Here is a 112,761-nt window from a genome sequence, read left to right as displayed (position 1 = left end):
GCAAAATTGGATCTTGATAAATCCGGCCCTTAGTCTCTTTATATTTAAGTTAAAATGTGAAAGCAACACTTTATTGTAAAATTGTGTTTTTGAAATCGGAGGCTTATTCTCTGTTTGGTGCTTTTGATTCCTGGATGTCAGCAACAGCATGACAGAGAGAAACCTAGTATGATCCTAAAAATGATTTATATGAAAGTAAAAGTAAATAAGCTAATATTTAGTATTTACCGGTATGTATTAACTTTAAATTAGAAAAACTATGTGTTTATATTTTGTGTAGTTTTCATTTTCTAAGGACTTCAGGTTCACCCAGATAAGGTGACTTGTTCTATTAAACACTTATATTTTACAAAAACAGTCATTTTACTTTGATATTCAAAGCAGATAATTAAAAAAAATCTGATGGAAACAAAAAAGTGTTTGGATCTGTTCACCATATAGTAATGCCTTGAGTGTTAGATGTTCCTACGAGTATCTGCCTGTTTATGTCCAATACGTCCAAATGGAATATAATGTTCCTCCTGGAACCGCTAATAACTGTCATGAAAGAAAAAAACCTTTATAGAGAATTCTTCTGAACAGATGTGTGTCTGCTTATTTAGCACATGGGAAAAGAGTAGAGGAAACGATTTAGGTTTACAGAAAACATCACAACCATCAAAAACCCATTTTCCCCCAAGTCTATGAAATGACTTGAATCTGGACTCTAAAGGGAGATAAAATCCAAAGAAAGGATGAAGTCTGGCATTCCACTGTAGCAACGAATAGCTTTAGCAGAGTCAGCAGCCAGAGCATTTAGGTGTTTGCAGATGTCTGTGAGCATTACATTTCTCAATTGATAGAATATGATCAAATGTTTTGTCCTCTGTTGATGTCCACATATGACTTTTATCGATTAAATTGATAATTAGTTTCATTATTAGCTACAGCAGTGAATTTGTCTTTGGTGTTTGAGTCAACGGAACAACAAACTATATTCTAATCATGACCCGTATCATGAGCTTGAAGCCAATTTTTGGCACCAAATGAGAGTTTTTGAAGTGAACAATTGTTTTAAGTGGCATTTTCTCTCCATTAAGGCTCTTGGGTTTCATTTTGCAACATAAAATATCAACAACAACAAAAAGAACTACAAAGAGAGCAAAGGGATTTTCTCAGTTAAATAAAAAGGAGAGACATTTTTATTTTTTTAACTTTCCTCAGAAAAAACTTTTCCAAATGAGAAAATGGATCAGACCCAGTTTTCAATACAGTTCCAATGGTCATAAAAATATCTCCAGGAGGTACTAACAGATTTTTGTGAGCCTCTAAGTCTGGTAGAACAGTTAAACCTTTACAAACATGAGTGATAATGTGAGGTTTTCAGACATTTCCATTCAGCTTGTTGTTTACACAATGAAGGAGGGGGGACTCTGACGCATCCGATAAGGAGGTCACCGGTCTCCAACAGGCCTATCAGAGCTGGGACTTCTCTGAATCTGATTATAACAGCGGATTCTACCTTTGATGATAAGACGACTGAGGAGGGAGCATGAGCTGAAATGCTGAGACGCAGGGAAAGGAGATTCATTTGAGAGGATGTGAAGGAGAAGAATTTGTTTGTTATGCTTCTCTGCATCTTATTAAATTAATGCTCCAGAATAAACAAGAGGCAGCAGAGGAAGATTGTTTTCTTTCCACACATCAGGAGCAGTGATTTTTTTCTGCCAGCCTGAGCAAACTAATAATTTTTTCTCAGCAAGTTGCACAAGTATAAAATCATGTTCGCTTCATTTGTTCCTCAAGTACATGAACTTTTGTTCTTTTTGTTCTCCCAGCTGACCAAAGTTAAACATGTAGCATTTTCATTTTGAAATCAATGCCGTCCCCTCCGGAGTAAAAGCCTTTCACAGGCACATTCAGTACCCTCTCCTTCAGTTATTGTAATGCACTAATAAATCCTATATAACAGTCTAATTAACAGCCTCTGGCAGAAGTTTTAGACACTCAGCATTAATAGGCAGGAGGTTAAAAGCTCATCGATGATGACTATATCTGGACAGGAAAATAAAGCACAGAAAATACATGCAGAGAAGAGCTGTGCTGAGCCATAATCTGAATTAATGTGAAAGTAAATGCAGCATGTATAGCTTAATAAAAACCAATTCCTCTTTATAGTAACATGATAGTTTGGTTGGGTCCACTGCATGGTTAAATTAGACTCTTCTTTAAGCCTAGTCCTATATTTGAGTGGAATTCCTTCAACTGATGAAGCAATGTTCATATTAACTAGAAATTTTTTAGTTTTTCTTTTTTTGTAAATAACTTTGATTCTGGATTATCCAGATCAAGAAACCCAGAGGGAGCATAACATTAGAGATTGAAATAACAAACTCTGTAGCATGGGAGAATAAAGATAGAATGGAGCAGAATGATGAAAAGGGGTCCCTATGTCCTCCATCAGTCTAAGTCTATAGCAGCATAACTATAGAGATAGCTCAGGAAAAAGTAGGTATATTTTATCCGCCTAGATAGATTTTTAATTCCTATAAAAACTGTCTCTAAATTAGATCAGCATCAATCTAATGATTTGTTTATATGAATAAAATAGTAAGGATTAGACCCCTAATGTGATTACTGATGTACGTAATTGCTGACTGCATGTAAAATCTTTAAAATTCAGTTTTATCTTTGATAAATTATACATCTTATTGAACTTCTCAAATAAGACACGAGACCCAATGAATTTGTATATGCGGCTGAGTTTTGACAAATTGATGAGTATCGCAGCTTCATAACTACTGTGCTGTAGAGGTGAAGTTCAATTGTAATGACAAGCATTGGTTTATTTATTTTCCTTCTTTTCAAAATACATCTTTACAGGTTAATGTTGCATACTTTTTTTTTTTTTTTTTTTTTTTTTTACAATTGTTTATTAGTTCAACATTACATGCTTATGCCAGTAATGATGTCTACAGGTAAAAATAGCAGTTAAAGAAGTGCTAAGGGGTTCTGAGGAACACCAGCCCAAACCATGATGGATCCTCCTCTTTGTACTACAGAGAAGATACAGGAAAAAATAACATCCCAGAGATAATCTGATGATATCCTGAGAGTGTAAAGGAGGGATGCAATGAAAGACAAAACCACCTGAAAAGTGTGACCTTTAGCTGCAAGATGGCTTTGAAATAACAGCTAATCATTTCGGGAGTTAATCAGCCTTTTTATGTGCTGCAGTAGTTTTTATTTATTTTTCCTAAGTAGAATGTGATTCTAACTGGAGCAGATTCATCGCCTTTAATCCTTCTCCCTGCAAGTTTCAGAACATCCTCCTCTCCATTGCTGTGGAGTCGGTGCTGAAGTAGCAGCAGATGGAGCAGATGTCAGTGTCAACACCCGGCGTGTGCACAGATATGCAAGACTTTCTCAGACCACCCACACATTTTCTTCTCCGGCCGACTGCTTCTTGCTCCCCACTCTCTCCTCGCGGTGATAAACTCCTGCTGACCTCCTTAGAGAAAGGAACAGGTGAATCAGTATTTAACACATGCTCACACAGCTCACCCTGACACATACAGGTTTCACATCAAAATAGAGATGATTAATCAGAGCTTAGACATGATTCGATCTATTATTTACAACAAGTTAACACATTTTTGAAGGGAAATTATAAATTTTTATATTTTACTGGTTTATAAGAACAGATGGAGCCTGGAAATTTGATTAAAAAGTGTTTCAAGGGTCTGTTAAGGACAAAAGTTGTTTTTACACTGTGATGCACTTCATTCACACCTTTGATCTATTTATATTTTATTTATGTTCACAAAGCGGGTTTTGTTTAGCTTATCATTTTGCCACATTATACAATGATACTTTCCTTTTTTGTTTAGGTTTCCTTTTAAGCACATTTTACTCAGCTTTCCTGTTTCAACTCTCTTCTTAACCTTAACATTGGATTTTTACCTTGTATTAACAGCTGTGCATCATTATGAACTATTTTTACACACACAGAAACTGTCTGAATAATCATAAATTATGCCTCATAGGGCTTTTCCTCTCATTGTTGGATTGAGCCATGACATACATTAGTGTGTATTTACTTACTTATTACCAGATTGCTGTAAATATCTTCTCCAGGTATGTTTCCTTGCAGGGAGGTCAAATGTATCTACCCAAACACGTAAGATCAGTCCAATCATGAGGACAGACTCAAACTCAGATACATGCTTTGCAATTTAATCCTAGTTTTTATTGGATGTTTTCATTCTCAGTCCATAAATCTATCTGGTAAAGTGTTAGCAAAGGAAGACCAGCCAGCAGGCATCAAGTTACTGTGTCTCCCTGAGATGACTTCTTTTTTATCAGGAAGCCAAGAATGTTTCCATGTCTGACACCGTTTCTGTAACTGTGATCTATCTGGACTTGCTGCCAACGCTGGTGGCAAATATTCTTCAGACACTCCATAAGGTAGCGTTGAATGTTTCTCGACTTTCAACCATATAAACAAAATCATGTTTGAATATTATTGCAGATGCATACTCCTCGAAAAAATTTTCCAATGCTTTGTTCATTTTACTTTGACTTTTTGTGGAACACTGCAAAAAATGGAAATCTAAATTAGTAATTTTTTTCTTAAACTAAGTGCATTTGTTCTTGAATTTAGGAGGTCAGTGAGATACTTTGCCAATGGAACAAGGCAATTTACATTTAAATTTAGAAAAAGCAACCGCATTGTCTTATTTCAAGTGCATATTAGTTAATAATTTTATTTTAAGAGTAAAACTACTCATTCCATGGCAATTTATCCCATTTACCTACTAAACTGAAGGGTTAATACGTTTGATTTTTACTTATTTCAAGACAATTTTTGCAGTGAAAAGCTTGACTTAACCCTTTAAATAGTTTCTATCTGCTACCTCTTATGGGTGAGGACAATACAGATTAAGAAGCCCGAGTCATCTGAGATCTAAATAAAAACTTAATAATCAGAGAGGTTGAACAAATGTTGATCCAAAACCTATGAAATATGATATCAAGCTTGGACTCATTGGAGGACAAATGAATGTCATTCAAAGAGTTTTCTATGAAAATTGATGATTCAAACTGAAGGCATTAAAACTATGAATTAACACATGTGGAAATATATACTTAACAAAAAAGTGTGAAACAACTGAAAAAATGTCTTATATTCTAGGTTGTTCAAAGTAGCCACCTTTTGCTTTGATTAAGGTTGCTTAGCACTTGTTGGCCCTTTTCCCTTCACTCTGTGGTCCAGCTAACTCCAAACCATCTCGATTGGGTTCAGGTCCGGTGATTGTGGAGTCCAGGTCATCTAGCACAGCACCCTATCACTGTCCTCTTGGTCCAAAAGCCCTTAAACAGCCTGGAGGTGTGTTTGGGGTCATTGTCCTCTTGAAAAATAAATGAAGGTCCAACTAAACGCAAACCGGATGGAATAGCATGCTGCAAGATGCTGTGGTAGCCATGCTGGTTCAGTATGCCTTCAATTTTGAATAAATCCCCAACAGTGTCACCAGCAAAGCACCCCCACACCATCACACCTCCTCCTCCATGTTTCACGGTGGGAACCAGGTATGTAGAGTCTATCCGTTCACCTTTTCTGCGTCACACAAAGACACGATAGTTGGAACCAAGGATCTCAAATTTGGCCTCATCAGACCAAAGCACAGATTTCCACTGGTCTACAGTAATGTCCATTCCTTGTGTTCTTTAGCCCAAGCAAGTCTCTTCTGCTTGTTGCCTGTCCTTAGCAGTGGTTTCATAGCAGCTATTTTACCATGAAGGCCTGATTCATACCATCTCCTCTTAACAGTTGTTCTAAAAATGTGTCTGCTGCTAGAATTCTGTGTGGCATTGACCTGGTCTCTAATCTGAGCTGCTGTTAACCTGTGATTTCTGAGGCTGGTGACTCTGATGAAGTTTTCCTCCGCAGCAGAGGGGACTCTTGGACTTCCTTTTCTGAGACGGTCCTCATGTGAGCCAGTTTCTTTGGAGAGTTTGATGGTTTTTTGCAACTGCACATGGGGACACTTTTGCCAATTTTTCTTACTGACTGACCTTCATTTCTTAAAGTAATGATGGCCACTCATTTTCCTTTACTTAGCTGCTTTTTTCTTGCTATAATACAAATTCGAACAGTGTATTCAGTAGGACTATCAGCTGTGTATCCACCTGACCTCTGCACAACAAAACTGATGGTCCCAACCCCATTTATAAGGTAAGAAATCCCACTTATTAAATCTGACAGAGGACGTGAAGTGAAAGTATATATGTATATATATATATATATATATATATATATATATATATATATATATATATATATATATATATAAATATACGTGTGTGTGTGTGTGTATATATATTCTCTCTATATATATATCTATATATATATATATGTATATATATATATATATATATATATATTTAATCATTAATATTTTTATTAGTAAAGAATTAAAAGTATTTCTTAGAGCTTATTTTGATTTATTAAGTTTATTTTCATGACTTCAGCATAAAGATATTAGGAAACATTCCAGAGTGAATCATGTTTTTTTTTTTTTTTTTTTTACCTTTAAGGAAATGCAAATAGAAACCACAAAGTGTACAAGGAAAGATCGATCCATTGGTTTTAGACCTTCTCCTCTGCTGGTATCTTATTGATTTTTAACTTTGGTTCCATTCAAGCAAAAAGCAGGAAGATGTCTCCCTCATCTTTGCTTTGCAATGTCGTACGACTCTTTAAAGAGCACAAACACACAGACACACAGCCATGCTTCTGTCTCTATCTTTGTGAGGACCCTCGTCTCCTTATACCTGAACGATCACCTCTAATTGTATCACTCCAGTCTAAATTAGTTCATCACAAAGCAAGGTAAACACACATATATCCCCTCTCTGCTCTGCCTGCTGATTAACATGGAGGTAAACCCATCAACAGGAGGAGGAGAGGAGGGGCAGCTCACATTCACCCTGTTGCTCACACTCATCTGCCGGGCAGAGGAGTCGTGACTAACCAGAGCAGCGAGGTCTGCCGTATCCAACCCCTCCACCACCACAACCCCCCCTCCAACCCATCTGTGTGCTTCTTCTTTCCACTGACTCACATTCAGAAGCAAGCTGTGCAGAACTCGGAAAGCTAATCTTAATGAATTAAGATGAGAAACCTCCGCTGCACCACGTCCTGTTTTCATCTGCACAGCAGCAAATGTGTGTTTTAGATGTCAGAGCAGTTTTGATCAGAGTGGGAAGGAAGCGTAGCCCTGCTTGTGCAAAGCCCCTTCCCTCCTCTCGCATGTTGCCATAACAAACATTTAGATCCCATGTCTGTTTCATCCCCATCACAGCTGGAGCAACCAGGGGGCGCCTGTTGGATCAGCAGCAACTTTATTTAGACCTACACTCACACTCCTGCATCTCCACCTCTGCTGACCACAAAAAACACTTTCCATCCCCCTCGTATCACCATCATCTCTCTCTTTCACACACACACATCAGCACGGACAGAAATAAACCTCTAGTGTTACAAGGCGGTGGGGATCATCTCATCCACACTTTGGTTTGCTTTCTCAGTGATAATAAGTTGGATTAGTTGGAGACACTGCTATCCTGATGACCAGCGCCGCCACAATCAAATTATAACTATTTAAATGCAATGAATTTCCCCAATTTTCCTCTGCTGCATTGGTCAAACAAAAAGAAGAAAACAAAAGTGAAGACAACACCAACCCCTTCAATACTTTTAGATCTATGGGTTCTCCTCTACTCTAACCATATAAACTACCCAAACTTAGCTAAAAGAAAAATCAACAAAAAAACTATAGAATTTGGGATAAAAACAAAGAAAATACAAGTTGAGCTCTTTCATAAGATTGTAGAGGAACTCTTAAATAGTTTCTTTACTGCACGTGTCCATTAGATGAGGGGCTCTGTAATTAATTAATTATATCTAACAATGAAAAGGTAATGACAGGAATATTGTCGAAAACTTAAAATAGCCATCCAGCATTGTTACCTGCTAAACAGGGCAGGGTTGTGGAAAAACTAAATGATGTTCATCTGTTAAATAAGGCTCCATATTATTAATTACCTTATTTTGTGTATTATAAGGCGTGTAACAATAACTAATTCCCAGTAATAATAAGAAAACAAGTCAAATATTACTAGTCCCACTACATGCGAAAATAATCCATCCAAACGCCTCAATTAAAACCCCCATCACCCCCAATTCATTATGATCCCTGGTGTTTTATAATAGATGAGCGCTGTCGTAAAATTATACACAGAAAAAAGAGTAAAATACTTTATAAAAGGTAAAAACAGGAATATTGAACACAAAAAGCGAAGCAACAATTCATCTGTTAAGTTTGAGTCTCTGAAAGAAAACAATTAAGCTCACAAGTTTTTACATTTCCCTTGTTGTGTTCGACTTAGCTTTGTCTTTTTGCTTTTATTGTTTTTACCCCTAGGAAAGAATTGAGAAGGCACAGATATAAAGGCAAAAAAACAAACAAAAAAACAAAAAAAGAAAACTCATTTTAATCTTTTATATTATATCCCAGATAAACCCTCAAAATATTTGCTGCAGAGTCAATGACACAATGAAAGTGAATCTCTACTGTTGCCTCATTCTCATCCAGGAGGAGCAAATGACTCTGTGCCCTAAAATGACTTGGCATTATATAAATAACCTAAATTTAATTGAGTTCATTATAATTTTCATTAGTCTAGGATGTTAGGAGTTATTTAGGGATGGTATTATTGCTTAATTAATTTTGTTTAAGATGAAAATTAGAAAAATATGGGAGCCCCCTAAATATTGACAGTATTTGACGAAGTCTAATACTATAGACTACTATATATATATATATATATATATATATATATATATATATATATATATATATATATATATATATATATATATATATATATATATATATATATATATATATATATATAATATATATATATATATTCGTTGCCCATAGGAAGACGTTACTTGGATATATTAAAATCAAATATCTTCGGAACAGCTCCAAACAAAATTAATATGGGTGAGTAGAACATGATGTAATAAAGTAAAATCAAGGGGCCAATGTAGAAAAACCGGTGTTCCCCTTTAATTAGTTGAACCAACTCAGCAAGCAAACTTTGTCAAAGAACTAAACTTCCTCCAAACGAGGGAACAGCAGAGATGGTACATAACCTTCCCCTGGCTGCCAGAAACATGCAAACAAACAAACTTCCCACTAACTAGAGAAAACACTGGAGCAGAATCTGTGTTTCTGGTTGGCAGAGTTAGAGGCAGCTTTACCCACTTACCTACGGAAGGACTGTTACCAATAAGCCCCAGAGGAGAGATCCATACCAGAACTGAGCATGCTCTTCAGTTTTTAACATCTGCTGAAGCTATTAAATGTGAAGAAGCTGGCTGAAAATGCTGGAGCTACCCTTTTCTGAGTCTGAGAGGTGCTCTCTGCCAGGTAATGCTCATAATTTAGGATTTTTAAGAAGGAGAAATGGTAAAGGAGCAGCCACATCTGAGCAGGTTACTGATCTGGATGTTTGATGCATGCAGAATTTTGCAGTTACATCCCAATGGCGGCCTATCTGGTGTTGCAGGCGCTCAGGGTTAATCAGTGTTACATCCCCACTGATTCAGAGCAGACAGCTCCTTCACCAAGCAGCTGCAGGTGCTTGTTATTACGGGCGATGGTGTCATTGTAAATTTTCAGGCTACATGGCAGACACTCTTCCCACAATGCCTCTGACTCATCTGACATTTCAGCATAGAGCTGGTTCCCCTCTTCACATCGCCAAATTTTGTTTTACCCTTTTCTTAACCATACTAATTCTGAATGCAGTTTTCCCAATTTTCCATTATCTTCCCCTGGGTGAAACAGGTGCACTCAGACACAATTTCAGAAATATCTCAGACAGGCCTGTTCATCGCTAAAATGCAGAAAAAGTGCCCCCAAACTGTTTTCATTTCTATGATTTGGTCGGTACTGTGCTGTTTGTTTCCACATGATTGAACTGGGAATGTAATTAGGGATGACTGAGGCAGGGGCCATAGGTTTACGGGGAGCGTAATATCTCCCCCAGGAGCTCTTTGAAATGGGATTGAGTTTGGAAGGCATGTCTAATTATGGCTTTGCACACGGATGTATCCACTAAGGGCTTGCACAGAGAGCCCTGCAGATGCAGCAGCGATCCTGAAGGTCTCGGTTATGGAAGTTTCTTTCAGGGCTTCAATAATAAGGTTTGAAACAACCGATCTAAAAAGAACTGTTGGTTTATTTTTTTTCTCAGTATGCCTGCAGCCCACCATGCCAAGGCAACATTAAATCAGTCATGTTTGTGGGGTTGCTGCATGTAAACATATTGCTGCAGCAGAGTGTGGCCTTATAGTGTACAGTGCACTAGAGATCACAGTGGTCCCTTTAAAAACATAACAGATTTTAAAACAGATATTTGAAAAAAACATTCTAGTACATAATATTTTATCCTATACATATAAATAGATATTTTGTGCTGTTTTTCTCCCATTGTCTACTTTTATTAACTGTTTCTATTTTAACAATATCCATATAATCGGATAAGATTCTTTTTATTTTAAGGCTAAACTTTGGGAAATATAATGAACTCATTGCAGAGGTGAAATATTAATGAGAGCATCAGACCTAAGGTTGAAATTTTGGAGGTTTGTAGAAAAACATCTTAACTTTATGAAAAACATAAGAATGAATATCAAAATAAACCCATTATTGAGATTTAAAGGCTTCTTCAAAATCTTCTACAATATATCTCTTATTTTTCTTATTAGCAGCAATTCACATTGAATTACTCAAACTAACATCATGCACACAGACGCTCTCCCCATTCACAACACATTACAAGACAAACAGGTCCAATTTTGAGTCACTCAGTCCAGGTTATGTCAGACATTTCCAGTCTTAGTCTCAGGTTCTGATCCAGTTTCAATTAGAACTGTGTATATTTTTCCAAAGGTAGCACAGAATCACTGACTCATGAGTGCTTTCTATGATACAACGCTAAAAACCATTACACAAAGTTAATGACACACAGTTTTAACAGTGGCTTTATGAGGAACAGAAACACAGATAGCATTACTCTCTATAATAACAATAATAATGATAACAATAATACATTTTATTCATATTTGCCTTTGAAGACACTCAAGATCCCCTCACATAGTGTAACAATATGTATGAAACACTGTTAGAATAAATATATGTATATAGAAATCTTGTGGATAATAAAATAGACTGGCACAGGCCTCACTCTGTCCACCGATACATACATCATACCTATTAATATACTAGATGCTACATTTCTACATTTTTCTTTTGAGAATGTTTTGTCTTGGTATTTTCTTGGAAGGGTGTTTCTTCTTTGTGTGTTTTTAATGATTTGTTTCCATTTTTGTCTGCGTATTATGACAGTAAAGATTCTTGATTGATACTTGTTTATTGTGCAACAATGAGGGAGGAAAAGAACGGTCGAGAAGAAGAACTGTTTTAGTAAAGCTACAGAATGTAATAATTTCATTGGTGAGAATTTAAACATGCAGCAATTCTGATTTTACAGCCAACAAAATAAGAGCTATAAACTCAGGACAACCAATAATACAAACTGAATCACTGATGGCAAATTTAACTTGCACTTTCTAATAACAAAATTGCTCAACCAAATTGAGTTTAAACGTCGAAACCAGTGTTGGTTCACTTCTTTTGTTACTTTTGCCTCTGAAAACACAGAGGCGTCAGGGTCATGCAGGCAGACCTTCACTAATTCCTTCATTTATCGCCAACCCTGTGGTTCAACAAGTGGTAGCTAGTAATGCAATGGGGGGCCCTTGGCCTACAATTGTAACACGGAGTGGTTTATCTTGAAAAAAAAAAAAAAAAAAAACTTAACAGAACACTACCGTTACACCACATTATGCATTTAGTTCCGACTTCTTATAGTGTTACAGCAAGTCATGAGTCCTTCTCATCATCATCTTCATCAGTCCTGGGGTTCTGCTCAGCTGTGACTGTATCTCTATCCTGGATAGAGGCATTAGCTGAGCCGCTGACATCATCACTTTTAATTATAGATGATAGAGTTGGGCCTGTTTTTTGTTTTGTTTTTGTTTTTTTCTTTAGTCCTGTTTTTCTCCTAAACATAACTATGTGCATAACTATTTCATCCTTTTTAATATGAAAACTGGCCAGAGTCTACCTGCTTAGCCATTTCTGTCCTAAACAGAGCCAAAGGTGGGGCTAGTTTACCTTTAACTTTTTTATGGATCAGTGCTTCCAGTTCCTTTTGTGTTTTCTTCTGACTAAGCAAACAGCTGCTTAGTCAGGGGTTCCGACTTTTCATGCATGTGGGGATTAGAAAACATTTAAACAATATCTGTATAATTAAAAAAAAAGGTCTCAGTTAAATGCCTTAAAGAAACATGTTTTGTGAATTGGTCCATGAATATAGTTAAAGAACATATTCAGCAACCATATAAAAAGCAACCATCTTAAAGTAGCACTTGGGTATTTGCAGAAATAAGGAGAGTGGCGTGGTTTGGGGCATAGAGGTTGGAATCCTGAGGTTGTGAGTTAAAAACCCATTCCCACAGACTGCCACTCTGGCTCTCTGAGCAAGACTCTTAACCCCCAATTGCTCCCTGGGGCCCCACGATGGCGGCCCACTGCTTCCCAAGGGGATGGGTTAAATGCAGAGGTAAACAATGTGAGATCAATAAAACAGTTACATTAACATGAAATGTTCTCAAGTAATTTTATTTCTATTTAGTGTATCACAAAATTGAAATAACATGATATTCCAACATTATTCCTTAAAGGAATAGTACACCCAAAACATGATTAGCCTTCATTTTCTACTCACCTCCATGCTGAACAACACTCTGGAGTACTTTTTTGATATCTCAAATGCATCTGGAGATCTGGGAGACTTCTTGCTGTCTGCTGACATTCAAATAATGGAGGTCTATGGCGCCCGAGACAGAAAGGTCCACAAAAGTCCACAAAAACTTGTCAATATTCCTCCATACTGCTCGTCCAATGTAATCCAAGTGTCCTGAGTGGGTAGCATCCAGAATTTACTCGAAACGAAGTCATTTAGAACGTTTTAGAGCCTAAACAGTAGTGTATAGGATTTCCTAATAGCGCCCCCATGCGCGCTCACGATTCTACGGAAGCCGGCAGACCAAACCAGCGCATTCAGCTCGGCAAAGAACTCATGCTCTTCCTCAACACTGAAGTCCTCAGACATTTTTCTTTCGTTGTTTCTTTCTTTGCACAGGTAAACAGCACATTTCTTCTTCTACGCTTGCATTATCGGCAGACCAGACGCTGAATGCGCACTTCCTTCCGGTTTGGTCTGCCGGCTTCCGTAGAATCGTGAGCGCGCATGGGGGCGCTATTAGGAAATCCTATACACTACTGTTTATGCTCTAAAAACATTCTAAATGACTTCGTTTCGAGTAAATTCTGGATGCTACCCACTCAGGACACTTGGATTACATTGGACGAGCAGTATGGAGGAATATTGACACGTTTTTGTGGACTTTTATGGACCTTTCTGTCTCGGGCGCCATGGACCTCCATTATTTGAATGTCAGCAGACAGCAAGAAGCCTCCCAGATCTCCAGATGCATTTGAGATATCAAAAAAGTACTCCAGAGTGTTGTTCAGCATGGAGGTGAGTAGAAAATGAAGGCTAATCATGTTTTGGGTGTACTATTCCTTTAAGTGGGGCATCATTTTACTGTCTTCATAATTATTTTGAGTAACTGGGACATTTATTGTCCAACATGTAAGATTTAATTGCCTACAACTCAAATGTGTTGTGCTCTCAAAAGATATTGCATATTTACTAACTCTCCCAATTTACATAGGAGACTCCCAATTTTTAAGGTTATCTCCCACCAAGCTCCCATTCAGTATTCTCCCACTAATCCGCTGATTTTTCAGTGAAGACAAAAGATATATTTGTGTTGGGAGCTGGAGAAGTTCCACCTTTCTCCAGCAGAGTCCGCCGTGGATCCTCTGAGGGAGCCTCCTGCACAGCTGCAGCTCGTCTAGATCATCAGAGGATCCACTACTTAAGCTGTCTTCAGACCTTGCCTCAACGCCGCAGTGTTGTTCCAGTTGGTCAGCGCTTAAGCCTAGATCCTCAGAGTAAATCTATGACTTTTGAATCCAGCTTGGATTCTAACCCCTGTGTCTGTTTTCCAGGAAACCTGTGCCTCCTCTGTGAAAGCTCTGGAAGAGCTAACCTGCCGAGCCGACCCTCTGAGCCAAACCTGAAGATTCACAGAGAACCTCCAAGCAGCTCTGGACTTGAGCTGGGTAACCCAAAGCCAAGGTCTGTTCTAAGTAGACGTGAGACGCTGAAGCAGCTACGGACTCTGCTGATGAACTCTTCTCCTGAACCAACAGTGACTCTCCCAAAGCTAACCTCAAGAACCCTCAAGGTACAATCAGTAGACTTCTGGAAATCAAACCTCTGTTGGCAACGCTAACTGAACTGTCTCTCACGCAGACTCCGGTGAACCAGAATCCAGGCCCCGAACCTGAACCAGAATATTCAGTGTGTTTGTGCAAAATAAAACTGTTAAACTTTCATCCTTGTGTCCGTCAGTGGTGTTCTGCATTCTTGGGTCGCTTTCAGTGAACCCATCATGACAGAACACTGCGGCCAAACTCAAGGCCCAGCAGAACATCTCCGTCAACTTTTGGAGGAGCGGGATGCCCAAATTCACAGACAAGTTCAAGCTCTGAGTGAGTTAAACTCCCGTATAGAATTCCAAGACCATGTTGTCCGAAACTTCACCAGTCGTTTAAACAATGCTAACGCTACACCAGTTCCACAACCATTTCCGGGTCCAGTTCCACCTCCGAGGTCACCGGCAGTGACGTCATCTGAGTTCCGCCCTAGTCTTCCAGAAAGATTTTCTGGTAACATGAAAGAATGCAAAGGATTTTTATTTCAGTGTCGTTTGATTTTTATGAACTCCCCTGGCAGCTTTCCCACGGACTACAAGAAAATAACCTTTATTCTCTCTCAGCTAACAGGAAGAGCCTTTGAGTGGGCTCAGGCAAGATTTGCCACCGACGATAGCTTAAACTGCTATTACTCAGACTTCATTTCTGAATTTAACCAGGTATTCAACCAAGAAACTGACCAAACTATTGATTCTAGAGCTCTTTTCAATCTTAAACAGGGAAACTCTTCGGTGGCTGAATTTTCTATTGACTTCCGGGTTAAAGCGGCAGCTTCCGGATGGAACCAGAGCGCCTTAAAGGGAGCCTTTTTCATGGCATTAAACGAGCACATTAAAGATGAACTCGCAACCCTCGACGAACCTGCTACCCTCGAAGATTTAATTCGCCTCTCCATCAGATTAGATAATAGAATTCGAGCCAGAAACAGTTCTAAGAAGCAGGGTACACTTTCTTCTGCCTCACATAACGTGACTGTTTGTTCTCCCTCTACAGAGCAGCTGCCCATTCAGAGGCCTAAGCCCCAGTCTCTACCGTTGCCTGTTCAGGCCTCTCATTCGGGTGAAAAGGATGTCGAACCCATGCAGGTGGGACACACCAGGCTCACTCCAGAGGAGAGACAAAGGCGTATTCTAAGCAAACTATGTATCTACTGTGGTGAGAGTGGACACTTCATTGCCTCCTGCCCGGCTAAATCAAAAGCCTGGGCCCGCCAGAGGATCTGAGGAGTCTGGCGGGCCAAATAAACACTAAGAAATCTCCTCGTCTATTGCTGCCTGCCACACTTTTCTGTGCTAACCAGAGCCTCTCCTTCTCTGCATTCATCGACTCAGGCTGTGAATGTAACCTTATCGATTCTAACCTCGTCCAGCAACTCCAAATTGATACTATTCCTCTGGCCCAGCCTCTCTGTGTATCCGCTATTGACGGAAGAAGACTTCATCAAGTTACCCACCAAACTCAGCCCCTCGAGCTACTTCTGTCAGGTAACCACCGAGAGACTATAACATTTTTTGTTTTTCCCTCTGCATGTTCTCCGCTGGTGCTCGGTTTCGAATGGTTGGAGAAGCATAATCCTCACATTACCTGGACTAAACGTCACCTGGAATCATGGTCCATCTCATGCCACGAGACATGCCTTCGTTCTGCTGCCCCCTTGGTGGGGTCTCCTAGAGGTGGGGGGGAGATGGACTCTCCTGACCTTTCTTCAGTTCCCTCTGAGTACCATGATCTTGCCCCTGTCTTCAGTAAGGTCAGTGCGACGTCCCTACCTCCACACAGACCATACGATTGTGCCATTGAACTTCTACCTGGTGCTCCTTTACCTAGCAGTAGATTGTATAACATTTCTAAGCCCGAGAGAGAAACAATGGAAAAGTACATCAACGAATCACTAGCTGCTGGAATAATTCGCCCTTCATCTTCTCCATTGGGCGCCGGGTTCTTCTTCGTGGGAAAAAAGGAATGTTCCCTGAGACCTTGTATTGACTATCGAGGTTTGAACCAGATCACTATTAAAAATAAATACCCACTGCCTCTTCTCGCCTCTGCTTTTGAGCCCGTACAGGGGGCTACTGTATTTTCTAAACTGGATTTAAGAAACGCTTATCATCTCCTTAGGATCCGTGAAGGCGACGAGTGGAAAACTGCCTTCAAAACACCCTTGGGCCAATTCGAATATCTGGTTATGCCCTTTGGTCTAACCAACGCTCCAGCCTGCTTCCAGGCCCTCGTTAACGATGTTCTAAGAGACTTTCTCAACGTATTTGTTTTTGTGTACATTGATGACATTCTCATTTACTCCAAGGACCTCGATGAACATAAAAGACATGTCCGTCTTGTTTTACAGAGACTGCTGGAGAATAAACTGTTCGTGAAAGCCGAGAAGTGCGAATTTCATCAACCATCAGTCACCTTTTTGGGGTTTGTGCTCGAGGGCGGCCAGGTTAAACCATCAGAGGACAAGATTAAGGCAGTTTTAGACTGGCCAGTTCCAGAGAACCGCAAACAACTTCAAAGGTTTTTGGGTTTTGCTAACTTCTACCGTCGGTTTATCAGAAACTACAGCCAGACCGCCCTTCCTTTAACTTCTCTGACCTCTGTAAAACGCAGTTTTCAGTGGACTCCCGAGGCTCAAGCAGCATTTGAAAAATTAAAGTCATTGTTTTCCAGAGCCCCAGTCCTCATGCAACCTGATCCAGCTAAGCAATTCATCCTAGAGGTGGATGCTTCAGATTCCGGTGTTGGAGCAGTCCTTTCCCAGAGACTAGACTCTGATCAGAAGATACACCCCTTTGCTTTCTTCTCCCGTAGGCTTTCTTCCGCTGAGCAGAACTATGATGTGGGTGACCGAGAACTCCTGGCCATTAAACTGGCACTGGAGGAATGGAGGCATTGGCTGGAGGGAGCTGAGCACCCGGTTCTTGTTTGGACAGACCACAAGAACCTGGCTTACATCCAGTCAACAAAACAAGCTAATCCTCGCCAATCCAGGTGGTCAATCTTCTTTTCTCGGTTCAATCTAATCATCTCCTACAGACCCGGATCCAAGAACGTGAAGCCCGATTCTCTCTCTCGTCTCTACTCCGTCGATCATCCCGAGACACCTGAACCTGTCCTTCCGGCTTCATGTACAGTTGGAATGGTCAACTGGGAGATAACTGACCTCATCAACTCAGCCCTGGCCACTGAACCCGATCCAGGTAACGGTCCATCTAATCGTACATATGTTCCATCTTCTGTCAGGTCCCGTCTCATCCAGTCGATGCATGCCGCCAAATTCTCTGCTCATCCAGGAGTCAGTAGAACAGTAGCTCTCATCTCCAGACGCTTCTGGTGGCCCACTCTCCACAGGGACGTAAAGGAGTATGTGTTGGCTTGTCCCACATGTGCCCATAACAAAGCCTCACACCAACCTCCTTCTGGCCTGCTTCAACCACTTCCTGTTCCCTCGCGTCCCTGGTCCCATATCGCCATTGATTTCGTCACCGGTCTCCCTGTCTCTCGAGGTATGTCTACCATATTTACTTTTGTTGACCGCTTCTCGAAGTCCTGCCACCTTATTCCCCTCAGAAAACTTCCCACGGCCTTCCAGACTGCCCAGCTTCTCATCAAGCATGTTTTCCGGTTACACGGCATTCCCCAAGAGATCCTCTCGGACAGAGGCCCGCAGTTCATCTCCCAGGTCTGGAAGGCATTCTGTTCTGCTCTCGGCTGCAAACCCTCTCTCACCTCTGGTTACCACCCCCAATCGAATGGTCAGACTGAACGCATGAATCAGCAATTGGAATCCACCCTTCACTGCCTCACGTCTAACAACCCCGTGGATTGGAGCCAATTTCTGCCATGGATAGAATACGCCCATAACTCCCTCAGATCTGCATCCACTGGACAATCCCCATTTCAGGTCAGTCTCGGCTATCAACCACCTCTTTTTCCCGCAGACGAGAGAGAGATTTCGGTGCAGTCCGTCAACCATCACATCCGCCGTTACCAAAGGATCTGGAGGGAAACCATCGCCACTCTCAACCAGTCATCAGAAGCGACTAAGCGCTTCGCCGACGCCCGGAGACGTCCCGCCCCCGAGTACGCCGAAGGCCAGGAGGTATGGCTGTCCACTCGAGACATCCCCCTCAAGGAATCTCCCCTAGATTCATCGGACCCTACAGGATCACTCGAGTCATCAACCCTTCAGCCGTCCGTCTCCAATTACCTCAGTCCCTCCGGATCCACCCCACCTTCCACGTGTCCCAGATCAAGCCTGTCTCCTCGAGCCCTCTGTGCCCTCCGTCCGACTCCCCACCACCCACCCTGGAGGTCGATGGACATCCGGCCTTCACGGTTCGCCGCATCGTGGACTCCCGTCGACGAGGTCGCGGATGGCAGTACCTCGTCGACTGGGAAGGCTACGGACCGGAGGATCGCCAGTGGGTTCCGGGCTCGTACATCCTCGATCCTGCCCTTATCGAGGAGTACGAGCGCTCCTGCCCATCAACCTCTTCTGGACCGCCAAGGGGCGGTCGTTGAGGGGGGGTACTGTTTGGAGCTGGAGAAGTTCCACCTATCTCCAGCAGAGTCCGCCGTGGATCCTCTGAGGGAGCCTCTTGCACAGCTGTAGCTCGTCTAGATCATCAGAGGATCCACTACTTAAGCTGTCTTCAGACCTTGCCTCAACGCCGCAGTGTTGTTCCAGTTGGTCAGCGCTTAAGCCTAGATCCTCAGAGTAAATCTATGACTTTTGAATCCAGCTTGGATTCTAACCCCTGTGTCTGTTTTCCAGGAAACCTGTGCCTCCTCTGTGAAAGCTCTGGAAGAGCTAACCTGCCGAGCCGACCCTCTGAGCCAAACCTGAAGATTCACAGAGAACCTCCAAGCAGCTCTGGACTTGAGCTGGGTAACCCAAAGCCAAGGTCTGTTCTAAGTAGACGTGAGACGCTGAAGCAGCTACGTACTCTGCTGATGAACTCTTCTCCTGAACCAACAGTGACTCTCCCAAAGCTAACCTCAAGAACCCTCAAGGTACAATCAGTAGACTTCTGGAAATCCAACCTCTGTTGGCAACGCTAACTGAACTGTCTCTCACGCAGACTCCGGTGAACCAGAATCCAGGCCCCGAACCTGAACCAGAATATTCAGTGTGTTTGTGCAAAATAAAACTGTTAAACTTTCATCCTTGTGTCCGTCAGTGGTGTTCTGCATTCTTGGGTCGCTTTCAGTGAACCCATCATGACAATTTGTCTCTGTATCCCGGCATCCTGGTTGCCAGATCCTTTTCTGTATCTCTACTGTTATCAAATTAAAAAATTTCTTTAAGTTGCAATTTTAAATACATTTTCTTTTTATCATTGCATGAATTTAAAGTTCAAGTTCAGTTCCTGTGGCCACTTTTCTTCCTGGCAACAGCTAATCAATCCTTTAGATGGTGGCAGGCGGTGTTAATCACTTTTTAATTTCATGTGCTATACTCCATACTAAATGCATTAGGGTTGGGGTTGCAATGTAACTGCCTTATTATTTAGTACTATTATTTGTCCTTTAAAATCATTAACTGAATATCAAAGAAACATTTTATTCAAAATAAGCTTCCTTAATCAGGTTTAAAATACAAGGCAAGAAATTACAAATAATTACCCCATGGGCTGATACGTCCATAAAAAAACAACCTCCCTATTTTTCACAACCCGATATTGGCAGTTATGTATAATCTACTGTACCTATAGATAGATAGATAGATAGATAGATAGATAGATAGATAGATAGATAGATAGATAGATAGATAGATAGGTCCAATGTTTCAATTACAATAAACACAATATACTCATATACAGCAACCCAAAAGAAAGAAGAAAAAAAAGACACCAGGCCTCTGAACATCAGTTCAACATCTACTGAACCCGCCTCCTTCATTTTATTTCTCCTGGGTGAGCCAAATGCTCATCTTTGCCTGACCAAACAGAAAATTAACCAAACAAATACTGTGTTGTAAACCAGCCACCACTAGATAGATAGATAGATAGATAGATAGATAGATAGATAGATAGATAGATAGATAGATAGATAGACTTTTTTCTGTAAAATTAATACATTTATTCTGCACCACCTTGCAATCACCTATAAGTTTAGTTTGAGCCCCATCCTTCACCAGTAGAAAATCCCATAATCATGGTAAAGCAATAAGCTCCTCCTCTTGCCCCGCCCACTTTGTGGGGCACTGATCACCCCTCATAGCGGAGGCAGCGCTGCTCTGTCCTCCTCAGACAGCGGACAGAACCTGCCGGATGTACCGATGGCTTTGCTCCCTGCTCACTTCCCGGTGATGTTGGCGTGTGTTTCTGCTTATTGGTGCCATCCTGCCGGCGGTGTGTCCGGTCAGAGCGACTGACCGTGGATGTTTGGCAGCAGGGAAGCGCTCCGGCTTGGCTTGTTTCTTCAGGCATTAACGGCGCTTTAAAAACACCTCCACCAGTGCTGGAGTGAGAACCGACTGGTAAGTTGAGTTTGGCCACTGATGTGGGCTCAATGTCTGCATCATGCTGACCTCAGTTCAGATTATTTTAAAATAAAAAGAATAAAAGACACTTGTTTATTACATATGGGTTAAATTAGATTGAATTCGCTTCGTTTTGTATACAAATAAAAAAGAAAAAAGTGCTGAAAAGAAACTCATTTTAGTTCTGCTTTTTTATGAGCAATTTTCATTTCTATTTTTATTATTGCATCGTAAGTTAGGAGCGCGCGCACATCTCGCGTCATTAACACGTGGATGAGCAGCGCGCGCACACAGAGAGGCGCTCCCCATTCACAGTCTTAAACAACAATCATTTACAGAGAAAACCCACGAGAATTATTTCGTTAATGAATAAACACTCAAATGTAACACAAAGTGCTTGTTTAGTCAAGTTAATGGAACAATATTCTCTAACCCGCAAGCCTTAATTAGTTGACTGTTATTATTTATTGGATGGATAAAATAACAAAATATAGACAGATTGCAATCAGTAACAAAGAAAAAAAAAACACACAAAACAAGCACACAAAAAAACCCAAAACAAAAAATAAAAATGTTACTAAATATGACTTTTTTTGTCAATGTCTTTTTTATACATTACTTCCTTTACCAACGTATTTAGATATTTACACAGAATGTAATTACAAGGCGTTGTTTTGTAATTTGTATGTAGACGAAAAATTAATACATAAAAAAACAACTTTAAAAGCCTTTATATTTTACTTTAACTTTACAAAACTAATTAATGCATGTTCAAGAAACGTTAAGCTTTTTTTCAATGCACACAAAAAGCACTTTTGGTGTTATGGGACATTTCTTTCAACATCAATTAGAGAGAGTTAAGAATAACAAAAGATCAGATCCATTTATTTTCCTTTCATGTCTGCTGCAGTGATTGGGATTTATTAATTTGGCATTAAAAGCGTCTCTGAGTAAAATATATGACAGCAAAAACAAAAGGGCTAACTTGCCATGTCATAGTAGGCGACATTTAATTCACTCCCTCTCTCTTCTCTGTTCTCAGCATTTGCAACATTTAAGATGTCAGGTTGGTGTCTGTTTAATACGTTCTTAAAACTTTGCTTTAAAATAAAAAATACTGGACTTGTTATATTTCATAAGGGATTTGAAAGAAACACTATATTGAGTTTTAAAGAATAAGCCTTATTTCCTTGCCTTCTGTTTTTTTTATTTAGGGTCACCAGATTATTTCTGTTAGCCAGTTGCCAGAATAAATATTATTTGATCAAAAATAACTTTATTGCTTTTTAGGAGTCAGACGTTTGCATATGTCTGTCTACCTTCAAGTGATTTTGGAACAACGCGATTATGCTATGGGTTTGCTGATACGTAGGTTTACAAGTTAGATACATGGATTTGGATGTATTTTAAAGAAATCCCTCAGAAGGTAAAGTCTCTATGATCCTTGGGTATTTTTTAGACACCTGAATTTCTCACCTGTTGACTCAATATATCAAACCACATTACAGTTCAGAAAGTAGAAGGTCCTCCATGCAGCATCCTACAACATCCAAACTAGGCCCTTGAAGTATGTTTTTGTTGGACTGGAAACAAGTCCAGAGGGACTTGTAGAGATAAGCTTGGAACATTCAATCAAAAGTTTATCAGCAGCATTTTGAGCAAGTTACAGGAAATCAACTTTGTTTTGTTAAGACTAGTGATGAATGAATTTAGAAACTCCTATGCAAGAGAAAATGAATAAAAAAAATTGCAATACCCATATTTGCAGTGGATATTGGAGCATTCAGTTTGTTTGATGCTAAAAACAAGAATAACGTTTGGTATACATTCAAATATGGGCCAATGATTTTTAATGGTAGTTTAATGTGTGAGAAAAAAAAATGTGATTCAAAAACAGTCTGAGGAACCAAGGCAGACATTAGAACATCCTACAGTCTTTCAAATTCACCAAAAAGTAATAAAGTTGTTGGTTTCATCAGTATAGCAGTTATAGCACATGTTCCCTATCTTAAAAGGTTATATAAGGAAAGAGAAGAAAGCAATAAAAAGGGGCCAAGGAAAGAACAATGTGGAACCCCATGGTTCATTTGGAATGGGAGAATATTCGTGTCCAGTCGTAGAATCTAAATGCTAGGCTCTTGTATGTGTTGGCTAATATGTGTGATTTAGTCCCTTTATGCTGATAATATAAGTGGTAGGAAGAAGAACAAGGTTCATCAACCTTGGACGTCTTGTGCAAAACATTACCTATTGTCACTCTTGTGCATAACACATGCCAACTACTGTGTAGCCTGTGTAATATTTCACTTATTTTATAAGGTCAGTACATCTCTGCAGTACACTAAGTGCAATAATCCAAGTCAACTGTGTAGACTTTCCTTAGCTCTCTACTTGCTGGTTTTTTATATTTAAAGGAAACACGTTCCATGACATTACAACTTTTTATAATTTTTGTTTGTACAATACACACTCTTTTTGTTTTGTCTGTTGTATTCTTATCTTTAATGGCATCTTGCTTTAACTCTGCCCGTTGTACTCTACTGGAACCAGAATCTCCCTGAAGGAGTAATCCCAAGGGATAAATAAAGTTAAGTTTAAGTCTAAATGCAGCAGTATATTTGACTACGTCCAAAATCCTGTGGGCTGCTCTGCTGCTTGCATGAATTAGAAAGACAGAAGTTTCAGGAAATGTTGGTTTGTCACAGTTTTCTGAAGTGATCTAATGAAGAACAAGAATTTTAGTCGTGTTTTTTCACATTAGGTTCGGGAGCCAGTTGTCAAGTCTCTAATTTCACTTTCAGGTTTTTTCCTCAGCTTTCATGACATTTTACTAAAAGGTTAAGAAAAACAACCTCCTGTTGAATTCCTCTGTGTGTTTCTGAGCTTTGTCTCTTGTGAAACCTCCCGTGCTTCCAGACTTCACTCTGCTTGAATAAGTAGATCACTTTCTACCGAGCCACGGCATCAGCAACCTTCCCTCGGTTTTGCGTTTTCACTCGTCTTGTATAATGAACTGACTGGTGGCGTTCTGACGATTCGGCTCTCATCCAGTGTTGTGAGAGCAAGTTCCGAGCCGTCGTTCTACTTTTCCATGTGGATCGTGTTCCCAGTTAGTGATAGTGGAGAGGGAACCAGACCCCTGTGGAATCCCATTGGAGTGGGCATAGCATGAGGAGATTTGTGATCTTTTACCACCTGTTGACAGATCCTGTAAAATGCATTACATTTTCCTCCTCTTCGAATAAATTCTGGGCTGCGGTGCAACTCTGCTGCTCTGGTCCTCTAATTGCTGTTGACCCTCACTGCGTTCGTTTGATTGGCATTGAGCTGCGGTTTCTCCAATGCACAGTAGACTTTTTCTGTAGCGACAGCTTGTGCATAATTCTCCCTCCTCCGCTCTGTGCAGCTTCACTCCTGCCCAGCCTGGGGTATAAATAACTACATGGAAGAAGCAAATCTCAGCTAAAGCCCAGTGCTCTGTGGTATATCAGCACTTTGGGCAGGGCCAGTCTGGGATAATATGGTTCACTTATCATCTTTACCTCTGGTGATGTTGAGTGAGTTTCCCTAGCAGCCAGTTTCTATCTCTTTCTTTTTTTTTTTTAAAGCAAACTGATGCATCAAATGTGAATTACAGATCCTCTGTTTCTCATTTTAGCAACATAAACATGCTCTTTAATATAGCAGGACCCCTAAAAGGTACAGAAACAAAGAGGCTAACAAAAGAAATAATATACAGTGATTAGAACAGAGCAATTGTTGACCTCTAATTAACATGGGGGCACACAAACTCCATGCAGAAAGGCTGGATATTGAACACAGGACCTCCTCGCTGCAAAGCACAGCCAATGCAGCCCACTTGGGCAAACATTTAGTAAAGCTCGGTGAGTGAATATTTGTGACACGTACCAAACTGCTTCTCACAGCAGCTGTTTTTTTTTTCTTCTTTATAGTCCTGCAGGAAAAACACTTCGGTTGACAAGAACAGGAAGGGACAAAAGTGTGAACTATGAAATGCAATAGTGTGAAACGTTAAGCCCACAGCTGCTTCATCTCAGCTGACAGGTATTAATACAAGGCCTGGGCTATTAATTGATTTTATCAATTAATCTGTTTTTTTGTTTTGTTTGTTTGTTTTTAACCAATCCACTCCTTGGGCTTCCATAGTTCAGAGTGACATAAGTTCATCACTTTTTGTTCTTAGATGTGTACTTATAACAGATGAATTATCTCACATTATAATATTGCTGCAAACACTTAGTCTTTTATATTTTGATTGTGTGTTTTGAAACATGGTTTCACAGCTCAAATGTCATTGCCCTTTAAATAAAGGTCACCTTTTAGAGGGGATGGTTGAAGTCAAAGCTAGTTTTTTAAAGTACTATATCACATTTGTCATTGATTTTATAAAACTTATACAAGAAAATAAGTTGACTAATCATATTAAGTAGGAAAAAGTATGACATCAGATTTTTAAGCCATGTCGCCCAGCTCTAATATATACAGAAGCAAATTTCCATTCATTTTTTTAAAGCTGTCATTTCAACTTACCTTTTAGTTAAAATAAACACAAAACAACCTCAGATTTTAATGTCAATTTATGCTCTTAAAAACAGCCAAACATACTTTCATCACCAGTAGCCATGAAGACGAGGAGTAATTTGTATGTAGGAGCCATGGATGGATGAATATGAGATGAGGTGAGGTTATTTCACCCCCCCTCAGGGCCCCTCCAGTCACACGGCAGGAGGAAGCACGACCAGGCCTGCAGCTCGGAGGCCGTTCCACCTGAATGCTGAAACAGCAGAGAGACAAGTCCTGCAGTCTGAGACATGACACCTAAGCATCCACTGAAATCCTTATATATATATTTGTATATATTTCTGTTATATAGTGCATAAAGGTTGATCTCAGATTTATAGATGCTGCTTTTTGACTAGATCTGTACCATAACCATCAGGTTGTTGTTTTTTGCTGCCTCTTTGACAGTGACTTTAGGGACATAAAGAAAAACAGGTTAGAGAAATAGTAAAAAAAAAAATGCAACAAAAAGTATGGAGGTCATTTTTCACCCATGTTTTCATTTCCAACCCTATTATGTCTCGTGTCTATACAGGTCTTATTCCTATATAGCCACTGGTACATTCATCTAGCCTAATTAAAAAAGCTTGCATCATTCTAAGCCTTATTTAACACACAATTATGCCTTAGATTTTAGATGGTATAAGGCTGAATTGGTGATAAAATGTTTGTTTTTTTCTGTCTATTCTCAACTATTGTCTTTCTATATCCAGCCTGAATTGTTTAAAAGCCTGTAATAAAGCAGTCATCTGAAAGTAAGCAAACATACATATCTTGATAATCATAACTGACCTAAAACAGGGAAGGTTTAGTTTGATTTAATGTACTTTTTCTGTAAATAACTCTATTTTGCAGTCTGGTCATGGGCCAACATGATTATAGCCTCTTTGTTGGTTACAAGGTTGGTAAGAAATTTCATAATTTTCCAAAATCTTGGTCTATGAATGTTGAATAAAAGTGTCACAAGACTGGAGCCTTGGGGAACTCCACGTGTCATTTTAGTCTGTTGTCAAATACTTTGTCTGTCATACAAAGTATGGTGATTATAATAGACAACACTAAGATCAAGGTACACCAGTACAGAGATTTTAGATGTATTTAAAATGTTAAAACTGATTAATTGCTTTGGCTTGGTCAGAAAACTGATGGTAGGCAAATGTAGAGATTGTTTTTTTAATGATCTTTGCCAAAAATGCCAGGCTTTCTACAGGTCTGTTATAATTTATTTATTCAGGAAGAATTTTAATCAGTGTATTTTTTTAGGGCCTGAATTTATGATTAAACTGAAAACAATTTAGTTTAAAAGATCAATAAAATTGTGTCTTGATGTCTTTCAGGAGCTGTCTGGTGGGCCCTACTGTGCTATGGTTCTAAGAACCTGAAGTTTCTCCCTTACAGAAAGCTTTTTAATCCCATCTTGAATCCTACGTGATTCCTCGATGGGTTCCCGTAGCCAGAGCTTCTTCCATAACCACCATCACCACCACCATCGCAGCTCCATGGTGCCCGCCACAGTGCCAAGGCTGCTGCAGGAGACTGGGAGTCTGCTGGGGGGCATTGCTCAAATCACACCAAACCTCTTTCTCAGCAGAGGGAATGTAGCTTCCAACCGCAGCCTGCTTCTATCCAAAGGAATCACCTGCGTGGTCAACGCCACTATCGAGCTGCCCAACTTCAACTGGCCACACATGGAGTATGTGAAGGTCCCGCTGGCAGATATGCCTCACTCGCCCATCTCCTTGTATTTTGACAGCGTGGCCGACAAGATCCACAGCGTCGGACGCAAACGAGGTGCTGTGCTGGTGCACTGCGCGGCCGGGGTGAGCCGGTCGGCCTCGCTGTGCCTGGCGTACCTGATGAAGTACCACCGCGTGTCTCTGGCTGAAGCCCATGCTTGGGTCAAGGCCCGCCGTCCTGTCATCAGGCCCAATGGGGGCTTCTGGCGCCAGCTGATCGATTATGAGAGGAAGCTGTTTGGCATGAACTCTGTTAAGATGGTGCAGACGCCCTATGGTATCATGCCTGATGTTTACCAAAGGGACCGCAGGACCCTCGCTCCTTACTGGGGCCTGTGAACGTCTGTGCTGCCCGTCCGTTCACAGTGAGGGATTAAGGTGACTTTAATCCGCAGTCCTGGCAGGCTGAGACCTGTTCCTGTCAGGTGAAGTAAGATGTGTGATTGTAGATGTTTCTGAAGCTTATTTACCGAAAAAGAACAAAGGAAATTTAACCAAACGATGTTGATCGATGGTGCTGCTGTTTAGCCTAGGAGTTTGAAGCAAAGCAACTTAAAGCCTAAAATACGTCAACCCCAATGATCCGATGGTACCATGCTGGACTTAACACCCACAGATTTAGAAGATTTAGAAGATTTTAAAGGTTCTGTTTCCTGGTGTGCTGTCCCCAGTGCCAGAGAAGACAAGCAATGCTGAGGGGGTGTTTAATGTTCCCGAGCCCCTGCAGCTCTGACAGTGATGTCCCTTTCCTGACGTGGTGTCATGTGGTGATATTGTGTCAGTTTCCCAGTGATATTTAATGTGAAGGGCAGCAGCATGCTCTGAATTAATGGTAGCATTAAAGAAAAGTCTGCAGAAAAATAAAACACAGGCAAAATGTTCTGTTGCTATATACTGATATTGGGGGGGATAGGGGTGGGTGGGGGCTTATGGAGCACTTTATCCAAACGTTCAAAGATGTTGTGTCTATCTTTTTAGGAAGGAGAAATGTAAGGAAATGTGTGAGCTAGAGATGAAGGTTTAGCAAAAGCTCCTGTGTAACACAGGGTTGACCTTTCCATCCTGTTACCACACTATGTTATTGTAGTGCTATTGATGCTGTAATAAAAAGGAATATCTACTGATTTAATGAAGGAATATGTTTGTGGTGAATATTTCTATCCAAACCTACAGGACTTGGATCCACATCAACTGTGTTTTTTTATTAAAGTTACAGAGGTGTAAGAAAATCTCCCATTTTAAGACGAGCTATAAAAACAAGTATCCTGTGCAAATGAACTGACTTACAAACATTAGAGGTCTGTTGCAAATTTGACTTTATTTCTCGAAACTTGAGCCACTGATAATGTGATGCATGTTTTTACTGTTTCAGTGAAAACTAAAGAAATCAATTAAGATACCAAGCAATGATAGAAAAAGCTGATCACATAATTCTCCACACCCCTTAAGGTTCACATCTTCCACCTGTTATAACAAAACAACTGCTATACTGATTAACTAATTGATCTAAAATATAGTTCCCATGTTTTACCCGGATTCTACCGTCTCTAAAGTCACAGTGTGCAGAGAGGTCAGTACAAAAAGGAAACAGGGGGTCACAGGACACCAAGTGGGGGGCTGGGATGTTTCACAATCATTGTGATGTGATAGCTGAGGGATGAGATGGGATGGTTCAATAAATAAATAAATGTGAATGTGCCATGAAATACATAAATGAACCATCAAATAAAAAATGTTTTATTAAGTCCTTTACAGTATCTAAAACCTGATTTCAACAGTAAAAATAGCATAACATTGTAAAATGCACAATAAAAAAATACATGTCGGCTTTAGTTTAGTTATAAAAAAAATGCAATTAGTATTATGAATGAAATAAGTAAATGTCATTCAAGAACATTATTTTTAAAACAAGTTTTACTTTTTTAAGTTGATATGTATGATTTATTTTTTTGGGGTGAAGTAATTATATATATATATATATTTATGTGTATATACATGTGTATATATATATATACATATATATATATATTTATTATTTATTTTTTTTTTTTGGGGGGGGGGGGGTCATAGGCAGAAATGTGTGGAAACCCCTGCTTTACATCATACTTTGTCACAACAGTGAGGACTCTTATCAATGCGTGGATGGGTCAACAGTGGTGTTACTAAAGCTAAAATGATGGCAAAGATCAGATGGAAGCTGTAGAGGAAAGCTGCAGGCATTTCAGGTTGTGGTTTTCGTGTTGCAAAAACTTTTTTCTTTCTCTCTATATATATTTCTGCTCTAAGCAGTTGGAGAATAACAGAGAAGTGTTCTCTTAAGAAAACATTAACGAATCTACAGTAAAACATGGTGGTGGTAGGATACTGCTGTGGGGATGTTTTACTTATGCAAATGTGTCAGAGTAGATTGGAAGGCGAGGGAGCAAAATATATTATTGAAAGAACTGGGGGTATAATAGAATGGTATAAAACAAAACAGATTAATTTTGAAATAGAAATTAGATGGTCACAGATAATCTGAGTAAACTACAATTTATTTTTCAAAAAAAAATGTCATAAAAGAATAATTGTCTTCTATATTTCATTAAATAATACTGAGTCCAAGAGGATAAATGCATTCGCGTGCCACATTTCTAGAATAAATTAAAGGAATTTTCTGTATATTTATAAATATGTTAATGTGCTGCAGCGGATAAAACAAATCTTAGTAAAATATATAAACAATTCTGGCTGTAACATGTCATGTGATTAGGTTCTGCACGTTTACAAGGGATTTCAAAAAGGCCTTAAGAAAAAAAAGACCTCAACTCAATGGTAAAAGTCGATTTTTTTCAACAACCGTTCATTTTCCCCTTAAGAGCAGCGCTTCACATTTCCATTAGCAGATCTCTCCCAGTTCCTTTGGGAAAAAAGTTGCGAGCGTAACACAAAGTTCATCAAAACACTGAAAAACCCCACAGAGTTTGGATTCTCTTGTATTTAATTATTTCTGGTATATGCCTTGAATTTAATTAGTAAAATCAGCCACACACTGATTTACAAATTATTTTATCTATGATTTGACTTTTTATAGTCTATGGTGCTAAAAGATAAAACCTACCTCACTATCGGTGTATTAGTATATCTTTTTTAAATGGGCTTTATATACATTTTCTACACTTTTTGCTCTATAGAAATATCCCCTGAGCTGCTTCAGTGTCAGTCTGGTATACATAGAGTATTAACTGCATATAAAGAGTCTATCCTACCTAGCCTGCACTTACAAATGAGGCTAAATGTGCTGAAAATGAGCTCAGTAATCTTTTGAGCCATGTGCATTTTAATGAAGCGCTCCTCTCTAAAATCTTCCTCTCCAGTTGTTTTGATGCTCTTTGTGCTTCTATGAAAAGTCACAGCCATTAGTCATGTAACCACAATATCAGATATATTATTTCCATGGATATTTTTTCCACAGAGTCTGTGGTCTTAGATTTCAAAACAACAAAAACCTATTGTGGGAACGATGAGGTTTTGTGTTTCTTTTTAAGTGAAACTAAACTTAATAAAAAGCAATTCTTTTTTGGCTCTTTGGTCAGTAAAATATTTTATCTTAGACTTATTTCTACATCGAATAATATAGTAAGTAGGAAAAGATGTTTTAAATTGATGATTTCATATATTTTTATATTTGTATTCTATATCTATAAAAGAGTTGTGAGACCCATGTGGACCTACAGTATGTAAAAAAGAACCCACCCCCCTTTTATGTTATAAATTAATCTTATAAATGAAGTTATGCTTTTTTGTGCATTTTCCCATCCAGGCCTGATTGCTGCCAGACCTGCAGAATTGGCATCATTAAACAGAACATTTCTGACAGTATGAAGTAGGCTAAAATATCTAAAATGTTAAATCATCATGCACTCCAGAATGTCAGTCTGGAGTACATGATTCAATCCTAACAGTGATTCTGGGAATAATGTCATCCGTAGGAGAGTTAGAAGATTAAATCACTGCTGACGAACCTCATAAACACTTATTTCACACAAATAACCAAACAAATCTTTATGATCCTAGAGACTTTGGAAAAGAAATTCATGAGACAGTGGAGACAAAATGGGTCTCATTATATCTAGCATAAAGCGAAACATCTTATAAAGGTGTATGCTTTTTAAACAAATTTCCTTTCTTGTTATAAGTGCATTGAATTTCCACAACAGAATGATGTGCCTGTAATTTATAGTAAAATTTAAAATGAAATACCCGGTCCTAGATAAGTAGAAGATGGCGAGTAGAAGTAAAAGGTACAAGGGAGACCGAGTGATATGTAATGGTTGGAAAGGCTCAATCAAAATGCAGATTTAATCCCAAATTAAGAATGCACATTTAGAATTGAAAATCTACGATCATAGGTTTCCATCCCGTCTTAATGTGGTTTCAAAAATGCTAATCCCATTATACAAATTTTTGTGTTTAGCATAACATACTCCAAAAGACTTTGTGCTTTAATTTCTGCGAAAAAAAGAAAAATCTCAACTTCTGCTCTAAAAATGTAAACTACTTTATGTTTGTCCGTCACCAAAGATTGGAATAAAATTGCTTGATGATGTGATCAAATGTAGACATGTTCAAGGAGTTTAAAAATGTACGCAAAGCACTGCAACAGCAAATACCAGCTTTGATTGCTCAGAATTTACATATGACAAAAAAAATACATATATCTTCGGATACATTTTTAAAAGCTTTTCTTGAAGCCGTAAATGATCAATTATCCAAAAGCAGACAACAGTTTTAGTGTCATCTTCCCTTTTTTAAAAGTCTGCTTGGAGGCGTCTCTGAGAGGTTTCCGCATGAACAGATTGCAGTTATTTCCCCCTTCAAGCGCCTCTTGATGTTCACGCTGCACAGATGTTTCCCTCCCAGGAGAGGTCTTCATATGTCAAAGAAGTGTTCTGCCATTCATTTTCATTTGCCGTGGTTACAGAGCAGGAGGCACAAATTGATGAACACCATTCGTCTTGTGCCCGTACTTGTGAGAGACCTCTGGAGTCGTCCACACAGTGAATTCCATCATCCACGGAGACGAGGACTGTCTGATGACGTTCACAGAGATGGTCCAAATGATGGCTCCAAATTATACACTGCAGACATTTTTTTTCTTCCAACAGAAAAATAAATCCCTTTCTGATGTCCCCTTTTCACTGCTTCAGGCAGTGTTGATGTGAGCGCAGGCAGGTGCTTTAAGTAAACACATCCTTTACCAACACAGAAAATATTACCATCTATCATTCAAGCAGCAGAAAGAGCCATTTATGAGCAGCAGACCGGCCTGGACTCAGCATCACTGTCAATGTGGAGCAAACAGCACTAGACTTGATGAAAGCAAGAAACCTCATATATAAGCCAGCTGCAACACAATGATGTTGGCAAACATGTTTGGACTGTAAAATCTGGTTAATTAAATGTGTTATACAGTATTATAATTATTCAGATGCTTAATGTTGCTTTTTAGTGCAGAAATCATAGTTATTCCTGTGTTGGTCTGTTGTTCAGGAAGGTGAACCTTTACAAGACACAGTCATTAGTAACTTTAGCTAACACCCGTTCATAATAATATCAGTTCACAGAGGTGAAGGACAGACATATCTGGCAGGTACAGTATAGTTGGCTCACAACTTTGACCAAAGTTTTGACTTTGGCCAGCTGTTTATTTCAACATTATACACCTGCTCTTATAGGTTTGCCTATACCTTTCTCCCCACGGCATGATTCTGCCACCACTGTGCTTCATGAATTTTGCATGATGTCAAAGGCCAGTGTCTAGGTTGTGTGTTTATCTGTTTTACCGCCTTTGACTGTCGGTTTTGTCTTGCTTGCTGGAGCTCATCTTGGTCCAATCAGGAAATGTTTTTCCTACTCATAGATTGGTATCAGATTTCTTCCTAGATTGTTACCTCTTGATGTTTACCTCCACAAAAACTGTCTGTCCCTCTGTCTGTCCAGGAATCCAGTTCTCCCCTTTATTCAAAGGAGACTCAGAATCCCTTCTGTAAATCTCCTCCGCACTTCTCTGGTCGCTCCTTCAGATAAACTGTTTCAATCTTCCTGATCATAAATCATAAAGGCTCTTTCTTCACCGTCATCATCATAATTAGCCCTCAACAGCTTTCCACACATATCTCTCTGCCTCAGTGTCAATCTAGGCTCCTCCCCTGAACCTAGATGGTATATCATGTACATTTTTTATACTCTGCTGTTGTCCTTAATTGTTGCCTGGGTGTTTAATAATTATGACACTTTCTTCACCACACTGCTTTGGAGCAAGAAGGTCCTGTTCATTCAATCCCTGGTTAAGTATCTTGTTCCTTCTGTGCATGCAAGGGTTTCTCTCCAAGCCTTCTCACACAGTCCAAAATCATGACCTTTAGGTTAACTGTGACTCTAAATTGACCTTGAATGTATCTGTGTTGCCCTGGTGATCTGTACTGGATATACTACGTCCATAAAGTGCTGGAGATTGGCCCCTGAAAACCTGATGGACAATCAAGGAAATGAAAAGCATGTCACTGGCATTAGTGCTGTTTGCAAATGCAAACCATATTCTAAGAAAATGATTTAAAATAACATCTTTGGTAGAAGGTTTAAAGAAGATTTTGCTGAATACAAACAATGCAATTAATCCATAGTCTTTCTCTGTCTCTCAGAATCCGTTATCATACTAGTTTTCACAGTTTAACAGAGAGAGAGCAGGCATCTAATCCAAATTCATATTCAAAATTTAATTTAAAAAAATCATATCATGATCCCAAAGGGAAATTAAATGAAAAACAAAACAACAGATTATTTATCTTTATTTATCAAGTGTTTACATCTCTGCATGCATAAGACTGAATGAATCCTCAGAGTGAAGAAATATTACATTTCTTCACCAAGATAATTTTTTCACAATTATAAGCTTTAGCTGCAGAGAATTATGAGCTATTTGGCTTTTAATGATTCAATATAATCAGTGAGAGCCACAGCACAAAACTCCCATAAAGTTACAACTCCCACAGAGTTACAACTCAAACAAACCCATGCTGCTTAAATTTAGCTTTCCGCCCATGTAATAGTTACAATCCGACAACCCGATTTAGTCCCACTGCAACATATGCTTTAACTGTTGGATGTGATTCATAGCAAGCATTTTTTATTCTCTGAACACTGGCAAACATTAAGGGAGCTTCTGCTTATGTGGCTGCCAGTTGCTTCAATAACATTCCCCCAGGGTAGATTTCAATCCTGTTAGTGCCTCATGTAATGGTAATGAAAATGCAGGATGGAAGCGGTTATGTAAAGGCTCCATAACGGAGCATATTAGATGATATGAAAGAGGAAAAACAGCCTTGTAGCCGACTGAAGTGAATCCTGAGTATTCCAGCAGAATTTGGTTTGTAATGAAACGAGTCCTTCTTTCTCAGTGGGCAGCTGAATGAGTGTGTTGTCTCTGCGGTGTAACAGTGACTCAGCCCTCTGTCGTCTCTCACTGCCTCGGTTGTCTGACCTGATTGATTGAACGCTGTCAGACTGCGAGACATGAACTGTATTCAAGTTTCACTGAACATTTTCAAAAGGAAGAATAATAATATTCATGTTCCAGCTGTTAGATGCCAAAATGAGGCCTCAGAAGTTAAAAGTGCTCAATTTTCCTTCCTTCATTATCAACAAGTCCAGTCAATCAATTTTCAAATTCCTGTAACTCTTGTGCTGAAAATCTTGAAGCTGATCTTATTATTTAAATTGATTAACGTGGAACCTACAGATCGGCTCTGTTGGTTTTAATCTTAATTATTCAGTAGAAGTGGACAAAAGATCACAAAATAAAGGCAGCAATATATTTGGTTGTTTTTCCTTATATTTGTCATCATAATACTTTTTTATTTTTTATTTTAAGCACTTTGAAGATCTAATTTCTAGCATGTTAAACAAGTGTTATTTTACTTTGTCTTAGTAATTATTTCAAATGACAAAAAAAAACTACCGACTTTTTCCGCACCACATGCTTGATTATATAGAAATCTAATTTAGTTAAACATAAAAACCTGTTGGCTCGTTGACATTAAAGCAAAAATATGCCTATAGCTTCAGAAATTGGCTTTTTTTTCACTTTTAAACATAAGATTGCAGAGCTGATTTGCACTTTGGACATGAGACTAAATTGAGCTTTACTGAATTTCATTGATCTCACATTGGAGAAATTAACTCTCTGCATTTAACCCATCACCCTGGGGAGCAGTAAGCTGCCATTGTGAGTCACCCCAGGAGTCTTGCTCAGAGACCCAGATGGGAGGCTGTGGGAGAGGAACTCAAACTCAGAACCTCAGGATTCCAAGCTCTATGCCCTAAACACTAGGCCTCCCAGTTGGGAGAAAAGGTTACAGATTTAACTGGACCGAGAGCAGAAGACTGCAGACCTGAGCTGGGACTGGAACCTGGGATTATTAGAAGATACTAGACTTCACTTAAATTTCTTCATACAAACAAAACCACTTGACTTGAACATATGGCAAAGGAATTTAGTTGAAAATCTCAAAGGTATAGTGGAGGATTTTAACAAATTTTTTAAAGGACCCGGCCTCTCCACTTTTAAAAATAAATGCACATGCACAGCCCTGTAACCGCTCCTGTGAGAGAATGCCTTCTAAACCCATATGAGAGCATGCACACGCCCATTTCTCCTCGTGTACGCTCTGTTAAAAAGTTCCAAAAGAAGATTTGCTATTTTTTCACTATGTCACACTCACCAGTGGTGCGTGTAAAATGGGGATGAGCACATAGGACAGCCTTACATAAAAATATTTAGCGCCTTTATTTCTCTAAAGGAAAACTGTCCAGATAGCTTCCTACTAAATATAAGATATTAAACCTCTGATCGATCCACAGAACCAACGTTCATAATTCTAAAATTAAAATAGAAATAAAATCTTCTTAAAAAACACAGACTACCAAGCTAACGTCAGCATATATTAAATCATATATAAATATCCAACCAACCTTTTTCTAACCTTAGCCTGTTTCCCAAAACACTGTATTTGAACAAAAATGGCAAATAAACCTCCATCATGTTTTCTCACTTTGAAAATTTATTTTTCTTTTTATCATAAATGCATACATGTTTAAAGGAAAAGCATGAATAAATAGCTATAATATTTCAAGGTCTGTCTAAGACAGTCATATAACAAACATTTTCCAACATAATTTTTATTTTTTTTTATGCTCAGTAATTCATATATTTGCTTATACTGCAGTGAAATAATTTAAATACCTACTGTAACCTAACAGTATTATAAAGTTGAGAGGAGAAAGATAAATTTACTGTTTTATTGTCATTCATTTTGAAGGCCATCATTATAATAAATAATGCTTTAAGGCACAATACAAATCATATGGCAGTGGTGGGATTTTTTAAAAGCGGTTCTTTTTCCTTTGGGCTTTTTTCAGTGATTCTAAGTTCATTAGATGCAAAGTAAAGAATGTGTCAATGAAAATGGCTGCCGACCAACAGGCTTCATGTCTGAATGGTATAACTAATTTACACAGTTAGGAGGCTTTCTATCTCAAGGAGAACAAACGAGATTAATAAAAAAACAATGGCTCATACAGACTGCTTGCTTGATCTCAAAGGTTGGTTTTCTTTATAAAGAACAATTGAAATTTAGTGATTAGATCATATATTTATTCTAAACGGTGCTTTATATTGTAATTGGTCATTCACATCTCTGCTCATGCAGGTCTGTAAGGATCAAACTAAAGTTAGTGAAAGAAAGTTAGGATTAAAGCAAATTTGGAAAGAAATAAAGTAAAATTTGAGAAGAAATTGAGTAAAGATGTTCTACCAAAGAGGCCAAATGATCACAGCTCTCTTCATTACGTAAGCTGCTGATTGTGTGACTTTATTTGCATAAAAAAAGAACCCAAAATAAACAACTATATGTCACTATCATTAATTCACACGTTTTATTTTATTAAATTGCACTTCTTGGACTGTTTAGCAGCATGGCTTTGATTTAATCTGAAACTGGATGAAAAAAACCCCCTGATATTTATCTTATATGGTTTTCTTATAGAGTCACAATGATGCAAGAAACTTCTTCAGCCTTTAATATCAAACATGAGAGTGAAAGTGTTTTCCTCCATCATAACAGCTGCTGAATTCACAAATAAGAAGAGGGGCCATAACAATGAAGGATAAAAATATCATTAGTATTCACCACTTTCATTGTATCTTTCCCCAAGTGAATACTTCAGCTGGATGCTGTAGAGAACAGGTGTGAAGATGCCAGACATAAAGCGCAGAGATACACGCCGAATTCTGAATTACTCAGCCTTGTTCTTTAATTGATTTCTGCTTTTGAAATTTTCTGTAATCCTCCATCGATGTTTGCTGTGAGAGGAGAGGAATTCCTTTTCTGCAGGAAATAAATTAGACAGCAGCGAGGGATAAAACGGATGTTTGAGGACACACGTGAAGAGTGCGGAACCGTAATGAGACAGGTCTCACAACGCCACGAGACATCTCATCTGATTGGCTTAGCTCAACCGCCAGCGAAGGCCTGCCAGGCTTGTTTGGAAGTGAATTTATTCCATTTTGTTGTAATGTGATGGAAATGACCAGGCCTTTCTGGCCTCAGGGAGAGTGCATTATTGAGAAGGGGAAGTGCAGCAAGATTGGTGTGTTTGGCAAAAAGAGAGAAAGCAGACAGAGGGGAAAAAAATCACCTGAAAGCCATTAAATTAAATGACCATTTTATTTCTGGGCTGTAACTGTGTTTTTTTGTTGAACAAATATATGAGCTAAAAATGCCTAGGAAACCATTTATAAAACAGAAAATCAACACAAAAAACAGTCGAACACACAAAGGCTAATTATTATAACAAAGGCTATTTTCTTTTGGACTTGAAGGAAGCAAGGAGGTCAATGAGGAAATGAATACTAATCACATCCACTGCTACTTGGGTTTGTTCAAATACAAGCAGTTTCTAAAACTTGCAGTGAATATTTAGTTTATACAATAGTACTTAATATCTAGTGAATAGGCGTTTAGATTAAACCCTACTTTAGGGCTGCAACTAATGATTATTTTTTTGATTAATCGATTGATAAACGATTCTTTAAGAGAAGACTTTTTTTAAGAGATTAAACCAGATAAAGCTCAAACTTTTCCACTTGAGGAGTTCTGGATAGAGCATATTGACAGATAGTTTGTTTTAATCTTAAATGCAATATCTTTGGTATGATTACGGCTCTAAGTGTGTTTCTTTGTCAGCTAGAGGTTTGTTTTTAAGAGTCTCTATTCTCCAGTTGACGATAAATCGATTACTAAATTAGTTCAAGATTATTTCAATAATCAATTAATCACGATTAATCTGATTAATCGTATCAGCCATATATCTTACTTAAAGCTGAAGTTTATTTCCTATCTTTGGGATTATCTTACTTTAGCTCTAGTTTAAGGGTTCTCAGAGATCTCCGTCAGAAAAAGTGGTCTTGCTTATTTTCAGAGGATTGTTCCTGTTGTTGACAGTCCCCCACAAAGTTCAGTACTGAACAAAATACTGTTACTTTTGTCAGGTGTTTTTACACAATAGAACAACTGTATTTGAAATTAGATTTGGTTTTTTTTGTTTTTTTTTTTTAGAAAAAGAACAACAAAACTTAAAATACAAAGATGCTTTTAGTTTTATACACAAAGTAACCAACATTATTTCCCATCTTTTCCATCTACAACGGCTTTAACTCTTCTGAGGAAGGCCTTCCAAAAGGTTCAGGGCAATTTATTTTTCCAACGGTGAGTCAGATTCAGCTCAAACAATCATCCAAAAGGAGATCTGTTGGGTTGATGTTAGGATTCAGTGCCGGTGTAGCGACCAGATCTGTTCGAGGCCCCTGCCCCTTCTTATGACGTCAATATATGGCAACTCCACTCGGACAAACTGTATTGCACCCGTTTCTTAAGGATCAAATGTCTATCGGAGTCTTAAAATATTCTTACCTATATTTGCTATTATTTTACATTTAATTTGCGAACTAAAGTAGCCGATAGTAGAAAACAATCATTCTCAGTCTTGAAGGAAAGTACTGCGTTCTAAGATTGAGCTCTGCCATTTGACAAGGGGACAAAGTCTCAGCTTATTTTTATTCTTTTTATTAAAATCTGAGGGCAGAGGAGGACAAATGGAACATCTTAATAAATGACTTTTGTAGATATTGCAGACAAATAAAACTATTATTTTACTTGTAGAAAACGAACAATTGTTGTTGACACGAATTTAAAAGTAGTGTAGCTTAATATGGCTAACTTACTGAGCTAAAAGAGGCCAACTTGTTGGCTACTGAACACAGCTAGACACAGCGCTACCCAGCCCTCCCCTTTAAATTATGGTCCTGCAATTAATTTGTTCACCATAAACAGATTTTTTTCTGTTTTGTTATCGATCAGGTAAAACTCAATCTATCACTAGACATGCTAACACGTGCTTGATGTTATCATCGTTGTCTGGGCAACCACTATGTTTTACATCATTTGGCGACATTCAGCCAATCATGTAGCGCAAAATTACTGGCATGCACAGGACCCGAGCAGATCTGGTACCTACACTGGCTGGGCAAGGTATTCAACACCAAACCCACTCATCCATGTCCTTGCCCAAATGGCGAAAAAGACAGTTTAAAGGCAAAAATTGTTCCCAAAAAATCCCACACCTCCCACATGTTGAGCATGGTGGTTGTTAGGTCATGGTTTGGGCCCATTTTTCAGCCACAGGATCCAGGCACCTTACAACCTTGAACTTCTTTATAACCAAAAGATTCAGAGGTTAGTGAGAGTCCATGCTTCCTACAGCTGGAATTTAGTCCAAATTGGTGAGGCAGTGGATCATAAAAGAAAATCAAATAATGTATGGCTGAAAAAGGAGCCTTTAAAATGAACCAGAACTCGATACAAACTACTGTGGTGAGAAATGGTGTAAAAAAAAATAGTGTAAAGACCCTTGGGCCGGCTGTAGATGTATAAATGAAGCATTAAGTTTCATCACTTAATTTACAAAGAGCAAACTGCTCTGCTCTTTACCGCCATTTATTCAACAGCTTTAGCTTCTTTGTTCATTTTAAAATGAAACATGCCTCTACTTCATCACATGATCTATCTTTTTTGACTCATGAAACGCAGATAAATCGCCTGGTTAGTTGTGTACTAAACCTAAATGACCAGAAATATGGGAGGACTGGAACAAATTAAACAGAGTGAAGACTCAGTAAAACAGTACTTAACTTTTACCATGACATTTTTATATTACTTAATATGTTGAATCAGGATTTGATCAGTTTTTTTTTTTTTACCCGTAGTACTAAGCAGTCAAATCAGAGAAATGCTTTTCCCACCTTTCAAACTCAGACCAAAACAATCAAATTTGACACAAACTCAAGCACTCTCATTTATTCACATTATACTCAAGAGATAAATACAATCCTTAACATGGCGTCATGATATACAGACAAATCAGCTGGTCCAACTTCACACAATTAGTTCCTTCATGACGTTCAAATATCCACACCGAAACGCTACCTCCTTCGAGACCCATTACGTTCACTCCCATGCTATTAAATATTTATAAAATACTATTTAAATACCCGAAAGGTGCCAAAGATTTCATTTAACAAGGACATTCAACACAGAGCATAAAAGAGAGACAAACACCTTGCAGTACAGCGGGAATGCAGGTTTTAGAAAATGTGAATTATTTCAAAAACCTGCATTAAAGGATAATGCAACACAAGTAAAAGAGTTGGTATGATGAGGAGTTGTGCATAAAATCAAAAAAGGGGGAAGAAAAAAAGGAAAATTAAAAGTTGCAGATGTTTACACATCTGTTTTGCCAGTGTTTTAATCATATTGCACAGCTAATTAATAAAATACGACAGTATTTTTCATGTTACCTTCATCTGCAGACACAATCAGGTAAAAGAAAGCAGCATCAGACACAGATCTAAATACAACCTCCTCCAAATGATTTGCTTGGATAAGAAAAGGGTAAAAAAAAAAAAAAAGGTAACCCTGGAAACGATAAAAATCTAAAATAAACTAAGAAAAAAATAAAAAGAATCCAGCAGAATCCAGTGACTCTTGACGTTCTCAGCGTGACGTGACCGGCCGCTCCTCCTATTTTAACTTAATTATTTCCTGCCCTGTTTCCATGGCAGCTCAGAGCAGGTCAGGCAGGATGAGGCCCGGAGGTTTCGGCTCCACGCAGTTGATCCAGAAATTGGCACAGCTGGCGTGGTACTGGTGGCCCCCGTACAGCAGCTTGAAGTTGTCCGTCTCAGAGTTGAAAGCCTGATGGACATAAAGGGGGGAATGTTAAGGACCCTGAAGCACAGGAGGAGAAAAGGAGAAGGATCATGTCTTACAACTACACCCTCTAAATGTTGATTTCACAGGTAGCCCTCATAAGGGAATCCTCCAACATGAAGGTGAAAGCATATTTTCATGGCAGTTTGTCAGCAGAAAAAACCTGACCATCATCCTGTTTAAAAATGGAAGAGAAAGTAAGGAGCCTTGGTGAAGGACAGCACTCTAATAATTAACCTTCTGGTGCTTTTTCTTGTATTTGTGGTTTTGAATTTTTTTGACTATTCATGCTGTGCAATGGATTACAGTGAGTGGCAAAGGTCTTAATACCTCTTTAACTTTTGCACATTAAGACAATAAAAAAAAAAAAAAGCAAATCTATTTTATTCTGATGTTATAAACAACTACACATTTTCATTATGATTGATACAATCAAAGAAATGCTTTAGATCAAAGCTCATTAAAATGCAGGAACGGCCAAGACAAAGTGCGGACCCAAATCTAATCAGAATCTGTGGAAAGGCTCTTCAGATGTTCCTAATGACTTATTGATGTTATGAAAAAGAGAAAAAAAAGCAAGGCCATCAATGTGAAAAGCTAACAGATTTTTTTAAAAAGGACTTTATGTTGCAGTTACAACATAAAGGCAGCTCTACAAAGTCTAGACTAAGACGGTGGAATAGAAACACACATTGCACTTTTTAGGTTTCTATTTGTGTGGAAACAAAAAAAAAATGTTTTTCTTTCTCTAAACAACTGTGTCCCAAAAGAATCGCAATGAAACAAAGAGTTTGTTTAAAGCAACTAAATGTGGAGGTTAGATTGTGTATAGCTGCACTGCTAAGGAGAGAACCTACAGAAGTCCCTGTATCACGTGAACCTAACCAACTCAATCACAGTAATTTGCTTTTCCATCCACCCATTCATTTTACGTCACGCTTATCCCAAGCAGGGTCGCGAGGGGTGCTGATCTGCCCATCTCCAGCTGTCTATGGGCGAGAGGCGGGGTTCACCCTGGACAGGTCGCCAGTCCATCACAGGGCAGCACAGAGACAAACAACCATTCATGCACACTAACGCCTAAGGAGAATTTAACAGTCATGTTTTTGGACTGTGGGGGAAAGCCAGTGTACCCGGAGACAACCACGCATACTGAGGGAGAACATGCATAATCCATGCAGGTTAGATCCCGGGCCAAGAATCGAACCCGGAACCGTCTTGCTCCAAGGCAGCATTGCTACCCACTAACCAGCCCCATTTGCTTTTCCCAGCAGGATAAATGATTCACAGTGTTTTTAAGAGCTAATCCTTGTTTTGTTCATCTTTTATAATTATGCAGCAGCCTAGTAATGAAGCACAAACAGCTAGAACTGTATTCCAGCAAAGTTTGGCTCAATCAATTTTAAACAATTTGAATTTAAAAATAGAGCCAAATTTTGGAGATGAACCGATCCAGTTTTTTCCCCCAATCCAATCAAAATACCTGGGCTGAGCGCAGTGGTCGATATCAGATAGCAATCCAATTCATGTATTGACTGAATGAACTATATATGCCATTTAAATATTTATTTTTGTCTTTTCTTTTTGTTTAAATGAGCAGCAAAAAGAAAGAAATAAGATCCATTTAAAGCGCATTGGACTGGATCTCCGATATCTAATATGAAATCACGGACATCCTATCCAAAAAATTACTCAATATGGAAGCCGATATCCTATCCATATATGGAATCGTTGCATCGGGAAAATGTATAAACTTTTTCTTGCATGTATGGTTATGGTGTTGGTTTTAGTGTGCAGGAAAGTCAGGGATAAATGGATCAGAGTAGAATAAATCAGAACCATGTTTAAACCTAGAACTACATGTTGTGATTAATTAGCCTTTATACCCAAGTAACACCACTGAGGTTTCAGTATAGCTCGATTCGAGTCATTTTTAGCCCTGTAGTTCACAGCGGCTCTGTAAGCAACCCAGCTGTAAATTGGTCTTGCAGGAAAAGATAAAATGCTCCAAACTCACAGCTCTGAAGATGGAAGGTTTCCTTTCAAAAGGTAGAGCTCAATGGGTTTCATTTGCAAAATTGGGGAAGTAGAAGAAAAACAAAAACTATCTGAACTGTTTTGTTTTTTAATTTTATCTCTACTTAACCTCAGGTGTGTAGATGCAAATAACAGAATCAGGTTGAATATTTTGGGGATTCATTTCATTCATTCATTAAAAAATTAAAAATAAATGTTAGAACTGTAAATAAACAGTCATATGTTTATATTTTTATGTATTTATTAACGTTTTCAATGGCTGTACTTTAAAAAGTGAAATTGTCTAGAGCTGTTTTAAATGAAGTTTCTTTTTGTATACACTAATTTGCCTTTAAAACTAAGAAAGAAATTCATTAATTGGAAGTTATATGTAAAAAAAAAACTAAACAAAAAAAATCCATGTGTGTTTATTTTTGTCATAAAATATATGTTTTGTCAACAGATGACAGGGTGGAGTAAATCATTTACATCAATAATAACAATTCGTCCTGAAAGTATTTTCTTTTTGCACCAGTGCCACAGATGAAGCACAAAATGAAGTGACTCGAGAAAGTTAAACGTGTTACTTTGCTGCAGGTAAATCCATGTTTAAATACAGTCAGAGACGGTTTTAAAAGAATAAAAGGATTTGTCACGCTGTGACACATTCATACAGTAGTGTATGAAATCTTGAGAAGGCACAACAGTGCAGATATTTCAACTCCGGCAAAAGCATGTAGGCTGCATGAAAATAAGATAAACAAGGAAAATAAGTATTTGATACAAATAAATAGTCCTACATTGTAATTTCTGGATAATTTTTTAACTCTGGACATGCCCCTACATGTCAACTTCAGACCCTCCATGATTTCTAAGTGGGAGAACCTGAAAAATAGCAGAGTGTTCAAATATTTATTTTCCTCACTGTATAAGATACTGCCGAGATACATTTCTGAGGATCTCCTCATTTTGTAGCTGCTAATTCAATGAACGGCTCCGAGTTCCACGGTACTGGGAAAAGCAAAGGCTTGGTGTTAAATTACCCTCTGAAACCATACATAAGAAGAAAGAGAAAAACTCTTGGTAGATGTCCTTTAAGAAGGCTGAAAAACAAATAGGAGGTGATTTGTCTCCATTGAGGCAGAAAAGCAGGGACGAATGCTAGATTAGCTTTAAAGCTGTATGTCTAACACAGTTAAGGTAGTGTGGCAGCAGCTTTCCATTACATGTCAGCAGAGCCACAGGATGATTGTGTCTATGTCACACTGCAGCAATGCAATAATATTACCTAAAAGGGGGCACAACAAAGTACTGAGTTTATCAGACAGAATGGGATTCATTTCCACGGTTATCTTGATGACAATCAGCTATATTTGTCTAACTTTGTCCTTTTTTTTCTCTTCACAGTAGCAACATTATGGCTAAAGTTCAGTTCAGGTGTGATGCTGTCCTGGGGAGGATGGGCTGCCAGTGTCAGTGACTTTATGTTGTCCTTAACAGATGTCCTTGCTCTTGTTTAGTTGTTAACCCTGTTTTTCTCCTAGACATGGCTATTGGACGAGCTTTTACTCTAACTGTTTATGCTCTCTTTTAAAATCTAGACAATTATCTAGAGTACATCTGTCAAGTTTGCTTCTCTCCAAGATGAGACTACTAAAGAAGCTACTACCGCATTAACCTTTCATTTTTTTCTTAAACAGAAAGAACTCCTGGATCACTGGTTCTGATTTTCTTTGTCTGTCCACTCAAATCCCAAGCTGATCATGGTACAAGGCCATTCACACTCAACATGGTTCTGCTGATGGCTTCGTCACGTTAAAGCTGAGTTGTCCTCTCTCCTGGCGATTGCTGTAAATTAAATTTCAATTCACAATGCATTATCTCACATCTTCCAAAGACAAATCAATCAAATCATACAGAGATTAAGGAAACCCAGCTAACATTTGATTTCATTGTATTATCTACTGACTAAGAGTGCACACAGTGACAGTAGAGAGGAAAAACTCCCTTTCAACAGGGAGAAACCTTAAGCAGAACCAGGGTCAGTGTGAGCGGTCATTTGCTCAGAGTGAGTGGTGGTTCAAGGAGCCAAAAGCAGGCATACAAAAGAAACTGAGGCATTCACCCTCAAATGCTTTCTACATAAGAAAAGGTAATAGTGAACCACCTCTATAGGTGGCTCCATCTAGGAAAGAAACAGTTAAACTGAGAAGCTCTGTTCTGAGCCAGTTTTCATTTCAAAAAATGTGGAAAAGAGTACATTCAGTTAGTCACAGTAAAAGCTGAACCCATAGCTATGCCTAGGAGAGAAACAGGACACTAAAAACTAAAGCTTTCCTGGAGGATGGTGTCACAACTAACCACAGCACCAGGCCCGATTAAGCTATTATAATAAGAAAAAGCAGAGAAAACATAAAGTCAGGGATTGAACTAACATATACTGCAAAATTATAGAATTAATTATGACAAGTAGTCTATATGTCCTCCAGCAGCCTAAACCTATAGCAGCATAACTATAAAGATAGATCAGAATAATAAGCTCTAACACTACCTATAAGCTTTATCAAATGTTTTAAGCCTAGCCTCAATGGCAGACATGATATCTGTCTCACAGACGAGTAAACCTGCAGATTAAGAGTGCAGTGCAGCCTTCTGTTTAAATCAAATATCTTTTATAAGAAAAAGCTTGTTTTTTTCAGGGCTTTATACCTGAGAAGAATGACTCATTTATATCCGGGATTTAACAGGAAGCCAATGAAGTGAAGCTCAAATTAGATAAATATGATCTCTCTTTGATTTTTAGCAGAACTCTGGCTGCAGTGTTTTGGATCCGCTGAAGGCTTAACTACATTTTTCGGGTTCCTAAAAGTAACAAATTACAATAATCTAGCTTTGAAGTAACTAATGGACTAGTTTTATAGGCTGCATAACACAAGTCCACTTGGCATGAAGGTTGCAGTTTTATGTCTAGACATTTTCTATCAAAACTTTGTGCTTGACAGAATAATCCATGGATCCATCAATTAGACCAAGATCCAGATCGAGATGCAGTAAAGTAGCCCCAAACCATCAAACTGACACCATCCTAGATTCACACCAGACAGATCTAAGGAGAGAATTTCTAATAAGTTCCACCTTTGTCTCCAGAATAGTCTTGGGATTATCAAGATCTTTTCAGCAAATGTCATTCATTCACGGATAATGACTACATGTGGTTAGCTAGGTTCCTAAAGAGGAAGAAATCATTTTACAATTCTTCATTAATGTAAGTTATAGAATTTTCTTTTCATCTATTCTTGAATTTATTTAGTTCTAGATACGGCATATTGTTTTGTGAGATTTGTTCTTTCGTTTTTCCTACTCTGCTGTATCAGACAGGTTCTATTAAAGTGATTTACTGATTCTAATAGTCAGGAAAAACCATCATCTCAGGTTGTCTTTGATTGATATCGACAGTCACTTGATTGCTAGAAACATTTCTCTTTGATAAAAAGCAACAGAAAAAAAATATCAAAAGGGGGGGAAAAATCTGTGAAATTTAGCTTTCTGTACCTAAAGAAAATACAATCTACAAAAAAATCTCTAAATATTTTTATGTATAATGAAACAATAAATTACATGGATTTCACTTTATGTTTTACTTTAAATGGTTGGAAAGTAACGTTTAAATTCTGTTTAAGTCAATTTAGATTAAATGAGAAACTGTTGTTCATTTGATTGGTGGAGCCTTGTTTCGTTCTTTGAAAGAACACAGTCTGAGATGTTTACAGACAAAAACCACTCGACTTCATCTCCTTATTTTGATACAGAACAGCAAAAGGCGCACAGTGAAAGCCCTTTGCTTCATAGTGTGATCTGATTTGGTCTAAAAGTACCAATATGACCCCCACAAGAGTCTGCGTTTTCACTGGCCACAGCTGGAGTTGTGAGTGTGCAATCAGTAGATGCTAATGTGTGTGATGTGCGGTTTAGGAGTTTGCCTCCCCAGTGGAATAATGGAGGTGAAGCCGGAGCAAGGAATGACTCATATGCAATGAATCATAGAAGCAAAGGGAGACGCAAACAGAAAGCATGGACTGCATTTAAAATAAAAAATATATAAAAAAAAAAAAAAAAAGGAAAAAACATCTTGCTATGGCTCTAACAGACCATTAAGTCAAACACATCGCCACCTGCCTGAATGCAGTCTGCGGCTCAGATGCTCCGCTGCCTCCCTAATGCTGATTCAATGACACATTTTCCAGTCTTCACTTTTTCTCACCACTCTCACATTTCGCAAGCAGAGTGATTTCCTTTCAGAGCTCTTTTGTGTCCTGGCCTACGTGTTCCTGCAAAGCTTCGCTTTAGAGCTGGAAGTGTTAGAAGGAGGAGAGAGGAAGATAAAGAGAAAAAAAAAAAGTAGTCATAAAACAGATGTTCTGTGACGAATCCCCCCTTCTACTACTTTAACCTCCATGGAGTCTTTGAAGCTTTTCTTTGACGTCAATGGAAGCTGACTGATAATAAATCTTTCACCTGGATACTTGTTTTCATTAAACAGACAACATTTAACAGTGGTGCTTCAGTAATCAGGCTGTAGTAGCAGGATCAAACGGATCATAATTATTTGCCTGACCTTTCCATCTGCTAATTAAAATGTGACATTCCAGCCAGATGACAACCCATTTAACTCATTTACAATGATTGCAAAGCTTGATTTTTTTTAACCTTTGTTTCTTTTTCTAAATGTTGACATTAATTGCCGGTATTACTTTAGGTAGATAAAGCAAATGGGGTATTTGCATCTTTTTGATACGAAGCTGGTGAAATAACGGTGTTAGTACCAACAAGGCCCCGCTGGCTAAACAAAAACAGGATTAAATGGTTGGAGAAATGAAATTCTTCAGGAGCAGGAGGTTTAAATTGAGCACAAGTCAGGGGGCTCATCTGTATCTTAAAGCCTTTTTCTACACCTCCACCACCCTGTCTATGTAATTTTGCTGGAACAAACAAATCAGCACTCCTTTACCAGAGGACAATGTACCAATCAGTGCCTTCTACTGTCACCCAAGCTGTTCTTTCGCTTCATTTCTCACATAAGGAGATTCTGGTCTCTGCTCGGCTCTTATTCTCTTATGCCAGTACGGCTCTGCCAAAATTGTAATTAAAAGATGCATTATTAATCTGACGCTAGTGGCTCAAAGGCGAAACAAATTGGTATTAATGTCAGCTTAAGTCTTTGTACGATGGAGTTAGAAGTGAGAGATGGTGTTTTTGTGTGTGTGCAGGTCTATTAACCGCCTCACTCCTGACTAATGTTTAAGCTACATCTGCTCACAGCCGAGATGCCTCGCAGTCAGCCGTATCTTGCCTGGACCATCCATCTGGCTCTGGCAGAGCAGCAGAGGGATGACGAGAGACAATCAGCGCCAGTGTGCTGCCCTTTAAACCGAAGGCTCCGAGAACACCATTAATAGAGCAGACTGATAAAAATCACAAAGGTGGACACAGAGCCATGCTGCACAGAGCGCCCCAGTCAGAGAACAGTTATTAGAAACAGAGAAGGATGTTAGCTGAAAGGAGGGAGGTGAGCAGCTACCCCGAGGTAGAGGTGAAAAGAAAAAAAATTGAAACGAACCCTGTTACCTTGAAGGAACCAATCCCAGAGTGCACAAACGCACCCCAAGGTGCCAAAGTGACAGCTCTCCACTTACTGCAGAGTGTGTTGTTATCTTTAGCTACATTTTAGATATGCTTTGGTATAGAAGCTTGGAGACAATACAAATCTACCCATCTAGATACAAGCAGCAGCATCTATGCAGGGCAGGCCTGTCAGACTCTTATTATGGACATCCAGGCAGTAACATTAGAGACACCAAGCATTAGAGAGAGGTATGGTAAGAAACGCAGTCAACAAAAAGGTTTTACAAATTCATGAGTAACTACATGTAGCGGTTTACAGTTCATTAGCAATATCAACAACAAAATCAATCTGGTATCAGGTTATAATCTCAACTGGAGGAGGGTGGGTTTACACTTCTGCTAGTTCTGTCAGGTAACTCAAATAAACAAAACACTCAGTGGAAAGTTTTCAAACCACCTTAAAACTGCTTCTTTATATCTGCTTTGAAAGGAGCCCAACTTTCTTACAATCTTTTACTCGATGGGTTAAATTCTGTTGGTGTTCGCTTTCCTACTGATACTATAGTGCTGTGTGAATGTGCTTCTGTTGGATTAATTGTACAAGTTATTCTACTTTAATCATATTATACTTATACATTCATATTTACACATTTGCATATTCCTGTATACTTGTATTACACAAAGTGTTGAAATGTTTCACTTGCTGTCTTTCTAATGCTTGTTACTAGTGTGTGCAGGAAGCAAGGTCATGGAGATTGGTGGAAAGGGGAGGATTGCACGTACTGGCACCGGATGAGGAGTGAAGCTCTCCTTATCTTATGATATTGTATGATGTAATGCAAAACTTCTGGTTCCGACTGGTTTCACCCCCTCCTCCTTTTTAGCAGTCGGAACCAACATTGTAGCCAGGGCGTTCCTCAATAAAGGCTTGGAGAAAGCGGAAACTGTTTCAGAGTGGGTTGGAGGTTGTAACTGAATGCAGTTTCTGACCCCCTCTCCTTGCAAGTAAATTATACTAAATTCTCTGTGTCTTTCTTTGTACAGGTTACTGAATAAAATGTTTGGTGTTTAAACCTAACATTAATTGGTCCTTCGAGCCGGATTGCAAGATACCCGACGACCCCCAGCAGGTGAGTGAGATCCAGATAAGTCTGCGGCCGCAGCAAACAGACCCTTTACGGGACTGGTCTCTCCCTTACAAGCTGGGGTCCGACGGTTGAAGCATTTCGAGGACGCAGAGAATTGTGAGTAGTTTTTCTTTTAATAAGGAGTGAGTGAATTATTGGAAGAAAAATATATAAAAATATAAAAAATTTATAAAAATATAATAATATAAAAAAAAAAAAAAAAAAGATAGAAGTGAAGGACAGCGAAGTCCTCTCAGTGTGGGATAACGAGATTCCCTTTTGTACTAAAACCCTGACAATTCTAGACTCTATCAGGTAAAATAGAAATTTTAAAACAGTTAAAGTCCGCGGGAGGGCAGGCTCCCCTAGTTTGTAAGGGCAGGCTCCCCTAGTTTGTAAGGGCAGGCTCCCCTAGTTTGTAAGGGCAGGCTCCCCGAGTTGTAAACTAGTTAAATTCTGCGTAGGATGGCGGCGTCCTCTGTGTTTAAAATAAAGTAAAAGTTAACTGCGCAGTGTGTGTGTGTGAGTGTGTGTGTGTGAAAGGAAATATAGATATCACTAGATATCTGTATTTCATACCAAAAAGACAAGGGTTAAATGGTGAGCTTTTGTGGATGTTTGTAGACAAGAAAACTCCACCTGTAAAGGTTGAAGTGAGTTTTACCACAAAAAGTAGTTGATCACCATCTTGTCTGAAGCCCCAGTGTTTAGAACACGACAGGTGTTGAAAACCCACTGGGCCCAAATTTAGTTCAAAATGGGAAAAGGGCAAAGTAAAGAAAAACAGAAGTTATTAGAGAAACTCCAGTGCAAAGATTGGAAAGCAGTCGAAAATGATGACCCATCAGCGGTAGAGCCATTGTGTTACTGGATAAAAAACTACGGTTTTAATGGCAAATTGAGCACCGCAAACATTAAAGAATTGCAACAAAAAATAAAAACAAAAAGCAAAAATAAAGACACTTTGATGGCAAAAGAAGGTTACATGCAAACCATGGTCTGGATGAAATTGGCAGGACAGAGAGAAGAGGGAGAGTGCAGAGCTAACAGAGAGAGGGAGGAGAGACAAAGAAAAGCAGTAGAAGGAATTCCCTCTCCAAAGAAGGATGTGGAAGAATGTGTAATTCAAGAATGGGTAAATCGTCACCACATAGAGATGAGTGGTGCAACACTCCAAAAGTATATAAATCACGCCCTGCATGCAGAGAAAAGTCATAAAAGGTAAAAAGAATCACAATAAAGAATCCACTGTGTTTTATCAGGAGGAAGAGGACACTGTGTTTTATCAGCAGTCCAGAGGTAGGGGCCGAGGCAGAGGCCGAGGCCGTGGAAGGGGAAGAGGTTTTGGATCACGCTCAACTGATAATTCCAGAGCGTGTTGGTCATGTGGGAAAGGAGGCCACATGGCTAGAGATTGTCGAAGCAACCCACAAAATGCAGGAAGCTCAGCATGACTAGATGAGCAACCGTTTTCTATTAGAGAGATAGAGGGTGAAAATATGAATGAAAATATGGATGTCTTAAACCTAGAAGATTTGTTTTTTAAAAGAAAAATATAGACCAGAAAAAGTTCTGATGGTCCAGGGCACTCCTGTTAAATTTTGTGTGATACAGGAGCCTGCAGAACCACAATAAAAGAACCCATACCCTTGCACATACCCATCGTAAAGATGATTTACCTGTAGGTCCATATTCAGCATTATTACAGCAAGCACAAGCAGCTGCACAAGCAGCTTTACAGCAAGACCCAAATGAACTTGGTGCTGCTGCTGCTTCTGCTTCAGCCCCAGTCTTGCCAGCTCCTAAAGTTGAGAATCCACCGGCTTATTCTCCTATGCCCAGCACCTCCACAAGGGTTACCCGTTCTGGGGGACCTGTGGGGGCTTGGTCAAAAGATATGGGGGGAGGCTTAATCTCCCCACTGCCAGCCCCTGAACCCAAACCTGAAATTGAGTGTTTCCTTTAATTGAGCTGCCAAATCCTTTGGCGGGTCAGGGGCCAGCTGAAAATCCATTTTTTCCTGTCATGATGGTCTATAGGCAGGGGCGGATTAAGGAAATTTGGGGCCCTGGGCATGGATGGGCAGGGGGCCCCCTGACAAGAAAACCTATAAAACAGTCCCATTCTACAGATAGAGAAATGTTAATAGAATGGACATTCATTATTTGTTCTAGGTTTAGTCCCTCTCTTCTTGTCCCTTTTTCCTCTCTATTTATCAGCCTTCTGATGGCATTTTAGCTAAAGCATTTTTATCAAAAACATAATTAATATGCACAAATAAGGATTAGTTGTATTAACTATACATGTGAATAGCACCCCAACAGTTTTCCTGTGTGACAGTGGTGCATGCAGAACAACTGTTAAACAACAAATTCCAGGTGCTGGCCAAGGACCTGAGACTGTCATAGTCCGATCAGCTCAAGGTCATTTAAAGGCTGTGCAGGAGATCCAGCTTGTGTGGTTGAGAGACCCTGAAGGACTCTCCTGCCGGCTGTCTGTACTGACTTTACCTGAATGTCCAGTTAACCTCTTAGGCAGGGGTGCTCTAGCCATGCTTTGCTTAGATAGAAGCTGGGCATCCCACATTACCATTACACTCTGGACTTTCCCAACAAACCTCCTTTAAACATCGGAGAAGCGCTGCTTCAGGAGGGAAGACAGTCTGTTCGAATTGTACAGCAGTCCATGGACCCGAATGACCTACATATTACCATGTGGTACAAAGACTCTCCAGGTCCTGATAAAGACTATAAAAAACTTAATTGGATAAATAATAAATAAATAAATAAATAAATAAAATAAAAAAGGGGCGCTGCAATGAAGGATGGCACCCGGGGGCGTAGGTTTGATTTGAACTTTGGAAGGGACACTATTGGTCTGGTGTCATTGGTACTATGCATTATGCATGCCTTTTTTTTTTTTTTTATGCTTGACATGAGCATCAGTACTGATGAGAGGAATTCATTGTTTAAAGAGAAAAGGAGCATTTTGCTACATTAATAAACATTTTTAAACACTACACTTACTAGATGCTGTTTATCAATGTTGAAGTATCACCGGCTCTGATGAATGTGGAATTAGGACTGTTTTCCACTTTGTAAATGATTTTAATTGAACAACTGAGACAGACGGTAAATACAGTACTTTCTTCTAAATATATAGAATCGTGCAGTTAAACCCCACTCTTATATTTTTACCTACTATGCTCTCTCTGTATCAAGCAAAATAATACATTCATTAAAATAATAACTTCACTATGAAGTTGAACATCTGGGCTGTAGTTACTGTGTTGCCCATCTCATGTATTTTATCTGTGGCTGAAAACATGAATCATATTAATTGATTATTTGCATATTCGTAAACAAATTTAGTGATTCATCATTAAATGGAGTATAGAGACTCTAAAACATAATATACATGTAAAATCTGGCTTTCCCCGACAGAGTAACCCACTTGGATCAGTAATCATACCAAAACTGTAAGATAAATTTATAAACATTTTGCAAATACGATTATAAAATGTTTTTGTCTGTCGATACTTTCCGTCCGGAGCTCTTCAGGAGGAGATGTTTTGGTTTCACCTGGTTTAATGTCATTAGTAATCTTCTTTACAGAACTTTTGGCTAACCAATTAATCGAAAGAATTAACGATAGACTGATCGATTTACGAAATAATTGTTAGTTGCTGTCCTAATTTCATCGTAACATTGTATTAAACATAACATTTCTTATTAAAAACATGTGAAGTGGGGATGATATTCAACGAAACAAACATGTTAATCAGCCAAACTATCTTAAAATCCATGATGGCACCTATATGTGACCAGAACATAAACCAATCCTTCCAAATAAAAAAATTTTTTTTTTAAATGCTGCTATATTGAGTCATGATTTTACTCATGTCTCAAACGGGGGGATTGTAGGATTGATTGAGCATTGAGCATCATTATACAGCATATGGATTTATATTCTATGCAAAAAAAAAAAAACTTTTGTAAAGCATGTCTAATATGTGCTAAACATAATCTTCAAGGAAATTTAAGACCTAAAAAAGGTGCTTTCCCTAAACCTATTTATCCTTTCAATTCTGTTTGGTTATAATAGATTTGTTTTCTAAATGGATTGCAAGAAAGTGATAGTTAGATCAGATGAGTAATAAGTAAAATCACCTTCTTAATTATTCTCTGGAACCTTACCATACTGCTTAGCATTCTAGTCATCCTACTGTGGTACCTGTTATAGAATACACATTTGGTCTCCTTCACCGACCTTCAGAGGAAGTCCATCGTACAAAGGGGGTCGTATTTTTTAGCATACAACCATCTCAAACTGGTGAAGATTCAACAACTCTGCCGAGAGGTCATAGGAAGTAGACCATTGTGTAAAAAGATTATCCATAGAACACTTTTTGAAGTTTGAACCTAGATGATGTTGCGATTATTCATATTAGTTTTGTCTTTAGCTCTCACTCAGGGCAAGGATTCTTGTTGCCCTCATGATCCAGTTATTTGTAAAAGGGACGTCTATCTCTGCTATAACTCTACTAGAGTAATCAGTTTGGTGACTATTCCTTTTCAAACATTCTCGCAAAGATTTAAACATGACCCGGGAAATTGGCACGGTTATGATTTCTACCTATTTCCTCGCGTAGTTCAAAGAACTCATAATGGTTGGGGAGACGTATTTAGAACCACTGGACAGTGGAAAAAGGGATCGTATGGATGGACACCTTTAGCTAAGAAATGGATGAGTAGAATATCAGGGTTCACTGTTAACCATGCCTCCAAAGTTTTCACTATGACAATAAACTCCACAGCAGAACCCCTTGAGAAGGAAGGCTGTTCTTCCTCATTTCTATGTGCACGGTCTAGTGGAACCGATCCATGTTGGCCTTTGTATTTGTGCCCCGTAAATATTACACAAGAAGGAGATGAGATACAAGGGATTCTTACTTCTGCCCAAGGTGAACAGATAAAAATTCAAAATATTAATGGTCCGCTTAAAACAGATGAATTGTTTCAAGTCATCACTGGAATCTCTGGGCAAACAAACAACTGGCTTTTAATGGCAGAACAAGCAGCTAAAACAGTGTCTAATGATTGTCTTGTGTATATGGGAGCTAGACAGCTGTTACGTGTGGTTCCTGCCACCATAACTCCTCAATGTCTTCTAGATAAAATGAATTATACGGTCCCATCTGATAATTGCACCTATTGGGATAACATCTATCCCCTGACCACAACTGAGAAAAAGAAACCAATCTTTTTGAAAAAAGTAGCTGTGGCAAATTTCACCTGTGTAAACAGAACCGGAGTGGGCCCGAAACTAGGCACACTAAATGAAACACAATGTGCAAGTATTTTACTGGTATCCGCCTTTTTTAAACCCCAATCCCACAGCGACATCTGGTGGTGGTGTGGAGATGACAAATTGTTTGACAGACTTCCATGTAACACCACTGGATTATGTGCTGCTGTCACCTTGATTTTACCTGTTTCTGTTACATCACTCACAACGGATGAATTGTTGACGACTGCAAACAGCATTTTACCTCACACAGAGCATACTAGAAGGAGGAGGGCATCTGAAAATGCATGGAGTGGAGATGACCCTACTTATATTGATAGCATTGGGGTACCCAGAGGTGTTCCTGATGAGTATAAACTAGCCAATCAAGTTTCTGCAGGATTTGAATCTTTCTTATGCTGGTGGTGTACTCTAAATAAAAATGTAGACAGAATCAACTACATCCATTATAACGTCCAGAGGCTGGGAAATAAAACAGAACAAGGCTTCTCCGCCGTCCATGAACAATTGTCAGCTACCTCTCTGATGGCTTTCCAGGACCGTATTGCTGTTGACATGTTGTTAGCTGAAAAAGGTGGTGTGTGCTCTATTTTTGGAGATCAGTGTTGCACCTTTATTCCCAACAACACCGCTGCAGATGGCAGCCTCACAAAGGCCCTTGAAGGCCTTCGCTCTCTTAACAGCAAAATGAAAGACCATTCTGGAGTTGACACAAAAATGTGGGATGGATTTGGAGACATTTTTGGTAAATACAAACAATTGGTGCTTTCTATTTTAATGTCTATAGCTGTATTTGCCGCCATCTTGACCTTATGTGGATGTTGTTGTATTCCATGTATTAGAGCGCTGCTAAATAGACTAATTACCACAGCAATACAACCCATGAAAGCAGAAATGTATGCCCTCATGCCCACTGAAAAATACCCATCTGATGATGAAGACAGCGAAGAGGATGAAATCTCTTTGCATTTTCCTGACTTTTATCCTAATTCCAATGACATTAACAGTGACCCACTAGTTTAAAGTACCTCTGAGTGTACCCTTTACAGCTAAAACATGATTTCATAGTTGAAAATGTGAAAAGAAGTAACTACTGAATGATAAAATAAATAGCTTAAAGTGAATAAACAGGAGGGAAATGTTGGATTAATTGTACAAGTTATTCTACTTTAATCATATTATACTTATACATTCATATTTACACATTTGCATATTCCTGTATACTTGTATTACACAAAGTGTTGAAATGTTTCACTTGCTGTCTTTCTAATGCTTGTTACTAGTGTGTGCAGGAAGCAAGGTCATGGAGATTGGTGGAAAGGGGAGGATTGCACGTACTGGCACCGGATGAGGAGTGAAGCTCTCCTTATCTTATGATATTGTATGATGTAATGCAAAACTTCTGGTTCCGACTGGTTTCACCCCCTCCTCCTTTTTAGCAGTCGGAACCAACATTGTAGCCAGGGCGTTCCTCAATAAAGGCTTGGAGAAAGCGGAAACTGTTTCAGAGTGGGTTGGAGGTTGTAACTGAATGCAGTTTCTGACCCCCTCTCCTTGCAAGTAAATTATACTGAATTCTCTGTGTCTTTCTTTGTACAGGTTACTGAATAAAATGTTTGGTGTTTAAACCTAACAGCTTCCAATGTAAAAAGCTTTGTTGTCGGAAGGACCAGAAAAGTGCTAAATACACTCGGACTCTTTATCGCCAAGTAGCTCTGATCAACAGTTCTCCACTTTCTGCACATCATTTGAGGTTTTTCTTTAAACGTTGGCTGCTCTTTTTAAATTTCATTTTATCTACAGTCCAATTAATGACAGTGTATTGTAGAAGGTGGAGGAGGAAAGAGAAATCTACACCTTCAGAATAACCCTAGGTGCCCCGGACCATGATTAACCCTCTATCTGTCCAGTTTCAGTTTAGTTGGACCTCCAGGTGTTGGTAGATTTGCCACTGATCAATACTCTTCCATTTCTAGAGGATTGATTGTATGTGTGCAGCGCATGGAATATTGCTTCATAACTTATTCTGGCTTTTCATTTTATTTATTCTATGTGAGGAAACTACTCTAAAAGGAGCATGAATGGGATTGCTTGTGTTGATCAACCACAGAGAAATACCAATAAAATGCATCAAGTTTGATGCTTTAAAGCAGGGCTGCCAAAAGCTGGTCCTCTATGGCCACTGTCCTGCATGTGTGACCCCCAGATTCCACATTCACCGTCACTGATCCGCTCACGTACGTCATGCAGAGAATTTGCGCAGTCATGTTAATCAATGAGAACTGTAAGAAATATTTAATCTTTAATGTAAAGCGCCATTTCATTTTTCCTCGGATTGGTGACATATTTCCACCCTAGGGAACAATAATCTTCGCCCATAGACTCTCGTTAAACGTTGCACATGTGCAGTAACTCCTCTGCAATACAAAGTTATAGGAGAGATCAGGGCTCAGGAATGCTGCGACCTGAGGTGACAGGAAGTGTATTTGCTCACCACCTTCCATGACAGTGCAGATGTTTTGTAGGTTATTGACATTTCGAGTCACAGGAATTTGAGATGCTTTGGAGAGAGAGAGATAGAGAGAAATGATGCAAGAAGGCTTGGCTAGCTGCATGCAGCGAGGCTAACGCTATATTCTGCCTTACCCTTCTTCTTTTTCAAATGTCAGGATCTGACCAAGCATGGATAAACACAGGTACAACTGATGTAAAGCACTTTTTAGAAAAGGCAAAGAAGAATGAACAAACTAGGATTCACATGGAAAATAATATAAAGCTGTGCGTACACTGTGCGATTTTTTTCTCTCCAGTCGTTTCAGTCGTGTTCGGCCCAACGCTCTCATGCAATCTACCTGCTCACACTGTGCGACTAAAAACCACGTCGGACTCAGCTCCACAGTGAGATGGAGCTGCTCTGACTCGTCTATCTGGAAGCTAAACCAGTAGGAGAGGAATATGAAGCTCACTATATTGAAATGCGCTGTCTTGGCAATTTGTGCAATTTTGTGCTGAAAGCCCTAAAAAAGAAAAGGCGACGACGTATTTGGACAAAGACATGGCTGAGCAAACGTGGCAGCCGTGTCAATTTTACAGACAGAACTGCATTTCACTCATTGCATCCCTGCCACGCTGCTCTGTTTACATTTGAGAGGAAGAATAAAAAGTTAAGTCCATCTTTGAGCATGCACCCTGAGCGATTTGCCCACGATGGTCCTTCGTGTTTAAAATGTCTAAGCAAAAAGGATGTTAGGGAAGATCCTGACCATATGTTGCACTGATCAAATGAAGGAGGAAAAGTCGCTAAAGAATTAAAGAAACGTTTAAAAAAATTTTGGATCCTTCAGGTCGTTATGAGACATCCTGCAGATTACTGCCATGAATAAGGCCTGTGTGAAGTAAGCACTTGACAGGCATGGAGACCTGAATGAAGATGGGTTTAGTCTGAAAGTCTCAAAAAGTCTTATTTTGTGGTACAGTTTACAAGAAAGATTTAAAATTTCTGCTTTTCTTTAACGTTCTGCATGGTGAACAGACTTTGATGTAAATACAAAAAATCCTGAAATATAATAGATGAGTTGTGGAGAGATGGATCCTGTCACTTTGGCCCCCTACAGGGCCTGACTTATTAGAGGAGAACAGACCCCCGAGGTCCCAAGAGAGAGAAAAAGAAAATAGAATCAGATTTGGATGACAGTTTGACTGGTTCATACTCGTTTTAACAGACGTCCAATAGCGCTTCCCTCTTTGTTCTGCAAAAATGTTTCAAAGTCATAGAAACATCAAGAATTACATGTTGCTGAAAACAACACTTTTGTAAGAATGGTTCTACGACAGGAGCGTCTTTGTGTGAACAAACCTTGCTACGAGCGTCGACGTTCAACAGACACACTCCACAAGCAAGCTCCTTGGCGTTCTTGATGCCGGGCCTCAGAATACAGGAGGAGAAATCCAGGGAGCTTTCATCTGGCTGCACACAAACAAACACAGAACATAAACATGGTTCATCTCCTGCAGCAGAGAGGTATGCAGTCATATGCGAGTGATCAGACTGAGAAGGAAATGAAACATCTTCATGCATCACTGCTTTTATTTTCTATAAACCCTTCATGACTTCTAAACATTTTTTATTTCAAAATGACAAGCAATCCCTACCTACCTTCAGTTTATCAAGTCATTTTAGGCTCATAAATATTATAGGGGTGGGGAATTAAATATGCAACCATCAACAAAAAAACAAAACAAAAACACAACCCCAGCAGGACATGAAGGAAGACGGAGGGCAAATGATGGATGGACAAAGAAGGAGAAATTGATTGACAAGAAAACTCTAAAATAACAAAAGAATTATATATGTTTAATGAATATTAAAGAATAGAAATACCCTAAAAGTCTCCATGAAAAATTAATGGGAAAGTTAATAAATGCACTGATGAATTAAGGAATTAAAGAGACAGATATATTGAGAAGACCATAGTCTGTTTTTTTAAATTTTCATTAAACCTGGAAAGTTTAATTGAGATTTAAAAACCTTCCTTTTAAGTTAGTCCTGTGAATATAAGAAACCATCAGACAACAAATTACAGCCTTGAAAAATGTGTTATTTTGTACACTATTTCATTTTATATTTGGAAAATATAAATAGTACTTATATAGCGCTTTTTCAAGTCAGGAGACTCGACCAAAGCGTTTGACACTACATTCAGTCATTCGCCCATAAACTCACACACTAATGGTGGTAAACTGCACTGTAGCCACAGCTGCCCTGGGGCTCACTGACAGAAGCGAGGTTGCCGTACACTGGCGCCACCGGGCCCTCTGACCACCATCAGAAGGCAATGTGGGTGAAGTGTCTTGCCCAAGGACACAACTACACTGAAAGCCAGAGCTGGGGTTTGAACCGTCAACACTTCAATTTCAGGGCAAACTTCTACATCTGACCCCACTGTCGCCCCAGCGACAATCCAAAGTTCAAAATTTCTTTTAAAACCCATTGGCTTGGCTAGATAAAAAAAAAAAGACATCAGATAAAAATCAAACCTTGTTAAAGTTCTTTGGAAAACACCAATGATGTGCCTGATAAATCTTTTCTAACTCAGATCTTTTAGAAAGCTCTGACATCATTGCATCAGAAAAAGAAAACAGACGCCCAGCCCTTCATTAATAAAGTATGTCACCAAAGCCTTCAATGCTTTGTTGCCGTGTGAAATTAAACATGCACTGATGAAGAAGCATGCATTAGGATATTATATATTAGGCACATGCTCCGTTTGTCTGTTCTGGATGTTTTTGAGTGACTTACTACAAGTTTAGCCAGCGACATGAAGCCAATTAGGTTGTTCCACACTCTGCTGATGTCCTTCAGCAGCTGCTGCAGCTTCTCTGAGCACACTGCGGTCGCCTTGATGCCCAGCTCCACTCGTCTGCTCACTCGATACACCTCCACCACACCTGATGTACAAAATCAATTACATAAATAAATAAAAAATCATACCATAAGCGATAAAAAAAAAAAAAGGTCAGAAGGTGTCAGACAAACACGTTATTGTTCAGAAGAGATGTTCAGTTTACTTTTCCTACTAGGACCTTATGGTTGGAAAATGAAGGTGACACCTGGAGGGGCGTGATTTCACAGAACAGACCCCCGGCTTTGAAACTAGGTGGCATTTCATTTTTGGACTTCTGTGCAAGTCTAAGATTGTCGATGTTGCATTTGGCAATGGGACACCCTAGGCCTAGGGAAACGACACACTTTCATGTCCTATCTTCTGACCTTTGGCTGCATGTCTTGGACACTTGGGTGAAGAGAAGAGCAGAGCTGTCCACAAACACAACTATTGTTGAGTTTAAAAGAGGAGTAAGCCGGACAGACTCAGCAGGCTTAGGCTAATAGTGAGAGTCTGCAGAGAAGAAGAGGAGCCCCCAGTCAGGGACGTATTCGATTTCCACCTCCAGGAGAGCTTCTCTTAGATCAGGGGGAGGCTGGGAACATGGAGTCTGAGTGGACCATGTAAGGGATACTGTCAAGCTGAAGATTGAGCCTATCAAGCCTGGTGGTTTGTGGGACTCCTGAGACCTCAAGGTGGTATCAGTGTGCTGCTAACCAGGTGGTCGCAGAGACAAAAACTCAGGCCTTGGAGAAGTTTAGAGAGGTTTCCAGAGATACAGAGTCATACCCACTGCACTAGTGGCCATCTGGTTGTTGTAGAAGTGAAGCAAGTACCTGGTTTGCATCACTGATGTTAAATAAGGGCCAGAGGGGTCTGGTTTGGGAACCAGGGGATTTTGCCTGCAGATGATGTTATTCTGCTGACTGCCTCCGCCTTAAGCATCAACTGGGGCTGTTCGCAGCCGAATGCAAGTGGCCTGGATGAGGATCGCCTCCTCCAAGTCCGAGACCATGGTGTCCTTCAGAAAGAACAGGTTCTGCCTTAAGTGGAGGAGTATCTTTGGGTCCTGTTCATAAATAACAGGAGAATGGAGCGAGAGGAGCTGAAGAGCTGGAGGTGGTGTCTAGGGAGAGGCAAATCTAAGAGTCTCTGCTAAGACTGCTGCCCTTGTGACTTCACATATTAAAATATTCAGGCATGTCTATGTATAAATTTAAGCCTTTTGTAGATTAGAGAAAATCCACAATTAAGTAAATTTGGCCAAATTCTTTACTTCCTTAAATCATAAGATTAAATGTTGTATATTCAAACCAACGTTTCAAGTTTAACCTAGTGAAAAACAAGTCCATAAATGATGGCCATGAAAATATAGTCAGCACCTAGGTACCTAAATCCTCCCTTTCTTCTTCATCTTTATAATCTCTGTCCAACAGAGCAATCTGCAGACGGTTCAAGCCCCTGATGTTTTTTTCACTATAGTGTGTGTGGTTCTTTACCCAGCAGGTACTCCATGCCCTGGGCAGACTGGATGACCTCAGTGCAGACGGACGAGCTGCTGATGCCGTTCAGCGTGTTGTTGGCCTTGGTGATGACCTTAACATGGAGCAGCAGAAGCCAGCGTTGAGTCACACATGCTATTTCTTGTTTTTTGTCATATAACCATCATTAGCTAAACAATGTGAACGTTTTGGACACATCCGCTGTTGAGTTTAGATGGGTTTAAAATAAGCAAAAAATATACAGAATTAATTAGTACAGTAACACAAATGGAAACTCTTTGTAGCCAAGGCTTCTTTTATTTTGATATTTTATTAACAAAAAAAAAAGTTTAAAAGACTTTTGTTTTGGATTTCTCAGAAGTGTTCAAATATACAATGCAAGCTATCAGGATGCATTTTCAAAATGTTTTGAAATCATTCCTGGAGTTATAGAGAAAATCTTTTGCCCGTAGATGAAAGAATATGTGGAAGGAAAAAAAAAAGCTCTACAAACCTCCAGAGCACTTTCCAGACACCTTTGCCACTCGTATGCGTACCGCTCGCTTTCCTGCAAAAACCCAGAACAGAACTTTCTCACACAAGCACAAAGTCAAAACCAAAACAGACTGACACCATGAGCATCAAGCCGCTTGGTTAAAAAAATAAATAAATATTGTAACACACTGATGACCTGCTCACCTCCACCTCTCCAGTCAGGTCTTTGTACTTGTCCCTAATTACAGGCAGAATGGGCTTCTCGCTCAGCGTGTTGGAACGATCTCTGAAAGGCTGCTCCGGAGCTGGAGACGGAGGCGATCGCCCAATCTCCTTCTCTCCTAGACTGTGACTACGTTTGTGAGAGCCTGACAAGATAAAGACACAGAAAATAGTTCAAGAAAAGAGATAATCCCAAAATGCAGGTGAAGCGCTCTGTAAAAGTATTCAAACCCCAATAACATCTCTATTCAAACACAACCTTCAGCAGGCTATAGTCTCTTGAACTATAGTCTATTTAGTTTTTCAGTTATCTAAATCCATTATTTACATTTATTACGGCTGTTTATTTTATAAACATAATTTGTTATGACTTGGTCCAGAAAATGCAATCCAAAGCCTGCAGAGTCTGCATTTGTAAACTCAACTGGATCTATTTTGCTTTTCAACTTCCAGGACCTTTCTGAATGCTCTGCTCCAGATCAACCAGGAGTTGTCTTGGCAAGCAGCAAAAACTGAAAGGCTGCGTATTTAAGATCAGCAGCGATTTATGTATTTATCCAAGTCTGAACCCAATAGTTACTGTAAGGAAAAAATATATATGCCAAAATAATGTAAATGTTAATCCCTTTATTATGCCACAATGGGGAAATTGGTTGTCTTCATTTAACCCATCCCTGTGGGTAGCAGTTGGCTGCCATTGTGTGGCGCCCGGGGAGCATTCAGGGGTTAAAGGTTTTGCTCAGGAACCCAGAGTGCAGGCTGTGGGAATCGAACTATTTATTTGCAACTTTCTCAAAGCACAAGCACACTGCTCTAACCCACTAGGCCAAAAGGCTCGTTATAAGTAAATAAAAAAGCAATAAATACGTTTTTTCAAGGGACAATATGTACAATTTACAGTATCTATTTTTGACCTCCAAATGGAAACACCAGGCTGAAATCTGCAAACACATGTTGCTTCAGTTTACGAGCCAGGTCACACTGTGGAGGAAGCTCATTTCAGCTGATTGTATTTGACAGAGGCTATGGCGAAGAGCCACTGCTCCTTCACATCAAGGGGAGTCCACTTAGGTGGTTTGGATGTCTGTGCTGAAACTGCTGCCTCTGTGATAAAGGGAAAGGCGTGGACTCTACTGGTAATTACGGCACTGCTGATAGAAATCTGGGATACAGACATATTTACTTAGTAAATGTGGCCAAATGCTTTTGTGCCTCAACCATTTTAGGGAAAACGTAGGAAAACTTTTTGTTACTCTATCCATTATGCTATTTAGCAAGATTATGGACTGGTTTATCATGTAAATCCAATTAATGTACACGGATATTTGTAGCTGTAATAAAGAGTAAAGCTCTATTATGCAGGAATATTTTCCAGAGCTTCGCACATTGAACCAGTTATAGTTATGTTGCTTGTATTAGCTCTCTATGTTTTTCTGTGTGTGAACAAACTCCCTAAGGACTGTTACGGTGTTAGAAAACGGCTAATTTTTTTGACAAATAATAATTAGACACAAAAGCAAAGCCATAAAAATGCAAATGGGAAATAAAAGTTACTGAAAAACTAATCCTGTCAATATACAACAGGGAACACAGGCACAGACACGTCCAGGCTATTCTGATGGGAGCTGAAGCTGGTCTGGCTTTGTTGATCATTCAGAGTCTGGTAATCCACACCTTCTTCCTCCACAGAGGGCTGTCTCATCTACCTCACAGCCACTCATCCCGGCACAAAGCCACACTGTAATCAGATTATCGCTTCACGGGGTGAAGGGACATTAGCAAGGCCCTTCTGCTTCAGACAAATTAAATCCAGCCCAGACACAGGAATCTGTGGGGGCTTTTATCTCAGTGCTGAAAAGTGTAATTAATTATTTGTGGGACATAACACTGGCAAACAGCAGTTAAAGAAATGAACAACCTTAAAGTGGTTCCGGTTAATTTCAGCTCATGGATTTTTTGGCCTCTGATAATCCATCTCAGCAGTCGGTGCCATTAGAGCAGGACTGTCATGGCAACACTACCATCTAATGTCTAATGGCTCCATTACAGATCATGTGGGGAGAGTTGGGGCAGGTAGAGCAGTGTACCATGGTGGAGGAACGGGAAGGTTCGAGATCACATTTAGCTGCTTAACGGATTGAAATCTTAACATCATATTTCATTTGTTTCAATCCTCCAGAATTCATAGCAGACTCACCTTGGACAGATAAGTCAAAGGTTGCGAGCTCATTCTTGATCATCTCCTCACTGGATTTCACGTTGGCTTGAGTGCTGGCTTTTAAGAAGTCAAACTTGCCAAATTTCGGCTTGTCGCCTTGAAAGATGCCAAATTCTTCAGAGGTCTCGCTTTGGTTTCCCTCTGAGTTGGCCTCAGCAGTGACAGCGGGTGAGTCCGATTTTTCAGAAACTGTACTGGCAAAGTCTCCAAAGTCATCATCTTCGTTGTCAGCAGTCTGGACACCAGAGCCGAAGTTGGCGAAGGCCTCGAACTTGTCGCCTCCTGAGGATCCATTCTCTACAGTTGAAGAAGTGGTGATTTTTCCTAGAGCGCTGCTGCCAGGGATGGTGTCAGTGCTGCCGAAGCTGAGTTCATTCTTTTGTGACAATGCTAAAGATGATAGAGAAGCCCCTTCCATGCCCTGGGGCTTTCTCAGCTCACTGAACAGACCTTCATCTCGATCAGACCAGTCGTAGCTGGACAAAGTGCTGAGGGCAGATGTCCCAAATGGGTCAAATTTCCCGTTGTCTCTGTCTGTAATGGCAAAAAGACATAATAGGTGGTACAGGGGAACACAATTTCATGGCACATGTTAAATAAGTCTAATTCAAGAATTTTATATATGTTGATCCTTCAAATCATTAATTACTATCTTTGATTGATGCCCAAACACCTGAGACGTAAAGATACACTGCTCAGGTTTAAATGTAATGAAATAGTTATGTAAATAATGACATGGTCAGTAATAACTGGCTGAAAGTCCTTTAGAAAACTGAAGCTTTTGCCATAATTGTGGCAAATATTTGACTATCATTCATAATGACTAACAAGTACATACAATGGTGCAAAAAAGTATTTAGTCTGCCAATGATACAGAAAATGTCCCTATTTGAAAATGAGGTCTATAATTTTCATCATAGGTACGCTTCAACCAGTAGACAAAATGAGAAAGAAAATCCAGATGTTTGGATAAGTCCTTCAAGCTGCTCTGCAAATTGAAGGACATTATTCAAAGTATTACTGGAAGTTGTTGTATATAGAGGCATGAGAGTTTGAATTAATGAGAAATTAATTTATCAGTAAAAGCATCTTTTTGTTTTCTTGTATCAATTAAGCTGATAACCATATAATCATTGCACCTTAATAAAGTATGGGTCAAATAATTAATAAAGAAGCTAAAATGTGTAATGGACGTAAAAGTCTGAGTGTCACATCCTGGTTCCACTTCCCTTTGAGAAAGCTTAAGACTCAAAGGAGTCTTAACAGAGGCCCTCTCTGATCTTAGCAGATAAGAATCCCAATCATAAGATAAGATTCCCAGAGCACTTCTCTATGCATTTCTTTCAGATGATCTGATTTAGTTTAGCTCCTTCTACCATTTTCTTCTCATGACACTCAAGATTGACAAATATACAAGCTTTCCAGCTCAAAAGTGCCAACTTCATTTCCAAAATTGTGAACATATACCACTATACAATTAATCTTTGTGTATTTTTTTATTTAGTAATAATGTGTCTTTTTGTGATGTTTAAATAGGGAAACATAATTATTCCACTAGTGTTTTCCCAGTGCCTCAGATTAAACCCAGTTTTCACTCCTTCCACCATTATTTCCCTGCTTTAAAGATCAGACCAGGCACCACAAAGAGCGGCATGTTATATAAAACATTTACTGTAAGCAGCTGCTAAAATTAGATTTATGATTTCTCTTTTATGTTTCCTATGGGTTTGTTTTACTAATTTACGAATATTGTGCATCGTGGAAAGAAAGTGCGCCCTTTCTTTCAAGACTACGTTTTTTCTGTAAGAAAACAGAAATTGGCTCATTCTTACCAAGTTTTGTTTAAACTGCTTCTGAGACTGTAGGGTACCAAGGTCTGCTGTGGCAAAAATAAGCCCAAATCATCACCCTGCCACCACCGTGTTCAACAATTGCTGAATTTAGGGAACATCCTACATCACCAGTGAAATATTATCTGAGAGGAGAGCAGCATGTCAAATATTCCTAATAAGCATATATCCAGTCATTTTCAAACTGAATGAACTTTATCATTTAATATGCCAAGTGAGGATTCAAGATTTTCATTCAAGATTTAGCATCTTGAAATGACCATTCCTTAAACAGTTAAGCAGCAACAGTTGTTTCTCTAAGGTTATTTCCGATGTCTTCTCTTCCTGGCATAGTGTTGACTTGCATCTAAATGCTTCAGAGCAGCAAATTGCCAGTGCAGTCCATTATAGAGATGGGAAAACCTACCAATGGCCAGTGCTTAATTTCCTCTTTGACCCCATTCCTTTTCTATTTTGATTTAGTTCTACATAATGAAAGTAAAATTTTGCATGTTTTTTTTTTTCAGAATTAAATCCACATAATAATGGCAATTAAGCAATTCAGAGAAATTTCTTCATCAACATTTTGGTATCGATATGTTCTGTACAGAACCTCCTTTAGACCCCTCTTCTTTTTATTTCCAGCTGTTAGATCTAATTTTATGTAGAAAATCAAAGTAAGGACAAACTGTTCAAGTCTCTGTCCACAGATTCCACTTTAACCTCTTTTTATAGCTTTAAAGTAACAATAAAATCTTAAAATATTTTTAGGTCTCAATAAGGAATAGCAATAATGCAGAATTTGAAAACACTTCATTTTCTCCCTCCCACACAGTGGAGAACTATTCCTAATAAATTTTTTTATTTTAATAATTTTAATGCCGGAGCTGAATCATCACGGTACGGGCAACGTTTGCCACCCCTGGCAAAGATGTATGAAAACCTTTAAAAAAGTAATAATAATAACATTTATTGCAGCAATCTAATCTTTTTGGGCTTTGGGGTGAAAAGCAAAGCTGCAATTAAAATCCATTTATTTAGGGAAAAAAAAAAAAAGACCTAGATTGAAAAAAAAATAAAAAAGCTTTCCAGCCGAAATCCAGGCAGCAAATCCCTTTGTAGATATTCCGGTATTTTAAAGACATAACAATTTCAATGCATTCTTACAAGCTTCCCACGGACATTGAGAAAGACAAGAGCATGAGGAGGCCTTTTCATTTATTTGTCTGTATTCAGATCTTTTTGGTTCAAAGCTTTAGTCTCAGCAGCATAAAGAATAGAGTTTTAGTTAAAATCCCGGTAGTGCTCAGCAAACTCTTCTATTTCTGGCATCACACTTGAACAACCAGTTGCCATGTAGATAGCATCTAATGGTTGTCATGGAGACCTGCTGACCCCAAGATACAAGAGTTTCCTGCAATTTCTCACAGCAAGCTTCTTCCTGGAGTGCTGAGTGTGTGTGGTGTATGAGCCAGAAGCAAACAGAACCAAGCCTATAGGTCACATTATATCTATATGCAAGGGAAACCATGCATTATTAATTGTTATTGTATTTAAAGAATAGATTATCATTTTATTTTCCTAACAAAACATGAATCTATTTCTTTTTAGGAATTGCTACCTGGATTGCCAGAAAATATGGCAAGCAAGTAATCTTCCCATAGCACACTTTAAAACTTTCAGCCTTGAAACAACATTTATTATAGTTGGTGACGGGTCACTGAAGTATCCCAAGAAATGTATAGCTGCAGGAGTTGAGATCCCCCACTATTACACTTCAAATGAAGACATTTACAAATACAAAATCTTTTCTGATCTAAAAGGATCTGAGGGAGGCCCAAAATAAAGTTCTGCATACTGGGATTTAGGCTGTGTGACTGGCTGACTGGCTCCTTCCATTGCCTTGCTGAAAAAAAAAAAGTAATTCTTCTTGAAAAAGTCCAAAATCTATCTTAAACATTCTGTGTGTCTCATTCAAATCTGGTCTCATCTTAAACTATTTTCTCACAATTTCGACTACTGTCAAAACATTAGGTGAACTTCAGCATGCTCAGTGGAGGCTTGTGCTTTTAAGAGGCACAGGGACAATATCAGTGGAGTCTGTTACCGATTGTTTTGCAATAAAATAATTTAAAAGACTTTTAAAAGCTCTCTGTAAGCAGTTCTTGAATCCAAGAAAACATTTATTATTTTGAATACCATTTGAGACAGCGAGAAGGAAGCTTTCATGGCGGTTTATGGTGTAGACGGTGTTCTACCTACTTACTGATTACAAATCTAACGGTTCTCACTAGAGCATCGAGATGTTATAAAACATGTCTAATAAAAAGCTCTTTGAAGGTCTTGAGTTAGCCATTTCCTTTCACCCAAAATAGGAGGCTTTTACCATAATATATGGAACTGAAAATCTTTTTATCAAGCCTTTAGTTGAGACTAGAGCAGCAGATATCAACAGGCACTAACAGAAGACAGGCAGGTTTCTAAAAATGCTGACAGGTGTGAGTTATATTCAATACCGTAAAATTTGGACTATAAGCCGCACCGGACTATAAGCCGCAGGTTTTTTATGTTTAATTACCATATGGTTCGTGCACAGAGAGGATTGTCGGGAAAGAGGCAACTGTTTGGGGAAGCTCCTATTTATTAACATTTCAACACAATTAGCATATTTGCATACGTTAACTGTTACAATTTAGAGCAATAGAAGCTCCCATTTATTAACCGGTACGTTTGTTTTCCATAATGAGAGTGTCACACAAACTGTCTTGCGCTCGCAATGTCCGTCTTTCTCGCTGTTGTTCTGTATCGTACCACTCGCCGTAGAAGTCTGCTTCCGGAGGACCTCCGCATTCCCGCGTGAGCGGCTAACGTACTTGTGTGTTGAAGCAAATGTGACGTCAACATGGTGGATGGTAAAATCCATAGATTTAGGTATTACCCTAGTGGCCGTTAGCTGTAAAAGTCCATAGATAAGCCGCATTGTTATATAAGCCACAACGTCGAAAAATTTGCGGCTTATAGTCCGAATATTACGGTACTTACTTTTAACCTGTTCACAAATCACCTGGTTTAACCATTGTTATTCCTCTGCGTTTGTACAAAGCTGATCTTATTACCAACATCTGGTGTGAATTTCTTGTTTTTTTTTTGCTAAATCAACAAAGTAATTTCACTTGGAATAACAGTGACTACTAATACACACTTTCTCATTTTGTTATGTTTACCATGAGCTGTGAAGGATTTGTATTTCATTCAATCAAAACATCTCTGCATCTCCCATTTCTGTAAAGCTAATATTAACACACTGCAGCACAGCTTGCAGACATCTGTCAACATTTGTTCCTTTCATCTGCACAAATGCAATCCCACCTTCTTGAACCCATCCTATTTTTGCATAACAGGGCCAGAAATGTACCAAGCAATTTGTGAAATTGACAAGGACCTACCTATTATTTTTAATTACACCAAGCAAAGCATCTCAAAGAAGAAAAAAAAGGAGGGGGAAATAAGACGGTACGCGTTTGAGCAATACCAACAGTAAAGTTTATTACGACAACATCAGTAGAGAGAAAGAGAGAAAAGATCACAAAGTACTTGTGTGAAAGAAGTCTATCGTTACAAGAGGTTTGTCAAACTAACACTTGTAAAGTTGCTGAATATATTTCAGTCATTTTAGATTACAGGAGCATGCAGAGTCAGGAGAAGAGGCAGAAAAGAAACAACAAGAAGGTCAAACGGACAAAACAAAATTCCGAGGATAAAGATGCAGAAACCAGAAAGAGAAGGCACATTTACAGACTAGAATCAGCAGGTTTTAAGGAATTGACAAACTTTGTTCAACTATTAAGTAATTAAGCAACAAGTGATTTTGGAAAAAGGATTTGAATACAGAACATTTGGAAAGCCTGGTTGAGAAGAGAAGCCAAAGAACAAGGCAGGAGGCAATAACCCTTTGAGGAGCTGATAGGAAGCAAACACTGGCAGAGGAGTCCAATTAAACTGGTTTGAGGAGGGAGCAGAAAGAAAAGCTGCCATTTTCTTTACTTTATTTGGTCAGATTTGGGCCAAGATATCAAAACAGGCAGAGGAGAAGTAAGGTTAGAACATCTGCCTTCACCAGGTTGGAAAGATGAGGAAGTTAAAGCACTCAAAGGGTTACAGAAAACAAAGAGGGCCATCTTCCACCTGACATCCAAGAGAGGGCCTCAATTACATCCAATCAGACAGATTTAAAGAGACAGTATCCTTTTTCTCTTGCTACAGTGATTGTTTGTCGGATATAACCCAACAGAGGGGTTTGAAAACACTACAATTCATAACTAAATACATCAGGATACATTTAACATTAAGAGTTTGCATCACAGCAGGACCAAGGAGTCTCTCTAGCTTCAAAATAGGAAGGTTCGTATTCCTGTAATAAAAATACACTACTAAATCTGTATGTATACATTTCTTCTTGGATAAAAACAGCTTGCAATACTTTATGCATAAAATGCACATCGTCTTTTCTTGTCAATTTCACAAATTGAAAAAAGCAGGCACACTGCAGCAAAAAAGCAAGGCAGGAAGGGTAATGTTTACTTCATTATATTCTCAGAGAGCCAGACCGCAGAGCCACAGGTGACAAGTTCATGCGGCGATCATTAAAGTAAAACAAAAAGGAACATAAATAACAAGATGAGGGTCTACGTCCTTTAGGGACTCGCAAAAAAAAAAAATACTGTCTCTTTAAGAATACAAACAGTTCCTAAAACACAGTGCAAAGCTTATAGAGAGGGGCTCAAGCTGCTTGACCTGCTACATTTAACAACAGATTAGTCCCAAAGCTCTCCAAGAACAGCAGAGAAATGAAAGTGAATGAACAGAAGACTAAAGTTAGTTAGGAATATATCGGTCTATGAAGCAGTTTTAGCAACATTTGAGCTCCTTCCGATCAACAGACCAATTGGAGCTGTGATGAAGTTTACTTTGCTGTTTTTTCCTCAGAAGAAACAGATTCTGGAGGAAATCATTTTCTAAGCAGATACACATTTCATCCCAGTCGATAACCCCAGAACTGTTCATCTTTTCGTCACATAAAAACCACAAACTCCAGAAGCCTTACGGGGATTTTCTAGCATAGAGTAGCAGATAATTAAGAAGTGGAAGGAAAAGCATGATTTGGATAGAAGAGTGTCTAAAGGAAACCTTCAAGAACTCCTATTTGAATTTTTTTAAGAAAAAAAATGGAAAAAAGTTGGAGTAAAACAGAACAGGCACAGAAACTACTAATGCAGACAGCATATAAAACACAGCATTACGCTGGGGGCGTAATGCTGTGGGGATAGTTTTCTTTAGACCTGAATGAAACTCAATGCAGGCACAGTTTTTGGAAAGATAACAGGTAAACAAAAAAGCAGATCAGGAGAAAGCTGGTAAAAGACCGGACAGAATAACCTTCCAGCGGGAAAAAAAACATCCAGATCTACAGATTTATGGTTTAGATCAAAGTATATTAGTGTGTTAGAAAGCTCTATTCAAAGTGAACATCTAAACCTAACAGAGAATCTGTTAAACTTCTTTAATGCTGATATTCACATACACTGTTTATCCAGAATGACTGAAGTCGAGCTATTTTGCAAAGATAAATGGTCAAAGTAAGAGATTAAGATGGAAAATCTTAGACAAAAACTAAAAGTCTTGCAGCTGGATCTGCAACAAAATGCATTTCTACAAAGTATTGATTCTAATATACTATCTATATACCCACAGAAAACATTTACTGCATTGTTTTATAGTTAAAAGGGAAAACTGTACTTATTCCTTCCACTTCACTGTTATTATATGACTTCTTTTTGTTGGTCAAAGACCTTCAAAAAACTTTGAAGTTTGTGGTTTTTTTACAGGTAAAATGAATTTAGAAGACACTATGAAGTGCCTGCTGACTGCATGAATGTTATCAGATAAAAACTGAGCATTATAAAACTGGTCAAAAACAGTGTGTTGTTAAAAATTAATCTAACCTCAATTACTACAAATCTCGTATTACCCAGCTGAACGGGCTGAGATGCGATGAAACATTAGCCGTGATGAGGAAGTGAGATGCTCGATGAATAAATAATAAGCTTTGGTGAAGATGAAGAACCTGTAGACTACCTGAATATCAAGGAAACTGGGCTAATTTCCTTTGATTACACAAACCCCTAACAACAAGCATTGGGTATTTTCTAACTCCACTTTAGTTGTCTTGTCATGAGGTAGGGCCTGAACCACCTCAGAGAAACTGAAAATACTGCAGATTAGTACAATGTTTAATAGAACAAATAGAGAACCGCATGCACTCACATTCAAGCACTCGGAGCTGAAGTTTATATTGCCCCATTCTCCCCATTGCTGCATACAAAATCTCCTATTAAAGTAGGTGCTTTCATTTTCACATAATCCAAACTATGTTTTGTTTTATGCCTTCAGCGCTCGGCAGCTAAAACGATACCCTTCAGGTAATGCTTTTGGAAATGTTGCAGTCTATTGTTTAAAAAGCTGTGAGTTGAATAATTTAGAAGATCATCACCCTCCTGTACTCATCTGTATTCAGCTGAGCCGCCTGTTACAGCCGTCCGAAATGGCAGCAATGGACGAATGGCATATAACGGACACAACAGAAAGCTTATCGGAGTTGGCCAGACTGTGGCCGGAGACCTCGTCTACGAGCTGTGACTGCTAACGCATCAAAACCAGGCACTCGTCAGTGTAAAATCAGAAAGGTGTGGGGTCAGGAGCATATAACAGCATATACAGGGCAAAGGAGAGGGAAGGTGGACAAAAAAAGACATATAGATAAATAACTTAAATAAATAAGAGGTGGAGGATGAAATGTGAAATGGAATGATGAATCTAATCTGATATGTTTTAGGTCTATTTGAGCATATTCAAATCAGCAAAGACCTCATTTACTTGCTGTTTGATCCCTCTTTGTTTGGTGATTTTAGGAGGCTCCAGTGAGGTGAAGATACTGGTAGGGCTCAGCAGTAATACTGTGTGCCACTGGGCGTAGCCTCACCAGAGTAAACGCACTAGTTCCTCACCTGTGGCGGGGGGCTGGTGGGCAGAGAGGCCCGGCAAATCCAGGGAGCTGTCTGACATCACGTGCTTCAGGTCTCCGCCTATGTCCGACAGCTTCATGTCCAGCTGCACTGAGAGCGCGTCCTCTGAGTCGTCCTTCCCCACGCTGCTCCCGCCGATGGACGGTAGGTCGAGGGACTTGACGGACGCAGAGTCCTCCTTACCATGTTTGAAAGCGGCCACCTTGTCCACCAGAGTTTTCTCGGAGGCGCCGAGGGCGGTGCAGAACTTTGATGACTGAAAGTCGGCAAAGTCGTCTGTGTCGCTCTTGAGTGAGGAGAAGGATCCACCGCCGCTCTCCTTGGTGTCGTCGTAAGAGAGGCCTCCTTCCAGCGACAGCTGCTTGAACACGTCATACTTGTCTGAACTCTGCTGAGGTTGCTTTGCGGAGGAGTCCCCTCGGACCACTGTGCCGCTCTCACCTTTCGGCTCTCCGCCAGAGCTTCCGAAAGCCATGAAATCTGCAAAGTCATCCTGAGGAGCTGCTGCTGCCCCTCCTGAAGTTTGAGCCGGGTCAGAGGAGGTACCAAAGAGAGCAAAGTCACCAAAATCGTCGGCACCTCCGCCGGAGGGTTTGGCTCCCCCAGGAAGGAGGCTTAATGACGGAGCGACAGGTGCAGGTGGGAATGTGCTAAGTTTTTTGTCAGAGGAGGTAGGAGCGGAAGGAGCCACAGAGGAAAACAGGTCCAGGTCGGCCATGTTGAGAGGATTTTTGGGCTGGGAAAGAGACGCTCCTGGTTGTTGCTGCTGCGGAAGTTGCTGTAAAGTCTGAGAGTTTGGAAAAGCAGAGGGGAAGGCAGGCTGAAAGATCTTCGTCTGATCGGGCGGCTCTAGTGGAGAGACGCTGTCGGCGGTTTTAAAGTCTGTGAAGCCATCATCTGAACCGACAGACTTGAAATCTGCAAATCCTTCTGCTGGAAAACAGAAAGGACAGAGGATCAGTAATAGACATGGCAGAGAGACAAAGGAATTATCTTTTCTGCAACAGCCAACAATTCAATTTAAAATCCTTTAAGAGAGGAAGCCAGTAGATTAGTTACAGTTTGCCTCCAGTACTCTGAAAATTATCAACTTGCTCTTTGATTAGCTGTGGGAAAGTATGTCCAGAAAACAGCACACATCACTGCAAACAGCTAAGATACTTCATCCCAGCCAGATGTTTACATTCACTCGTGTATGTAAAGAGCACGTATGCCATTAACCTTTGCCTTTTAATGGAATCAAAACCAGCTTTAATGCTGTACAACATACTATTCTAATGAATTTGTAAAACAACACTAGCCTCGTCAGACCATCCTGATCTTGCGAGCTTTCAAGGTTTTACTCGCAGATCAGTCTGGAGACTCTCCGTTAAAGAAAATTTGGAGCCGTTCACCAAACGAACGTCCAATCAGCGTTGGCTTTGAGGCGGGTTGAGGTGTGACGCAACGAGAAGCGCGACAGTTCAGTCTAAAAAACATGGTGGCTTCAGCCGATGAAACTAGCGTTAGCGTGGCTATCGAGCAAGTTTTATTGGAATTACAGAGTATTTCTTCACTGAAAGAAGAGCAAAACTCTGCTCTGGAGGCTTTTCTCAGAGGAAAAGATGTTTTTGCTCTTCTCCCAACTGGTTTCGGCAAGAGTTTGATCTATCAATTGGCTCCTCTTTATCGTCGCTCTGTTAGTACGCCATATGCTTCGTTGATCTGATTGGTTTATTTGGCTCGTCTATCGCCAACATAGGCCAATCAGCTAACCAGTATTTTCGCCCTTTCCCAAAATTACTTCAACGGAAGGTTTCCAGATGGATATGCCGAGCAAATCCATCTGGTGGAGGTCAACAGTAACACTCCCACTAAGTTAAAATTCAATGATACCTTTTTTATTTTTGCACAAAGAGTTCTTTATTTAGAAACTTTGAATATCAGACCAAGAGTGCACAGTTTCTGATTTAACAAAGACTAAGTAGAGGAGTGTGTTCTTATTCAACCCTGTAAGTAAAACTGTTTATAAATAGAAAACAAAAGCACAATAAAAAAAAAATGTATTCACTTAATTGGTGTTTTTAACATGCATATGTTACCATTTCAGCATCTTACAAAAAGCCAAATGCAGCTTTCATTACAGTTATGGGTGGATGTAAACCTCTGACTAACACTAGAAAAAACCTACAAAAACACAATCATGCCAAGAGGAAAATCAAACTGCAAAAAATATCGTATTTATTTCTTTTTCAGATGAAGTGAAAACAAGTCGAGAGGAGCATTTCTGTTTTGACAAAAACCGATGAAAGCTATGAAAATATGTTAAATGTTGGAAGAAAAGATCACAATAAGATGCTGATTTAAAGCACAAATAAAAACTGAGAACATATCCAGTTTCAGCATCTCCTGACGTAAGGCGGAGTAATATATATGCACGGACTGAAACACAGAATCAGCTCACACTGGTGGAAGAGAGAAAACTAATGGGCTCATTAGAGACGACCGAGTCTGACAATGCCAAAGAAAGGTCACAGCAGAGCATGACTTACTGGAGATGTAAGAGCAGCCCCCATCAGAAACTGTTCTAATGAAAAAACGGGCAGGAAACACACTCGGGTCAAAACGGAACAATGCAAACAGAATAATGGCGTCATGGCAGTATGAAATCTTTCCTCAGGTTACAACTAAATGTTCAATAATAGAGAATCTGACCCTAAGCAAACACCCTTCATCAGTTCATACAAATACTTTATTTTCTAAAGAAGATATAAAATAACTAAAAGTTAACTTGCATTAAAGTGAAGCTGAGCTTCTTACCGACTGTTTTCTTTTCAGAAGGCGGCTCTAGTTGTCTGAATACGCTGTACTTGTCCCCGGCATCTGAACAATGAAACAGAAAAAAAAGGATAAATGAGTAAAGATGCAATAAGCAACCAGTTGGTGACTGAAAGCTCTACAAGGTCATACTGATGACTCAAGGAAGAATACCCAACGATAGGCATTGGTGTTTAGAATTCAGACAAAGTATCTCCTATGACATGTTGAGAGATATCTATGGTTCTTTAAGGCAGCAAGAGAGTGGTAGACCTTTAAAGCAGAACTAAGTAACATTTCTACCTTAACATATCCTCTTCTTAGTCTCTGTGATGGCAATATGAATGTTCAGGAGACAACTGAGTCTCCCCTGTCACTGACCCAGTGGCCGTCTGGTGACTCCAGTTCTCATTCCCGCAGTATGACTTATGGCAGCCCAATGTTAGGCCATTAGCATCAGTAGCCATAGGCCTCTTGCTGTGCTACCCACCAGGTATTATAGAACAGTTTTTAGAGGCTAATGACATAACAGAGCCAGCAAAAAACTTAAGAAAATAAATAAATAAAAGCAAAGAAAACCTCAAAAGAGGAAAGGATCAACCACATATGCTAACCTTTTAGAGTGACCAATTTTTTGCATAAAAAATGAAGAAAATGAATCTCTTTATGAGTGAATATAAATTATATTTTTTTTAAAAGGGGAAGGTTTACATTTAACTGACTGATCTTATAGTGGCAATCTGCAGCAAAAACACTGCAGTACTCTAGTTTACATCGGTTAATATGAAAATGACCTATAGTGCTGCTTTAAAGGTAACGTCAAGGCTGACTGTGCTATAGATATTAAACCAACATGAGATGCAGGTGGTACCTGAGATAGGGGGGGTGGGCTCTGCAGGCGGATCCACAGATAGCTGCTTGAACACGGCGTACTTATCAGAGGAAGTGACAGAGGAGGAGGACGAACCAGACACTGGAGTCAACATGGCAGGTGTGCTTCAGAAAAAAAAGACAACATAAAGTTTTAAAACCAGGCAGCAACACAACAATAAGTATGTTCTGGGATGTTTAAAGAGTCAAGCTTAGTAAAAATAATAAGGCTGCAAAAGAAAAACATCTTTCACCCAAGGCTGTGATCTGACAGCGAGACGAATATTCCGTCACCTCCAAATCAGTCTGCACATCTTTCACATCTTTAAAAACTGCTTTGAGAGCTATAATGGTTGGCTAATACATTTCAAAAGTTATGAACTTGCATATCGAATGCCGATGTGATATTTAACACGATGCAGTGAGTCTCTTGGGAGCAGATGTTCACACTGAACACAAATCGCACAGAGTTTAGGGAACACAGATGAGAAAGAGGAGAAGAAAATAGGGATAAATGATAACTGATATGTTCATGGTTTTATCAATTAATATCATGGCCCCAACATTTACCTCTCATGCAGCCCTAATTAATAGTTTAACCAAAAGGCAACTAAAAGATATATTCCTACCAAAAATCACCTCCAAGCAGTTCTTTACAACTGCAATTTTCACATATTGATTGCGACCTGATAAACTGTGCAAAAGAATCTAAATTCTTCTAACTTATTCTTTTCTAAATGGATGCCGCTTAGATTTCCTATATTTAAACCTCAGCAGAACAAAACAGCATAATCTCAAAATTCCCAAACAGTAAATGTTTCCTCAAAATATCAGTAAATGAAGATATTCAGGATGTAAATAATCCAACTTGGAAAGAATAACCATGTTCTTGCTTTCTGCAGCACCTCTGACAAGTAACTATAGCAACAGGTTGGACTCTAGAACACTAAAATAACTTTTTCTTTGAACAACAATCTTTTCTTGGACTCTTTTTATCTCTTTGTAGATAATTGTCTTGCAGATCCGTCTCCCTGAAGGAGCGGTCTGTTGAAAGGGGCATATAAAGTAATGGAGAGAAATGAGCGTCTACTGTCCACTGAAATTAATTCATTAAGACATAACCCCAGCTCATTGCTATTCTGAGTAGGTTATTACAAGACATTATGACGGTGTAAGACAGACAATGAGAGATGCAATTATTATGCAAAATAACTTGGCTATAAATAACCATCAGGGGCTGAATATCTGACACTTGTCTCTGCATATAATCACAGCTCTCCTTCAGAAGACGATAGTTTGGAAGCAGAAAAGGAGAACAAAGTATGCAGTATTAGTATTATATAGGGTTAAACTTCATAATGAACATTTACGTTTTAAAAACTGTTGTTTTTTTGGGGGGTTTTTTACAGCACTACTGGCTTGTTTTTTCGACAGTAGCCTGAGAGGAAAGGGGATACGAGAGAGGGTCGGATTCGACAAGGTTCCACTCACGAGACTTCAAATTTTCGCACTATTAGAGTTATGATCTCACCTGTTTTGATGTTGATGTGCAGCAGCGGTGGGAAAACTTCCTCCTGACTCACCCTGGAAATCAGTGAAGGCCTGGTCACCTGCTCCGACCTTCGGAGCCTCTTGGAAGTCCTGGAATTCATCATCCTCTGCTTTTGTCCCCTACATGAAACGTTTTCATAATTGTTAAAGCCTAGTAGAAATAACAGGGACTTGCAAAACAACTTCTGGGTATTTGACTGGGAGTTAATGACAAACCAGTACGAAGAAGCACATAGTTATTAAATAGAAGGTGATTTAGACATGGTTTGTGTTTATAAATTAAAAGCAGAGAAGTTTGTTCTGCATTTGTAAGAAAATAGCTCAGTTAGATGCGGACTTATATATTTGTGAAGATTCATTTTGACTTGCCATCATTTTTCAATAAGGCTTTGGTCTGGACTTTGACTGGGCCACTTTTACAGACTAATATGTTCTGATCTCATCTAAACAAACATTCATTCAGAAATAACTATTTGCCACTCTCCTCCACTCATGGCCATTAACAGATTCCCTCGTCTGTCCTGCAGCTCCTCCACAGTTACCAAAAACCTCCTCTCAGCACAAACCTCTGAAGCCTTTATAGATAATTTGGATTATGGAGACTATTACAGGGCTTTTATAGTATAACAGCAAAACAATAAGACTAAATTCTCCTTCCATGTAATTTCAGATATCTTTGTTTACCTCTAACATATAACAATTATATTTGAAGAAGATTGAACACTTTCATGAGCTACTGTACCTGTGCTGCTGGGGCTGGTGGGAAAGTGGCAATGAAATTTGGGTTTGTGGGCGGCTGAGCAGGTGCAGAGGGCGCCATAGCCATGACCGGTGCTGCTGGTGTGGCCATGGACATGGAGACCGGCGGCTGAGTCATCATGGGCTGCTGATGCTGGGGGATGACCCGGGCCATGGCCATAGCCAGGGCGGGCAGGTTGGGCACAGGTGGAGACGGAAACTGACTGAGGATTTCCACATTCAATACTGGGAGGCCAGTCTAAAAAATAAAGCAGATCAATTTGTACTAAATTCTTTAAAATCTAAATCATCAAGAAAATACATTTACTTTTTTGTTCATTTCAGCTGTAAAAGAGCATCTATGAGACATGCATCACTCTGGTAGTACACCATTGTACTCGTCTTGTAAACGTGATTCACATAGTAAACAGTCAACAAAGTCTACTTAGTTTTGAAACAGATTTGCTGCGGCACGCTCCACAGAATGCACCTTGTTTGGTTTGTATTTTAGGGCCATGGAAGATTTACATCACCAGGGGTGTCTTATTATTCTTTGGATGGAAGCGGCGGCATGCAGCGCTTCGTGAGCTGCCTGCAGATTTGCCTCCTCCCAGGGGGGGGGATGCGACAGGCTCAGGCTGAGGATGATAAGAAGCCTCCTGCCAAACTCATCTGATGGGGACCGAGCTAGATATCTGGCTCACAATGCTTCACAAGCCTGGAGCTTATTGAAAACGCTGCCCTTTTCTTCCCATTTTACAGAAGTTGTAAAAGAATGTGTGGAAGATTTATTCCTGAGGTTAAAAAGGGACGTGTGCTGGAACGACAGTTATTACCTGTGCCACACCAATAAGCGCAAGTACAGTATAGAGCTCCTCCTTGGTCAGCATGCCGGGAGTTGTGCGATTGGCCGATGCCCAAATTTGCCCGAGGGCTTCCCTGGGAAGGCCTGATGACATCATTATTGGGTAGAGCTTTGCTGTGTCTATTCCTGCCGGAGTCATCGTCAGTTCAAAAACCTTTTTAAACATATCTATGGAAGAGGAAACAAACTATTATTACAAACGGGTAAGACTCATTGAAACTTTTCACAATTTAACATGGCGACTGGATATGGACCACCATTTAACCTTTACAGAAAATAATATTTTATTTAAGAGTCAGTACTTTATAGAGCTGATCTCGTTGCCATTACATCAGCAGACCTTTGATCAGATTATCCTGATCTGATATATAGCTTCGTCCAAACTACTGGTCTGGTTTTTATATTAATTTTTTAGTACTTTAAAAAGGGACAGAAAATGTAAGTATGAAGCTAATTTATCTTTTTAGGCTTGTCCTCAGGGTTTATACATGAATGAGTAACTCTTATTTAATGCTTTTTAATGCTCTTAGAAATAATCTTAATGCCATCAACAAGTACCCATGACTATATATATATATAGATAGATATATACATACATACACAGTACACACACAGCAAAATCCTTCGTCATCTTCACCGTGGACAGGCTGCAGCCATGTCCCGAGTTCCTCATTTTCCCGCCATTTTGGTTCAAATTTGCATTTTTCCCCATTCTCTAGCCTTTTCTTTGCCTCAAGCTTCTTTTCTGAAGCCCTCTTAATGCCACGATTATCAAATTTAATGAATTTTAATGCCAATTAAGGCCTTAATTTAAAAAACTATAATTTATTGACTTTTAATGATTTTTAATGACACGCAGAAACCCTGTGTCCTGCTAGAAAGTAAAACTCCTCTCTAGTTTCTAGCCCCTGTATTGAGCTCCATCCATCTTCTCTACAATAATTACTAGCTGATTACCAAAAAGCCTTCCCATAGAACAATGCTGCCACCACCATGTGTTCAATGTTGGGATGGCGCAAAGTGATCTGCAGAGTCTGTTTCCCATAAACTTCTTATAATTTCTTTCTAACAACAACCTTCTTTGGTTTTGTCCCAATCAAGCTGCAGATCTCTGCAGTTCTTCCAGTGAATCTCAGCTGCTGCTATAATCAATGCCTTTCCTACTCGGCATGTCAGTGTAAGTGGGTATCCATGCCTTAGTGGGTGTATAGATGAACCTCACTCTTCCATCTTTGGATTCATTACATCCTACATGCGAAGGGAATTATTTTATAGTGTAACCTTTGTTCAAACTTTACTAAATCTCTGGTCTGTTGGCGGTGATCCTTGGCTTTAATGATGGTCACTAATGCTGACCAACTATCCTCACCACTGTCACACAACAGTTGTATTAACAAACAGGGGGACTTCTGGAGTGAGCCCACTGAATTTTTCTTAAAGGCATTGAAGTAAAGGAGGGTTGAATACAAATATGTTTCACACTTAGATTTCTGTTCATTAAGAATAGAAAACTAATTATAATTCAGTCTACAACAAGCTAAAAATAATAACATAAAAATGTAACAGTGATTGGCGTCCTTGAGGAAACGCTCACCTGGGACGAGGCTGTCATTGTAAACCCAGGCAGGCAGAATGGACTGGATGTGCTCTTGTTGTGGGTACACAGCAACACCTGCTGTCACAAGCAGACACACACAGACCAGGAGATGGCCAGTTATTCTTTACGACTACCGTTTCACCCAAGATTCCTGACACCTGAGCCCCGCTGTACCAAACTCCACTATAATCACACACTTGACGTCTGCAAGGCTCGCTGCAGATGAGTCACAAGTGTCTCGCTACATCAAGAGATGATAAATCAGTTTTTGAGTCATTTCAATCTTCAAGGATAGCAGACTTACTGTGCAAATAAACGGAAGAAAAATTACATTCAATACTAAAATTGATCAGTTTCTTTTTTCTAGGGAGAGACTAACAAAACATTTCAGTAAAACATTTACTCTGTTAAATCAGTCTGGGCTAAAGCCAAATCTCCCTGATCTGCCACTAGGTTTCCCCTGATGACATGAAGGACATGGACACATGGAAGCAAATAAAGGCAGCAAAGCAGCATGCACATTCAGCCCTGGATTACATGGGTACCCCTTTAGCATCTGCCATTCAAGCTCATCCCTCTTAGAACCAAAGCATCAGGCATGCGCCACAGGTTGTCGCCTGTGAGGGAAAAGCGTATTAAAGAGACGGGCAGTTTATTATTCAGCAGGTATTACTCAGGGACCTTGACAGACAAAGTCCATTTTCACAGACAGAGGAAAAAACCTCAGGTGAAAGCATAAAGTAGGTAGAGATAAGAGCAGAAAAGAAGGAGAGGATTTACAGACAGCAGGGGGGGAAACCACTCCTGGATCATCTCAGTGATGAAGAGAATCAGCCGGTTTGATTTGATTTAGGAGCTGCAAAGTATCCCCAATAAGAGTTATAGAAAATCCCAGATTTGAAATGAAGATATGTGTTGTTACTTATTAATGCTGCAGCTAAGCAAGGCAGAGAAGGAGCAGCTTAAGTCCAGTAAACAGGCGCTTCTCTCACCACTGTCACAACTGCTTTGAGGAGATGGGCTTGCAGCTGATGGAAGCTGGTGGTCGGTGGAAGAAACAGAGGCTTCTTGGACTTTTTCTGTGATGAAGACTGAGCTCAAGTCCTCTGTGACAGCAGTCCAGTTCCTGGCCTTAGGGCTGGGCGAGAACTGGGCCGAAACCTTAGCTCTTGGAGTCATTTGAGTCAAACTTTGCTTTGATTTAAAGTTAATGTGGGCAGATTTATCAGCAGTAAGATCACACGAGGAGAACATCTTCTCTTCCAACGAAGGGCCTGGAGAGGTGAATGAGGAACAAGCTCCTTTAATTACTTCCAAAATCAGCTGCTCTTTAACGGGGAAATGGCCAAACATGCTAAAAGAGCTAGAAGTTTTGTTAAACTTCTGTTGTTTTTTAAGTTCAACGAAAAAAAGCTATATCCTAATCACTACTAACTCAGTTAAACATCTTTAATCAAAAATACATTTGTTTCCCCTGCATATATTTTTTTAGCCCTAAGAGAAAATAGCTCAGCATTTCCTTCACTCAGCTTGCATTTATTTACATACATAATAAGCAGAGCTCATACTCTTATATGATTCATAACATTGTTCACATTCAAGTCAGAAACATCAACTTTAGCACTGTGCAAACTTCAGTTATTAACTGTAATGTCTGCAAATCCTGAGACAGCAAAGCTAAAGATGTCTTCAGATTTAGCAGATGTTAAAGTAAATTCAGTAGCCTTTTTGACCAGCCTGGATCCGTTTTGTGTCATGAAGGAAATCCCACATTTATCACAAAATCAATAAACAGACCTGGACTTATTTATGGGTCAAGTCTTCTGACCGTAGATATAATTCTTCACACAATTGTTAAATAATTACTAAATTGCTAAAAGATCAGGTTTGACAGGGCAGAGGGTGGGCAGTTTCAATTCCCTGAACAGGAGGGGAGCCGTCTGTCGCCACATGCCAATCACATAAAGAGCTGCTTCTGCTCAGCAAATAAATTACAAACCATAAACAGCAGTACAGTTTTCTCAGCTAGAGTTTGAACAGATAATTTAACAGCTAATAGGCAACCATTACGAAAATATTCCCACTGAGTCTTTAATTTGCCATCCTGTTATAAATGCATTTCTTCCTTCCAGAACCTTTAAACAGGTTATTGCATAACAAACATACTTTAATGTATTTTATTGGGATCTTAACTTCTAGACCAACATTAAGCAGAGCATAATTATGAAATGGAAAGAAATACTTAAAATCAAGGTAAAAAAAAAAAAAAAGAATCAGCTTCCAGCTTTTCCAGCTCAAGAATGAGCACCCACATCATGACACTGCCACTACTTTCCTTAAGACTAGAGATGCATACATGTAAGGGTTGAAACATTAATCAGATTAATGAATTATTGAAGTTATCACTGACTAATTTAGAATTAATAGAAGTAAATAGACTATAAGAACAAAGAAGAAGAAAGAAATTGAACTTTACTGATCTCAAAATGGAGAAAAATACCTCTGCATTTAACCCATGCCTTTAGGGAGCAATGGGCTTTATTTGTGTGGCTTCCGGGGAGCAGTGTGGGGTTAAGGGTATTGCTCAGAGAACTAGAGTGTCCGTCTGTGGGAGTGGGGCTTGAACTCAGAACCTCGCAAGTGCAATGCCCTAACCCCTAGGCTGCCACTCCCCCAGTAAAAAAAATAGTATTTTCTGAAAAAAACAACCTACCTAAAGTAAAAAAACAAACTTGTATGTAAGATCAAAACACTTCTTTATCTGTATGTTATTCTCCTCAAGTGGCAATTTTAGCTTCACCTAATTTAAATTCTCTAAAAAAACATTTTAAAAGGCACCTTATTAAAATGCAATGTGCAATAAGTTCCTATTCGTTTTATGTTTAAACACTAGTTTATTTAGTTATGTTAACTTACTAAGAATATCTATTTTCAGATTAATAAAAAAATACCATCTAGATAAGAGATCCTTGTCAATCCTGTAGCTAAGGATCCACTGAACTGCACATTGTTTGGCGTTTCCCTGCAGATGGACCCTTATTCGCTGCTGAGGTGGTCATGCAACCATTTGATCAGACCGTGCAGAGCCATATTTAGAACATACAGGACAAAAGGGGCTGAGGACATGTCTAATAAAGGAATGCTGCAGCCATGATACAGTGCTGACCAGTTAGAAAGGCCCCTCAAACAGCTGAAATGTATGTGAAATCAATGAGAAATATTGAGTCTACTCACAAACCTGATTACACTTAAAGGCAATTGATTGCACAAGACTTTATCTAAAGCGATAAAAAGAAAGCTGGCTAAATATATATGTCACTTTTTTTTTATTTAAATAGAAAGAAAACGTTAGTCTTTTTAGCTTCCTTTTAAAAAAATGCTTCGTGTTGGTCTATCACATAAAATCCCATTAAAATACATTCAAGTTTGTGGCTCTAACACAAAAAACATGCAGAAGTTTAATAGATGTGAATGTTTTTACCAGGCACTGTCTCGCTAAGCATCTGAGCAAAACCAAAATAAACAGAACTTGGCCGGGGGTGTGAATTACAGGGTGATGGATAGGGAGCGTGAACAAAGACAAAGAACAGTTACCTTGAAATGAAGATTGTGAACTGGTGATGACAGCAGAGTGTTGGGAGGCAGGGGGAACGCACACAGAGGCAGGGAGGGGTTGTGAGGGAGAGAATGTAGGCTGAACCTTGGCTGGAGAGGTGAAGTGCAAACTGGTGGGGGGGAAAGAGTTTACAGGTCCCTGAACAAAGTCACTAAACTCCTCATCGTCATCCTCAGCAAAACCTGTAGCGGTGGAGGATGAAGGCTGGGTGTGGACCTGAGAGGAGAGGCCAAAGGTGGAGGCGGAAGAGAAGGAGGAGGACGGAGGGAAGGAGGAGGGGTTGTCTAAAGGCCCCTGAAAGTCACTAAACTCGTCATTATCCTCCGAGAAATCTGGGGGGAGGGAATGAGTGGCGACAGGCGGGTGTGATGGCGATGAGTCTGTAAAAACGAAGACATGATGTAGATGGCAGAAAAAAACACAATGATGGAGAATGAATTAAGGAATGAGGGAGGATCAAATATTTTTAAAACAAGATCATTTTAGCTACAAGGCTTTTTAGATGCTGCTTAATGCACATAAATATAGATCTGGTTATTTCTGGGTTAATCCTCTCCCAGGATAAAATAATCATTTTGGTATGTTTTACCTCAATGACTTAATTTATTGAGAGAAATTTGTAGGCATCCATGAGCTTCTGGGATATGAGTTAAAATGTGAAGTCACTAGCTGATCCGTCCTGAAAGCACGGGCCGTACCATCAGTTCATGCGCACATGTTCAACCAGATATATACCCTTGATCTTTTTTTGTAAAAAAGTAGATTTTTTTCTCTCCCCATAAATAATAAGCATACTAAACTATTATGTGTTAAAGGTTAATAATGTATTTCCTGAGAAAATAAAAGCCTGAAAATCCTTTGTGTTTTATCACTCGTCTGTGCCTTATATGCATCGGAAATGGGATCCTACGTTACTTCCGGGAGCTAACTTTTTTGGCTTTGGATTTCAACATAAATCTAGTCTTTTTGAGTTTGATCTTTTCCTTTCGTTGTTAACATTATGGTAAATAGTGCTTAACCTGAAGAAAAAAACAACTAAAATGCAGGTAAACATGGTTTAATCATACTTTGCAGGACTGCTCTGAGCATGTCTGATGATGACGTCAGAGAAGCAGTTAATTTACTAAATGTTAAAAAGCATCAAAATTGTCTCAGAAAAGTCATAAAACATTATTTTTAAGATGTTTATTAGCATTCTTTACTGAGTTAAGGATAGAAAAAAGTCATTTTAGTATCATAATTACATTATTTATTGAGACCAGGATGTATATCTGGTTGCGCAGATATACAATGAGCTGATGGTACGGATCGTGCTTCCGGCACGGATCGGGTAGTGACGGTGCCACTTAAGGCCCCAAAATAACACAGCTATCTGACCAGATCTGAATGTGCAAAAGCGTATGGATTTAATTAGGAAGGATGATAGTGAGATCTAAAATTGGTATTTGGATTTACAACAAACTACAAAGGTACTGACAAGACTAATGGAAAATAATACGTGAATAATGTGTAAAATATGATGCATTTTGTTGCATCATATTTCAGAGTGAAATTCCTTCTAGCAGCAGCCCCATCCCTGTCATCTTGCAGATCTGTTTCCAACAAACCGCCTTTTCTTTTTAGATCGATGAAGAAAAATGAGTAAATTGGCAGGCATTACAACATAAGAGACTCGGGCTGTAGGTACCTGGTTTCTTGCTCTGTGATGAAGGAGTCGGATGCATTTTAGCGTCCCTGCTAAATCCATCCAAGTTGCCTTTGATCGCTTCCAAAGCGTCATCACGACTCTTCTCCCCTGTCTGAATACAGCCCAGCAGAGAGTTACAGACACAACCTGGGGCTGAAATACTGTTAAAATCACCACGACGTGAGGAGACCAGCACCTTGGGTTTGACGCTGCTCAGCAGCCTCAGCTTTTGTTTCTGCTCTTCAAACTGCCTTCTTTTTCTGTCCTCTTCCAACATCTTTTGCTGCTGCTCCAAACGTTTTCTAAGAGAAAAAATAAGTACAAAGAATGTCAGGAGGAAAAATAAATGAGTGTAAGGAAATCTTCCAGAAGAAATGATAGCAGTACTAATATATCTGTCGGTCAACTATGAGGATGACCTTCCAAACTGTACAGTAAGATTCATAGGCGATTATATTTATAGGAAACACAGCGTGGCTCTTATTTCAGAAGATATTACAGATCCTCAGAAAAAAAACAGGATTGTTATGGTGAATTTTTAAGTAAAAACACCTTATTGAAGAAGAATATTTAAAATGGCTCACTTTCTATCTCTGGGAGTCTTGCTTTGCTTTTGCTTTTATGAAAAAATCCCTGCTAGTTTTATGCTTGACCATCCATTGATAGTAGGACTAATTAGATCTACACCACTGATCAGACAGGATGGGGTGGGCAATGTACTTACAGATTCAGTTTCAGAAGATCGGTGCTGATCAATAACATTCAAATCAAAATACCTTTTGGTTGATTTCTGAATGACAGCTTTTTGAAAAGTTCCTATTAGCCATTTTCACCCCAGAATTCGGCCATTTTACTCTAAATATTCAGAACTGTAGGCTAGTTGTGTGTGGCCATGGGTCATATGTTGGATTTCAATTAAAAGATGAAATAATTTGGTAGCTTTTTGGTTTCTTTTTACCTGCTTAGGGAAATATTAAAAAAAGCTACATGTCTTTGACAAAAAGAAGAGAAAGTAGCAATTATTTCAGGCCCAGAAATGGGTCTAAGACCTTTGCCTTTATTTAAGAAAGGTGCACCGATTTCTCACTTTTTGGGTCAAATTTAATTCTGTTACATTGGTTTACAAAAATCTTTTTATTTTGTCCTGAGCAGACAAAAGGCTGCTTGTTTTTCATGGCCCTCCCTAGTAAAGTGATATAAAATAAAAAATAAAGAAAGAACACATGGCTACAACCCTAAATCTTTTGCTTTTGAGTAAGATTTTCCATTTCAGAAGATATTAATCCGTAAAACTCTGAAAACATAGAAAACTTTACATCTGCATAAGCTCAGAAATATGTACCATTTTACTTTTATATTTCACTTTTAGTTACCTGTCATAAAACAGGTAACTGCTGATATGAAATGGATGCAGGTAAGAGAAAGCAGAAATGACATATTAGCGTGTAGCTTACTGGTGCTCCTCAGCCATCTGTTTCTGCATGTCAGCTGTGTACTGGGGTCCAGGGGGTCTCATGCCCATGAACTGTGGTTGCCCTAAAAATGGCATCCCAGGGGTCTGCATCCCGATTGCCATTCCACCCTATAGAATGATAAAAACACACAGGAAGGGGCTGAGAAATCACATTGGTCTCCTGGAGCATTTTTAACTTGACATTAAATGTTCTCGTTGAGGTAAAATACAATGACATTAACGTTATGCAGTCCTGTTTAAACCCCCAGAATGCTGTAAATTCAAACAAATTTGTGAAGCAGCTTGAGAAAATGCTAATGTTAAATTAAGTGGCGACGGGGGAAGCAATAAATGTACAGGTTGAAAAATACATATATTAAGTCCTTAAGGCAATATTCTGTACCAGTGAATCAGACCGAATAATAGTCTGTTTAAAGTGCTAATTTCTAAATAAAAAAAACAGAGTTCAAGTACATAAAGGGAAGCTAACCTGCATTGGAATGGCTCCTGGGGGCATCTGTCCCCCAAAGTTCATCCCCATCATTCCCTGCATGTTGGGCTGCATGACAGGAACCATTGGGAATCCCTGCTGTTGCTGCGGCTGCTGCTGCTGCATTGGGACCATTCCTGCACAGACATGCCGATGTATCACAGAAGAAGACCCTCAATTACTAATTGAAGCCCAGCACAGAGTCCAGTTCAAATTACACAATGTGGCATCAAGCATTAATCTAAGGTAAAAAAAAACAAAACAAATAAAAGTCTGGCATGTTTGAACAGGACTCTGAGAAGCTGAGGACACAAATAGACACTAGAACAGAGGTCGTCAACCTGCGGCTCTTTAGCACCCCCCCTTGCAGCTCCCTGGAGTTTTTTTTTTAAATTTATGAAAATAGTAGTAGTCCTTTTTTATAGTGGGCTAAAACACTTAGAGCTTGTGTTGCCATATGAGGCTTATATAAAACTTTTACATTTTTGCAGCCCCAGACAGATTTGTTATTTGTATTTGTTTTTTGGTCCAACATGGCTCTTTCAACATTTTGGGTTGCCAACCCCTGCACTACAACAACTAAATCATCTTTCCTGGTGACTACAACGACAGCTTGGAGCAAAACAAGAGCAGTGGATGGAAGTGGGGGAAGCATTGGAAAAGAGTGCGTTCATGTTCACAGATGCTAAGCAAGCTGATAAACTGAGCACTCAGCTCCTACAGGAGCCTCCTGGTGATTCAGGGCTCAATTGGGCTGGATAAATGGCTTGTTTAAGAGTGGCTCACATCCTAATGAGTCTGACTGGAAGGACGCTGCTAATAGAAGCATGCAGAAGCGTCCCAGTGGTGCGTGAGCAGCTTATCAGGAGGCTTACATTAAGAAAAAAATAACAGTGGGGTGAAATCTGATTAGTCACGGATAGCTCACAACATTAACATTGTGTGGCGATGCTGAAAGTTTAACGCTGCTACAGAAAAATAAACACATATGCATTAGTTAAAAATGCGTTTAACAAAAATGAGCATATATTTCTATAAGATTATTATAACTCATCCAAATAAGCAAAATTTAAATATAAATAAGAGACTAAGTATCAGAATGCTACTGTTAGAGTTGATGGCTGCTTCACAGTGCTGTAGCCGTGCATATTGATGGTAGGTTAAGTGGAAAAAAGTCTGAACAAAGCAGAAACTTCATGCATGCACCGGTCAGAAACATTATTTTTGAAGCAGAGCTAACCCTTCTGGTATTGTGCACCCTCAAGAAAGTTATCTGGTAAATAATGACCAAAATGTTAACTCTGCATTAACTTACCTTGTGGTGGTCCCAGGCCCCCACCAACAGGATACATAAAGCTAGGGAAATAAAAATACAGATAATAATGTCAGATACAGATGTTGCATTATTGGTTTTGCTTTACAAAAAAATGGGCTTTCAACATTAATGTGTTCATGTTAGGAATTTGTATTCTTGGTTACAAATGTAAACATTAAATTCCCCCAAAGATGCTGAGTTTGTGAAGCAAATTAACAAGTTTTGTCTCAACAGAATTTAGCCGATCAACCCTAATGAGTTGCATCAAAACAAAACCATTGTAGATTGTGTACTAGTGAGAAAATCTGGCACTTTAAAGCAGCGAGGTTATAATATTACACTGAGGATCAAATTCCATTAAATTGTTTCTATTATGAACTGGAACTTTGTATTAGAATAATCTCAAAAGAAAACAATAAAGAATATATTTTATCGATATAGTCTGGGGAAAAATAATTGTAGAGTCTAACAAAAATACCCGGCTTAGAAAGAGAAAGCTCAGCTGTTCTGTTGCACCAGAATATAGAGGAGAGAAAGAAGAGAGACGAGGAAACAGCCTGACTGCAGCTTGGTGTCCCCAGGCCTCTTGGAGTCTGTTGTTGGTGTTTTGGACAAACAAACAAGCCTTCAAGAAATAATCGGTGCAAATCGTTCCAAGTCGGCTAAGCCCCCTCCCGACTTTAACTACACAAGCCTTCAGCTATTTGTCAAAGAACTTATTACCACTTAATTCTTTAGGCTGAAGTCAACAAAGGAGGACAGAGAATAAAGACAGAGACGATATCAACATATCAGGCGGAGAGCTGACCCATAAGGCACAAAGACATTAAATGTATATTAAAACTGACCCCATTTTTAATATGGTATATATACACTATATTGCCAAAAGTATTTGCTCACCCATCCAAATTATTGGAATCAGGTGTTCCAATCACTTCCATGGCCACAGGTGTATAAATTCAAGCACCTAGGCATGCAGACTGTTTTTACAAACATTTGTGAAAGAATGGGTCGCTCTCAGGAGCTCAGTGAATTCCAGCGTGGAACTGTGATAGGATGCCACCTGTGCAACAAATCCAGTCGTGAAATTTCCTCGCTCCTAAATATTCCACAGTCAACTGTCAGCTGTATTATAAGAAAATGGAAGTGTTTGGGAACGACAGCAACTCAGCCACGAAGTGGTAGGCCACGTAAACTGACGGAGCGGGGTCAGCGGATGCTGAAGCGCATAGTGCGAAGAGGTCGCCAACTTTCTGCAGAGTCAATCACTACAGACCTCCAAACTTCATGTGGCCTTCAGATTAGCTCAAGAACAGTGCGCAGAGAGCTTCATGGAATGGGTTTCCATGGTCGAGCAGCTGCATCCAAGCCATACATCACCAAGTGTAATGCAAAGCGTCGGATGCGGTGGTGTAAAGCACGCCGCCACTGGACTCTAGAGCAGTGGAGACGCGTTCTCTGGAGTGACGAATCGCGCTTCTCCATCTGGCAATCTGATGGACGGGTCTGGGTTTGGCGGTTGCCAGGAGAACGGTACTTGTCCTGACTGCATTGTGCCAAGTGTAAAGTTTGGTGAAGGGGGGATTATGGTGTGGGGTTGTTTTTCAGGAGCTGGGCTTGGCCCCTTAGTTCCAAGGAAAGGAACTCTGAATGCTTCAGCATACCAAGACATTTTGGACAATTCCATGCTCCCAACTTTGTGGGAACAGTTTGGAGCTGGCCCCTTCCTCTTCCAACATGACAGTGCACAAAGCAAGGTCCATAAAGACATGGATGACAGAGTCTGGTGTGGATGAACTTGACTGGCCTGCACAGAGTCCTGACCTCAACCCGATAGAACACCTTTGGGATGAATTAGAGCGGAGACTGAGAGCCAGGCCTTCTCGTCCAACATCAGTGTGCGACCTCACAAATGCGCTTCTGGAAGAATGGTCAAAAATTCCCATAAACACACTCCTAAACCTTGTGGACAGCCTTCCCAGAAGAGTTGAAGCTGTTCTAGCTGCAAAGGGTGGACCGACGTCATATTGAACCCTATGGATTAGGAACGGGATGTCACTTAAGCTCATATGTGAGTCAAGGCAGGTGAGCAAATACTTTTGGCAATATAGTGTATATATATATATATATATATATATATATATATATATATATTTAAAAAAAATCTGCTTCAAAAACTGATACATTTCTATTGTGTTTATAGCTTTATGGTAGCACTCTCAAAGAGGCCAAAAATAGTTAACATTAATCAAGACTGGAAGATATTCCAGAAGAGCAGTCTCATCTACACAAATTAGAAGAGCGATGTAAAGGTAACCTAAAAGCAGGAGGTCATACTGTAGATGTTCCCTAACAGGTCCTTTAACCAGTACGCTGGTCATCATTTGAGTAATGATTTTTCACACACATCAAATGCCTGTAAGATTTGCTGCTTGAAGAGGCTTTTTCTAAGAGCACAACAGACCTGCTGGCCACCATCCTGCAGCAGACAAAAGGTCACGGCTGAGCAGATTAACATGGGAGGGGATAAGCAGATACAGCAGCTGCGGACACTGAGCAGCCCCAAGACGGCGTCTTCCACCAGCCATCAACACACTACTGTGGTCTTTTTGCTTTAAAAAAAAACTCATCTGCATTAGAGTTTGATTGTATTCTTGCTCTGCAGCAGGATAAAAACGTGACCTTTGCTTGGAAAATTGGCTTGTGTTTAAAAGCATAAGGCCATTCATGACAGTCACATGTATCAGGGAGAGATGCTGCGTGAATCCATCGTCACATGATAGGATACACGTCTGATGCCTCTTAGAGCAGGACATGCATCCATCACAGTTTTTACTACATATTTATAAGAAAGTCTTGCTTACTGTGTTGATAAGCAGCTTAGATGAAATTAACAAAAATGTCAGCTTAGCCGTAGGTAATATTCTTTTAAAAATACAACTCTAAAGAGGCTTTATAAAGATATGAGCCGAATGCCAATAAAAACAGACTGTTCATAGACATGAATTCAGAAATGATTAAACATCTACAAGAAAAGAAGATGTGGAATTGGGAAATGTGAGAACTTTCAGTAATCTGCCTGTAATGGTTGAAAACCAGCGATATATCCTGGCAATAAGACTCAAAGTATCAGTGGATGATGCAGAACCAGCAATGTTGGTGACTTTCACAGTAACAAGACATGGAAATGATAAAACACACTTAGCTAAACACATATACTGTCTTTCTGCTAATGTGTCATTGCAAACAATGACCTCAGATAGCAGGTGGGCTCTATCAAAAAAAAAATTTATTTCCATTTTATGATTGGAGAGTTGCATCTGTTGTTTTGGCAATCAAACAATTATAATTTCTAAATTAATCAAAGGTCTTCTAAAAAAAAAAGCATTACTTAATATATTGCTTGCATAAAAATGTACTGCAGTTTTGTATATTAGCTAATAGTAATTTCAGCCTTAGGATTTTTTTATTGCATTTATTTTTTCCATGAAGCTACCCTTCTAAATATTAGTAAAACCTGCTTTACGCCGTATGCTGTTTCACACGGCTGCACAGCATCATCTCTGATTGCTATATAAATAATAAATGGCCCCTTACAGCACACAGGCTAGAAGGATACTGTCCTGACATCTTTTCCAACCAAAGCGCTTAAAGGAGAAATGAAAATGAACTGGAATCAAAGTAAAGAGATATAGGTTTGGGATTTTCAAATTGGGGTCTTTTTCCAAAAATATGGCTTTTGTGTAACATATTCCAATAGTGTAAATACACTCATAGGAAGGGAAACAAAACACGACGCATTTTAAAGAACTTAATTATTTCACCTTATTTAGAAAAATACACGATCGGTAACAGAACTGACGTTTTAATCTAAATAGGACAGCTCCTCAGTCTTAATATACAGTTATAATATTCATTTTGTACGTGGCAAAGATTTGGAAATGGAATGAGAGCGGCATCCTATTTTGATAAGGCATTTGATAAAATATGATGATGTGGCAGACTGGAGATGTATAAAATGCCTTTTTTAACTGTTAATCAGGGCCACTTCCTGAGAGGTGAGCAGCTGCTATTCTGTACACTCTAAGCAACTTCTCTGATCTGAGTAAGATTCAATTTCTATCAAAATCTGTCGTCATGTCTCCTGGTTATTTATAATACATATAAATTATGAAGTGTTATTTAAAGAGTTTGTCCCCAGTGATCTCTTTTCAGGGAAAAGAACCGGAGAGGTAGAGCATCAGGGTGCAAACACAGAGCCTATCTTTAACAATAACCAATTGAAGATTTAAGAATCAACAGTAATATCCAGCGAATGCTGTTGATGTTACTAATGACATTACATGATCTGTCATTAAAATCTGCTTTGGTGCTTTATGGGTACCATCACAGGGATAGAAAAGGAGATAAATTGCTATTCAATAATCACTAAAGGACCTTCAGTGTTTATTTCTGACCAGGCTGATCTACAGTGTTGAAGTGTTTGGTTTCACAAGTTGGATCAGTTTCACCTGTCTAGCTGAGGTGACTCTAGCAGAAGCATATTTATTATTCAAGCCGCTTCTAATAAATAAGTTATGGCAGTGGCCATTTTTCAACAGAGAAAATAACACCCATTTTAATAGACTGTAGTATCTCCAGCTCTTTAGAGGAGCATGCTTCAATACAGGAATATCTAACTATACAGAATAATAATAAATATGACTAATGATAAATAAGTTGTGACATAAACCGCTTGAATTGGAGGGTAAAAGGTCCCTGTTAAAATATTTTTATAATAACCCTTATCTAAAATACCTTGTTTCATTTAAAGACGCTTTATAAAGTGAAAGAAAGTGCAAACAGGCCTGTCAACATACCTGCATTTAGCTAGAGGCTAAAGGGGATTAAATTAATGAGCACATCTCTAACAAACATGGCGTCATATGCCTTCATCCATCGGAGATAACAAGCAATAGGGAATATTTGAAATGAGTAAAAAAAAAAAAAAACCTTTAAGGGGGTTACTTTGTTCATCCATGACTACAACCAGACAGAGGCAGAGGGCTAACGTTAGCTGAGACACCTGACAGCCAGCCATCTCATCACTCTCTTACGACAACAAAATCCGGGTTAAAGGTAAATCCTTTGAACGGCCATTTGAATACAAAGGTTGGTAACACGTATGGGAGACCGTGTGATAAAGTTATAATTCTGTGCCAATTGGTCATGTTTCAAAAAGGCTAAAATACCTGCTGCCACCCCCAGATCCTGGCCGCAGCGCCATCTTGGTATCAGCAGTCACTACTAAGAGTATGACGTCGGCACTGTTGAGAATGAGCGGAAAAATCCCTGAGTTTAGTCTGACAGGCTATGAGAGGCAATTTTTTTAGCTCTAATTTCAGGCTACAGGCTGGGGCGAATGTAGAGGAGTGCGAATGTAGAGGAGGGGGGGATGGCCAATCGTTGGCCACCCCTAAAGCCATTCCATGCAGGTGATCTGGAGTAAGACAGACGTCATTGCTTGGAGCGGTTGAGCACGTGTGGCGAACGTTTGTGTTGGACGCGGAAAAATTCAAAGCAGAAACATCACTTGAGAGAAGGCGGATTTGGCATAAACTGGTATGTGAATGGTTCGGATGGAAATGGAGATAGGAAATGAGGAAGACGAGGATTTTGAAGGGTGGACGCCTGCGGGAAGAGGGAGAGGGAGAGGTCGTGGAAGAAATAAAACTGATGAAGGAAGGGGAAAAGGTGACAGTCAAGGTAATAAACGGGAATTGGAAGGAAGTAGCTCAGAAGAAGAAAGGGTGGTCAGGAGGAAAGTTGTGAGGGAGGAATTTAAAGTAATATTAAAACTTAAAAATGAGGAAGAAAAGGATAAAATCAGTCCCATTGTGGTATCAAGAGAAATAAAAAAGAAAATTGGAGATGTTGAAATGGTAAAGATTTTGAGAGACGGAAACCTATTGGTGATATGTAAAGATATAGAACAAAAGAATAAGGCTTTAAATGTGGAGAGTATCTGCAAAAGAACTGTTCTGGAGAAAAAAATCATGGGAGAAAATAAAAAAATTAGAGGAGTGATTTATGGGATCCCTCTTGATGAAGATCTTGATAAAATCAAGAGAAGTGTTGTGGGTGCAAAGGTGAACAACTTGAAAAGATTATCAAAAACAGTGAATGGAGAAAGAGTAGGAAGCTTGTCAATCCTTATTGAATTTGAAGATGAAGAGCTGCCAAAAAACATCAAAATAGGATACCTCAATTTTCAGGTCAGACCATATGTACCTCCACCACTTCGGTGTTTCAAATGCCAAAGATATGGACACATAGCAGCAGTCTGCAAAGGGAGGCAAAGATGCCCAAAATGTGGAGAAGATCACAAATTAGAAGAGTGTAAAGAAGAACAAGAAAAATGTTGTAACTGTGGAGGGAGCCATAGAGTCACGTTTGGAGGATGTGAAGTAAGGAAAAGGGCAAAAGAAATCGTACAGATTAAAACAACTAAAAACATAAGCTATGCAGAAGCAGTTAAGAATGTGAAGGAACAGGAAACAAGAGAGATTAAACAAACAGTGAGACAAACTACACAACAAAGCAAAGTACAGACAGAAGAAAAAGCCACAATTCCAGTGGAAAAACTAATATTATTCATAGCTTATGTTATCAACTGCACTGACCAAGCCAAACACAAAACTGAGAAGATTAAAATAATAGTGAGAGGAGCTGAAAAGTTTTTGGGATTTAAAGAGGGATCATGGGAGAACATTAATAAAAAGTTGGAGGAAGATGGGAGACCAGGACCTTCGGGTGAAAACGGTTCATGTTAATACTACAATGGAACGCTAGAAGTTTAATCGCTAATGGACAGGAACTTAAAGGTTATATTGATGAGCTGGAAGAAAAACCGGAAATTATTTGTGTTCAGGAAACATGGTTAAAAACATCATTAGATTTTGTGATTAAAGGATATGATAGTGTAAGAAGAGATCGAGCAGAGGGAAGTGGAGGAGGATGTGCAATATTTATCAAAAAAGGAATACAATATCAGATATTGGGGAAAGGGAAAGAACTAGAATATGTAGTAATTGAGATATGGGAAAAAGAAGGTAAATTAAAAATAATAAATTTTTATAATCCATGTAAAACATTATCGATTGAAATAATGGAGGAGTTAACTGAATATTTGGAAGGGAAGGTAATTTGGTGTGGAGATTTTAATGCAAATAGTACAGTGTGGGGTAAATGTAATGATAAAAACGGACAAGTTATAGAAGAAATAATGGAAATGAAAAATCTAGTATGTATTAATGATGGAAAGGGAACAAGAATCAATATAAGAACAGGGATGGAATCAGTTATTGATTTAACAATTGTCTCAAATGTTTTAGCTGGTATTTGTGATTGGTTTATTGATAAAAAATCTACAATAGGTAGCGATCATTACCCCATAATAGTAAGAGTAGGTCTAAATTTAAATAATAGGAATATTAAAATTGGGAAAAAGTATAATTTTAATAAGGCTGACTGGACTAAATTTAGATATTTGAGTCAAATAAACTTAGAAAAAGTAGACATGAGTATGGATATAAATGATTTAAATTTAATAATTGGTAAAATAATAATGGAAGCAGCAGATAATTCTATAAAGAAATCAGGGAGTAAGAACGATAAGAAAATGGTTCCATGGTGGACAAATGAGTGTAAAGAAGCAATAAAGTTAAGAAATAAAGCATTTAAGACACTCAAACATAATCCAATTTATAAAAATTTAATTGATTATAAAAGAAAACAAGCAATAGTAAGGAGAACTATAAAGAATGCAAAAAGAGAATATTGGAAAAAATTCTGTAATACGATAGGGAAAGAAACAAAAATAGAGAAAATTTGGAAAGTAATCAAAATAATGAATGGTATTAAAAGAGAGTTTGACTATCCTGTTCTAAAAATAGATGATACAAACGTAATAAGAGATGAAGATAAAGTTGAAATATTGGCAAGAACATTCAGTAAAATTCATAGTTCAAATAATATTAGTGAAAATGGAAGAAAAGGTAGAGAAAATACAAAAATTAAATATAAAGATTTTATACAGAGCGGTGAAGAAACAAATAATTTGTTAAATGTTGAGTTTACAAAAACGGAATTGAACAATGCACTTAAAAAGACAAAAAACACAGCACCAGGTAAAGACCAAATCTGGTATAGAATGATAGGGCAACTTAGTGAAAAATCTAAAGATATAATATTACACCTATATAATAAAATTTGGGAGGAGGGAAAATTACCGTTGAGCTGGAAGGAATCAATTATTATACCAATAGCCAAACCAGGGAAAGATCATTCAAACCCAGAAAACTACAGACCAATAGCCTTAACATCTAATTTATGTAAAATAATGGAAAAAATTATTAATAATAGACTAGTATATTATCTAAATAGTAAAGGATATATATCAAAATATCAAAGTGGTTTTCGAAAAGGGAGGAGCACTAACGATCCAACGCTCTGTTTAGAGCACGAAATTAGAAGAGCACAAGTAAATAAAGAAAGTGTAGTGGCTATATTCTTTGATATAGAAAAGGCATATGACATGATGTGGGTGGATGGATTATTAATTAAATTATACAAGATTGGTATTAAAGGAGAATATTTAAATGGATTAAAGACTTTTTAACAGGTAGGAAAATACAAGTTAGAATAGGAGAAACTACCTCAGGAAAATATAAAGTAGAAAATGGAACTCCACAGGGGAGTATTATAAGTCCACTTTTGTTCTCAATTATGATAAACGATGTATTTAAAGATATTGAAAAAGACATGGGGTGTTCACTATTTGCAGATGATGGAGCTGTTTGGAAACGAGGGAAAAATGTTGATTTTATTGTTAAAAAATTACAAAAGGTTATTATTGAAATAGAGAAATGGGCGTTGCAATGGGGATTTAAATTCTCAGTTGATAAAACAAAAGTAATGTTATTTACTCAGAAAAAAATAAACAAGGAAATAAAATTATATAAACAAGAGTTAGAGCAGGTAAAGTGTATAAAATTTTTAGGATTATGGTTTGATGAAAAATTAAAATGGCATATACATATACAAAAAGTTGTTGATAAATGTAAGAAAATCTTGAATATTTTGAGATGTTTGGCTGGCAGTGACTGGGGAGCAGATAGGAAATCACTAAAACAGATTTACACAAGTATGATAAGATCCAACATAGACTTTGGTTGTTTAGTTTACGGTTCAGCAGCTAAAACACATCTAACCAAATTAGACATTATCCAACATCAGGCACTAAGATTATGTACTGGAGCATTTAAAACCACACCAACACCAGCATTAGAAATAGAAATGGGAGAATGCCATTAGATTTAAGAAGAACAAAATTAGAAATCAATTACTGGTTAAATTTACAAGGAAATAAAGGGGATCACCCAACTTTGGACATTTTAAATCCATGCTGGGAAAAAGAAAAGAAAGAAATGAGGAGTTTTGGATGGACAATTGAAAATAAAATTAAAAAATTTAAAATGAATAGTTTAGAAATGAGTCAAACAACACCAATATCAATTATACCTCCCTGGATTCTACCAGAAGCAACAGTAGATATGTCACTAATGGAAAAGAAACAAGATAAATCGTACACGGTAGATATCAATTTAGTACAGTTATATTTAGACAGTTATTATCAATATATTCAAATTTATACCGATGCATCAAAAATGACTGAGAAATTAGGAATAGCATTTGTAGTACCAGAATTCAATATAAAAATAGGAAAACGGATTACAGATGGATTATCAGTATACACAGGAGAAATGTTGGCAATATTATTAGCATTACAATGGGTAGAAGATATAAAACCGTTAAAATCAGTCATTTGTTCAGATTCAAGCTCCGCATTGTTAAGTTTAAAAAATAACCAAACAGATAGTAGGATGGACATTTTATTAGAAATAAATCATACACTGTTCAGAATACGAAACATGGGGCTGATAGTTACATTTGTGTGGGTTCCAGCACATATTGGGGTAGAAGGAAACGAGTGGGCAGATAAAATGGCAAAAAGGGCAATTAAACATTCTATTAGTTTTATAGTTAAAATAAGTAAATCAGAAGGAAAGAGTATTATTAAAGAGAAACTTATGGAAATTTGGCAAAAAAGGTGGGATGAAGATAAAACAGGAAGATGGTTTTATAAAATTCAGAAGATGGTAGGAGAAAGAAGAAATGGAAGAAGAAATAGAAAGGAGGAAAGAGTGATAACAAGGTTAAGATTTGGTCATACAGGACTTAATTATACACTTTTTAAAATACAAAAACATAAAACGGGCAAATGTGATTTCTGTGATAAATATGAAACCATAGAACATGTTATATTAGACTGTCATAAATATGAAAGAGAGAGAAGATATATGAGAAGAGAGTTTGAAGACATTAAGGAGAAGGTTAATTTATTAGATATACTGAGGAAAAATTTAGGGAGTAAACACATACAAATAATTATTCGTTTTCTAAAGAAAACGAAATTATTCCATAGAATTTAATTATAGTAAGTGTGTTTGTGAGTGAAGGAATGATATACAAAGCTGTGCACAAATTTTTTTATATTTTTAAGTGTGAATGTGTGAATGTATGTTTAGAAGAAGTTAGGGTAGAATATATCAGGATAAATATTTAAACCATCACGAACCACACTCCATACCAGTAAGTGGCGGTAATGCTACTAACAGTTTGTTGCCAACCGCCATAAAACACGAGAAGAAGAAGAAGAAGAAGAAGATCTGGAGTAAGCAGTTCTCTAAATCAAAAGGTGGCAGCAGTGATCCAATAATTTGAAATGTCCTACTTTTACATTTTAAAGAGGCATTACAGCGTTTTCAATAATACTGCCACATGTGGCCAAAACATAGAACTGCAGCACTATTTTTTCCTTCTTAGACCTTAACAAGGTTTTTTTTTTAACCTCATATCATCCACCTCATTTTGGGTAATTCTCACCTATTTTGAATACTCAAATGGAAAAGCAAATAACGTAGGAACTGTAAGCCAAAATGACATGTGCAATGCATTATTTGAAAGCTAGCACCCTCTAGTTTCCTAATATATAAATTAAAATGGGTGACTAGAACACAGACCAACCTGCATCAGTTCAAACATGAATCAAAGTTGTTGTTTTTTATTCTTGGAAATGAAAGGTCTTTTTTGGACAGCAGTAATAAAGACATTCTTTTCAGAAAAGGCAGGTTTTATTGTTTTTTATTTGTTCTACATCATGTCAACCACAAATCCAGAAATTTTCAGACCTCTAGCAATAACAGTTCCAGAGCTGTGGGGTATGGAACCTTTGGTGTCATTTGGAGCTGTTCTGAAGATATTCCGTTAGGTTATATCCAAGTAACGTCTCTCTATGGGCAACGACTTGAAGGCACAACTAAACTGTTCATAATTAATTCTTTATGGTAGGCCAGCATTCATAACATGTAGGCGAATCACTGTCCCCCAGACATCCGCGGTTATATTTTTTATATTTATGTTTTCAAAATCACTTGGATATTAGCGCGTTGTGGCAAACACCAGACACAGCACTGGGACTTGCTCAACATCCGATACCGCACTGTGACGTCAAAAACTGGTAGGTGACAGCAGTGTTCTTTGACAAACATGGATGCCTCCAGTAAAGCACATTTAAATGAAAATTACTCTGAATTAAAAAAAAACTTATCATTTATTGACAATATGTAATAATTTAATATTTAAAGTACTTTCAGAAGTTTGAATTCTGAATATGACAGGACTTTTCCATTCAACGTTATTGAACAGTTCTCCACATCCATTACACAAAGAGCAGAAGATCAAAATAACAACCTAAAATACTATGTTTACGTTAAACTGCAGGGATAGATATGAAAGTGTGCAGCAGCACCATGCTCTTAGGGGGCCCCTACCGGGTTACAGGTGTCCAAATGTTGAGTTGCGCTCTGGGGTCGTAGAGATAAGTCTTGGCTTGCTTGCAGTTGCCATGACAACGTAACGTCCATCAACTTGTGTTGAGTAGGCCTCAAAAATCCAAATACACGTAATAGTAAAATTAACAAGGCAAACTCATTTGGCCAAAATATTCATAAGAAATTTATAAATTGTGCAAAGTATTTTAAATGCATTTTTTTTATATCCCTATATAAAAAACTATAGATACATATATACATTATCCACTAGGGGGTGCTGCAGCACCCCAGTTCATCAAAATATTTTTGTTGTCAGGGGTCAAATAAAAAGGCTTTTTGAAATATAGTTTTCAATAAGCACTTACATAATGTCTCTTTAAAGCTAGAATGTTAACAAAAATACTGAAAATATTTTTAACAACAATATATTACAAATAAAGATGACTGTTGCAGAGTTCTTGCTCTCTTCCAAATGACTTTTTAGGTTTTGCAGGAGAGAGTTTGTCTCTGTAGTCATCTAGGAGTCTTTTATGTCATTAAAGATGGAAAACTACTGCTCTACCTATTTCATGTATATATGATGTAGAACCATGAATTAATTTAACAGCACCAATGTATAAATATGTGGGTAGCTTGGTTTGAAAGGTGCCTCATGAAGATCTGATCACTTATCTTTGGTTCATTGTGATCTGTCTAGACTGACCATAAAAGGTTTTTGGTGCTTTTTTATTTTTTGGCCACCCCTCATTGCTAATTGGTCATTGGTCTTGCCACTCTTATGGAAATTTTCTAGAACGGCCTCTGATCTGCATCACTTTTATCTCTTGGGAATATATTTCACAAACCTGCAGAAGGATTTTAGCACATTATCGGGAATTGAAAGGATAAAGATGATGACTGAAAGATGTCAGAGACATAATGTCACCCCGGGTGACATTATGTCTCTGACATCTTTCAGTGATGTCTCTGACATCTTTCAGTGACAAATAGGGGGGTGACTGACCCCCCTATTTGTAAAAACACCAATACCAGATCCTGGTTTCCCAAAGCCTCCTCTATACTAGTATAAATAGTAATTGAGATGATTGCATTGACCAGATAAGCAGAAAACAGGTCAAAGGGAGCCAACAACTTCAGGTGTTCTGCTTCTTTGGTCAGGGCAAAAACAACATTGCTCTTCCTGAACGTGAACACTGACAATCATTGGGACTTAATATAAAAAACTCATACAGAAAAATTCTTGGCAGTATTTTTTTCTCTGTAGTTCTTTATTTTGCCAGCAGATGTCAGTGTTTAGCTTTCTTTGAGGGGTAATGTCATGAGTAATGAGCTCAAGCCTATTAATGTTAATGTAACAACAAATTTAGCATCATATTTCAGCCTGTTTGAAAGTTTATTTTCTGTTAAAAAAAAGCAGCTTTATCATGGCGGAGAGGATTTGACTAGTTTATTACAGGCACAAGCCTTTTCTCAACTCTGATGCTCAACTCACAAATGTATTTTTGTTTCCTATTAAGTTTGATTGTATTGAGTGTGTGCAATATGAATACAGTATGTTTATTAGAGATATGTATGCTATGTAAAATATTACCCCTATGAAATGTTTTTATTTGTGCAACTTGTAGTACAACACTCATATCCCAAGGGGGACAATAAACTGTATTGTATTTTTCATACAAATGTGACACCATATTGGTTTTCTAAAGGTAACGGCTCATGGCAATAAGCACTATAAGCACTGTTCCTTTAAAGAAATGGCTTAATTTCCTTACTTCGACGGCACAGGACGTCAATCCATCAGGGTTCATTTGGAAAGTGGTGAAACTGAAGTTTAACTTCATGGATATACAAAAAAAAATTGCAGAAGTTGTAAGTGGTTATAGTATTAATATGTAACAAAAAAAGAGGAATAAAAAAAAATCTTGATTATTTGTCTTTCTGCCACCATCAATAACTGAAAAAAAAGGTTTTCTTAATGTTTCAGCAAATTTAGTTAAGAAAATAAATTTCCTACAGCAAAAAAATAAATACATTTAAATTTAATGGTGCATTTTAACACATTGCTTCATTACGGATGTCGTAAACAATGTCCATTGAAGCTAATGTCTCTTTAATTAATACAACTTTCTTTACTTCAGCTCAGCATTGACATCCATCTGCTGGTGTCTTCCTCAGACCTGCAGCTTGAAGTATTTGGGGCTTTGTGAGTCATGATAAAGTGATGCAGTTTCATTGTTACACCAATAGTGAGGTGGAGCTATGAGGAAAACCCTTTCTGGCTTTGTCTTCATGGGTGTTGTTGTTGTGAAGATTTACAGCTTCATCCATCAAATATTTGCCTTCAGATTTCCTTTGCTTGGGCAACAGTTATTGAAGTTTAAATGCATCACAGAGGAAGACATTTAGACTTCATTGTGTCAATTAAATAAGTGTAACAAATAGATGAAAACTTTTGGTTTTAAATGTTGTTTATGCTGTAAGTGGGAAAATAAACGTCTTTTCATTGTCTTTCCTTACATGACTTTTTTAATGTGGAGAGGACAAAAAGATGATTTATTTTTCATCTGAAATGAAATGTATGACACTATATTAGTTAACAGTTTTATTCCATTAGTTAAATTTTTTTGTTTTCTGCAAATTAAAGCAAGTTTTGCATTAATATATTGAATTTGCAACTTGAATAACATTGAAGTCATATGTTACAGGATGTTTTATAAGGCGCTTTCTAAAACTTCTATTAGCCTCTGTATTTTTTATTTATTTTGCCAGCCACAAACCTAAATGTATCTTGCTGAAATAGACCAACGCGATTTGATGATTTGCTGAAGAATAAATTATGTATGTTTTTTTTATTTGTTTTATAATAAAAAAAAGTGAAACAAAAGCATGTATTTTGCTGCAGTTTGAGCTGCAGGTGTTTTGGTTTACATCCCTTACATGTCACATGTTTCTGCATGTTTGCCTATTCTTCAATAGGAAACACCTCAAGGTCAGTCTGAATGTATTTCTGTGAATATTCTAAGGTTTTGAATTTGTTCAGAATTAATATCAGGTTTGAACTTTGATTAAGCAGTTCAAAAACATTGCACCTTTGCATCTCTGGCTGCATACTTAGGTCCTTGTTCTGCTGGAGGTTTAACCTCTGCTCAGCTCTCAAGACCTTTTCCGCCTTGAACAGATTTTTTTCTAAATTAAAGGCATTTCAATTATTTTGCACAACATGGAAGCACCTCTTTGGTTGGTCTTATCAACACGATAGTGGAGAAGCACACAAAAGAATGGAGATGAATCATTTGGAAATGAGCTGTAACAATAACCCTCTTTTTGTATGAAAAAACAGGAGATTATTTTTAAACTTTAGTGAGTATATGCCACTCAGTGTCTATGGCAATCTATGATGCTCTCAGTAAACAGCTGTAAGTTTAATGTGCATATATAGAGGAGGTGATCATTCATGAAAACAAGTGCTACCATTTAAGAGACCAGAAGGGTTCAGCCGTTTCTGCTTCTATCTTCTACTTTGTGCATTTTTCAACAAAAAAAAAAAAATTAATTGAAATAGATATGGATGCTGAAATTCCAAAACTGAGCTAAAGTGAGATCTAATTCCCTCAAAATGTGCCTAAAAAGACACTTCCCATTCCTGCTACATCCTAAACATGCATGAAAAAAGGAGATATCTATCAAGAAGGGAACATTTAACCTAACCTGGAAAACTTTCTTTAGGTAATTTTTATAGTAAAATGATGATTGGGCTCATCAGTCTCCTTTCTTCCCCTCCTCTGAGATCTCCCTCCCTGCTGTGAGTGCTGGGTTTAGCTGGAGGCCAGTCCACTCAGTCAGTCAGCTCCAGCTCGGCGGTTAGGATGGACTAAATGTGGGCGGTCCCCACTACCACCCAAAGAGGAGCTCCAGCCACAAGGTGAACATTAACCGACTTTTTTTTATTTCAGTTTTTTCTGGGTATCCCACTACTCCCCATAAATCATTAACCTGTCCAGTGAAGGCATCAGCAGGACAGCATCAATCCATCAGGACTCCTGTGAACCCGGGACTCTTCAGCCTCAGATGCAAATAGGCTCAGTTTTAAAATGTCATTCAAGAACAAACCCAGGGAGATTTCACACCCATAAAAACAAATAATATTTAATATTTCCTTATTCTGTTGAAGATTTAATATAATTAAACCATACATTTAACTTAAAGGAACACATCTCCTATAAGATAATAAAAATGAGTTGAACAAAAACTAATGGCTTTTAATAACCTCCCAAATAAATAGTTAAAATCTTTTAAAGTCACTAAAATTTGTACAACTTGATTGATAATGATAATAATTAACTGCACTTCATGTGTTTTAGTTCAAAATTCATTCATTGAAAAATACAGTTTTATAAAAAATTGTGTTAAAGTTAAACTCTTCCTTTGAGATCCTAGACTGAAAAAGAAAAAAGCACAGAGCCCCATCTCAATTACTGACAAACATCTTGATAATCCACAAGACTTCTGGGAAGATATTTTGTGGCCTGGTAAAGAAAATAAACCACGTTTTTGAAACAAGATGAATGTATTTCTGTGTCAGAAGCACAGAAATAAAACATACCAACTGCATGGTGGTGATAGAGTGGTGGCCTGGGGTTCTATAAGACCTGGATGACATGCAGACCTGGTGGAGCAGTGAGCTTTACCCTTTACCATAACATGTTGAAGAAGAATGTCAGGCATCACCTTTTGATCCTTGCTCCTAACTGGGGTTACACATCAGAACAAAGATCCAAAAAACACCAGCAGGTTGAAACAGCTTCAAAAAAACCAAAATGAATTTTTCAGAATGACCTAGTCACAATTCTAGACTTACATCAGATAGGTAAGCTGTTGCATGACTCTAATGTGTTTGTCTGGAATTAAAAACTCTCCAGTGTGATTGAATTAAACCTACACTGCAAAGATGAGTTGGCTAAAACTGAATAATTGATTAAGTTCATTGCTGGTTATCATAAATGCATGATGGTATTGTTCCCAAGGCAGGCATTTCTTTAAATAGATTTTTTTCTGATTTTGCTCATATGTATCTGCATTTGAAATTGGTCTGATAATCTGAAACATAAAAAAAAACTGAAACTAAAGAAAAATCCTTTAAGGAGGCAAATACTTTTTCCCAGCAACTGCATGAAACATCTTCAAGAAAAACTCTTTGATAAAAAAAGGACATGTTAATGAATAGAAGAGAGCTGATAAATAGGATAGGTTAAGATCAAAAGCCACCAAGCTGTCACTGTAGGTGGTACTGCAGTGGATGTACAGTGAAGGGCGCTGACTGATTCCCCCGACTGCTGCTGGAACACAACAGAGCGCTTCTTGATCAGAGCGTTTGATGGAGGACTCCTGTCAGAGCGGCTCCATACATGTGTATGTATTTCTCTACAGTTTGACGTAAACTCTGGTCACAGTGACCAATTAGGCCCGGCAGAGAGCGGCCTCTCGACCCCTGACCCCTGCTGGGTAGTCTTATCCGTTATCCCTTTGGGGCTCAGCTGGAATTGATGTTGCCTCTTTTCTTCTGGTGCTGCTAAACACACAGCTACATCCAGGCTGTAGTTTCCACTTTCTGTCTCTTTGTCCTCGTGCCTCAGTCTCGTAGGTTCTCGCGTTGACCTCTAGAGCCTCAGCTGGTCAGCTTCTAGCTTATTAGCAGAAAAAAGAAAAAAAAAACTTGATCTTCTGCTGCAGGGCTGTGAGCATCATCTTGCTCTGGAGCCAATTGATGCTTGTTAGACCCTTCTTATTTTCAATTGATAAATGTACTAAAAATTATGAAGTACTTGGTGGTTCTTTACATGCAAACTAAAGAAAATGCCACTTTCTTTACCCATTTGTTTGTGTTTTGGTACAATATCTGCTGAAAGTGTCTCTTTTACTTCTACATTAGGCTGCAACAGTTTTATAAAATATCTTCTCTTTAGTTGAAGTTAAAATATTTTCTTTGTTGGATATTGTGGATCAAGTTTGACACTTTTTCTGAAACTTGAATCTTCAGTTGAAGGGTCCTGCAAGTTGTTCAGGTTGGATTGTAGCTTTTATACTTTTCACCCAGAACAGAATAGAACAGAAGGCTCTTAGTTAGCCCTAGCCTAGTATGTAGTATTTAGCCTTAGGTGAGCCCAAGGCTAAATACAACAAAGAAAGAACAATATTTAAAAGTTTACGTGTCGAGCAAGAGAGAAAAAACATACAGCGTCGTCATTAATAAAAAAGGTGTATTTAGTTAAAATGAGATGTGTTTAATTTATAAAGGAAAAAACTTTTGTTTATAATCGAATATTTTTCCACTGAAGTATTTAGGATTATAATTCTATCGGTAGGATTATAATTTCTACCAACGTTTTGATCAACATTCTAAAAAATGACAAGGTTTTGCATTATTCATCTTACTTCTGTAATAAAAATAAATCTTAAAAAAATAATAAAACAGTATTGGATGATCAAGGGAGGTTTTTCATCCTGACAAGCCTCCCTTAGTAAAGCAACAGTGTTAAGCAGAACACGGCACTCAGATTCTAATTCTGTTGCCATAATACTGACCACCAACACGACAGGGGAAAAAAAAGAGATTCTGACAAATGTAGCCTACTACTTGTAAAGGTTAGACTAAAGCAGATAAATATATTGCATATTTTTTTATATATAGACATATGCATAACATCTCCTCTGGTTTTCAATGACTTTGCAACAACATTGCGATTAAAGTATTTAGTGAGGAGCTTTACAAGAGAATAATGGATAAATTTGTAGTCATTTAATATTAATTAGAATAATATCCTTTCTTTGTTTGCTGTTTTCTTTTCTTTTTTATAACAATTTACCTCCCTGTATCTAAAGGCAGTAGGGATGCATTTAAATATGTAAGCCTCTGTAACAAATTTGCACTGTAGGAATATCAGAAATTTGCCAGTATAGATTTACACTTGTCGTACCAAAATCCCCTAGAAATCATAAGAAAACGAAAGTTCTAAAATCATTCCACCCTAAAAAATATATGAATTATTAATCATTAAATAGTCCTGAGCTAATGTGAAGTCCCTTGAAGTTATTCAAAGATCTGATTAAAATATTAAGGAAAAGCAGGAACTTTCTGATATCTTCTTAAAAGTACTTTCACTAAGCTGACAGTAAAAATAATTTGTCGGTAAAAATTAATCTAAGGAACAGTTTATGGAGGATATGCTGCACTGATTACAAAGATGAAAGGGTTATCAGTGTTATCTGAATTGGATAACACTTCTGCGTTATTTTTTTATGTCTGCTTCTGTCTCCTTGGTCCCCAGTTAGCCTCAACAGAAGGCCGCTCACACTGAGCCTGGTTTTGCTGAAAGTGTTCTCGTTAAAAGGGAGTTTTTCCTTCCACTGTCGCTGCATGCATGCTGCAGAAGCCACAACACAATGCAAGGAAATGTCTGCTGTCAGTATTTGGTCATCCAGGAAAAGTAAATCCTGTAAAGTCAAAAGACTCAATGCAATCATCTGGGTTAAAACTTTGAACCAATCTGTTTATGATCTGATGGATTTGTCTCTGTAAAGAACCTTGAGATGACATGTGTTGTGAATTGGTGCTATATAAATAAAACTATGTTAAACTGAATTGAATTTTAAGCTTTAAAGAGCTTTAATTACTCAAAAACTAATTCAAAATGATGATTTACCAACAGTCAGATCTAAAGTACAGTCGAGTATCATGTGACCTATCATGCTGCTTGTTATGAATGTTTTATTCTAAAGTCTTTTAATAAGAATTAAAACTTTTTTTAAGTCCCCTTTGGGTTTGTCTAATATTGAAGTTTCTTATTTGCAGAACAGAAGAAGCTTCCAGTAAGTTTTAATCAATTGATCCACATTGAAACTCTGTCCTTTCCTTTAGAGTTAATCATCCTGTTCATTATGAACACATGGTTTTTTCAGGCCACAATCAAAGCTTCATAATATATCATCTGTAAAAGATGCAATGTTGATGAATTTCCAATAGTCCGGAGCCTATTAATAAATTAAGCTTGGATTCAGACCTTTAATGATGAAAATGATGAATCTGATAGTATGTTTAGAAACTCAAACAGATGCAACCCCCCCTCCCTTTTTTATTTTAGATTTTAGTGTCCCTTGAAATAAAAGAGTCTACAAAAAAAGCACAGTCAGACCTTTAGTGGCTTCCCGGGTCTTGTAATCAAAGGCTTCATTGAAAAGCAAATGCAGCAACGTCAGAGGATTACAAGGCTTTCCTCAGCAGGACGCCATGCTGCAGGCTGCAGGTCCACAAAGCTGATTGTATAAGAAACACTGACTCAATGCAGATTGCCGGCTTTCCTTAGATTGAAACCTTTTTAACCAGTTTGAATTAAAAAATCTTAGCCACACAGTTTAATAACCAGGATCTAATGAAATGCATGTACCTAACCTTCTTTTCTCAGTAGTAAAGTGCCTTGAGATGGAGGGTGGCAAAAATACCGCTTTATTAAGTGAATTAAATTCATTCACAAACATTTAAGGTTTAAAAGCAGCTCAGAGGACACCAGCTGATCTATTGTGCAAAAAAGTATTAATTTTAAAGAAACACAGAATGACTGACTAGTCTTTTTTTGTTACAACATTCAGTTTTAAAACAGGAGAATAATGTTGGGACTTTTTCACCTCTTCACTACTCCAGGTCTTACACGTTAATAATGATTTTATGGTTAAAAATAACTGATCTAATGAATTGTAAAGTCCTCAGTATAGGTAGAATGTGCTTTTTAAATAAATCAAGGTGACTTTGGTTTCAAGCTGGGGATCATATGGATATAAGTAATGCTGGACAAAATTTCTAAATTAAAGCAATAGTCCAGCAATAATAATAATAATAATAATAATAATAATAATAATAATAATAATAATATTATCAATAATAATAATAATAATAATAATAATAATAATAATAATAATAATAATACAGTTGTGGCTTAAATGATGCAGAGACATTTCTTATGGAGAAAAGCTGCTTCTGTTGTCTTTGAAAAAACTTTCATTAGTGCTACAAGCGGTGAGCCATTGAAAATTTCCAACCTTCCTCAGTTCATAAGGAGCTTATTTCTCCCAATAAAATAAAATTCCTCTGAAAATACGAAGTTAGTAAACCTCATCTGGTGGGATTATCGTTACTCTGCTATCTGTCATGATCTTGGCACTGATGGCTGGCTTATTTGCTCATTCCATTCAAATGTTTAACTTTGCCTGGTTGCTCATCACTGCTCATCTGATCCACCTGCTCCTGCTTCTATTTAAACTGCTCTGTCCCAGCCATCAGAGCCAGATTATTCCTGTAGTTCTTATTCTCGC

General features: G+C 38.6%; 2 protein-coding genes across 12 annotated transcripts; one reads left to right on the top strand and one right to left on the bottom strand.

The window, feature by feature from the left end:
- Positions 1 to 20,735: 20,735 nt before the first annotated feature.
- On the top strand, positions 20,736 to 27,961 carry dusp14 (dual specificity phosphatase 14). 2 transcript variants are annotated; one of them, XM_038303455.1, is made up of 2 exons: positions 20,736 to 21,018; positions 26,940 to 27,961. In XM_038303455.1, exon 2 carries the CDS (start codon positions 27,042 to 27,044, stop codon positions 27,675 to 27,677), a length of 636 nt encoding a protein of 211 aa, XP_038159383.1. In that variant the 5' UTR covers positions 20,736 to 21,018; positions 26,940 to 27,041; the 3' UTR covers positions 27,678 to 27,961. The 2 variants fall into 2 exon arrangements, with proteins under 2 accessions (XP_038159383.1, XP_038159384.1); XM_038303456.1 differs by lacking the exon at positions 20,736 to 21,018 and adding an exon at positions 25,635 to 25,721.
- Positions 27,962 to 40,777: 12,816 nt separating this feature from the next.
- On the bottom strand, positions 40,778 to 96,792 carry synrg (synergin, gamma). Of its 10 annotated transcripts, none has more exons than XM_038303322.1 (23): positions 96,697 to 96,792; positions 91,466 to 91,506; positions 90,151 to 90,287; positions 89,662 to 89,789; positions 88,404 to 88,509; positions 88,208 to 88,319; positions 86,499 to 86,900; positions 83,897 to 84,178; positions 82,902 to 82,982; positions 81,279 to 81,475; positions 80,447 to 80,701; positions 79,685 to 79,824; positions 78,155 to 78,279; positions 77,287 to 77,349; positions 74,470 to 75,420; positions 65,556 to 66,110; positions 63,341 to 63,504; positions 63,156 to 63,209; positions 62,660 to 62,756; positions 61,076 to 61,224; positions 59,633 to 59,743; positions 59,487 to 59,525; positions 40,778 to 41,689 (listed from the first exon to the last, which is right to left on the bottom strand). In XM_038303322.1, the coding sequence occupies exons 1-23, from the start codon at positions 96,729 to 96,731 to the stop codon at positions 41,558 to 41,560; spliced, it is 4,356 nt and encodes a 1,451-aa protein (XP_038159250.1). In that variant the 5' UTR covers positions 96,732 to 96,792; the 3' UTR covers positions 40,778 to 41,557. The 10 variants fall into 10 exon arrangements, with proteins under 10 accessions (XP_038159250.1, XP_038159252.1, XP_038159251.1 ...); XM_038303324.1 differs by having other exon boundaries at positions 74,470 to 75,417; XM_038303323.1 differs by having other exon boundaries at positions 82,902 to 82,979.
- Positions 96,793 to 112,761: the final 15,969 nt, after the last annotated feature.

This window comes from Cyprinodon tularosa, unplaced genomic scaffold (genome assembly GCF_016077235.1).
Source record: "Cyprinodon tularosa strain WSP-4 unplaced genomic scaffold, ASM1607723v1 ctg51, whole genome shotgun sequence".
In the NCBI taxonomy this organism is placed as follows: Eukaryota; Metazoa; Chordata; class Actinopteri; order Cyprinodontiformes; family Cyprinodontidae; genus Cyprinodon; species Cyprinodon tularosa.
This window is presented reverse-complemented; position numbering and strand designations above follow the sequence as displayed.

What these genes read in the sequence shown, in the direction of transcription:
- synrg (XM_038303322.1), bottom strand. Translation starts at nt 96,731, where the DNA reads ATGGCGCTGCGGCCAGGATCTGGGGGTGGCAGCAG. An exon ending in CACCAGCCCCAGCAGCACAG is followed by an intron (nt 79,825 to 80,446) that starts GTACAGTAGCTC and finishes CGTTTCATGTAG; the next exon opens with GGGACAAAAGCAGAGGATGA. An exon ending in TGTCGCTGGCTAAACTTGTA is followed by an intron (nt 59,744 to 61,075) that starts GTAAGTCACTCA and finishes GTTTGTGTGCAG; the next exon opens with CCAGATGAAAGCTCCCTGGA.
- dusp14 (XM_038303455.1), top strand. Translation starts at nt 27,042, where the DNA reads ATGGGTTCCCGTAGCCAGAGCTTCTTCCATAACCACCATCACCACCAC.